This window comes from Pagrus pagrus (genome assembly GCF_965226575.1).
Source record: "Pagrus pagrus genome assembly, chromosome: 3".
Taxonomy (NCBI): Eukaryota; Metazoa; Chordata; class Actinopteri; order Spariformes; family Sparidae; genus Pagrus; species Pagrus pagrus.
The window spans coordinates 11,919,058-12,037,353 of NC_140187.1; the positions used below are offsets into that span (position 1 = coordinate 11,919,058).

Sequence of the window (118,296 nt, forward strand, 5' to 3'; positions counted from 1 at the left end):
GACAATCAGAATATTTTCCTTGAAAACCTGTGAATATTGTTTTTTTGGCCTAATTAGATGAATCAAGTAGTTAAAAGGGCACTATGTTATTTTGGAGAAGAAATTCAAACTCAGAATTTTGATATTTACGATGTTAATGAGGTAATAATACAAACTCAGAAATATTTATATTTTCCATAACTGAATAAACAAGCTGTTCTCAGAGGAAAATACGGTCCTCAGAACACTGTTTGAAGCTAGAAAGGTGGCAGGGTCTGCCACATATTAACAAAGTAAAACAGTATGAAATTGTTTGGTCCTTTAAGATCGTTCAAGAAAACAAAGACAATTTGTTTATTTAGTTTGTTTAGGCAAAAAAAATCACTCAATCTTTCTCTTCTGATTAAAATTCCTTCCTCAAAACTACATAATGCTCCTTAAGAGACAGACTATCTAAATATTTCCCTTTAAAACCTGTGAATATTGTTTTTTTGACTAATTAGATGAATCAAATAGTTAATCCACAGAAAAAATAAGTGATTTTGTTGATACTTTTTTCAAGATAAGGTTTCAGCTTCTCAAATGTGAATATTTGCTGTTTGAGTACCTCTACTCCTATCACAGAATACGAATTATGTTTTTGAGCGTTGGTTGGATTAAATTAACCATATATAACTTAGAGGTGTCAAACTGGGGTATGGGAGTTAAATCCTTTAGAGGAGGGCCACAAAAAGTCTCTTTTTCAAGTGAAAATGTAAAAAAAAAAAAAAAGTCAAAAGATCCAGTTTCTCAAATGTTTTTTGATTTCTCTTTGGTATGGATAATCGCTGGTGCAGTTAAATCCTTTGAGGAAAGTCCACAAAAAGTCTCAATTCAATTGATACGAGTCCAAGTCAAGTCTCATAAGCAACTTTCAAGTCAATTTCAAGTCATCCTTTCAAAGCTATTAAGTATTTATTACATACCCGGGTCAATTAATCAACTAGTCTATCAACAGTAGTTTGTCAAAATGCCTAAAATTAATTTCTTTGTTTTTGAAATGAGAATATTTGCTGGTCCGCTGAGCCATCTACAACTGTAAAGAGTGTATTGGGGGTTATCGAGTGTTGGTTGAGGGAAAGAAAAGGGACTTTAAATGTCAAGACCATCTTTTGATGTGCATTTTAAAAAAATATATATTTTCTGATATTTATAGGTTGAACAACTACAACTTCTTAAGTGAGAAAATAAACGCCTGATTATTCAATAAAATGTCTTACTGGTTAGTTGCAGTCATAAACCTAATAATCAAAAACCCATGGTGTGTGTCACGTGAAAGATTTGATGTCTTATTGTATTGATTTATTGAATGTTTTTAAGGAAAAACATTTTCACTTATGTTCAACTTAAGTCTCAACTGTGCAGCTCTGCCATGAAACAAACAATCCCTGACCCCACATATCAACCTGGTGACGTCAAAGTTGCATCAAGGTCCTTTTCCCCATTACCTTGCTCTTCCAGTGTCCTTAACCTGTGACTACACAGAGCTGGCTTCAAACTGATAACAGGTGTGTGACACAAACATACAAGAATGTAAGAGAAAAGTGCTCCCTTATGTGGCTTTTGTAAACACATTCTTAAAACTGTCAGTGACACAGTTTTGGCCAGGCATGAGAGAGCAACACCAGTGTGGATAAGCTGGCGAGGACTACCCTCTAGTGGGGAATCAGTACTCCTGCCCAGGCAGCATGCGTTGTGGGCAGTGGTAGCAAAAGTAAGGTTCAATCACTCCTACATTTTTCCCAGCTCCAACTAGAACTATTAATAAATCTAAAGACACACACGACAACTTAATTCTTTATTGTACCATAGTACAATCTGTCATACAGATTTTATACAGTATGGATCAATCCCTTGCTTGAGTTTATCCATTCATTTGTACTGCCTTTGCCATCCTTGGTCATTAGCCGTCATTTCCACCCCCTTGTATTGAATGTAAAAGCGCTGTCACATACAATAGAACAACTTAATACAATCTAAAATAAATAAATCACTTTAAAACAAACTAATATCCCAGGAATAGCATTGTATCTGATAGTTGTTTGCCTTCATAAATCAAATAATGAAGGCCAGCCAAATGTCAGTGGCCAGCCCAAGCAGATGACATATTTAAGGCAAATAAAGACTAATTGAATACAAGTGGAAAGCTTTTACTGTATATACATCATATTTATATATAAATCATGATGTTCCATGTGTGACGTGCTTTGCTAAATTCAACATTTTCCAGAGCTCGTCAGCCTTGACCTCCCACTTGTCGGTCTACATGCAGCGATTACTATATATGACCAAAACAAAACAGGAAAAACACATCTCACTCCTACAAACTCTGGATCATCGAACAATAGATCGCACCACATGTCTGTATTTAAAGTAATGTGAGGTGAAGCAGATGCACATGACAAGGCTGAGAATGGCAAAAAAGGCAGATCTGTACATGGCTCCTGAAAGAAGGAAAATGAAGATGTGTTTTTTGTCCTTCAGTTCTCCGACACAGTCTGTTAAAAGTTGGGTGCTGTTGCTATGTTTTGACGTGTGGTACTTTGCATCTCCATTTCTTCTTCGTAACTTCAGCAAGGAATTCAAAAAGGCCTAGTGGATAAGAAGTGGGGAGTCCTCTCACTGATATTGTCTGTAGTCTCCAAAGGAAGGGGAGGGCATGGCAGTGGGGGCGGGTTCCTCTGCAAACTGGGGCCCTGGAGAGAAAAAAATAATGGTGAACTTCAGAATGAGATGACAGCTGCTGTGTAATGGATGTAGATTTATTTATGTATCTATTAATGATACAAGCTACCAATATCAGATGTATTACTTACCAGTTGGGAACTGTGAGGAGGCAAACCTCGTAAGCAGGATTCCAGCGCCCTCTATCAACGCCAGCAGGATACCTCCCATGGCTGCAGAGCCTACCATGGCTACTGGTCCATCTACAGAGGAACAGGGATTGTTAATATATTACATGAACACAGTACACTCGTCTCCACAACTCAAATAAGTAGATTAAACAGGGAAGTTGATATGTTAGTGTGTTAAAAAGGACACCCACGGTTAAATTTTCACAACTTTTTTTTCAAGTATTTTCTTTAGGAGGTCACCAGAGCTTGCACAGCCATACAGGTGTTTTCACCTGTCCTCCACAATTAAAACTGTTTTTATGTTTAAGGTAAGTGGAGCCTGGCTGGATCACAAGATCACCAAAGTTAATGTACTAAAAAGGTGCAACAAAATGAACAAAGACAGTGACAAAAAGATGTGAATCGAGCTTGATCTCTACATGCCCACACAGTCCTGAGAATAAATTTAATCTGGCAAAGAAAATTAAAAAAGCTTTGTAGGTGGACACAAAAAGTGTGTGGGACAGGGATGGTTGATTAGAGATTTTGAAAATAACAGGGAGATGAGGTTACCAATATTTATTTATCCTTTATTTGTGCAGGAAGACCTTAAGATTCTTTCAACATTCTCTGATTGTTTGTTTTTCACAATAAAAGATGTGTGTCCTATCTGTGATGCAATAAAATGTGTTTTTCCTGAAAAAAATAAAATTAAAATAAGATTAAAGTGATTCCAGTATGTTTAAGTGCAATTTTATTTTTTATTTTTTAAAGTTTTAATAATATTTTGATGATTATCGGGATAATATTTTGAATCACAGTTATGTTGTACATGGTAATCGTATTGTCATATTCATATTGTCCCATGCCCAGCTGTAGGGTCTAATTATAACTTAGCTCACATTAAAAAATGAGAACATATATGGTCTCACATGTAGCACAGTCACAAAACATAACAACTTTAGTTAGTCTGCCTAAATCCAGTTTAAATACTATAAACTGGACAATCTCAAACTAATTCAATTATTGTCAGTGTCAGTGTTGAAAATCAGTTCAGCTGTCACACGATTACTGCAATTAGTCTAGAACGGTCTACAAGAAAACTAGATTTTCAGGAGGACTCTAGTGAACAATAAACAACATCAACAATCTTTAAGCTCTCACTTCCTGCACTAGAAAGTTTTGACAAGTCACAGTGACGAGCACAGAGCCTCACTCATACATGTTAGTGCTATCTGTTGACTGTTAACAGCCAGCTTCTAAGTTTACTCACTTCTTGCAGCGAGGATCGCTCCAGTCATGGCCCCACTTGTGATTGAGTTCCAGGGATCCTCCTTCCCTCGTACTTTTACTAAACCACAGTCAATCATGGAGAAGAGGCCTCCCCATACTGCGAAGCTTCCTGTTACCCAAAAAAGATTCAACAAGTTAGGACACTGTGTCGGGCTATTTTGCCATTATTTTGAGTTATATTCAACCAAAAATGTTTTTTTAGTACAAGGGTACACAACAGTTGTAGGCTCAGAAAGTGGCTCTATTTGTCGTCTGCTCCTAAATGAAGAATAGTGAGCTTGGGTTCGTGTCTATTATGCCAGTTACAAAGGAGACACATTAAAATACTATCTGAATAATAATTTTTTTTTCACACTCTTTCTCTTGGATATGCAGTAAAATGCATGCACTGAAGAGCCTGCTGTGGTAACGGAGAGCAGCGAGGCAACACTAGCAGGCTGACCTCTATACAGCTCATGTCTGAGCTTTAAGAAGGACAACAAGGCAGTATATATTTAGCCATATTTTCATGAAATGACATGGGAACATGGGAAATTGCAGTAGTGGTTTTAGGCAGGACAGTGGATGTTCTGATACTTTTTCCAGCCATGATCAACTTATCAAACTGGGAATTGTAAGTAACAGAAATAACATGACACCAAACCTCCACTTCTTGGCAGATATCTAAATTCGACAGTTATTCGTACCTCCAAGCTGTGGGGCTCTGGTCTTGATGGCAGTCATGCTACCTCTCATTCTGTGGCTCATCCCCTACAAGAGGAAGCAACAGCAAACACAGATCAATGCAAATTCATTGTCAAGAGAGGATATGATGAAAAATTGCAGATTATATCAATTTAAGACATGGTGGAAGAAACAGGTTTCCTTGAAGTGTCACTAAAATTACTGAGAAGATACCACACTGACAGAGAAAAGCACTTCTTTCCTTTACTTGGTACTGGTACTTAACCTAATAGTTTATGTTTAACTATAGTATCCAGTGCTGTGGTGGACAATGACATTTCTGCAGTCAACTGTGCCATTAACATTGGACAATGACAAAACATGGTGTAGTGCATGCTCTAAAACAGGTGTTAAACCAGTCCCATGTTGTTTGTGTTATGTTTTGTATTAGGATGTTATAATAGTTGTACCTAACTGAGGCGATGCCGCAAAGAACAGTGTTAAGCTACATGACTCAACTTACTGAGGGTGCGTTTCTGAAGCCTTTTACTGCCTGGAATATTCCTCCTCCAATAGCTCCCATGGTGAAGGCTCCCCCGCAGTCATCCACAATCCTCCAGGGACTATAATCAAATGACAGCCATTAGCGTAGGACATGATCATATATATTAAATAGCATTAAGTTGTATTTATAGGTTTAATGATCTCTAGTAGCAGGTTCAGTCTTGATATGCCCCATGAGTATGGACTGGAAGCCAAGACTGATTGTAGCGGAACAAGCACTGTCTTATCATGTTAATATGTAAATACAATAAAGCTAATCTAAACAAGAGTAGATTTGTGTAAAATGAATACCAAGATATGTGACCTCACTGTTAACTTCAAGGGCATCTCCACTTAAGAAGAACCAAAACACAGTAAACACACTGTCAACAATTAAAAAACAAAATATCTTGAGAACCGTTTCCATTTATTTCAAAAGCTGCTTGTTAAACTCAAAACTCCTGGCTGAATAAAACTATTGCACACATTAATTTATGAGAAACTTGCAAATCCTTATGTTGCTGTGTACCACCTGGTTTTAGTGACAGCTAAACCTAATCCAGGACAGTCCTACTGGATGATACCAGACCATGGACATAAACATGTCACTAGTAAACAATGGCAAAATTATCTTAACTCTACATCTACACTGTCGATTTCAGTTTCTACGTTTTCTGATGAAATCTGACATGTCTCGAGTAGCCCTTCTCTCGGCGTTGAGCAACCCTCAGGCTGCCCCCAACAGATAAAGTTAGCACACAGGTGGCTAACTTGGCTAGCTTACCAATATGCTAACGCAAACAACCATAACTGGGCTAATTTACTCCGAACAGCTAAAATTCTCACAACAGCGCTTGACATTCACTGTAGATCACATAACAGCTTATACAGACTCAGTGACTTGAGTCGATACACAAAATGTAATGACATGTGGGTAAGTAAACCGACAAGGTCACTAGCAACGTGATTTAGCTACAGCGGTGTAATGCTAGCACACACTGCCAATACAGTTCTATGTAAAGTTAGCATGTGTGCTAACGCTAGGTAGCCAACCAGATTTCACATGTTTCGGGTTATGCCACACGTCGTACCACAAAAATAATTATACACACTTGAGGTGGTAGTTACGCAAAATGGAGTCATGAAGATGACTTAGCAAAACACAGACGAAAAATGTATTTTATTTGGTTATAAGACTCACCATGGTTCTCTGGCATACTCCTCCATTTTGTTCTTTCGCTGTTCCCTCTGACGTAACGCTTATCGGCAACCTGACGTAACTGCACAACGTGATATCTTAAAGGGACATTTCATGTGTTTTTAAGCAAAGCGCAAGGGAACAAGATGTCTCATTATGGCAACACGTTATTATCTGGTAGGGAATTCAACTTCTTATAGCAATAAATGGATCTTGTTGACCTTGTTGTTCTGTTGTCCCGTGAGTCATCATTGCATTAAAAAGTCTTATTTTTGGGACCTCAGGGACTCCGTACTCAACTTTAGTTTGGTAACTAATGTCAGTGGTTCAGTCAGAAGGAGGTGAACCGGTATGTCAACATGTTTTATGGCCATACAGTTAAACAAGGGATTGTAAAGTTTATCCTGTTACCATAGAAAAAAAGTTACAGTAAAAATAAATAAAAGAGACAAAGGTGACAATATATAACATTTAAAGCTTTGAAATTCAAGGAATATGTCAAAGAAAACAAGCTGCTTTTAGGATACATTTTAAAGGTGCACTGATCATTCTGGGCCTTTGTTGTAGTTTGTTCCAGACTCAAAGAGAGCAATAATAATAATAATAATAATAATAATAATAATAATAATAAAAAGAAAAGAAAAGAATAATACAATCTTCTTTGGAATAGAAAGCCATTATGACAGAAGCACTTTTTTCCTTAAGCATTATCCTCAGTGTTAGGCATGGGATTTTGCTGGATAATGGAAGAACCCCATTAGCTTAATTAAATTATTTACAGGTCATGTTTTGACCATGCCCTGTGATGACCTGGCGACATGTGTACCCTGCCACTCGCCTAATGTCAGCTGGGATACACACCGCTGTTTTTTACAGATGAACAGGGATAGTTTTGTGCCGATCCAAACCAGAAGTGCTACAATTGTGAGTTTCATAAAATTGTCTATTGAAAAATGAATGTGACTTTTACTTCTGAAACCAGGGGCACCCGAAATAGCTACTCCCACCCTGTTTTAATACGTTTATTATATTATCTGACACAGGCCTAGTGTTTATATGTAGCATATTATTAGATATATTTGTTTTGAATCAGATTTCCACACAGCTAAACAAGGGTCAAGGGTCATATTCCAGGAGAGGGGGGCCAACAGGGGCCCAGCAGCTCATTTTGCCCTGGGCCCCTGAGTAGATTAATGCAGTCATGCCTAAATGTGCAGTTAGCTTGAAGAGTAAACTAAACATGCGCATACTGTGTGCCTGATGTAAACATCAACCAAAAACTGTTGATATACTAGAATCAGAATTAGAGTTACCTTCTACATATACATCAATACAAGTCTCCTTAGCTCTCCTTTGTTGGGCGCTGAACAACCCACAATATCAACATTTTCATTCTTCCCCTCTTTTTGCTCCATCTGAGATCAGTGCTGTCGGTCAGGGGAGCAGCCACAGCCAAGAGACAGACCGCTGGCCTGCAGCCCATTATTAGGAACGAGAAAGGAATGAATCGCAAAGCAAGCTTTCATTGCGAAATGCCCAAATATAGGCATTTCGTGGAGAGAGAGAGAGATGGAGACATAAACTGGCCTGCTGCTGCTGTTGGTGCTGTTCTTCTGTTCTCCTCTGAACACTCAGGATGATGGTGGGTCAACAGCAGACAGCTCCCACTGTTTCCCTGCAGCTTCAAACATGTTATGTAAAAAAAAAGTCTAGATGGCATGTAAATGAGTGTATAAATGGAGGAGAAATCTTTACATTAACTTCATTAACTCAGTTGTCAGGATTCCTTAAAGAAGTCCTTTAAATGTAGTTAGAGATATTATTTACACTGCATGTTGATACATATCTGTATATGGCACTTTAGATATTGTGCATAAATTCCTATTAACAGCTTGATCTGGAGTATATCGTGAACAGTGTACAATTTCAATGGAAATGAATGACAGCTCAACAGATGTTTATACATACATACATTGATTTATCATAATGAAAAATATTGCAAAAGTCAGTTGTATTTCATTTTACACATGCTGTACATATTCTCCTTAATGATATCAGCCAGGCATAACATAACACTTGTGACTTGTCATTGCAACATAACCAGAATCTTTTATTGAAGACATACAGGCTCTGTAAGAAAGGCGTGTGTAATCAGATATTAATCTTTTGTTACACAGTACATATGTGAACATATGTGAGTGCCACTCTGATTTTTGTTTAACATAATAAAGTCCTTTAGTAACGACATTCACTTTTAGTATGGTGTAAATCAACAGCGGGGTTGATATCAAGCCAGTAATAGTTTTCCAAATCCCCCTAAGATTAAGACATGTCGATGTATTACATTACAAGTTATGTAAGGTATGCAAACAACCCAGGCTAGAATGATTCTGTACAAAATATAACATCAGATACTGAAGGGCAGCCATTTTAACTTCCTGATAAAAATGCATGATGTAATTATTTCCATGCTCAAACTCTTTCGTCATGCACCAGGATTCCTCTGGGCTGCTTTCCAATCCATTAAACCCTGCCTGAGATGTCTTGAGATTTGGCAATGAGACACACAATCAAAGACCACCTTGACCTTTTTTTTTTTTTCTCACCCAGATTTTCTTAAGTCAGGCCGCCATGTTTGTTAATTCCCTGATATTTCCGCCATTTCATAATTCCCAGTTTGAACGGATTTACAAGTATAAGGTGGATTCCCCACAAATAAAAAATAAATAAATGGTCAAATTAATGTCCACTATATTACTGATCAATTTTCGTATATTAGAATTTTATAAAGAGTTGTTTGAATCTCTTATTAAGCTCAACACACGCTCCCACCACGCTCACATTCAGATGCATACACAAGCCCACATGTTATATGATCGGCTTCATATTATCTAGTGCAAATAACCAGCAAAGCGTCAATATGAACTGAAGACAAACAACCACAAAAAAACTCATGGCGCTCTCTGCAGTCGGCTAATAGAGAGCCCTGCATCACTCATTCTCCACAGAGTCCTTTTGGTCCAGTGTTTGAGGGGAGAACTCATAGTGAGGGCTAGTCGTCCAACCGATTGGACATCTCACGTTTCGCTTTCTCCATCCGTCCCACAGCACAGTTCGTCGACTGCATCCCGGGGTGGAAAGTAGTGTTAACTGTATCTCCTTGAAAACCTGTGGTGAGATGTCTGTTCTCCCTCGCTCTTCTGTTTCACTTTAGATTCCAACGGGAAATGTTACTGCAACCATTTTGGCACCGGCACCTGGGGAAAATAAAACATAGGTATGTTAGAATATACTGTGGCTTAACTAACCTATGCATAAACTGATTGTACATACCGCGTTATGGATCCCACTGCTATCCTTGCTAAGACCTGCCCTACTCTGCCTGTTATATGATGCCTTTGTTGGTTGGGTTGTTTAGGTTCATTGCCCTTGAGTAGTCTTCTCCGTTTACTCCAATGGACCATTTTCTTTTAAAGCAATGGCCGATCACAGAGCCTTTCAATAGTGCCCGGAAGTTAGCTGTAAATACTAGCATCCCAGCACTATAAATCAATCAATCAATCAAACATGTATTAACTACAAACTGCCAACGAATTGAACTGACACAGTGGATGTAGACAACAACAAGCACAACAACCTCTTAGCTAGCAACCTAAATGCTAAAAATGGCAAGTAATGCTAACACTAACACGGTCGCTAACGGTACAAACCTAAACAAGCAGCTCTTACTATTTCTTTTGCGGGGATTTAGACATTTTAATGCCAGGGCTCGCCTCCCCATGTGCAAAACAAGTTCACCCCAACACTATTTTGCTTCCTGTGTCCTGGGTTTAGCCCCGCCTAAGATGATTGTGAAAGGAAACAAGTACTAGCCAATCAGAGGCAGAGTAGGACAGGTCTTTGCAAGAAAAGCAGTCGGATTCATAAAGATGATTACGTACCTTCTTGAGTTGTTTAACATCGCTTCCTCTGATCGAGGCGAGCAGTTGGTCCCTTGAGTTCTTACTACCGCCTGGGCCTTTCCCATCCAGCTTCCTCTGCGACACCGGAGTCAGAGAGTTCCTCAGGGAGTCTACATTCAGCATAGGAGGTGGTGGCGGTGGAGGTCCACCCCCAGGAGGAGGTGGAGGTGGCGGCGGAGTTGGACCTCCAGCTCCTCTTTTAGGAGTCAGCTTAGGCGATGGCATTGGCGAAGGTATTGGAGAAGGTTTGGGTGAATTTTTGGGCGAGCTTCTGAGAGATCCTCCACCACCCGTCTTGGGCACCTCCAGAGTCCCCTTCTTCTCCCCATTGGCCTGCGCCTGCTTCTGCTCCTGTAGCCGCTTCTGCCTCTGTCGGTCCATGTTGCGACTCAGTATGTTTGTCGTGGTCATCCTGGGACCAGCTAGCTCAAAGTGGTAGCCCAGTTTGAGCAGGGTTGTGTTTTCTTTCAGGATCTTGGTCATCTCCATCTCAGTCTTCCCACCACAGATGTGACGCTGGTTCTGAAAGCGGAGCTCAGTCAGTGTGGAGTTGTGCGGCAGCGCCTGGATCAGAGACAGGATGCCCTTACCAGTGAGGTGGTTGGAGTCCAGGTTGATACTGGTGATGGATTTGTTGCTGCGTAGCGTGCCTGCGAAGGCATAAGCCACGTGGTCGTCCGCGCGGCAGTTGGCCAAAGCAACCTTCTTAACGTTGGTGTTCTTGTGCAAAGCTTCTGCAAACTCGATGAGTGTTTTCGTCTTGATGACCTCCGAGTTGTTGACGTTGAGCTCGGTGAGGGAAGGGTCGTTGCTTCGTACCTGCTCCATCAGCTCGTCAAACATGCTGGAGTCTTCGTCCTCCTCCTCTTCCTCTTTGGCCTTGCTGTTCGGGGTGTTTTTGGCCACGCAGTTGCCAAGTTTCTCAGTATTCTCAGCTTTTTTTACTTTGCCTATGCTTTCCTCTTTCTCCCCTACTTTCTTCTCTGTGCTGATCTTCTCCTTCTCTTTCACGTGGTCACTGTGGTTGACCAGCTCTTCTCTATCTGTTCTTTTCTCCGCCTTGTCATGTTTCACCTGCATCTCACCTCTCTTAGATGGTTGTCGCTCAAGTTTGACGTCAGGCTTGTTTTTATCTTCAGCTTTTTTCTCCTCTGCTTTGGGCTTCTTCTCTTCAGATTTACCCTCTGGAACCTGGTTCTCTTGTACCTTGCTCTGCTTCTCCAACATTTTAGAGACGAGTCCTTGTGTCCTGAAACCCTCCGATTTTCTTTCCTTTTCCTTGCCCACCTCCTTTTCTTGTTTCTCTCGCAGCTTTGAGATAATGTCTTTGGTTTTGCTGTCATCTTTTCTCCTGCAGTCTTCCTTCCTCTCCTTTTCTCTGTCATCCTTTTTCTCCTGTAACTTTGAGATCATATCCTTTGTTTTACTTCCTGTGCTCTCTCTGGTTTCTCTTCTGTCTCTTACCTTACTGTCCTCATGTTTCTCTTTCTCCTTGGTTTCATCTTTCACGTCGCTCTCTTTGCTCTCCTGCTTCCGGTATCTACTTGACAGCCGACTTCGCTCCTCTTTCGAACTGTCTTTGCTGTTTCTGTCGTCCACCTTCGTGTCTTTTTCGTTCGAGACACTAGCTTGACTTCGCAACTCTACTTTCGTGTCATCGTTCCCCTCCTGGCTCAGGCCCATCTTCCTCAGATATTCCTGCTTCCGGCTCTCCTTCTTTGACTCACCCTGCAGGAGGAGAAACATGAAGAGCATCATCAGGAGAGTAATGCAGTTAAACATACACCGATAGCAAAAATAAACCATTAAAAATGTCCTTAGGAAGGAATGTGTGTCTCTTAAACCAAAATAAATCACAGCAAATACAGAATGAGGGTGCCATTTTGCAAAATTTAAAGACATCTTTAAAGTCCCATTATTGAAATAACTTGGCTATACAGTGCAGCCATACAGTATATAAATCATGACATGTACAGTACGATATAACACCAAATATCCATACAAATACTGTGTTCATTTACTGCCAGACGGCTCCTCGTCCATCTGCTCGCTGTAAACACACACACTCTCCCTGACATAATTCGGCATGTGTGTTTACAGTCAGCAAAAGGACAAGGAACCATTTTACAGCGGAGGGATACATTTGCAGCGAGTAGCCTGCAAAGTGTTTGATTTGTGAGTCTCCATCTGTTTTGCTGTGCGAGGCCGTGGCCCTGGCAGATGTAGCCTTAAAAGGCAGTGAGTGTAGGAGCAATCAACCAAGGAATTCCATCAGGCCGGGATTAAGAAGCTCCGCAGGACCGTCGACTGAAGTGCCTCTCTTTTTTAAACACGCAAGAAATCTGGCTCCCTGACACTCGATCGAGGGGGGCTCACAAGTCTTTTACATCATGTCACAGGAATAAAGGAGTTTTGGTGTGTTTTTATGTTGCTGTTTTTTTTTCCTCGCTTGTGAGAGGATGATTGAGGATGTGAAATGGATGTAAGTGAGCCTCGGAGGGGACAACAATGTTTTTCCTGGCACGGAAGAAAGCCCTACACTATTTATGAGCTGATGAACCCTGGGTGCATGAGGTCCAGTTGGTGGTTTGCTTCAAGCACATGAAAGCTATCATTAGAATACCTCTGGGGCAGTGGTTGTTACATAAGGCTGTAATCTATTGCTCATGAGTGCAAACATTTGATTTCAAAAAGACTTCTAAAATCACTCATCTGCAGGATTTATAATAACAAACTGCTCAGGTACAAACATTATAAGAGAGTTACGGGAATTAAACATTCATTTCTTTTAAGTCAAATCCAAAACATACCAGATAAGGACTCAAATGAAGCATTCACAAACCTCAAATGACTGTTCCCTCTGACTGAGCCTCCCTTTAGGATCACTCTCCCGTCTGCCATCCAGTTTAGCACCCCGGACGTTGTTGCTCGTAGGTGGCTGCCCTGGTTGACTCTCCCCTTGGGCTACAATCTTCCCATCCTCTGGGGTAAGGTCTGGCACTTTCATCATGTCCTTCTCCAGCTCCTCCACCTCCTCAGGGGAGAGGGTGGACAGCAGGTTATCCAGGTCTGGGTCCTCGCTGACCTGACGGCCCGTACGGGTCAGGCCTCTCATCTTTCTCCTCGACATGGTTTCCTCAGGCTTCTTGGGTTTTAAAGGCTAAAGCAGTGAAGGAGAACAGAGAGATTTTCTTTGGAGATGCTGATGGCGTTAGCACGGCCAATCCCTTTATCTGATTATTGTGTAATTTCTCTCCTGTGGTGAGAAGCTGAGTATTACCGTAGGTCAGACACTGGTGTCCTGCTGTCCCGTCACGTCCCGCTCACCAAAAAGCCACGAGAGGCATCAATCCTGGTGCAAAGAGGCTGGACTCGCAGTCTTGCAGTGAGGGGTACCAGTGATGAACTGCGAGAGCCTCGCATCATCAGAGTGGACTGTGAGGCTGGGACATTCTTCGAAATCCTGTGAAAGTGCATGTCCATATTTAGTTCAGGGTACACACTCCTTTAAAGGTAATGGGAAGGGCTGAAGTTTACAGAGATGTCAGAGCAGAGTTACACAGACTTCCTATTACACAATTCATGTTTATATTGAGAGCAGCTCTGACTTTTTTTGTTTAGCAATGACTCTAATTTTAACAGCTCAGGATTTCATATCAGATTTTCTGCCACCAGTGTTTCTTCAAGGAACTATTCTTACCTCCTATTTTCTTGAATTAATATTTTTTCAACAGTTTGGGAACAGGGCAACAGGGCAATACAGTGGTTTTGTTGTGGCCAATGATTTAGGGTGAACAGATTTATTGCTTCACTTTTACATCAGTGGTGGACTTTGGACAGAGGCAAGAGAGTCCACCAGTGATTATTATGGTCAATAAATATGTGCAGTGAAATGCATAGTGGCAAACTTGAGTGCTCAATAAAAGTTATCATCCTCTTGTTTATTACAGCAAAGAAACTGAAACTCTTCTTTTTCTTTTATAAATGATCTTTATGTAATTTTATGGTTTTCACCATTGGGGTTGGCTTACAATCTGCTACTGATATACATAATAAGCATGGGCACTAAAATTCATGTTTAAGGTTTAAAACAAATGACATCATAAAGGAAAGTTGTTTAAAGTGAGAGAGCCTAACCCTAAGAAACGTCATAGTGAGGAACTGAACATTTGTTGCACATTTTGTAAATTTAGAAAAGAAGTTTTAGAATAATTTAAAATGATTTAAATGTGTGATCAGAGCAGGGTGTTGTCATTTTTATGAAGCTGCTTTGATGTCAAATAGATAATGTATAAGCTTTAGCTTCAACCAACAACTTGCCAACATTTCAATATGTACAGAAACAGTTTACATGTATTCTTGTGCTGTATACAACTGAATCGGATCAGATCTGATATTCAATTGATATTTGGAGCAATTTTCTTTTTATCTGATTGCTGATAAAATAAATTACGTTGTACTCTAAAGTAAAGTAAAGTAACTAGTAACGAAATGTATAGTAGTGGTGTAAAAAGTACAACATTAGCCTCCAGAATGTAGTGGAATGAAAGTATTAAGTAAAAAAAGGAAGTACTCAAGTAAAGTACAAGAACTTTACAATTGTGACTAAATACAGTACTTGAGTACATGTACTTAGTTACACTCCATCACTAACAGAATATAAAAATGTAAAATATACTTATATCACAGTTGTACGGCAAACTGTAAGATACATTTGAGTGCAAATACGTAAATGACTAATAATTTGTTGACAGCAGTGCTGCGTGTTATGATGAAAGAACATCTGAACATGTTTAACACTGTCTGTAGGTTAATATGGACATCTAGTGGTGGAAATGATGTAAACACTCACTGAGACACTATAATCACATGTCTTGGAAACAAAAGGACACAGGAGACAGTTGTATTTTACATTCCAAAGTTAAATTTTATGTTAATAGAAATAAAAACTTCTCACTCACTTTATATTACAATGTCATACCATCCATATGACGACAGACACAAAGCCACCTAGACAAGTTATTTTGCCAACTGACGTCAGTTTCATTATTAAAACACACTCATGGAGTTGGTTTAGAAGCACAAATAAACAGGAAACATCATTGAGCAACTGTTATGTCAAACTACATATGAAAGCATCTTACAAAGAAAAGTCCAGTGTTCTCTTTGTGCTTTACAGAGGCTCAACAAAGCTGTACATATGGACGTCGCCATCGGAGGAAACAATTTACGCTGTAAACTAACAGGTCCTGTCTGGTTCATTGCATGGTTTAGCAGTGAGACAAGATACAGCAGTGAGGTCTCAGTCTCAAGGAGAAGTTTACTGATCAGCATGACAACTGTGATTCTTCATGTGTGTTGCTGCCACGTCAGGAAAATATAAATAGATCAGTATCACCTTATAATGTAAACATTTATCGTCATAACAAGATATATTCACGTTACTATGAAAAACAAATGTATGTTACAAAAAGAACTTTTACAACAAACAATGTCTTGTTATAACAATTAACTTTAAATAACAAACCTTTAATACATTTTTATTGTCATTGTACAAGTATAATGACAATATATTTAACATTATAACGTGATGTTTATCCATTTTTCAATTCCGGCTTGGCAGCAATACACTGCCATAACTTTAAGATAAATTATTAAAAACATTTGTTTTCACGTTATAACAAGACATCCTCATGTTATTGGAATAACAACCTTTCTTGTCATAACACTTTACTTTTTATCTTGTTATAAAGTGAATGATTCAAGTTATAACTCTGTAATTTATGAATGAATACATTTATAACAAACTTTTAACATGATGCTGGTCCAATTTTTCTTTATCTCGCTTGGCAACAATACACTGCCGTAAGTTTGAGATAAACTATATTTTCACATTATAACAAGTTTTTAAGCATTATTAGAACAAGACCTTTCTTGTTCTAACAATATACTATTTAACTTGCAATAACATGAAATATTTCATGTTGTAACGTAATAACTTATTGTACAGTGCAATTATATGCCATTTATCTTGTTATAAAGAAAATAATTCAAATTATAACCTGATAGCTTATATTGTTATAACAAGAAACATTTAACGTTATAACGTGATTCTGATCTTTTCTTCTTTCTTTCTTTTTTCTGGCTTGGCAGCGACACACTGCTCTTAGTTTGAGATAAATAACCCCTACATAAAATAAGCCAGGCGTCACCCAGTAGTCTGACAGCTAACTGTACAACACATGCTTGAGACGTCATGTTTTACAGTTCATACATTTTACAAGGGGCACATTACAGAGTAATTACAGGTTACAGGCCCTGACCTCACTGGAGCCCAGATCTGTAAGTGTAAATTTAAAGGAATAGTTTGACAATTTAGGAAACACACCCAGCATAGATTATCTGCTTTCTTGAACGCCAGATGAAAAGACTGATGCCACTCACATATTGCTAAGTGGACCAGCCACAGCCGGTTAGCTTAGCTTAGCACAAAGACTGGAAACTGGGGGAAACAGCTAGCATGTCCAAAGGTGACAAAATCCACTTACAAGCACCTCATGTGCCTTGTAATTAACACATAAATGCACACAGATGTAAAAAATGAACATTTGCCATTTTACATTGTTATATTGTTATGCGCTCGACTTTTCCTGGAGTCTCGACTGGCGACCGCTCCTTGCAAAGAAATCCTTCCGCCACACAACCTTGCAGAAAACGGCAAAAAGTGTCTTTTACACTTGGAATAAACAAACAAGATATAACATTAATAAAATAATTTAATTGTTGCCTCAGGAGAGAGCCAGGCTAACAGTTTCCAGTCAGTCTTTGTCGGCTGCTAAATTAAGCTAACGGGCTAAATCTCAAGCTAACAGCTAGCTTAGCAAACACACAAATTTACCACACAGCCATGAGATTAGAGTTTACATCCTCGTCTTAACTCGAGGCAAGACAGCACGTGAGCACATTTCCCCCAAAATGTCAAACTATTGGTTTAAACAAAATCAATTTTTTCCACAGTAGTTTATTTTTGGCTTTGTAGCTTGTCCAGAAGGTGAGAACCCATTCACAGTAAAAGGTAACCTTAATAATAGTAATAAATACGTAATGGAAAGATGCTAAAACGCCATATCTTATGTTACAATAACAATACATTATGTTTAAAATAACTTGTTACAATATCATAAAATATTCAGCAGAAGAACGGATTTACAAAATATGTATTTAAATAGTTAATCTCTTTTTTCCCCATCATGGTTAATTATTGTAAGGCGGGACATTTCTGTTTAAATCGAGCAGCGTGACCTGCAACTCCCCTGACCTGATATGTTACAAGAGAAATAAACAGTTAACATGAACTTCACTGTAAAGCAGCATACCTGCCATTATGGGATTAATCTCAAGACTCGTTACAAATTCATTTTAAACCACAAAAGAAGCATGAGAGGACAGATAACTTTGACTGGGGGTAGCATGCTGATGTTCAGATGTTACATTACAATGGTACATCTAATATACTACCGTGGAGTAAATTAGTCAAGTCAGACACGGAAAAGAAGAGACAGAGTTGAAAGCTAGCAGGTGACTAAAGGCTTCTTACACAGAATTAGGAGTGCCATCTGAACAAATTTAAGACAGTACCGCACTGCCTTTGAGCCACACACGTCACCTTTTTAATCAAACATGCGATTTGTTTTTCACCTTTAGCCCGAAACCACATCACAGAAAAGAAAAACCCATTAATCATATTTGGAGAATGTAGATCGATGACCTGGAATGTAGCCATAGGCAGTTATCAATTGAATCGAATTTAACAAAAGTGAGGAAGTAAACTCTTTTTTTCCCTTTAATGAATGATGAGGGAGCGCCCCGTCTTCAGGTGACACCCTGTCAATGAGGTGAGTGTGTCTGAGCGGAAGTGGCAGCGCAGAGCGGAGACCGTATACCTCCTCACTTTGGGGATGGTGTGACGCCCGCTGTGAAACCCGCCAGGAGCAATCAGGCGTCAGGTTGCAGACTTATGTAAATACCCCAGAAAAATAGGACAATGTTGCAAACAAACAAACAAAACAAACCCCCTTAAAGTGCCTCCTGTTCTCTTTCACAGGCAAACCACTGCTAGTCAAGCTGTAGCGTTTATCTGAGTGTGTGTGTGTGTGTGCGTGTCTGTTTGAGTGTGTGAGAGAGTGTTGCTGCCTTCTCCTTTCCAAACAGTCATTTCTCTCAGCTGCTGCTGTTTCCCACTGTGTGTGTGTGTTGTGTGCAGACAAGCCCATCAATGACCAGGATACTGAGGTGGAGAGTACGGTGGAGGGGCTGAAAAACAAGCAAGCGAAACATGAAATTAAGTCAGATCTTCATGAAGTGCTAAGATTACCAAAAGCAAATAAATAAATCACAGAATTCAGTAGGATTGATCCTCAAAGGATTTGTGAAACAAATAACCTTCCTTAAGTCCCCAATCACACAGAGACTTGTTGCTGCAGGCAACCGCAAAGCATGTCTTGGGCAAAACGTCATGGTACTTCTTACGGCTCATTTATGCCCAGTGTTAGATACGCATACAGACGGAGCCTTCTGTCCGTACTCTGCGTTCATTTGACTGTATTCTTGCACATTTTCTGAAAGCTTACAGATATGGACCAACGGAGGAAAAGTGGAAAAGTGGACTCTGAGCAGTATGTCGGCAGTGACGGTTACATCATTTGAAACAGACGTATTGTATGTATGTATGTAAAGGGAGAATAAATAAGTCTTTAGGGGTCCTACAATTCAGAATTGATTCACAAACGTTAAAAACATTCAAGCAAGAGACCCCTTTAGGGACCCCTTTCCTGTTCATTCAACAGAACAACTGGTTTGTAATAGTTTGACTTATAAATAGACTCTGAATCAAATTGGACACCAAAGACTCACACCCCCTAGTGCGTCTGTGGAGCAGCGCTGTGTGCGCAACTGGCAATTATTTTATAATAAACAGAAAAAGCACTGCGACTCTGCGCCGTTCCCTGAAAGACTTCAAATTCTCAAAACCTGCTGGAAGAATGTGAGGCACAAGAGAGGAGCATGCAAACCAAGGGCATCATACCAATGTGGTCGGCTGCTAAGATGTCACTACTGGAGACACCATGTAGTCACTGGAATTCAAAGGCTTTATGTCCTTGGTAGCATGAAATGTGCAATGTGAACATCTCACACAGTCTAAATCACAAGATATATTGCATCAAAAGTTGACCTATTCAACTGGTGGCGGTGCAAGAAAACTTCATCCAAATCCAATACCTGAATCTGGATATCTGCTGATACTGATACTGATACCAGAGCTCTTTTTTTCTTGAATATTGTTACTATCATAATAAGTGTTGTTGTCTTTGTTGTTGGTATTACGTGTAAGGTTACATGAGGCTTTGGTTAACCACATAATACACAAACAAGAACACCAAAATGTAATACATTTAGATGTAGTCCAAAGCAATTCATTTGAACTGCAGGTTAAGTAGGCTTCACGAAAAAAAAAGAGTGCAGGGAAGCAAATTGCTATGGCAACTCCTTTCATGTTTTGAATAAATCAAGAGCAAAGCAATGCGTTTTATTAGATTACTAGTCTAAGTGGTTTTCTATACATGAGTTTAAAAATATCCTCAATAGATTTCACAGCAAACCGCCTGGTAGCTGTTCAAATATCTTGTTAACTGACTCTCTGTTGTTAGCAGGGTAATAAACACAGGAGGCACAATTTGTTTTTCTCCTTTTGGCTCCAGCAGGGTTTGTGTCATATTCAATGGATATTATTACATTAATGGAGACAATTTACTTCCCCACAGCTTGTATTGTATATATTGTTGTGGCACAGCATTTGTTTTCATTTATTTATATGCAAAAAGATACTGAAATTGGTGATCAATAACACCACTCTTACCCTGGCTGTATGCAGGATCCATCAGGTGTGGTGGATAAGGTCCAGGCTGCATCATCGGGTACTGTGGGGGCATGCCAGGGTACTGAGGCGCCATTGGATAACCTGGATGTGCATACTCAGTGGGTCCCAGTGGTTTTCCATAAGCGTCATACATGGGCTCCACTGGGTAGCTGGCCATGGGGATCTGCTGGGCTGTTGGTCAAAATGTACAGACTGCTGTGAAGGAAAACTACTTAATGTTTTCTGCTCAAGCGTGGACATAAAGAGTAGAGCTCTCACCATCATAAGGTGTCCTGCCCCTCTGCTGCCTTCTCTGGTAGAGATAACAGCAGGAGCACATGAAGCAGCAGACCATGGTGGCAATGATGGCCACGAACAGGAGGATGGAGGAGGCGATGCCAGCTAAAGTTGTGGGGCTGCGAGGAGAGAAAGAAGAGGAAGCTACAAAGAATTCCTCTTGCTTTGATCATTTAGCCTGGCATTGTTCCTACATCTCTATCTCGCTAATTATGACTCACTTTAGCGAGGATTAAAGCACAGATGGGAGTGATGTGAAGTTTCTGATTCAGACACGCCATTCAAACAAGCTGACCCTGAAATCACATCCGAGTTAATGACACCCTGCATCTCTCCGTCTCTCAAACAGATTCCATCACCTTAGAGTCTCAGAGAAGAAAACAAAGCCCTCCATTTCAGCTCTGCCTCCACCACCCACTGATCTGATCTCCCATCGGGCTTAATAAGCTGCAGGTTGTCTGCTCGAGACTGGATGGTGATGGATGGTTTCCAGCGCCGAGGAGGAAAATTGCCACGTTGCTTTTGTTGTCGCAGTCTCTTGGGTGCGAGCTTGCTTAGTCCAGCACTATCAGGATCCCCCGCAGGGGACTAAACACCGCAGATAGCACAGATAGCTGATGTAACAGAACGGCTAATGTGAACATATTACACTGTGGGGACCAAAGCAGGGTCATTAAGTCAAATGTAGCCAATGGGACATGAGGACAGGACAGTTTAAGAGTGTCTAAACTTCAGACTTTGCTGGCAGAGTGCAGGGTGATGGTGGACAACTACTTTCCATATATGTTAATACAATGGACATGATGTCTTTTAAATCCAGTTTTACAGCATGCTTTCATTGAGCAAATTTCACATGGACACCAAGTTAGCCAAGCTCTCGGTTGCCACCAAACTGACACCATCTAATATGTGGGTAGCTGATGTCTAGCCAACGTAATCATCAAGAAACCCACGTCACGTTGGAAAAAGGTTTTTGAAGGGCTTGGGAATAGAGTATTTTGATCAATTCTTATTCTTAAACATACATTTAGAGCTAAATTTGAATTTCTTGATTTCACTAGATAAGACTAGCCCTTTAAAATACAGGAAAAGATACCCGAGTAGGTGTTAAAACTCTTTTGTCCCTCTGTTAGCGAAGCTCTTTCACTCAGGACATAACGAGGGTGTGAAATGAGGACTTGCACGTGTCTGCAACAACCTGCCATCGCTTTATAGAAGATGTATGCTCAGGCAGCGCTGCATGTACTTGAATTTGACCTACTTATGCCTGCATTTGTCTGTGCGATACATTTTGTGTCTGTTATTTTATACTACGTATTTGTACATGGCAGCCCATATGTCCAAAACAAAAATTCACTAGGGACAAATGTCGCAATCTTAAAAATAAATGTTTTCAATCAGCACTAATCCAAATACCATTCGGTGATGCAACTCTACATTAACTTATGACAGCTGTCTGCCAAATATATTGCAAAATTCCTCCACTTCAAATGCAATTCTTGTATTTAATCATTTATTGCAATCCTTATCTCGTTTTCATGGGTATTTGAAGCCACATCTTGCAGCGAAAGGGATTTTTGTGCAGACTTTCCTTAAGCAGGATGTTAAAGTGTTCTGTCTGCCTAAAGGAAATGAAGGACATGCGATCCCGCCGTGATAGCCTTGAATCGTGAACACAAACGCCGACTCTTGGTGTTGAGTAAATGAATAAATAAGTCATTAAATTAAATCCCTGCTGCTGCAGCCGCCGTTCCCCACCTGAACTGGAAGAGCATGCAGCGTTTCTGCTCCCTCTCTGTGATCATCTTGAAGGCGTCCAGGCAGCAGTAGCGCCGGTGGCAGTTCCCACAGCAGAATGTGATGAGAGGGCAGTCGAAGCCGTTGTGCCAGGTGCCGTTTTTATCCACGTACCACAGACAGTCCTCGTTCCCACTGACTGCAAAACAAACGCAACAAAAAGTGTTAGGCCGTGCGACTCTACAGGGTAGATGATCAAAAAAGGTAAAGAACAGAGGGGTGCAGGGAGAGAAAGAAGGAGGACGCAGCAGGTCAGACAGAGCTTCTTCTCTTCATACGATCTCAGTTTCACGGACGTGCTTCTGTCTCTGTTTTATGACACATTTTCAAGGTGATTTACTGCTTTGTTCTGCCTTCAGGAGAAAATAAATATGTATGTTGAACATGTAGAGGCTCTTCTTTCTTTACATCTTTCCAATTCCAGGCCAAACACGGTCATGATGCATTATTCAACGGTTCCCTGTGGCTGAGGTTGAAAACTGATTAGGGCTCAAGTAAGGTACCCAGGAGATTTAAATGACTTGTATGTCTAAAATAAGTCTATTCATTAATTCTCAGAGTTTTTCCTATTTATCGACTTGTTGTTTGGTTTATAAACACCAGAAAACTGTCAAATAAAGGCTTGTCCAGGATAATCAACAGTCCAAAAACCCCAAATAATTGATTTACCATGATAAGACCAGGCAAAGCAGCATAATCCTCACAGTTGAGAACCCAGACCCATCAATGATTTTTATTTTTGCTTAAAAAAACGATTTAACTGACTGAATCATATCTGCATATGATTAACTCTTTTCAAAAGCCAGAAATGAAACAAAATTGGAGAAATAACACTCCGATGTGCAGCGTTACAGTTCTGTGGTCTGTTGTGTGTTGAGCAGCCATCATTACCAGGTAGACCTTGAAAAGGAGGAGAGGAAGAATAAAATGATTCAGGACTACAGTCTGCAGAGTGGAGGAAAGAAGACGAGCAAGTGAGACAGGTGACATTATAGTGTATGTATGTGCAGGCAGCGCTGCATGTACTTGAATTTGGCCTACTTATGTCTGCACTCGTCTGTGGGATGCACTTTGTGTTATTTCTTGCATTTATGTTCTATACAAATCTTTATGTGGCAGCCTTTTTGTCAGACAAATTTCCCTGGGGATAAAAGAAGTAATCATAAATCTTGAATATACATTTCACCGCATTGAATAGACACATGTGCATGTGATTTACTCTTTGCAAAAGCTAGACATGAAACAAAACTGAAGGAATAACACTCAGATCTGTAATGTTTTAGTTCTGTGGTCTCTCAGGAGACAAAGGTACACATCCAGACTAAGAAACACACCATCTTTCATAACAATAAATGCACAGTTAGACCTAAATTAAGTTGCACGGAGCTGGTATAATTATGTTTTCCACAGCAGAGAATTGAAGTCACTATAATTACAGCCACGTGCGCGCAGGCTGCTAAAAGTCACAGTGACTTTTACATTTAACATGAGTTAACGCAGTCTGAGAGAGCCCTGACAGATACCGCTTGTTCAACTATACAATCCCACTGGATAGTGTTTGTAAATTAAAAGACACATTTATTCTCGGTGAGCGGCTCTTCATTGATGAGCCGAGGATTTTTCCAAGTGTATTAAACTGATGGAAACTCCATTAGAGGATGTCTGCAGTACAGTGTTCAGCCAAGATCTGTAAAGACTTGGCTCCTGAAGTGGTTTAGAATAATTTGAGATGACCTTTGAGTGCTGAATAGAGAATACTTACTCTGCCGTTTGTTATCAGAAAATCTATTATTGTGTAGTATTGTTTGTCTCTGTGTTGCCTCTTAACTTCTTGAATAATAGTAGAATAAAAGCATACATATTACATAACATATTGCCTTGTAATTAATGCTGGGTGATACGGCTGATGATACAGTAAATCTCGCCATTTTGAAATCTCCTCAACACATCATCGCTAATGTTAAGGTGCAATATGTAAGACTTGACCACCTGTTGAATTCAAAGCAAACAGAGTGGTGTGGCGATGACGTATTCTTGTAGGCTAACCCAGAAGTTAGCATCACTCTGGTTCACTAATCACAAAGCCTATGGGATTTTTAAATTGGATTTTTTAATATCGCAGGAAATAAGCTCTGTGACAAACACAAGCTTACGATTCTTACACGTTTTATTCAGCAAGATAATCCTCACAGATGATACAAACACCACCTTAGAGATTTTCAAAGCGCAAGTTAAATCACTAGAAGTAAAAAGCTAATGTCAGGCTATAAACAGACTACAGTGCGGCCGCATGACTTAAATGTCACCACCACTAAGCGTCTTACTACGCAACTACAATACACATTTTCTGTAAATTGATAAATCTACGAGTCGTTAAGTCAGAGTTGCAATAGTTTGTAACTACAGTCGGCCTGTAAAGAAGGACCGGTGAGTAGATGAGTCTCTGTGTTTGTAATAACCTCTGCAGTCTCATTTAGCCACTTGTTAGCAACCACCATTTTTAAGACACATAAATGCTTTATAATTAAATTGTGGGACATTTAATGATGTATTGTATGTCTCTTAAGCCTGAGGTAACCACAGACCTTATTTCAGGCCCATAATTGAAAATCAATTAAAAAAAAATGTCATGGGCGTTGAGACCAAGATGTGCAAAAATGCTAGCTGATTTCCAGGTTTTAGGACTACAAACTACAGTGCTCTATAGGGGGCAGCATATCGCTGAAGTTACCGCTAACTGCTGCCAACTGTAGCAGTCGTTAGCTAGTTAGGTCGGTTAGCTGTGCAGCTAGCAGTCTGGACTAGACTGGACTTCATAGGACCAGGGTAGCGTTTTAGTTTACACCACAAGCCAGGGGCTAAAGACTGGGACGGGTCAGGGCTAGCTGAGTAGCATGCTAACTTCAGCCATAGCGTCAGAACTGTTAATACAAAAATGTGTTATTTTTTTCCAACTAAAATTCTTACATATTGCACCTTTAACAATATTAGCTGACTACCGGTTTTTCCTATTCAAATAAAAAATGTTTAAATATTTGTCATTTCCAGAACAAATAGTTTGCACAAAAACCAGTAGGACTAGCTCACAGACGACTGAACTAATGGAGGCTAAATGTGGTCTGGCACGGAGCAGTGACCGGTTTAGTGACAGTTACCCAGGCCTGAATTTAACATCGAGGTTACGGGATCACACGTAAACATCAGCATGAGCTCATGGTGGCTGCTGCCCGTGAGGCTGCGGAGAGATGTAGAGAGTCTGCTGAGAGACAGACAGCGGCCATGCAGGCGAGCGCAGACGGGGCTTGCACGCCTCGGACCGTTACACCGCTAGCTAGCGGCTAGCAGCCATGATCTTACCCGGAGAGGAGCTGAGGACGACGGTGAGCAGCGCCAAAGTCAGCGCGACGAGAGACATGTTGCCCGTTGGAAAGATCATCCTCATCCCGAGTCAAACCAAGCGAGGTGAGATTTCAAAGAGGAGCTGTTCGCATCGGTGTAAATAAACGAGAAGAGTCGGGCTAACGCTGCTTCTCAGACATTATCCAGCCTCGGGAACAGCACTGGAGACGGGACGGCTTTGTCGATCGGTAATTTATCCGTCGAAATGACACATCGCGGCTGTGACGCCGTTCAACCGGGACGAGGGGGGTGTTGCCTTTCCTGGACGTAGGAAAAGTGGCCATCGGATCGAGCTGCGGCTGTGAAAAAGCAGATCTTATTAATGAAATAGTCTTGCTATGAGTATAAATATTATATATTTTACTCCATGAGCAGCTTTTTTGTTGCAGTTGGTCGAGGTAATTTAAAAGCTTGTATATAACTTTAAACTGCAAACACCTCCAGACTTATACAGACATTTCTGTCTAAAATTAAACCCTGAATATCTGATTTTGCAGTTTAATCTGGATGTTTCGTCTCTAAATTAAAATATTTGTTTGAGAAATTAGTGTTTGCATCTCTAAGTAGTGCAAAATATGGCTGGTCAAGGCACTGAGATTTTGAAAATCTGATTAAAAAAAAAAATGTATTAGTGGAAACATCCTGCTAGATCTTTATCATTTTGTGTAAGAAAATAAGATTTACAATGCAGATAAAATGACTCAACAATGAATTTGATTTTGAAAACTGCATATGTTTTGTATGAAAAAGAATCTACAAAATATGGAAAGTATCCAACATGTTAGAACATTTAAAAAAAGAAAAATCAATCAGATTTATTAGATTTTAATTAAGAGACAAAACATCTTGACTGAACTGCAAAACAAGGTCTGTAAGTTTTGATATAGACAGCAATGTCTATAAATTTGGAGCTTTTTTTCAGAAAAACGCAACACTATGAAATGGGCCTTCGTCGTTACACGTACATTACTTTTACTTTTCATATTTTAAGCACATTTGGCTGTGATTACTAATGAACTTTCCCTTCACACTAAATTTTCTTTAGGTTATAGGTTTATAAAGCTGGCATGTACAGTAGGTTAGAAACTTACTCCATTACTCCATGTTTACTAGTTACTCATGTTTACGAGCAGCCCTGAATGCACCCTGAGAGGTCAGAGCAATCCCCCTCCCCTCCCTGCTCCTCCCTACAAGGACGTTATATTAGTGGGGAGAGAGAGAGAGAGAGAGAGAGAGAGAGGGAGGGAGAGAGGGGGGGGAGAGAGAGAGAGAGAGAGGGAGGGAGAGAAAGAGGGGGAGAGAGAGAGAGAGAGAGAGAGAGAGGGGGGAGAGAGAGAGGGAGAGAGAGAGAGAGAGAGAGAGGGAGAGAGAGAGAGAGAGACTGGACACAGGCTGGATTTCAACATGCACCTGATAAAGACAAGAGCTCCTCTTGATGTTACAGAGTGAGACTAAAGGCATTTCCTGTTGTGAAGATTTAAACATCATGAGGAAAATTATAATAAAAAAAACAGGTGAAAAAGTCAGTTCATCTCTGTGTTTAGGTTTAATGCTGAATGCAAAGAAAAGCTTACTGCTAACAGCTCCACTCTGTGGAGAATCTGCAGCCTCGTGTTTAGGTCCCAGGGGCGTCTAAAATGAAAAGCTTTTTAATGAATACCTAATATCAGGAGATAGAGCATTTATAAACACAAACTAATAAAGACAGCATGCAAACACATGTGCCTGACTAGACCTCTTCTGTCTGTGCAAACGTGTGCAGAATTTAGCCTAGTTTGGTTGCACCTGAGGCAGAAGTAACACCAGGCCTGTGTTTTTTTTAGCACAGGTGTTAGTAGTATTAACAATAACAATGTGACAAAATGTCCCAGTAACACCAGGACCCTGAAACTGAAGCAGCTTAAGCGAGAAACAGGCAGCAAACATCACTGCAGCCTAAACAAACAGCAGCTCTCCTCTGGATCAAATGATACACTGTCAGTAACTTAATTATGTGTTTACATGCGTTTAAATACATATTGTGCTTTAGCAGGTACATATCATCACTCCGTAAATCCTGCACACCGCATATACAATGCAGATACTGTACATATAATACTTCCTGTTCTGTATATAATCTTTGCACTATTTCTATTTGTTTACAATTTACAGAAACACAATATTTTTTTTATATATTCCTATTTTTTCCACCTACTTACATGCATGTAATAGTTCCATGATTATTTTCTACCTGTATTTTAGCTTTATGTTTATTTCTGTAACCATTTCTATCTGCCAACTCCTCATATGTGTACACATAGTTAATCAAGCTGATTCTCATCAAGTTTGGTGACCTAATTTTGGAAAAGCACCTTCAACCTCAACCTGATCAGAGGCCTAATTAACCGAAATAAGTGAAACACCTGTGTGTGGGTCTTAAGCTGCTTGTTGTAATCCCTTTAATGTCATTAGCTCGGTCACACTGTGGGTTAAAGGCCATTGACTACAGCTATACAAGCCTACCTGTCTGCCTCTGCAGTCTGTGTTCTTTGTTGTTCAGGACATTGTCAGTTTAGAGCCTGATGAGGTTTTGCTTTTAGGTTTCAAGTCGTGTTGAGGCATTGGGGCAGCAAAATGTCAAGTTGCCATCTAGTCAAAGTCAAACTGTTAAAATTAAATTTACGTCGTATGACTTCTGATGAAGAAATACCTCCAGAAAATGAAAGTACACGCTTCACAAAGTAGGTTAAAGACTGAAGTTTTTATCGACATGTTCCTTTTCTATCAGCGTAAATCAGTCAGACCTACCTCATTTGTTCACAATATTATTAGCCCTGTCAACTTGGGAGGAAATCTGTGGCTAACCTACGCTCTGAAGTGTGTGCTTTCATTTTCTGGAAGCATTTCTTCATCAGAAGTCATACAACACAGATATGTTGTGTTTTAGTATGTTACACCATGCATCTCCCACTGACATCACTACAGCTGTCACCACAGCCTGTAATGAACCGTTCTTCTTTTGTAGGTTCTTGGTTGACCCATGTTTCACCATATTTCTACAGTGGCCCAGAATGGACAAACAAACACTGGCTCCAGAGAGGGGTATTCAGTTGGTTGTGAATTAGATGATAGATGGTGATAATAAGGATACTATACTCAGCATGGCAGAACATAGCATCATGTCCAAGTTTAAAACACTGTTATCAGTCAGTAATATAAAACAGAAGTATCAACAATTTATTCTACTCCAACATTAAAATATTTCGATACTGCTTATAAATACAATATAAGTGCAGTGTGATGAGAATATTAGCAATTTCTTTCTCTTAATTAAGCATATTGATTGTTGGATAATCAGAATTAAAATGATAAGTAATAATCAATTCTGTCAAAATACGAAAGTGAGCTTTGATAGTTGAAGGTTAGGAGAAAAATGTCAAAACAATCAGCAACAACTTGCATTATACAGACACTTTATAGTGAGCACAAATCTGTAAACCAAGACACCTTGAAGGTAAGAAATAAACTCATGTAGCTCAGTGAGGTGTCATTCTGAGTGGAAATAACTTGAACTGTGTTTCGTATTTCCAGCTCAGGGAGACAAGAAAGGAATCTGGACATCAAATGTGGAAATGTTGTCCTTTCTGGACTTTTATTTAGAAATTTTTCCATCCCAACTTTCAATGGGTAGAAGGAAATGACAGGGCTGTGAATCACCATTGCAACAGTGAGAATTCCCAAACACCCACTGTACCCCGAGACATGACAGCAGGTCGAAGTGCTTTTCATTTCCTGTCAGAAACAGTCGACGTTTTCTGGAATTCAAGGCCGCCAAATGTTTCCCTCCAAACATCAGGGTGTTTTTGTTTTTTTTGACAATCCTTCAATCATTATGAAGTCTCTCAAAAGTATTTCCCATGTTGCATTTTACTCTGTTTACACAGAAACACAAAAATAACGGGCTAAGTTACAAATAGGACACGGCAAAATAGTCCGTTCATTATTCGTGGTTCACCTGTCCCACTGTGAAGCCTAAACCCTCTTTATTCAAGCCTCTCGTCCAGTCTGAAATAACTCTAAAATGGTGAGTCCTCTGGCCTTCTTCAAGAACAGCCTCTCACCGTTTCCTCTGTTCATCCCATCACATGTATGTAGAGACAGGGGAGTTATGATAAGTGCATGTCCATTTGTTAAACCCTGTTCCCTTCCTCTGCAGAGTCCATCATCATAAGTTTCTTTCTCCTTTTTCTTTGCTGTGTTGTAAATCCGTCATGAGAGCAGAAGTGATGGGGCAATAGAAGAGAGGGCGTTGTAAATGGAAGAAGATGTGTTGGAGCGGCCGACGGCGGGGCTAGAGGCCTATAGACTGCAGGGTCTGTCTCTCAGTGTTGTTGAGGTGGCCTGAGAACATGCTGTAACATGGCTGCTGGGCGAACTGTGTCAGGAAGTCTGTCAGGTAGGCCTGGGAAAAGAGGGACGATACAGTACAGAGTTAGAAAGCAATACACTGATCTCTGTCTGGAATTCAGATGAATCAAAACAGAGGTGGAGAGCTAATACAAATTCAAGTTTAGATTTACTGTACTTTTACTCGCAAAAAACTTGATTGGAGGTGTACGTTTGTAACATTTTAGTTTCAGCTGGTGAAGGTCTAAGGACCCAAATGTTGGACCTCCAATAAAGTTTTTGCAGGAATACTGTGGTGGACTTTCCCCTTCTCTCACCTATACACCTACAGTACAGACCAAAAGTTTGGACACACCTTCTCATTCAATGAGTTTCCTTTCTTTTCATGACTATTGACATTGTAGGTTCACACTGAAGGCATCAAAACTATGAATTAAAACATGTGGAAATATGTACTTAACAAAAAAGTGTAAAACAACTGAAAATACGCCTTATATTCTAGTTTCTTCAAAGTAGCCACCTTTTGCTCTGATTACTGCTTTGCACACACTCTGCATTCTCTTGATGAGCTTCAAGAGGTAGTCACCTGAAATGGTTTTGACTTCACAGGTGTGCCCTGTTAGGTTTAATAAGTGGGATTTCTTGCCTTATAAATGGGGTTGGGACCATCAGTTGTGTTGTGCAGAAGTCAGGTGGATACACAGCTGATAGTCCTACTGAATAGACTGTTAGAATTTGTATTATGGCAAGAAAAAAGCAGCTAAGTAAAGAAAAACGAGTGGCCATCATTACTTTAAGAAATGAAGGTCAGTCAGTCCGAAAAATTGGGAAAACTTTGAAAGTGTCCCCAAGTGCAGTCGCAAAAACCATCAAGCGCTACAAAGAAACTGGCTCACATGTGGACCACCCCAGGAAAGGAAGACCAAGAGTCACCTCTGCTGCGGAGGATAAGTTCATCCGAGTCACCAGCCTCAGAAATCGCAGGTTAACAGCAGCTCAGATTAGAGACCAGGTCAATGCCACACAGAGTTCTAGCAGCAGACACATCTCTAGAACAACTGTTAAGAGGAGACTGTGTGAATCAGGCCTTCATGGTAGAATAGCTGCTAGGAAACCACTGCTAAGGACAGGCAACAAGCAGAAGAGACTTGTTTGGGCTAAAGAACACAAGGAATGGACATTAGACCAATGGAAATCTGTGCTTTGGTCTGATGAGTCCAAATTTGAGATCTTTGGTTCCAACCACCGTGTCTTTGTGCGACGCAGAAAAGGTGAACGGATGGACTCTACATGCCTGGTTCCCACCATGAAGCATGGAGGAGGAGGTGTGATGGTGTGGGGGTGCTTTGCTTGTGACACTGTTGGGGATTTATTCAAAATTGAAGGCATACTGAACCAGCATGGCTACCACAGCATCTTGCAGCGGCATGCTATTCCATCCGGTTTGCGTTTAGTTGGACCATCATTTATTTTTCAACAGGACAATGACCCCAAACACACCTCCAGGCTGTGTAAGGGCTATTTGACCAAGAAGGAGAGTGATGGGGTGCTGCGCCAGATGACCTGGCCTCCACAGTCACCGGACCTGAACCCAATCGAGATGGTTTGGGGTGAGCTGGACCGCAGAGTGAAGGCAAAAGGGCCAACAAGTGCTAAGCATCTCTGGGAACTCCTTCAAGACTGTTGGAAGACCATTTCAGGTGACTACCTCTTGAAGCTCATCAAGAGAATGCCAAGAGTGTGCGAAGCAGTAATCAAAGCAAAAGGTGGCTACTTTGAAGAACCTAGAATATAAGACATATTTTCAGTTGTTTCACACTTTATTGTTAAGTATATAATTCCACATGTGTTAATTCATAGTTTTGATGCCTTCAGTGTGAATCTACAATTGTCATAGTCATGAAAATAAAGAAAACTCTTTGAATGAGAAGGTGTGTCCAAACTTTTGGTCTGTACTGTATGTACCCGTCTACAAGAAACTGAAGATGTGCACGAGCCCTTACAATCACGGTTCAGATTCACTAAATTGAGTAAAAAACAAGGATCTGATAGTGAAGCAGGTAGAAGACCGGAGTCCACAAGAGAGGGAATGGATCTGAAGTTTCTCCAGTTAGAAACACACAGTTTGCATTTTGTTGACCAAGACATTTAAGCAAGTCCTAGAAATAGCACGGCACAATCAACTTAGTTATTAATCAGATGTTGGAAGTGCAAATTGCATGCTTCATCCTCAAAGATTAATCTAACCAGGCTGGAACCATTTCAGCCTAAAGCCCCTTTATAACTGGAGCATCTTCTGATCTGATTATCACTCTCGGACAGAAAACGCTCTCTTACACTGGCGACGATGGCTGCATCTTGCCATGACGGCAGCAGCCATTCTGAACAGCCTGTTCTTCCTGGAAAGCTTTTATATCGATTTTTAAAAGACCGTAGATTTTTCACAATAAAAAATTTGTCGTAGTGCTTTAAAGTTTCATGAACCAAGAGACATTCACCTACATTTTTATGCACATTTTTATATTAGTCATTTAACATTTAAGGTTTATATCCAGGTGACTAATGGAGATATTTAAATAGAGACACTGGAACTAAAAAGTTTAAAGTGAGTGTACCTGCAGGTCAATCTGATATATGGGGTCTTTCAAAGCATCTGGATCATCCTCCTCATCATCCTCGTAATAATCATCATCTGCAAGACAAGAACACACCAGCATACGGAAGCTTAGTAACCTAAAACAACGTATAAGACAATCTACAGGAATAGCTGAGGCACTGGGGAGACACTAGTACCGTATTTGTTCGATGCGATGAGATCAGAAAGCAGCTGGCCTGCGAGCCCTTCGTCCTCCTCATCATCATCTTCACCCTCTTCCGCCTCGTTGTCCTCCCACATACCGCTGGAGTCTGAGAGAAACAACAGCTGGTGAAGGAAATGTCTGCTGTCCTATTTTTTCAGCTCAAAAAAGGAAATACAACAAATCTACAGACTGCAGGAATCCAACAGTGATTAAAGTTTATTCTGCTTAACGTTTATTGAAATCAGGACATTCTGACGATGGGAACGCTGAGCACATAGTGATAAATTGGTAAGTATTGTCAAATTGAGAGCTGAGACTGGTACAGGAAATAAATACACAAAAATAAAGGCTTGCAGAACAGAGGTTTCAATTTAGGCTGACATCTTGTTTCCTCTCAATAATTTCATACAAGCGATACCACAGGCACAGAGTCTAGATGCAAGGTCAATCCACTCAATACTGTTCATCAAAAAGCCTTCTTGTTATATATTTTCACCTTGGCTCCAGTCTGCTGCATTTGCCCTGCTGGTGTTTGCCTCCACGACCGTCGACAGCTCATTGATGATCAATTTAAAGATCTTCACTAGCAAAGGAATGTTGGTCCACCTCTCTGGGTCTGTGGAGGAGGAAGAACATTAATTCAACATTACCAACACGCACTGTTTTGTGGTAGATATCCTAATAATGCTGTATGGATGTTAAGTGTTTGTTGAAACTCAAGCAGCCTGTGTGAAAAAGTATCTATAAAAAAGGTATTTATCTAATGTGTTGATGGGTTCATCTCTCTAAGGGATTTGGAGCCTTACTCTTGGCAGCTTTGGAGCGTGTGCGAATGCCGTCTTCAGGGCTGTAGATCTCTTCTCCCTTCACAACAATGTCCTGCAGACGTTTGTCGTCAGTGTTGAGACCGTGCTGCAGCAGCTTACAGAGAGCCACCGTGCTGCAGGAAAAAAACAGATGACAAAATTTTGAGATATGTGACAAGAGTGGAGAAAAGAAGGAAATAGTTGAAGGCTTTTAAGAAGCCCTCTTATGTCATTTTTAGAGCTATACTGGAAGCAGAAACTGTCAATCAAAGTGGAAGATTAAACGCAATGTCACTGATGCCAAGTACCCTAAAGCAGGCACAACCAGAATCATCCAATTGCAGAGCTGCAGTGCCAGCTGTTTCAATCTAAAGGCTGAGTTAAAATAACTAGTTTGTGAGACATCAGGAGGCAAAAGTGTTCAGCTGCACTTGAACTTTAACGTTTTCATATGGTCTCTCCTGGAAGGCATTTTCTAGTGTTGCACTCATTTGTACACGACAAAAGTGAGAGAAATTTTGGTGTAAATAATGAAAAGAAAAAAAATCTTGCCGACACACAGCTGACCAATCAGTGTGTGAAGTGGGTGTGAATAATGGATTCTCAGTTTGCATGATGATGTGGTCGACAGATAGCAATGGGAATGGATAAGATCTTATTGATGCCAATATCTTTAATATACCTATTTTCAGCCTCAATGCAACCGTTTTATCGTGTCTGTGTCTGAACACAGTGTAGAAACAGAGTTAAAAAAAAAGGCATGCATCTGATCAAATTATCATTCTCAATTCCCATTCTTATTTACAGAGGATGCTGAGCCACCGCTAGCACTTGAAAGCTACAGAGAAATCGCTAACTTCAACTTTAGGTCATTGTGGGTCAATTATTTTTAGAAACAAAGGATTAATGAAAATCTGGTCTAACCTGACTTTACCCTCGTACTGTCCATAGAAGAGGTGCTGCCTGCTCATCCACTCTGTCATGACAAACTCCAGGGCAGGTTTCCCTGTTGGACCAGGCAGACTGCACAAGAACTCCAACAGAGGCTCCAGCTGGGAGTGAACCAGGTGGGCGAACACCATGATCAGAGACTACAGAGAACAGGACAGGAGAATTAATCAAGTAGTAAAGGTAACTGCACCATCAACAAATAAAGACCAGGTTATCAAACACGTCACAAGCTCATCTGATGGTTCAGCCTCCTCATACCTGCATGACACTCAGAGTCTCAGCTTGCTGCATCTTGCTCAGAATTGCTCGGAGGATCTGGTCCAGCTGTTCCCCGAGCTCGGTTCCTGCCCGGGAGATCAGAGTGGACACCAACCTGCCCACAAAGGCAGCCGTGAACTCTGAGGTCCGAGGGTCCAGCAGCTGGTTGACCACCTGCATGACGTACCAGAGGCCGCTGTTCCCCTGCTCGTCCCTCCACTGAGCGATTTGCTCGAGGGCGACAGAGACGTACGCTCGCAGACACTCGCCACCGTTCTTTAGAGGAGAGGGGAGGGAAGTGATGAAAGAGAGCGGAGTTAGACTGTAGAGGAGGTTACACATAATTTAGTTTTTAATTGAATATCTATTCGTATTATTACAAAAAAAACCCCAACAACTTTGGTTTACCTGCATTATCGTGTTGTCATCGGTGCGTAAGGTGCACTGTGCCACCACAGGAAACGCCTGACACACCAGCATCTCTGAGAGAGGGGATTTGGTGTTTCGGACGACTGTGGTCAGGATGTCTATTGACGTCTGTGGTACGGACAGAGGAGAAGTAAAGTGGTCACATTTAATTGTGAATCTCATGCATGTCAATGCTGAGTCATTATTTCACAGGATTAGAAGCAAAGCACCGGGTGAGCAGGACATTAGGAACTTATGCGGTTGCTGATGGACATTATTTAATCATCTTAATGCCAACACTGGAATATACAGCATGAGCAAATGCAAAGGAAGCATAATAAACTGACTAGACTGTAAAATGCAAATTTAGAAGCCATCAAGTTTATATGCTTATTAGTTGATTGACTGGTACACAAGGCTCCTACATCTTTACATCATCACTTTTCAAGCATACTTTAGGTGCATTTACAAGCTTTTACAGCACCTTGGGACAAAAGATAAAGTACTTTGGTATGAAAACCTGAATCTAATTTAACTAAGTATCCTGTTTCATAAATACAAGACTGGCATTTGTATTGCAGACCACTAAAACCGGATGATACAAATCGTCAACCAAGAAGTCCCAGAGGGAATTTGGATATCCGACTTACTTTATTTTTAAAGCAAAAAGTGAACTATTGGGACGCGCCCATAGCTCATTTGGTAGAGCATGTGGTTCATGTACAGTGGCTCTGTCCTCACTGCAGCGGCCCAGGTTCGATTCTAGCCTGTGGCCCTATACTGCACCACATTACAATGCAAGAGTTTTCAAGGTTTTCCAGCACTTCATCACGAGATGAGATCAATGAATATGGATGGAGGCAGGAGCTGACACCATCAGAAGTATGAAGCTGGACAAAGTACAAGGACAACCGTTACAGGCCCCACTCATCATCAACATCTCCGACAATCAGGGGGAAAAGTTGGCATGAGACAGAAGCTTGCCTGTAGTTTTTCTAGGACATCGTGTTATGGACCAAAGAAGTGCAGAATAACTGACCTCATCACTGTTAGGCTTACTGTGCCACCCTTTCTTTCTACACTTCTATGTCTTTTTGTGGCCCTGTATACTTACAGCACACAGTCCAGAGGGAATCTTGTCTGGCGGAGCCTGCATGATGCTGACCAGTGTGGGGATGAGACGCATCTGCATGGGGCCCTGGCAGCCTTCGATCTGAGCCAGTTCTTTAAAGATGTCCTGAGCTAGGGACGCCACCACAGGGTCTGAGGAGAAGAGAGGAGACAAATCAAATATATGCGTCTCTTAACTGAACACGTCTATGTCTTCTCAAGGAAACATGTTTTTTTCCCTTACTGATTCCAGCTTATCCATGTCAAAGTATTACAGACAAGCTGGACAATTTAAAGTCCCAAGTCTTGAAAGAAAAGAAAATGTTTGGTGTGCATGTAGCATTACAGCCTGACAGAGGATGTGGTCAGAGGAGACGCACCATTGTTATATTTAAGGAAAATGGCAATGGTGAGGGGGCAGATCTTGTTCTCGGCGTTGGTGGTGAAGGCCGGGTCGACGGTGCAAACGATGCACAGGGTCTCCATGACGAGGGTGAGCACCTCGGAGCTGAACTGGGCAGCGAGTTGGACCAGTCCCTCGAGGATGCTGGGGAGGAAGGGCTGAAGGACGTGGGTGCTCTCCGACAGCTTCAGCTGATCACAATACCTGGAGAAAGACATGGATAGTTGGCGTCAATGAAGAGACTGTATCAACTCAACATTTATATAACTTTATCATTAATTAGTGACACTTTTAAACTCTTGAAATGCTTATTGAAAGGTTGGGATTCATATTGTGTTATCTGCAAATTTTTCAGTCTTTTATGCATTTAGGAAAAATACATTCTTAATACCCGTGAAATGTTTTTCAAAATGCTTGAAGTGTTGATTCCTGATAGAGAATGTGTTCAGCTACTAACTCAGCCAGTGTTTAGATGGACTGATAAGTTTTCCCAGACTATAGCCTGTTAGCACTGCATTTAAAATCACGGCTTGCTCACCCCCAAATGGCCCTGACTGCCGAGATGCGGACAGATGGTGGCTGGCTGTCGTGGAGGCCGCTGACGGTAGCTTGGAGGAACTGCTGGATGAGCTCAGGAGACATGGCGGCTGTGAATCGACTGGCCGCCCACAAAGCTCGACCGAGGAGGAACGGAGACGCCGCTGGTCAAGAGAAAACAAAAACAAGAGGCAGCAGAGAAGAACAAGTGAATAGAAGCAACAGTGAGGCAGTTATTTCGCACGACACTGTGATGTCTTTCCAATCCGCTAATGATCTTGTCTGTCTATTTATAGTAATGTGTTCCCCGTGAGACATTGAGTCACTTTCAAAAGGGAACGTCAGAGTAATTCGATTTCTTTATAAACGGGGTCAGTTTAGGACTCACCTGCCAAGTTGAGATCAGCGAGGATAACACTGGCCAGGAAACCATGCATGTCAAACTGGATACGACCGTTCTTCACGTTCTCTGTGATGATTGTTTTGACAGAGCCGAGGGCCAACATGCAGGCCTCATGGATCTTCCACCTGGTTAAATGAACAATTACTTTTCTGACTTAAAAGCACAGGTCTGCACAGATCAAATCAAACACAACAAAAGCTGTACATTTAGAGATTTTGTCTTCAATTACAGCAGGAATGTCTCTCAAATTCAACAAAGTTTTCAGACCAGACACTGGGATGCAGTCAGAGTCTGTGTTTCTCCTCACCAGTGCTCATTGCCACTGTTTTTAGCTTGCTCTGCCTCCTGGAGGTGTCTGGTCGCCGCCGCTGCCAGCGCTGCTGCGCTCTCATTCTGAAACTCTGCGGCAACAGCCTGAAAGCAGAGGTCAAAGGTTACCATCGTCATACACACTCTCACGGCTGCAAAGTGAGCTGTTGAGCAGAGTTGCTGCAGCAAACTTATACATGCTGGACATTTGTGACCCTTGTTTGACACGTGACTGCACTACTCAGCATTTCTATGATTCAACACCGCATAGAAAAAGCTCTGTTCATGAGTAAACATCCATTTTCAGTCCGTTTCAAGGACTAAGGCAACGTGGTTCAACAGATGCCTCGAGTCTTTGTGGAGGGTGTATGTGTAGGAGAAGAAAAGGGAGCGCAAGGAGGTGTTTTCTCGTGAATTATGTGTAGAAACCTGGCAGGCATGAATGTCCTTCCACCCTCTGCAGACCTGACTGAGCAAAATATTACCGAAAAGATAAGATTTTAATTTTACCCAGTTCCTCATGCATTTTGTCTGGAAACTAATATGCAAACTGACTTGCTCATCACACAAAAAATGGGTTCCATTTAAGAGAAGAGAAGCACTTTGTGTGAATACGGTGAAGATATCAGTGAGATGAGATGTCTTGCTCTCTCCTCTCCGACAGAGAGTTGACACACACACACACACACACACACACACACACACACACACACACACACACACACACACACACACACACACACACACACACACACACACACACACACACACACACACACACACACACACACACACACACACACACACACACACACAGCTGTAGTGACCACATCTATATTTTTTCAAAGTATTGTATTGAAATTAGAAATTCCAGTTTCATGACAACACTAATTCTTGGTTTGGTCGTGGCAGAGGGGAAAAAATACAAATATGGTTGTCTTAAAGTTCGGATTTCATTTGTGTTTACAAAGACACTAAGAGCTGTAGGCATGGATCTGATAGACTGACAGGTTGTTTTATGGACATTGATTGGACAGTTTTGGTGACTGTCATCCTACATCATCAGTGACTGACAGCAGGTCCATCTGCTCTGGTGTCACAAATAGCAGCTGGACCTCGTTTATCATAAATAGTGACGGTAACAGAAAGAAAAAGAAAAAAAGAGCCATTTTGTACCCTTATATCACGGGAGGATAGTTTTTGTGTGGTTCTAACATTTACCTCGTTTCCCTCATTTTTTTTATTGCAGAACTGCTACATTACATGGACGACACAAGCTAAACTAACATCTGGTTTAACTACTTTTATTAACTTTCTGATTAATCACACGTTGACATGCCTATGTTTGACCATGCTTACAACAAAATTTTGTATAGTTATTGCCTATACATTACTTTTACAGATCAGTACACTGTTTTCTTATAAAGACTTTTTGGTCCACACCAAAGTTTGATTGACAGCTTTCACACCAGCCCAAAGAGGCTGACTGAACTGAAGCGAACAGTTCAGGTGCAGTAAGCAGCCTAAGATTACCTTCTTTGGCTAGAGGTGATTTGTTGTGAATTTTGCAATAAGATGTTTTCTCTCACCAGCAGCAGGTCCTGAGCAGAGATCCTGACAGAGTAGGAGAAGGTGTCGTCATCCTCATCCTCTACAAACTGCTGCGGGTTAGCTGTCCACACTTTGATCTGAAGAAACAAGAGGACAAACAATCAGACCTGACACCAGTGATTCACCGTAAATACACACACTGTATTTACTCATACTGCTATATAAGCACCCTCACCTGATCCTCAGTGATCTGCATGTACAGGATGATGTAGTAGATGAGTTCGGGCAGGGCTTTCTTCACTGTGCTCTTGAACTTGTTGTTCTCCAGCAGCGTGTGCACAAACTCAAAGATGCTGAACACCAGATTCTCAAATCCCAAAACCTCACCTGCAGAAATGAGCCAATAATACCTTATTAGATTTCAAAAAGGGGCTTTGGCAATAAAAACCCTCAAAGTCTGTGTACAAACAGATGAAAGAAAAATAAGTCAGGATGATGTGAACTCTGCTCACCATCTGAGTCAACAGGATCATCCACTTCCTCTGTGTAGTTGACTTCTGTCCTCACATAAGTGAACATTTGGGTTAAGGAATACTAAAAAGAACATTTTCAGTCTCTTTAGCTTTCATTTGTTTCTCTCGCTAGTACTCATCTCACAGGATTTTTACAGTCTTACTATCCGCTTCACCCAGTCTGACAAAGTTTATTTCAGAAGTAGGTTTTGGAGTCTACAGTATGTATGTCTCCACATGAAAGCTTTTGATTTTGCTGAGTAAGCAGGTCACTTCCGGGCAACAGCATGAGTTGCTGAACTGAGGTGGATTTCAGTGGTTTTGAGACGATGTTCTGTAACCAAAAGCCCACAAAACCTCACAAGTGTCTGAGACAAATGTCCAAAAGGAAGTAAAACCTCTGGTTATATGTTTTTTTCCACCACAAATGGAAAAATTTTTTTGCTCACTGGTCTTAACAACGCTTTTACAATGCAACAGAGTCGTAACTAAAGATAATTTTCAAATCAATTAATCGTGAAAAGTGGCAGATTTATCAATTTATTGCTTAGTCTATAAAATGTCAAATGCTCATCACAATTTCCCAGAGCCATTAAGTGCCTTCTTCAAATTGCTTATTCTGTCCAAACAGCAGTCCAAAACCTTCGTTTGCGGTCATAAATGCCAAAAAAGCAACAAATCCTCACTTTAAAGAAGCTGCAATTGACTAATCATCAACAACACTAACAGCAGGAGGAACTTGTGAAGGATATAAAGCTGCACTTTCGGTCAGTGTATTCCACACAATGGGTAAAATCTGCTGCATGGAGGACACCATGGGTTTGGGGAAGTTCTTCACCAACGCTGTTACTGCCTGATGAAGAAGGGGAAATATGAATTAAAAACCTTAAGCGAGACACTGCATTTGCAAAATATTTAAAAATTACTTCTCTCATCTTGTTTCTTGAGTGAATAAATAATAAAATTGACAAATTTGCAACTGCAAATAGATTTACTTTATTTCCCTCCAAACTGTATCTTCTTCTCTCCTCCACAGTTAAACATAGAAGGTTCCCTTCAGAGTTTGAGATACTTTAGAGTCACACTTAACAACTACTCAATGACTCTTCTCAGTCTCTCACCTTGAGGACTTCCATTTTGAGACCGCTGTCAGATGAGGGTCCATCAGGCATCTGCAGAGCCTGCACAAATGCTTCTGTGAACTGCTGCACCACGGGGAAGATCAACGCTTTGGCTGCACCCTATACAGGAGGTTCAGTAAATACAACTGTGATACTACAGCAAACCTGCAAAACATTTCACAAACACTGATTTAAGAGAAAACCCAAACACACTATCATCAGTTGTATTTTTTTTGAGAAATGATCTCTTTCAAAGTAAATTACTAACTGTTTCCATGGCAAAAGACAGTAACTTAAAAGTAAAAAAAGGTCCATTATATAAATATGTAATTATTCATATAATATCTGAAGAAATCATCATGTCTTGTTGTAACTGTCTCACCTTCTCGAGCTCTTCAATAGCACAGATGAGGTTGGCACAGGTTGTAAATATCTCCACTGCTCTGGATCGAGTACGAATACTGTACACCTGAAACGGTTCAGATCATCATTTAAGACGACTCAAACTTCATGCCAAAAACAGTGCAGAACAATGAGAGATATCAGCAACATGATGAAGTACAGTTGCTACGAGTAGTTAACTAAAAATAATACAGTGACTGTTTTCTTCATTCGGCATAGTTTCACTATAAGATAAGAGTTGTGGTCATACCTCGGCCATGGTGAAGATCTTGTACATTTCAGGTAAGATAACTGGAGCCACCAGCGGCATCTGAGTATCCGTCACTTCCCGAGTAAACTCTGGACATATAAGACAGCTTGTTACAAAACATAAAGACTTAAAATGATTTAAGCTTTTATTTAAGAAAAGTTATTACTTTACATTTTTTTGATTTTTGTCTCAAATGTTTCCTTCTGTTGAGGTTAGAATAGAGTACCGCGGGAATGAGTCAGTTATTTTCAAAGTTGTTTTAATGAGGTTTTTGGTTAAACACCTGAAATAAGTCTGCGGTTAACACAAGCTTTGGAGGCTGTGTCCACAATAGAAAAAAACGGTGCACGTGTGTCTTGATAGCCGCTGTTGTATGATACATTGCGCCTCTGTGGTTTACTATCTGTTTGTTTTTTTTAATCTGACATCGAGACATCAGAGCAAGAATGATGTGGGTGCATGACGAGATCCGTAGGAGACAAAAATACATTGATTATTATCGCCTAGGCCAGGATCACAGTCATAACACTGGTTGGTTCATGTGTGCAGATTATCTTGCTGAACAAAATGTGAAGAATCATAAACTTGTGTTTGCCACAGAGCTTATTTTCTGCAATAATCCAATTGTGAAATCTTACAGGCTTTGTGTTGAGGTAACCTGGTCTGCTCTCTATCAACAAAAGATGCAAAATGTGAAACAAGACAAAAAGAACAAGTTCTCAAAAGCAATCCGATGGTAGAAAACATGACGGTAACAGATTTTAGAGGATGTACATTTACAGCTTTGGTGTGTGTATGTTTCATTATTTACCTGTGAGGACCCTCATGGCCCCATGAACAGCATTGACATCTCCGCTAACCAGCATCTCCATCAGCAGGGTGAACAGCTGCGGCCAGGCCTCGGGCCAGTCCCAGTGGGCGATGGCCGACACGGCGTACGCAACACTGGAGCGGACTTTGCTGATCGCCTCTCGCAGACCGCTGGGCAGCAGCCCTCTAATAGCAGCTTTAGCCTTGATGGGGACACCAGAGTTTGACAACATTCAGCACAAAAAGTCCTCTGAGGTCAAATTAAAAGAGAAAAGAGAGCTTTTGCAGAACAGATGTATCCAAGGTGAGGACATGTTTACCTGATCTGTAGTTTCAGGAGGCCTGAACTTCTCTGACTGGGAACACCAGTGAGTCTCCACATACTGCTTCAGGATAACTGATGCCAACTGTAATCACAGTCAGGACAACGCATGAGCTGATCATGATCAATAATGTCTGAAGAACTGTGATATGCATGTGTAGACTGGGCTATGCTCACCTGACGGATTGCAAGAGCTCCCTGAGGATCAACTGTGAGTTCTGCCAGGTGAACGCCAAACTCTACAAGTCAGCAAAAAAAATAATTAAGACCAAAAATCAGAGAGCTCAGATCATGCAGAGAATTATACAGTTCTAAAGAGTCGCATGAGGAACAGGAACTGAACAAGGGTGGAAAGCAAAGGCAAATTAACACGGATCTATCTGCACAAACAAATGCTGACTCTGCTTTTGACGATGCGCCTACTAAATGCAAACTTCAATAAATTTAGTGTATATGTTCTTTTGTAGTGGCAAATGTTGCTGTTTTTAAGTTATCATCATTCGTTTTCCTAGGAAGATTAAATAGCTGCAGCAATGACACATGACACAGATGCACGGTGTGATGCCAAGATAAAAAAGAAACAAACAAACACATAAAGCCAGAGCATATTTGAGGAACAATAGTCTCTAAGCTGGAACTAAATATTGTAAATACTGTACTGCAATAAAGGACAACGACTGTGTAATTTGGTTCAAAGGCTAAACACATCCCAATAATCCACTGAGGTACAAAGCTAACAGACACTATGGATTGAACCTGGGCTGACAGGCATGCAGAGAGATTAACACACAGTTCAGGATCAGCATCAACCTCAGTTCTGAACCCGCTCTCTCCGACCGGGTTTTACTAAGAGTGACATCAGGCGCCAGAAGACAATGTTAATGCTGACAATCCTACAAAGTGGCTGCCTTAGAAAGGGGCCAGCGGAAAGGGCCGGCCTCGCTGCGACGCTGCAGTACAGCCGACACACAGTGTGGACAATTAGCCTTTCACCAGGGCACGAGGATCGCAGGACAGACAATGGGAAGTCTGGTGGAGGATAAGCTACAGCCACTAGGTACTGTATCCATCTGTCCCATATCAAAAAAGAACATGATGGGTTATGGGTATTATTTCTCCAAAACACCAACTGTCATCAATTGTTTACCTCAGACATAATGTTAAGTTGATGTCCAAGGTGCTTGTAAAGTCCATTTGAGACATTCAATGTAAGGTTTATCAACTGTTTTTTGTACTTATTCAAGTTGTTCGGGGCTTTATATTTGCTTCCTAATACTTTCACTGTTTTTATTTCATTGTTAAACTAAGAGACAAGGTGCCACCATGGTGGTATCCTTTTACATTCATGTCTTAATAATAATAATAATAATAAACTTTGTTTCTATAACACCTTTCAAAACCAAAGCAGAACAAGAAGACAAATTGATGGGGTCAAAACATTTATGTTAACTAAGTCGACACAAGTTGGAATGGAGGAGGGGCAGGAAGAAAGAAAGAGCCTATCGTGGGCCGTTATTGCAGTAATGCACATGGTGAGATAAAGTTTATGTAGGAATACTTTATATTCAGTAATTAATATGGGCATGGACTGATGATTGACATAATGTCTCAGAGTATCCGGGTACTTCTGCTTTGCCCTCCAGTAACAACAAAGATAATAGGGATGCATGATTTATACGGATAATGGGAATGTAAAAACTCCAATACAGTAGGTGACTTTTTGCACCTTGAAAGTTGGTTTGCGACCCACAAATAAACACAGAGCAGAAGAAAGAGAAGAAGAAGAAGCAGGGCAGCCCGGTGTGCTCATGACCTCAAACTGCTGCATCTGGGTAGAGTCACGTAGTACAGACTATAGAGCCAAACATGCTGTCGTCGATGTGGAGTAGAGCCAGACCAGCAGATAGGCTTATCACAGATACATCAGCTTATATGTTGGCCGATAAGAAAACGTTTAGTGATTATAATGCAAAAAAAGATGCAGGGGGTCAATTATAATTATTAAACTCCTATTGAAGTTTACCGTTTTAATTGCACTGATGCTGTTTAGGAAAAAGTTGATTGTTAAATTATAAAATATCCTGTCTCTGTTACAATCTTTGTCACAACTGTTTAATAACCACAGTTTAGGGATCTCAGCAAAAAATGTATGTATATCAGCCTATATATCGATATAGGAATTTAAGACACCCTAATATTAGTACTGCCCCCAGAAATGTAGTATCGGTCAACAGGGTTAGGGTCAAGCTGGATCGAAAAATTAGTCGTCTCTCCATCCACTACCATACAAACTTTTTTGAAACAAGGTCCCGTGGAGCACACCGGACGAGGCTCGACTTCAGCTCTCTATGTGGATGTTTGTTTCTTGTCTATACAGTTTTCGAGGAAAACATCACAACTGCAATTTGCAACCCGTGTTCGATAAGAGCTCAGAGGTGAGCTTAAAAGTTTTAACACAACAAATGTTATTAGAGCTTTTTCAGGCTTTCATCGATACCAGTCTATCAGTCTACCAGTATCAGCCATGAGACGCAAGTTATCCACCTCATTCATGCCTTAAAGTTTATCCTCTTTGTCTGTCCCTCTTCCATGTGTACCCTGATGGTGCTGATGTTGATGGAGCTGGCAGGATGTAAGGCGGGAGAGGCTCCTGGGAGACAACTTCGCGGGAAAATCTGTCATCGGGCATTTGACGGTTCCCATAGCAACAGCGGGAAAAAAATGAATATTTAAGCAAATTAAATGGGAGTAATCTAAGTTTTGGGCTCACTAGAAGCCAGCAGCATCTCACCCACTGTCGCTCATAAGATGTATAAAGTATTTTTTTAGCAGCAGCCGGTTCAGGATGCTAACTGTCGGCCGTTGCTGTCATCTCCCCCCTTTTCCAAGTGACGTTGTTAAGTTCCAAAGCGCTCGAGACCAGGAAAGGTGCGTGCCTAGCTAGTAGCTTCAGATTTGTGTCCATATATTAGCTATATTCTCGCACATACCTCACAAGTACGCTTAAATAAACGATAACCGGATGTTTTTACAGAGGCAGAAGGGTAAGTATCGTCCACCCTGTTGCTGTGCTGCTGGGGCCGGGGTCCACACAGTCCCCCCCATGTGCTTAACATAACTTCCTCCCTAGCTAACGTTAATGATTATACTCGTGGGGACGGTTAGCTGTGACTTCTCCGATAACTGCAGTTTGAACAACACTGAGCAGATAACACCCGGAGCTGAGGTGAGGACGACACGTTTTTAAGCTAACTTGGTCATCACTAACTTCTGGAAATACGGCCTAACGTTAGCAACTCGGAGCCAAGACAGTAACCCCGGCTAACGCGGTGTGACTGTTAGCTACTTCTCAGCCTAGCAAAAACAAAGTTAGCCCCGGTGGAGGAAGGAGACAGCTGTCCGCATGTCCCCTTCGGAGGCCCACGCTGATGATGAGTGAGGACACCGGGCAGCTAGCCGCCGATAACTCCTCAAACTAGCGTTCACAAACTACCCCCCCACTCACCCTCTGTCACTTCCAGCACTTTGATCTGCTCCTCCGCGGCGGCGCGCACTTCTTGAACCGGGGACAGGATGGCCGTCAGCGTCTCGATCAGAGCCTCTTTCAGTCCTTGCTGGACCGGGCCGGCGGCCGGACCGGGCCGAGCACTACCCGCTGCACTCATGCCTGCTGTGTTTTCACCCGCAGCCCGCTACAGAGTCAGTCCGACCACCACCACCACCCGGGGAGGAGCAGAGAGCCACAGCCACAGACGCGAAGCGCGCCAATGCATGGAAACGTGGAGGCGGGGTTTTGCCGGAGGAAGCACATTTAGTCGTCCGGTTCGGCCCACGTGTTTTTTTTGGGGTCTGTTTTTGTTTTTAAACCTCTGGCGTCCTCTTGTGGAGCGGGGGAAAATTACACCACTCAACATTAGTAAGGGATATTTTAGTGTTTCACTTGATTGTTTATTCTGTTTTTGACTTTTATTGCATATCCATGCACATGCACATATGCACCCATATCCCAATATCCCTAACTAATTTTGAGTAGTGTATTTATTCATGCCTCTTCTATAAGACTGCAGGATAATACGCACAAAACAGTTCGCCTCTTACAGCCTGTAAGGTTTTAGCCAAGGGTTGCTGCATGCACAGTACCCTGGGTATTGACAACACAAATCCATAGATGGTGACTACATTTCAAAATAAGGTATTCATTTGCTTCCATACATAATAAATGTATTAATAAATTACCAGTAGTGGATTATGTTTCCACCCAGGGTATTGTGCATGCAGCAACCGTTGGCTAAAACCTTACAGACTGTTTTGTGTGTATAAGGCCGCAAAATATTATCTTGTAGTCTTACAGAAGAAGCTTTGAATAAATACACTACTAAAAATTAGTTAGGGATATTGTAGTGTTTCACTTGCTTGTTTATTCTGTGTCATATCTGAATTTATATTTTGTGTTTTGTGAATTTAAAAAAATATATATATATTTTTACTCTCATTGCATATCCATGCACATGCACCCATATCCCAATATCCCTATCTAATTTTGAGTGGTGTATATACTCAACTCCTATCTGCAATATGACTCTAGTTTGTTACCACTATGGAAGCAAATCATTGAGTTAATGAAGATTTAGAAAAATTCAAATAAGACTATTGAAAATGGAAGACAATAGGACCACACAAATCCATAGATAGTGACTAAATTTCAAAATACGGTATTCACTTGCCTTGTCAAATCTTTGTGGCCATTTTTTGCTTCCATACATAACCAATGTAGTAATAAAATACCAGGAAAGTGGATTATGTTTCCACCTACATGTATGGTGTCGTAACCGTTGGCTAAAACCTTACAGGCTGTAAGACTGTTTTGTGCGTAAAAGGCTTCAAAACATTGTCTTGCAGTCTTATAGGTTATTGACAAATCACACGTTAGAAATCTGCTGCTGCACTACTCTCTACAGATCAAAAGTTTTGCCTTTGAGAGGCATGTAAAACACCTGCTGTAGGTTGTAGCCATAAGTGCCAATATACAATATACAGCCAAATGTATGCTGACATCCCTTTTTGTGTACTTCTGGGCTGTTTTTCATGATTTGGACAAAATCCCTTTAGTTCCCATTAAAGGATCTCAGGGCTTCCAGAGACTTGGATTATGCTGGGCGAGCTTTAAGAAGCCATTTTATGTTGGTTTTTTTTCAGTTGTTTTAAGACCCCATCTACTTTAGTTGTTTGTGTGAATGCTACAACCCTATTTTCCTGTGAAGCTCCAGAAATGTTTTGTGGACTACAAAACTTCCCCCGACTCTACATCAGCATGAGGGCGAGTAGATACATTCATTTTCATTTGTTGACTGAACTAAAATATTAATGCAACCATGCATAATGCTATTTTAGACAAAAAATGTGTTTCTAACTTTGTGATGACAGTTTTGGGAATACCCTTTTTGTTTTCGTGCTCAAAGTGAGGTTAATATATAAATGGTTGGCCTGACCTAAACTCCAGCAAACATCTGAGATGAAGAAGATGATTGTGAGCCAGGCCTAACATCCACCTAACGTCCCATGGGACCAAATTCCGGCAGCCAAACCTTGTCGAAAGCTTTCCAAGAAAAATGGAGGCTGTTACAGCACCTTATTAATGCGCATAATTTGCGAACAAGATGTTCAACCATCAGTTATAGTTATAAAATTCAGGTGTGCACATACATTTGGTGTATTTGGGAGTTAAATTCAACAGAAGACAGTGCAGTCAGTTTCTACCATGTGTTATTTGACTCCTGTTTTCAACAGCATCAAAGTGGCTTTAGCTGAACTTGTCTACCCAGTTTCACTCTAATACAGTGGGTGGTGTAATACTATGAAGTTTAACTGGTTGATGCAGGCTGTGAAACCTACCGGCATCCTCTCTGAACAGGTGTAGTCTCACCTGAGCTTTAAGATGTGTCTGAGCTTTGATTACAGACTTCTCACTTCTCCATTCTTTGCACACACAATAACATTAAACCTGTGAGGTGGAACAATAGTGCAATTCTTTGTGAGGTGCGACTGTCAATCTGCACATGCTGTAACTCTGAAGGTGACAGTGGCTCTCTTGTTACCTGCTTCACCTCATAATCCTGTTGCTCCAACAAGGAAATGGACGGGAGTTTCGGCAACATTCCTGCAAGCGTGCCAAAGTTCGTCTTCTCCATGAAGACTCTGGGTGGACGATCTTTGCTGTCTTCTGCAAATGCATTCTCTTGTTGAATTTGGTTTAATCCCCCAAGGACGATCTTCATTCTTCTCTGAAGCCAAATTTCTTCATTCAGGAGCTTGTCAACCATTTTTAAGACCGTGTCATAGTTTGGATGATGTTTAAAAAAACATATTTCATCATCGTGTGTGATGAGACCTCTGTATCCTAAATATTTTTAAAACACCAGCCAAATGAGCTATGGGACTGAACTAACAGTAGATTTAACTGTACCTAAAACCTGATATCTATGTGTTTGTGTGTCTCTCGGGGGTATTTTTCCTTAGTGCTACATGCTGATTTTAAACCTTTAAGTCTTTATTACAAAATAAACAAGAAAAAACTAGACATGTGGAAAACCGAAAATTACTGGAAACACTTGATGCCAAAATAGGAAAAAAAAGGCAGATGGGCTTTCTTCCTTTTGAGCTAAAATTAAACTCACTTACTGCTGCAGCCTGTGTGGTGTTAAGGAGAACACAGGTGTGGAGGTGTTGACATAAAAATAAACAGTGAATGTAATCTCTCTTCTCTCAAATTATCACTGCTGCAGTTCTGGAGGATTAAAGGAGTAAACATGGGGACTCGAATCGCTCTGTGATAAGTTGTTCCCGGAAAGCCAGGCAGTGTGATTTGGGATATGGTATGAAAACCTTTTTTGCTTAATTTGGCTTTGGCTGGTGTCTTCAGTATCAATACCTGCAATGCATATATTCAATTTTGTCTTTAGGACTGTAGGGAATAATAAGTGTATAATGCAATCCAACTTTGCAAGACTTGGGGAAAAAAGTCCCTGATGTCCTCGTCATTGCAAGGCCATGGTCCGACAAGATATCCTCAGTAAATTTGTCAGTTTAGGTAACAAAATCATCATAAAATGGTGAAAATTTTAGCCCCAAACTGCTCTGTGTGCGTCAATAAAATACCTCCCATGTTTTGTAAAAAGTGAGTTGTGCAAGGTATGAACATTGTGATATTCCTCATGACTGACGGGTGTCAGAAACACAGATTAACTTGCAATAAGTTGCCAGTTTATAGGTACACCTTGCTAAACTGAATGCAGTCTAATACAACAGGGTGGCGATTAATCCTACTTTGAGGTTATAATGTTGAGTTTTTGTTGAAGATCTTCATAGAGGTGAGGATTCAACTTTAGGTGCACTGTTGACTGTTGTATTGGACTGCAAGTTAAAGCCGCTACAAGGAAGTTTAATTTATTGTTGATTCTGGCGCCCCCTGTGGACAAAAGCGGTATGAGCACCAGATCTGTGATAAAGATCTTCTCTGGCTAGCGTGCGGATTTGTTTTGGAAGCGAGTGAATAGAAAAACTTATTTTTGATAAAATGTTTCCTTTTTTCAACTTAACTTTGTAGTAGGCATTTTATTATTAACAAGGTACAGTATCTATTTGTTGCTATTTAAGATTAATAACTGTAATACGGTGATGGTGGAACAAAGCAAAATTTGTTTCATACACCTAGTTTACATGTAATCATACAGCTAAAACATTTGGTTGCTTGGTGGAACTAAAGCTAAAGTTATCAACATTCACTAGTAATGTCATGTCAATAAGCCATCAGTGAAATATAGCTCAGTAGCAAAGCCAACTTAAAATCTTACATTATAAGCCTGTTGTTCGATATAGACGTACCCACTGCCGTACCACCAGGCTACAGAGCAGCTTCCTTTCCTCAGGCTGTGAGACTCCTCAATCCATCTTCTACACTTTGCCATAAAAATAGTTTTTATTGTTCGTAATCCAACCAGGTGGCAGGCATTAAGCATAACTATATAGAAATAGCAAATCTTCTTGCTGAATGGTCTTGTTTGCTTATGTAGGTCATATAGAGGCATCAGTATCAAACTGAGACTGTTTCATAACCAGTTAAAAATTCCTTGTAGCGCATTTAAGATAAGATAGGTGTACCTAATAAACTAGCAACTGAGTGCACGTGATGTGGATCTCAGGTTAGAGGATCGAGTAGCCTAAGAATGAACCAAACACTAATACAACCGTTTCTTCTTGTTTAAGCAAAAAGAATTTGGTTTATGTAGAAACAAGCAATGTTTTGCAACTGGATATTTCCCTCTCCTTCAAAAGAGTTAAAGCTAAAATAAAAAAAGAAAGAAATGAAAACCCATCCCACTGTACCCAGAATCGCCACCTTCTGAAAAATGTATGCAGGTGTTACCGACAGAAAGCAAAGGAAACCTGGGGGACAGCTCACAAGGGAGATAGATATAAGTGTACAGTACATATATATAAAATATAAAATCTGAAATATATTTTATATATATTAAATTGTGTTAGGGTTCAGTATCTTTCACTACACAGCATTAAGGTGGTGTGTCTGATTATCTTTTTTTTTCTTCATTTTTTTTTTCAAATCCTATTATATAAACCAGAGGAGAGTCAAAGCAAAACAAATGAATCAACGAACAAACAAATGTGGGAAAAAATGGAAACTAAGCAACAGACGAAAGGCCTCCGCCCCGATCCGATGCCCCTCCCCCCGGCCTCCAGCGGAGGGGGTGAGCTAGCACGGACGAGGTGGGACAGACCCGTCCAGCTGTACAGCGCAGTGAAACATAACTTACATATTAGCTCATTTTTACACGTACAGTCGTGATCAAGGCACAGGGATCTTCTACAAGTTATTTTTTTTTCTTCAATAAAGTTGTACAAAATAATACATTTTACAGTCTGTACAAGAATAATAGTCCAGCAGTAAAATAAAGACAGACGTACTTAAAGCCGGGAGGGGAGGAGGTGGGACTGGGAGGGGTGAGAGAGTAAGACGAAAGGTGGGGGGGAGGACGTTGTGTGGTAAGGGAGGGCTGGAGCGTGCGTGCGTGCGTGCGTGTGTGTGTGTTCAGGTAAAAATGTTGCGTCCAGTCTTGATAAGTCATTTCTTTTACTATTTCTTTTCATGCTTTTCCTTTTGCATCGTTTTTTTCCTTATTAAATAAAACCTCTCCTTTATTTTCCATATGTTGAATAGTTGTCAAGTAGCAGCAGGGGCGGGAGGGGCAAGGATGTGTGTGTGTGTGAGTGTGTGTATAATTAGATATGTGTGTATGTGTGTGTGTGTAGGCAGGGGGGGTTTAAATGGTGCACAAAGGCAGATCACACACACAGTGTACACCAACACACAACATGGGGTAAAAACTAACAAAAACTTAAAAGTTGAATTGTGTTATTACAGGAATATATAATATTTATATTTATATATATATATACATATTTATATACACACATATATAAATATCTATATATATAGCTTGGATTTTTTGCACTGCATTAAGTTCACTGGTATGCATGAATTTATGCATTGTATGATATTTTTCTTGTTTTTTTTTTCTTCCTTTTTTTTGTTTTTTTCTGCCGTCCCTCCTCAATTGGTTTCTTGAAGAGTGGGTCATGTGAGCCGCGTGGTCTTATGTTCAAGTCACGCTCACGTCCACAGGCAGCCGTTAGTCAATTAGTCCGTCTGTTCGGGCACAAAAAAAAGGCTCACAGCCCTCCTCCGTATCAGTTTGCCACCCTCCATGTCCATCGTTCTCGTCTTCTCCTCCTCAACCTCCTCCTCCTTCGTCTTCAGCACGCGGTGAATAAACTCCTCTCTCTCAGAATGCATTATTCAACTCAGCCTCTGCCAACTGTTAAAAGCATGAGGACTTGGTTTTATAAGGGTGTGTGTGTGTGTGTGTGTGTGGCTGCGATATGAGACATTAAAACCTATCTAAGGGTTCTGGATGTCTTATGCTGTAGTGTGTGTGTACCTGCGAGTGTGTTTGTGTTCATATATCTGAGAGAGAGAAAGAGAGCTAAAAGGAGGGATAGCCTGCACTGAGGGGTTTCCAGTCCTGACCCTCTTTCCTGGGTCAAAGTATAGCTGAGTACAGCAGACAGTCTTGGCTAATAGTTGATGAAACTGTTGTTGGTGTATCCTTTTAAAAAAAAAAGTCTTTCCACTGTTCATATTTTCTGAAATCGTGTTACTGGGAGGAGTAGGAGCTGTATGGGGGGATGGAGGGGAGGGCAGGAAGTCAGTCGCTCGCTCAGTTGTTTGGTGAAGTTGGTGGAAGTGGAGGGGGTGATTGGCTAACTGGTCGTGGGGGGGTAGATAGGTAGGTTGGTAGGTAGATACGTAGACCAGATGGCGCCGCCCATCACAAGAGCTCGTACTGCCGTAGGTGCATCCTCTGTATGATGTCGCGACAGTCATTGAAGACGCGGCGGATGTTTTCTGTGTCGACCGCGCAGGTGAAGTGGGGGTAACAGTAATGCCGTCCGTCCCCGCTGGCTGTGCTGATCCTCTGAGAAAGACACAGACGTACAGTCAGGTTAGTGTTTTAGACCAGTGCTTTTCAGCCTTTTTTGTCCAATGTAACCAAACAGCACAGTCAGAGGAAGTCAAGACACTGTCATCAACACTACCTGGCATGTTCGAACTGTCACGTTTCCAATGAAAGTGGATGTTGTTAATTATTTAAAAAAGACATGATGGAAAATATTTTATTCTTACAACTTTGACATCAAGTCTGTTTGGTCATATATGCGTTCAAAATGTGTCAGAAGCTGGACAACTGAGACGTTTATCCATCACTTTCAGATGACTATTTCAATCACTAATCATGAACTTAAAATGGGAACTGGATACAATGCATGGAGCAAAAAAAAAAAGAAGTTTGACATAAAATTACCCAGATCTTCAGCATCATTGCGCCCATACAGCACGTGCACTAGAGACTAGTGCCAGCCGAGTTGGCTAACTTCCTGTTTGGTCCCCAGGGTTAGGGTGTCAAGGGTTTGTGGACTATGTCAAATGGGCTTCAAAGCCTGGAGCTCACCCTGGAGGGTTGACACTAATTCATTACTTTAAGCAAACTATTTTAACCATTTATTCATTACTTTTAGGTTTTGCATGAGCCGCAGGGACAACACCTGCCACTGTAATCTACTGATGATATCTTACAGGCAAATATCCTCAGTGCACAGCAACTGATAGGAGCAGTGAAGTGGCCATCTGCGAGATTTTACTTTGATTTTGGTGACATCTTTGGTGCTCAGCTGTCACTGGTGTGGTTTGGCACAGCGCATCCAAGAAAAACATTTGCAAATCACGGTTTGGATGAAACTGTGACTTTTTTTTTTTTTTTTACTTTAACACACCACTTCATCTGTATCCGTTTTTAAGAGAAGCAAATGGGAATTAAAAAAACTTGAACAGCATCCAGTTCACCGCTGAGTTATACAGTATTATCTGTTAACGACACAGGTGGCAAGATGTGCATTTATATACATGAAAATGTGACATTATTATTTAAAGTTTGGATATTAGATTGGTGGACGGAAGAATCTTGATTAAAAGATTGAATTAGATTTCTAATAAACCGCATGTTCTATATGATGATGAAGTGCCATTGTGAAATCTTCGTTTACTGCATGCTCCAGTATGTTTCAGTCAATTGTTGTTTCAGTCTGTGTTACAGCAAAATCAAGGAGGAAAATTGGAGTGAAGTGGAGCTGAGTGGTGTGAAAGCCAATTCAGAAAAACATTTTATGATTGTTGATTAGCTGTTTGTTATATTAACTACGCTGTTCTGTGAACCTAACAGGTAAAAATACAATAATGATTTAAAAAAACAGGTCAAACATGAACTTTATACAAACCAGAAACTCATCCCGGATGAAGTACTTTGCCCTCGTGACACGAGGATCTTCACCTGGCTCTGGTATTGCTGTTAGAGAAGAAGAAATCAAGTCACAATAAAGTCATTCTTACACTTAAACAGACACACAGGGATGACAACTACTTAATGAAATATTGTGGCCAAAATTATTCGCCATGACAGAATCAACACTGAACTATTTGAATGTGTCTGCTACAAACACAGAATACTTATGTGTGCATTATGTATTGGACACCCACAGATAACAGTGTCAGCCTCTTACCATCATCAGGTGTAGTGTAGCGTGCAAACTCCGGGAAGTAGTCCTCGATTTTAGATTTCCCTGCCAAAACTTTCTCAGCGAGCAGGTCCTGCTTGTTCAGGAAGAGGATTACCGAAATGGTCCGTAGCCACCTGCGGAGGGAAATGAAGAACGAGTTCAGTGCCAGATTTTTATTTGGACTTTCATTTAGGGCCCAAAATATGTAACAGGTCTGTTGTGGGAGATTTCACACTTTTCAAGAGGCTTTATGTTTTATTAGGCTTTGGCTGCAGAACAAGGGAATAATGTACTCTCTGGTCTGAAAAGGTCAAAGAGCTCCTGCCATTAACAGTCTATGTGCTCCTACAGAGAGATAAGTCACGGAAGGACGCTGTATCCAATTAATGTTGCCTCCTAATGTACGGGCACAGTAAATAGCACAGAAGTGATACACAACAGAAATGTGTTAATCTGTTAAAGAAAAATATGAGTGGCTTCTGTCTATTTTGCTGTGTTACAAAAAAGAATAAAGAATTAAAAATGGGCTCAACATAAGAATAAAGAGTGTATAAAAGGGTAATTAAGACAAAGTATGAGCCAAAACACACTACAACGTGTCATGTGGTGCCTCTAACACCAACAGGAAGTGGCACAGTGCTGCTTGTCAACAGCACTTCAATCACAGAGTGTGGGACAGAAGAAGCTGTAATGATTGGACTTTACAGCTCTACAACTCTCTCCTCCCATCAAAAACAGCTATAAGACCACAAGTCGAGATACAGTAACCAGGATGTGCCAAGCAGGCAGTTTCAGTCTTTTAAGGGGCATCGTTGCTGGAGAATCGGGTGGTGGACTTAATGGTGTATGGGATTACATTGAGTTTAACAGAAGCAGGTAAGTTATCAAGTTTTAAAGAGCTGCTCCCACATGTCAGTGAAAGCTGTCATTAATTAAATGAAGTCTTATCATTAGATGTGCCCAGGCACAAGCAGCTAAGAAAGAGGATCACTCAAGCTCTTATTAAACCACTCTAGAGTCAGCGCAAACTGGAGATCATTATTTTGTGTCTAGGATTCAAAAACTGAGTTCTGCTTGGCACAAAGTCACACAAACTGGAGGAGTTGTTTATTTGGTAGTGTTTGAGTGTTGACACAGTGACGATCAAGAAGCAGCAGAGGTGATACCAAGCTTCCAGTTGGGCTTCACTCAGTTATAGTCAACTGAGTAATCAATACATTCAGTTTTAACGTCTATGGTGGAGTCCGAAAAATCTTCCTGTACGTAAATTAAATGCTACCAGTTAAACAAAGAACTGAGGGGGTAAATGATTACCTGTTGTTCCAAATGTTCTTGAAAAGGTTGAGGGCTTCCTGTAGTCTGTTGGTCTGATTGTCTTCTCTGATCACCATGTTGTAGCTGCTACTCGCCACCACGAAGATGATAGCTGTCACATCTGTGTCACACACAGCGAAACACCAGAGACTGAGATTAACACAAACAAAACTACCAAACGCTTATTACATAAGTATTAAATAAACACATAGACAAGCGCCTGAAAAAAAAGCCGTCCTACCGTTAAAACACTGGATCCATTTTCGACGTTCATCCCTCTGTCCACCAACATCGAACATACTGTGACACAGAGGAGAGTAAAATTCACGATCTAACAGAAGACTAAAGAGTATAAACAGTGAAAAGGTTAAAGGGTAAGTTCACCCAAAAGTTTAAACCCTTTTAAAGCTGCAATCTTCACTGTAGCTGCTAAGCTAAAAGTGTTCGCCTGCACCCCGTCTGAAGTGGGTGAACAAGCTCGACCGACAGTCAGATTGTATAGAACATCTTTATCCTTAACTTATCCTTGAACAAGGGTTTGGATCACATGACAGAAGAAAAATAAAAACATGGCTTCATTAGGTTTCTTATTCAGTATCAATAAAACAGACTAAATTAAATGTGATTCATTTGTCATTCAGGGAATTCAAATGGATTATTGTCTGTATTCAGGAAATGTGAGTCTCTGCCTTTCTTTGAGACACTTCTTTATGACGATTAGTTTCACCGCAGCACTTTGTGGTAACTCACTGGAAATTGACTTTATCTATTTGAAATCTTGTCTCGAAGATCCCAGATGTCAGTACTCTGCATCTCAACAGGTCCTGGAAAATAGAGAAGGAACAAGAGGGCGTTAAAATACAGAGAGGGAGAGCGCTACGGAGCAGAGTGCTTCAATATAACACACAGAACATCTCACCTGATCGGTGGGTGTGTAGTCGTTCTGCCTGACCACCTCAATCCTGTCTAAGAAGCTGCAACAAGACCAGAAAAATACAGCCGGTTAGATCTGAATAACAGGATATAACAATAATGTAATATAATAACACAATAAAACAACACGTTTATACCATACATACATAATAACACAGTAAAATATGTCACTAGGCCTCTCAGTAACCATGAAAATAAATTCAAAGTATTTATTTAATTATGAAAGCAATCACACGGGACAGTTTTTAAAATCCTGCTGTGCTAATGTATAGTGAAAACAGTATGGCCTCCACACAGACAACCACTCGCGCACACACACACACACACACACACCGGTAAATCCCAGTACATTAGTGGGAGCACGAGAAAGATGGAGGATGTTGGTCCCTGAACGGCCACCAGGGGGCGTGTGCTTTAATTCACAGTGAGATCAGAGGCAGCCAGTCTGAGTCACCAGCAGCCGTTTGCTCTGTCAGACCAGAGAAGCCTCGTCAATGGAGCTGCTGTAGTAATACTTGCACAGGAGGAGAGGTGTGTATTTGTGTGTGTCTGTGTGTGTGTGTGTGTGTGTGTGTGTGCGTGGGCGGGTATGCAGGCCCACGGTGTTCAGATTTGCAGAGCGCCTACCCAAGTGCATGCTAATTGTTCCGATAAACTGGCCTACATTGCTGCTGCTTTTCAAGGAGCGCGAGCTGCCCTGGTGTTTTCACGATGACTGTATCAGGGTCACCTGCTGGAGGCTGCAACAAGTCGGGACTCAAAACAGGCCTCAAGAAAGACGACTGAGAGTTTGAAATGAGAATGCGTCAGGGAAACACGACTAAGTGTCTCATGTATCGCAGGCTGGAGAAGTTTGACAGAGAGTAAAACCGACTGACTAAACATCCTCATGTACAGTATGTGGGCTGCTCACCCACTAAACATGCGAATGTGAGCAGAATGAGCAGCTGGATGATGTTACAGGACTTAAACACAGACATCCTCACAATAGAATGGGCTGAAATCAGCGATGCTACGCTGGTAGGAATTTGGTGATTATCTTTAAGATAAAGCCACAATTTTCACCACAGTGAGTGTCCCACTAGTCTGCATCCATCAGGCATCAACAACATGCCAGTAATGAGGGAATCATCTACAGAAGCAGGACTTTTATAGCAGCTGAGCACACTGAGGAAGAATGAACTAAGTTACAGCCAACACACAATCATCTTTACAAACTTAAATGGCATTAGGGCTGCAAAATTAATCTAAATATAATCAAAACTGCAACACGGCTAAACGCAATATCCAAATCACAAGATGCTGCAATTATTTTGAAAAGTGAAATGTGTGACAAACACATTAGTACTGTAGTGCTGCAGAGATGTTGACAAATGTCACATCAACATGAGTTTAATTTTTTCCCCCAGTGAAAATGAAAATTGTGAAAAAAGCTGCTGTCCCGTCACTAATAGGCTCCAGTTAAACACGAAAACATTTACAGAGAAAGCTCCCACAAATAAAGCTTCAGAAATTAAGTGTCAGCACAGGTCCAAAACTTTAGTCACTGGAAGCCTCAAAATTCAATCAATTACAATTTATTAAACTACAAATCGCAAAAGTACAAAATTAAGACAAAGAATATTAAAAACAACAACAACAAGGCAAACCAAAAAACAACTGTTACTGCAAACTGCCTTGAATATGGACAGAAGTGTCATTTTAACAGCAGTTTATAAACATAAACTAGAGACTGGGAAGCCATGGTGGATCGTTGAGCTTCATATAAAAATCCCTTGGGGTTGCAACACAAGTAATTAATAGTAAGAGAGAACAGAAAACAGGGAACAGCATATTTTTTGCGAAGAAATATTATTTGCAGTGTCTTCACGTAAATGTTTCGATATTCTAACATGTTCAGGTCTTAAAACTTAAACAAAAATCAAATGATGGAAAAGAAAAGGTCAAACACTCATCAGATCAACTGGCCACAACACGTAGATATTTGCAACTAGTAACAATATCGTTTTTAAAAGGAAGATTTCCTGCAGTATATTTGCCTGAAATTAAGACCACCTCTACTAATGTCAGGAAAAAATGTCCATTTTCATGAAATATAATACTAAGCTTATAATATTAATTCTAATAGGCACCTATGTAACGAGTGAGGTGATTGTTACTGATGACCACCCTGACAAATTAATTTCCCGGTAAACTCTGTGAGGGTTTGCAAGCTGAAATATTTGGGAAACTCTGTTTCAGAGTGATGGCTGGTTACCTGCTAACGTAGACAAACACACTAATTTCCTGTTTGAATCCGCACGGCTGTCTGTTTTGACTGATCGTCTGCCCGCCGTTCTTACAACTAGAAAGGCGAGGCGCTCGCTCGTCGCTGCCTCTCAGGGCAAAGGTATGTAACCCCCTCTGAGATAACTAGGAATGTGGCAGGCAGGGGTGAAATGTGACAGGAGGGCTGCAGGTAACACACTGAGAGGAACAGGGGGCTGGGTCGGCGGACGCTACGGTACGGGACAGAGGGTTAGACACAGGGAGAAGAGTCGGGAAGGGAAGAGAAACAAGAGGACAAACAGTCTGCATATCTCTGCACAAATGCACAGATATGCATATAAAACACACACGGAGGCAATTAAACAGCCAACCGGTCTGGTACCACAGGCTCTCTGCAGGGGCAGAGTGTCTCAGCTGTTCCCACACCACAGAGCCTCCGCTGTGCCAGAACAGCCAGAGCCCTCAGTGGACAACTGTTCAGCCAAGCTGCCCCGTATCCACAGCTCCCGCTAACTTCACCCCCCCCATAACATCCCCACGCTCAGCTCTCCCACACACATAAATAACCTGGATGTGACAGAACCTAAAAGCTCTAATGATGACAGAGTTAACATGGCTGCCGCCGACATCTGCCGAGGCCAAACTCTTGTTTATCTACAGCTCTGGTCTGAGGCGTCGACACGCCCAGGACAAACACACTGCTCAATTTTTAGCAGTTCTCCCTATTAATAGGAGAAGTGCCAATAATAACCGTGCTTAGTAAGTTGAACTAAATAATAGTGGCTGCCCCAGTAACAGAGAGGTCTGCGGTGTTATGTATAACCTGTCAGGGTTATTCTGGGGTGGCAGACGGGCTGACTTAAACTCTGGAAATACACACAGGACTCTTGTCTGGTGGTTGAAAATAACTCAGTATTTACAAGAAAAGATAAAGTATATTTTTAACTTTCTACTGCGCTTTTACTTTGGTGTCATTTTTGCTGGTTTGCAGGTACAGTGACAGTGATAGTGAGGGGTTTAATGTAAAACAGCCGAACAAAAAAATATTATTTATGTCTTTTAGAAAATTCTATTTAATGTTAATATGTTTTATTTCCACATAAACAACCCTGGACACTTTTTATTACAATTTTTGCTTAATTCACATCAAAAGCACCATTTTCGAATTGAGGGAAAAACATTTTTAAGGCAAACTTAACTCAACATTCTGACTTAAAAATGTTTTGTTTTTTTTAAATACAGAGGCTACAATTTTTTTTCTCCCTTTTCCAAGAATGCACTACTGTAAATATTCTCCGTTCAACAAAATGCAACATGTTAAATCTATATATCTCCTTCCACAGACACTAAAGGAAAATTAAAAGAGGAATTCCTGTCCTGAAACAAACAGTCTCAATAACAGCAACAGAAAATTCTGCGTGGCAAAAAAAAGCTCCCCTGCTATCAACAATCAAACTCCCTCTCCGCATGCTGGACGGACATAAGAGGCTACAGCATCAACAGCGGTGTACTGGCCCGACAAAGCTGATAACACTCCCATAATGCACTCATCTTGTTAAAGTGGCAGTATTAGGACAAAGGATTACCCAGATTATGAGCTAGTATGCATCTTCAGCTCTACATGGGATTAATCTGCTCTGACTCGTCTGGCCTGCACACGAACAGCCGGGGCTGGAAAATATGCTGAATTATTAGCTTCATTAACCGGGATGAAAAACATCATGAACTTTATAGAAGTTATAACGTGAGCAGGTTCAAGAGGAGCGTCTCAAAATTACTGGGTTAATTTTTAAACCGTGATGTCGAAAATGAATATTCGCTTCAGCTGGACATTAAAAAAGTGTTTGTCACTGATCTCTCCTCCATTTAAAACCAGACCGCGCTTACCGTTAAACAAGAAATGAACTATAAAAACAAACTTAACAATATTTATGTTAAATGTGAGACACACACACACACACACACACACACACACACACACACAACATCTGGGGACCTTTGCCCTGCATCGGAGCGGCTCCGCTGATCGGCTGTGTGACACACACACGCAGACACATACGAGCTGGCCGGCAGAATTACGTCCCTAAAAAGTGCCTCTTTCCACGTCTGCCAAAGTCCATTTATGTCTCCCAGATTTTCACAAGTTTAACAAGCAATTTATTGTTCTTTCTAAAGAGGACAAAAATCATCTCGGACAAAGGATTCATCATTAACAAAGAAAACAGATTTAACATTCGGTCAAGCTGAGGACTCAGTAAAATTGGCAAAAAATGCAAAGCAATCCTTCACGTACCATAAATAAAACTTAACAAAGCAACAGGTAGGAGGAACAGAAAATGTAGAATCTCCTTTCTTAAATGTGATAAATCACTACTGAATTAAAAAGTTTCCGATTAATGTGACGAATATTTGTTTAATAAAATAATGGCGATAAGATGGGGCACATAATGCATTTATTTCTTATAGCCCTTCAATAACAGAACATAAATGCAAAAAACATTTAAAAGAGCAGCTTGCACTACATCTTTCTCACTATTCACCCCAAGTTCACCGTTATCGTGAGGTATTCCAGCTAAATTGCACAACTTGGAAATTGCACTGCAAAACTGAGAGCAAACACTAAAATTTGTCATTTTCAGGACACTGAAATCAATCTCTGCACAAGAAAAAAAAAAAAAAACCCCGAAGCTTCACAAGCCTCCGAAACAACAAGTCAAGTCAGAAAATGGTCTTGGCGCTTCCTCAAGGGGGGGAAAAGATCGTGCATGGCCCGCCGAGCGGAACGATTCGAGGGGCTTACTGCTTCTTTGTACGTTTAGCGCTTTCGCATTGAGAGCCGACCAAACCGAAGGCTTCACCAGCCGATCCTTAATCAAACACACACACACACACACACACACACACACACACACACACATACACCACATCCAGAGCGAGAGAGAGGGAGAGAGGGAGAGGGAGAGAAAGAGGAGGAAAGAAAAGAGAGAGAAGGCTGTGTCTGACATTACAGCGCTGCTCCAAAAATAGCTCCCTGGCGCCCTGGCCTCCAGCTTGGTTGTCATGGCGACAGAACCACAGGCGCTATAAATAGACAATCGGCTCCAAATCTTGTGCGACTGGAGTGAGGCCAGAAAGAGGGAGAGACAGACAGGGAGAGGGAGAGAGAGAGAGAGAGAGAGAGAGAGAAATAAAGAGCACGATCGACGGATAGAGAAGACAAGGAGGGGGAGAGAAACAGAGCGTGCAACAAAAGAGACACAGAGAGAGAAATGCAGGGAATGGAGTGGGTTAGAGACGGAGCGGAGCGGAGGAAGAAGAAGTGCAAGAACGGAGGAGAGAAAAAAGGAACAAAGGACAAATAAAAAAAGTTAGGAATTAACAACAAGAACACGAGAGGAGAAGAAATGACAGTGAACAAAGTCGGAATCAACGACTTAAAGAAAGACAACCAAACAGAGACAAAACAACACAAGAGCGTATTAAAAAAGTCAGAGACAGAAAGAAAGAAAAGACAAAGAGAAAGAAAGAAAGAAAGAAAGAAAGAAAGAAAGAAAGACAAAAACAAGGGAAGTACGTAATATTAAGGAAAAGAAACAAACAATGACAAATAAAGAAAAGAGTTGGAGAGAAGGACAAACAGAAACAAAGGGAAAAAATATGGGGAGGACAAAAGAAAAGACAAAGAAAAAATAACACAAAAATGAAAGAAAAACAATAAAAAAGACAGAAATAAAGAAATAAAGAAAGGAAGAAAGGAAGAAAGAAAGCAAACCTAGCACTAGGAACACTGGCCTGTTACACAGCAGCTGAACACTGGGAGCGGCACAATCACTGAACACACACAGCATTCAGAAAATCACAATACAGTGAGATTACAGCAGCAGCAAATACATGTACCTGACTCATGCTACACACGGCAAGAGAACGTTTAATCTGCTGCTTGCACATACATCTCAACTTATTCACAATCTCTAAACATGAAGTATTGACACTGCCCCCCAAAAAATCAGTTTTTTCCCCATCCTTTCCCATCCCTCACCCCCCCCTTCTCTTTCCCTCTCTCCTCACGATGAGTCAGAGACTCAATCCGAGCCACATTCTGTCCCTGCAGAAACACCACTACACATCACAGAGAGGGAGAGAGGGAGAGAGAGTGGGGGAGGAAGGGGAGAGGGGAGAGGAGGGAAAGAGGCTCTGGGGAGGATGCCGGAGAAGTAAATCAGGGGGACTCCTGCACATGACGGCACATTATCGCTGGGACAAGATTTCAGAGAATCGACAGATAATAAACACGGCGGCAAACGCTCGGCTGGTATCGCAGCCAGGCGACACATAACGCAAACAGACACGGATACTGAACGTATGGAGACGTCCGCTCACATTCCTCCTCTCATCCTCGTGTTGTCTCTGTCTGAAAACTTGGTGCAAGCACAATCAAGAAAACCCTGTTTGGCTTCCACAGGTACCGAAGTAACTGACAACTAATGGACCCAAACATTCTCACGTCTGAATGGCTCAAACATATAAATATTTGTATTTTACTGCATGTAATTTTATGCCACTAGGGGTATCTCAATCAAAACAACACAAAAGTTGAAGTAGCTTGGGATCATGGAAGTCGTGTTTGTTGTTAAAGTACTCTTCCTGCCTCGCTCTCTTACTCTGAGTACACGAAACAACAACATACACAACGAAGGTCCAGTCATTTTTAGACGTTTAAAGGTGCAATGTAGCTCCTGTTAGCTAGCTAGCTCAGTTAGCCGTGCAGCTAGCCGTACAGACAGTCGGTACAAGCTGGTTAGCATGCTCACATCAGAAGATATGCCTGCAACACAATATATAGATTTCATAATGTCAAAACTGTTATTTCTTCACATTTTGGTGATATTTTTTAGCTTAAAAATAAATAAAAAATAGTTTTTAACTAAAATCTTACATATTGCACCTTTAATGCAGAAACGTCAGATATCTTTAACTGTCAGACTGTACGTATACACTGCATGATAAACAAATACACAACGTGTCACACAAAACCATACCACAGCTCTGTGAACAGGCTCCTTTGTTCACTCTCTCCAAATACATAATCGCCTGCAACTGGTCAGCAGTGTCTCGTGATTGGCTGCTTTTCAACAGTTTCTCTGGGCCATGTGTTTGCATTTATTTTCTTTGTTTATGCCACAGTCCACCCATAAATGTCTTCTGTCCTCCCTCGTCATTCAAAGGAACAGTTCCACATTTCACCTGTTAGCTTTCTTGCAGAGGGGTCGATGAGAAGACTGCGGAAACTCTCATGTCCGTACGTTAAGTATGAAGATACAGCCGACAACCGATTAGCTTAGCTTAGCATAACAACTGAAAACGGGGAAACGGCTGGCTTGGCTCCGTCCACAGGAAAAAAAAGATCCCATATATTTCATCCCTCCAAAGCAGTACTAGAGCCATAAATGTTTTTGTAATAAATATGCAAAAACATGTCTTTTATATCCTGATCATCCCAAATATGGCTCTCCAATATGGCTTTTTTACAACAGTTTTTTGTGGTACATTTAATCACTGGATGAAAAATGATAAGGGATTAAATCTCTAAATATATATTAAAAAAAACAATACAAAATGAAAAGTTGGTGAGATGGAAACTAGTGCTAGAAAATTGCAAAAAAAACAACAAACTGCTGTTGAGTTAAAACTGAGATAGATACCTGCGACATCATGGCTTATCTCGCGCGTAAAATGTTTTCAGACACTAATTTCGAAGAACTTTGTAAAATAAGACAAAGTTTCCAAACAAGCCGCCATGTTGGACCACGAGTGGCATTCGTGCAATCAGCCAGCAAGTTCTTGCGTGGTTATCGGACGGTGTAGCTTGTTTTGTTCAAGCGTCCAATGCTGGGAAGCGCTGTGTGCCCTCACGTCCAAAAACACCCCAATGGACACGTACCATCAGATCAAGTGATTTACAATCAGGGGAAAGTGGTCGGATCTTTCAGGATGTTCGGTTTACAACTTTCTGATCTCTGCATGGATAAAACAACAGAAACCTGACACACAGGCCTCTTCTGAAACACAACAAACCCTACGCAACAGTCATGATGTATGGATTTGGATGTGACTTGCCGACAGTTACAACGACAAAACCGACACCGACTGAACACGACACATCCATAGGCAATCAAGGACAACTACTTCCTTGCAAAAAAAGTGTGTGACCAAATAAGGTAGTCAGAAAGTGTTAATAAAAAAACAACAACAACAACAACAAAAAACACATCATAGAGGGGCATGACGGAGCAAAAAACACAGCCAGGGAAGCTTCAGTGACTTCCTTCTTGTCAGACAGATACAACAAAGCATCACCGCCCCATCAACTTCTTCTTCCCTTTTTTCTTATCTCTATCGTGACATGAATCGGGTGATATAATTCGTCTTTTTAAAAAAAAGAGAAGCGAGGGCGTACGGGGTGGCCCTGACTTCTCCAGCGCTGATCCAGGGTTTACATTTTCATTTAATGCTAACAACCTTCATCAATAATGCTGAAGTTGTCTCTCTCCTAACACACTCGCTCATTCTTTCTCCTTCTGCAGCCTGCCTGGGTTAAAAATAGCTCTCCCCTCTCTCTTTCTCTGCTTCTCCGTTTACATAAGCACACAGAGGGGGGAGGGGAGCACTTCCGGTCTGGCCACCCAGCCCAGCATCTGATCCATAACACTGGGGCTGCTGGGTGTGGGAGAGAGGAGAGGAGGGGTGAGGAGAGGGGTGAGGAGAGGAGAGGAGAGGAGAGGAGAGGAGAGGAGAGGAGAGGAGAGGAGAGGAGAGGAGAGGAGAGATCCCGCAATGCAGGGAAGCCCTCTCTTTCTCTATTTCAATGAATCCGTCTCTTCAATCCTCGTTTTCAATCGCTTCGTCTCTCTATTAGCTTGCAACGCTCTTCCTTCCACAATCACATTTCTTACAAGGAAGGTCTTTCATGATCATCCTACAGAGAGATTCTGCTGACATCCGAACTCTCCACGAAAAAACCTACAGTATCACACAGAGAAGCAACGAAACACCTGTGGACATGCATGCAGTTGAGGTGACAAGGACACACATACACACCCACGAGGCATGTGCACATGTAAGGTCAGGGGTGCAAAGTACATTTAGTCAAGAACACTCACATTAAGTTGATCATGTGAATTTTCATTATTGGGATAGTCATGATTATTCCTCACATCAATGACTTGAAAAAGCCGTCCAGCTGGCTGATGTACATATTTATCATATATTTACCACTTATGTATCCTTTACTTGTGCAGGAAGACCTTATAATTTACTATCACTCATTTAATTTAATTCCTTCATTGTTTGTTTTTCACAAAAAAAAAACTCTTTCCTCATAAAATGTGACATTAAAGTGATTCCATATTTTTTTGTTTTTATTTTAAAGTTTTGAGAAGTTTTGAAGATGATCGGATAATATTGTGAAAATGTTACGTGAAATTTTCATATCGTCCCATGCCTAGTCCTGTTTCTGATTTTTGGTGGTAATAAACAGCAAATACTCAAAGCATTCAGACGTTCCTCTTTTCTTGGCTGAGAGGGACGGCACAGTGCTGCAACACATGTTGCTCAGTTTAATTAAAGGCATTCATTTGTAAGAATTCAGCCATTCTCGAGTATTGGTATTTGTTATTGCATAAAAAAAAAAGACATTTCACCAAGGTCATTAAGGTTGGGGGTTTGGTACTGATACACTTTTTTTTGTGACATAATAACGACTATTTTGCAGTTTTGCCTTTATTTATAACCAACATTTAAAAAACAAAAAACAAAAAAACAAAACAACTAAATCCTAAACTGAAAACTGATCTGTACAAATCATTAAAGGTTAAACCAGTGCCTCTTACAAATAAGCATTTCAGATTTCAGGGGGTTACATTTAAATTATTGTTTGAGGCCAAAACAGGTACAAAAAGAACAAAAATAATATGAGAGATAAGTTCAAAATATGACATTTACAAGTTTGTGTAGCAGAACTTTGCTTGTTCTTTTTTTTATTTTACGATCCTTCGGAGGGGCCCGACCCGTAGCTAGTTCATGTAATTTTACATAAACAAGCACCAGCTACAACAGTGTAAATGTACTTAAAAAATGATTGATCAGTATTACAACATCATAATTTCACTTTGGATACTCCAAGTACGTTTTGTTAATATTTATGTATTTTAACGTATGCAGGACTTTTATTCATAACAGATACTTTTACCTTAGTAAAGGACTTCTTCCACCACTGCATAAAGTTACATCTACAAAACACTAACCCAACTATCTCACACATGCATGTCGCTGCAGCGGCACATACTGTACACAAACACGCTCGTGTACACATGTGAGACACTCTGCGAGCCTCCGCCCTCCGAGAACTCCGGCTTCATGTGACCACTGCATGCCGTACAACAGAGGCAGGCCTGATCAAAAGGCGGATAAGAAAAAAACACCAGAAAAGAAAGAAAGAGTTTGAAACAGAGGAGGGAGAGTCGGACCGAGGGGGTTTCAGGAAGCTCAGGATTTTTGGGAAAAAATACCCTGCCTCAGCACTTGTGACGAATAATTTCGATACGCACAAAACACCAGCAATGAAAACATTCAGGAGTCAGCACAGCAAGGACACAATCTCTGTCGCTGCCCCCCCTTCAGACACACACACACACACACACACACACACACACACACACACACAAACCACCAGGTCGGTGTTGAAGTTGTTTGGCAAGACTGCGAACTAGTGCAGCCCAAAACGAAAGTCTACTTAATTACCAACACATTAAAGTGTAACTTTGCAACAGCAGGAAAATATAATCGTATGATCGTTTCCCCAGATCATAAAATCATAATATCTGTCAAAATAATGATTGATATTTCCCTGATTTCAAGTCCCATGAAAAGACAAAAACCCACCCCAACTATGAATTGACCCTACTGTCAAGTATCGCCTGTTTAGCCAAAGCCTCCTCCATTGTTGTCTAACATTACTATGAGTCTACAGACACCATAGCGCCACTGTGACGCTGTTCATGGGCACAGAGATAAGGGGCACTTTGTAGTTTTGGAGAAGAAATTCAAACTCAGATTTTTAATATTTACAATATTAATGACGTAATAATAGAAACTGAGAAATATTTATAACTGAATAAACAAGCTGTTCTCGGAGGAAAATAAGGTCCCCAGAACACTGTTTGAAGCTAGGAAAGGTGGCAGGGTCCGCCAAATATAAACAAAGTAAAACATATGAAATTGTGTTGTCCTTTAAGCTCAGTTTGTTTATTCAGTTTATTCAGTCATGTTTATTTTAATCAATGAAGATCTTTCTCTCCCGAGTTTAGAAATTATTCACCCAAAACTACATAGTGCACCTTTCAGCTAAACTCTAACATCAGCTTACCGTGTTCACACAAGTTTATCATGTCAGCATGCTAACATTTGCTAATTAGCACTATAAACAAAGTACAGTTGATAAACCAAAGCAAACCAAAGTGTTGGAAAGATTCGAGATGAAAACTCAAGAAGTAACAAAAGTTAATACAACTACCCTAAGGGGGACTTGAAGTTGTGTACAAAATTTCATGACTATCCTCAAATAATTACTCCGTCAAGGAGGTTATTGTCTTCAGCCGTATCTGTTCGTTGGTTGGTCTGTTTGTCGGCAGGATTACACAAAAACTACTGAATGGATTTCCAGGAAACCTGGATGGAGGACGGGTCTCGGCCCAGAATAGACCTCATTAACTTTTGATCCGGTTCAAGAGACAGACCCAAGAATTATGGTTAATTTCTGAGGGAATAAAGCATGGATCTTGACGGAAGAAAAATCTGCCGAAATTTGATTGCTGGTATCTTTGAGTGAGTACAATTTGTTGTGAATAAACAGCACTGTAGGGGTCTTGGCGGAGGTATGTGCTCTACTGAGTGCCATTCTAGTTGTAGAGATATTTCAGTCAACCTCTAGAGCCATGCTGCTAGTGTGGCTAAAAACAATTAAAAACACATCAATGCGACACACCATAGTTTATTCTTAGATAATCGTCGTCTTGCTGCTGTAAATAGTCACTACGCACTAAATCTGTAACTCAAACTACTCCCCAAATGCAATATTTACTCCTGTTTGCTGAAAACTACAGCACCCAGCTGTTTTAGTAAATTACTTCTTTTTTTAAAAAAGATATCACAACAGTTTTCATGGTCTGTTCTTTAAAGATTTCTGTCCTCTGAAGGAGAGGGTGGGCTTGTGACTAGGAGCCACAAACCAGGGAAGGAAGTAAAAAAAAAAAAATCTGTTGAGGTGTATCCATTACAGCTTCCTAACTACCTACTATCAGTACGCACTCGTTAACACAAACACACAGTGTAGGTAGCGCAGCATTCATTGGTCACCTCATGATACCATGACATCCAGCCCTTGCATTAACCACATGGAAACAACACCCAAACACCAAACAGTGTGAGAGCTGCATATAAATATAAATATATATATATATCTATGTATCTATGTGTGAACTAGAGAGTCACAGAGAGAAAAAGGAAGCATGTCTTCGTGTCCACCTGCACCTCGTGAGAGCCCTTAGAAATATGATGTTTAAATGAAAATGAAGTGTATGTGTATGAGAACAGAGACTTACTACTGTGCACAGTCGATGAGTTGATATTCGTTGGACCTTTCCCAGCAGGCCCGCACACCCTCGTCCTGCCAGAGGATCCTTGCATGGTCGTAAAACTCCTGGAAAGAGAAAGAGGCATCTGGATCAACATCATGCCACAACTAGAAACAACTGCAAGTCAGGCTCTCATTTTACAGCGAGGACCCCTGAAACAATGATATGACATCACAAATTTAGGCTACGAATGTTTCGACACCGTTTGCATCTTCATCAGAGTCTCATACTAGATTTCCCTACCCTGAGAACATCAACTCCTTTTGAAGCGGGTGAAGCACGCTAAACTTCCTCCTGCATTTATTACACCCGAAAGTGTATGACCTTATTTATATCTTTGGGTTTTCCTGAGAAGATAACAAACCAATAAAGGGGTTGAAAGTTAGCTTAGCAATTTAAACTGGTGGTTGTGCAGTTTTTCAGTGCATCACTATCAAGCATTCTGAATCCATCTTTTCAGTGTCCTGAGCCTCCAAGATTACAGATGCAGACATAGCGAAAATGCTACTGGGCAGAAAGTCACAGAAATTGTTTGCGAAAAAATGCAGATTGCTTATTTACACGACGTTCGCAAATGAGCAGCTTGCTGGACGAGTCAAATCTTCCAGTGGGTTCAATCAATTAGTTGTGCAACAAAAGCGTACTTTGCAGCTATTTTGAGCGAAAATTCTTCTGAGGATTTCATGCTTTTATTTGTCCTGCATGACATTAAAATGTATTTAAAGCCTTGAGTTGTCCTCTATTTTCTGACATTTTATCAAATCACGCAATTAGAGGGTTCACAATCCTCCAAATGCGTGATTCAATTTGACTTTAACTTTTAGGTGACGATTAAATTTGATTTTCGATGAATTGTTTTTGGCTTTTTTTTCCAGCCCTGACAGCTATGCTATTGTTAGACTATTGGATCTGGACTTGTAAAGATCAACAGATCACAGGTTTTGTGCCCTGAAAACTGTCATTTACGTTTCAAATTCTTCTTTAAAAAGATACTGGTATTTTAGAGCAACAGTGTGACTTAATCCTGGTGGCTTTTTGCAGGTAACGGTTAGTCAAGTTCAAATATCATTCACAAAAAATAAAGACTCCAGAGTTAAAGAGTTTGTTGCAAAGTTTTTGCAAGTTTGGGAAATAGAAAAGCTATTTTTGATTTTGAATTGAAATCATGACACCACGAGAAGGGACTCAAAAGAAGAGAGGAGAAATCCTGTAGTTGTTCATGATCATTCAAATGCAGCACACAACAAATGACCGACTCCTGACATTGGTGAACGTTAACATTAGAAAAGGTTTTGGGGCTGGCTGGAGCCTATTTCTCGTCTTGGTGGGTGAAATAAGTTTGAGGGCAGATGGGGGGAGGCGGCGATACTCCCTCGTTTAGTTTGTGGTTTAAGACCAGCTCGGAGAGGAGCAGCAGATGAGCGGGCCCTGACGGAGGCAGGAAACAGGGCGGTTCACTGAGTTCATGAAGAAATGGAGAGCTTTGTACTGACACAAGGCTTGGCTGTCACTACACAGGGGCCTATCTCCTCACTACGATCTTCAGCCGGTCACATACAATGTGGTCAAGCACAAATAAGCCATTATGAGCTGTAGAGTTAGACTGTATACCCTTAGAAGTACTTAATTTAACTGAGAGTGAGCAGGTTTTGCAGTGACGACGATGTTACTGACGGATTTACGCAAGTTTGCAAAAGCAGATGGGATGACCGAGGTGGTAACAAGGCGACACTTAAGGTCTGTTTCAAACTAGCAGTTTTGCTGATTATCAGTGTTACTGTTAAGTACCTTCATTTATCATTTCTTCCCTGTTTCTCAAACAAGTCAGAAGGCTCCCAAGAGTGATTAAAGAGGGGCTAGGGCGTTGTCATTGAGTTAGCCAAATAGCAAAAAAGTTTGTGGTTTTTTTATTGTCCTTTGCTATTATTTACTCTTTTGAGTTAAAACTGGGATCCCTCAAAGAGAAGTAATCAGAAAAAGTTTCCTGGGTAACTGACAAACCCAGAAAAAACCTTGAAGTAGTGAAAAGTGCCAAAGCTGACCTGTTTCAACTGCATCTTTGCCTGAAAAATGGTCTAAAACCCTGAAAAGTATTCAGGTTAAAATTCCAAAGAAAAAAAATCAACACAACTGAGAAGGTGGGTGTGATGACAGTTCACCATTTTTGCTAAACAATTAAATCATCCCAAATACTTGCTGATATACATTTCTATCAATCAACGAATCAAGTAATTGGATCATCTGATTTGGCGCGATTTAGAGCTGACATGTTTTTCTAATCATCAATTAATTCACTGGCATTTTTCTTTTTCACCAAACTTTTGCTGGTTCCTTCCTCTTAAAAGTATTTAATATCTTTTGGTTTCTGGCAATTTGAAGACATCAGCTTGGGCTCTAAGTGCTACCATTTTATTTATTTTTTAACTAAACGATTGATAGATTGATAAAAGATTAATCATTTCAGCTTAATAGATGGTGAAAACGTTTGTAAGTGGCAGCTCTCCTTATATCTAACAGTAACTTTGTGAAATAAGAACGACGTTGCTGTATAGCCGTGCTGCAGTATGTGATTTACTGTGAATTCACCCTGTATATCCTGGTGTTGTGTTCCTGCATACGCACAACATTCAAGTCTTTAAAATCTATGCTACAGCATGAAGTGGATTCAGAGAGTCTCTCTGTGTGTACAACATCCACTTTGTGTTTGTCCGTCGGGAAGAAGGATACCTCCTTTGTTGCTCTTAATGAGATTCCTCCCTTTTGTTTCCTGTTGGAGTTTTTTTTCTTTTTCAAATTGAGGATTTTTGAGAACAGAAGGTGTTGTCTGTTGTAGGAGTTGCAAAACCCTGCAAGGCGAATTTTGTGATTTTGAGGTATTTACAGTAAATAAAACTGACTTGACTAACTTGAGAACAATGATGTGTGTCACTGTTCTGTACTACAAAGGTGGGTCAGGGCAGGTGGGCTTGGCAGTAATCAGTCTGCGAGGAATTAAAGTCGTGAGTAAACAACCTCTGGAGCAATTTTTCATCTTGCATAAAGGCGTGGTCCATTTTATAAGTAGCATTGTAGGAGAATGGAGATCCAAACTGCGAGGATTATTGATTAGAAACCAAGATCGAAAAGGAAATCGAGACAAAGATATGAAGATTCAATCCTGGCCTTGTGCTTATTTTCTCTCTCTCTCTCTCTCTCACTTCCTCCTCTGCTAAGGGCAGAGTCAACCAGTCCGACTGGTTTCCAGTAGGCCCTAAGGCCAGGCGAGGGGGAGCGGGCTGAGGAGAAGAGGGAGGCGGTGGAGGAGCTGGAGGAGAGGCTGAGCCTATCAGATAGTTTTCTACTGTAATCTCTTTCCTGAATAACTACCCAATCACTTCCACAGGCAGCAAACAAAGCTTTTCTGTTTCTGGGAGCTGCTACTTTGATTAAACATCGCTTTAGGTAACCAGTGCTGAAATCTCTATTTAAAATGACGGTGGAGCTCCGACGAGTCCCCACGTTTATGCTCCAACCCGCTGCACCCGACATGATAGCAACCAAACTCAAATCAAAGTCCGAGCGCCGTTCTCTCCCTCCGTTGAGAGGCCCTGCAGGTCTACCAGTGGAAGTCTGGTCCAGCCTGAGGGAAGGGTCGGCTTGAGACAGGCCCGCATAATAAACTTGCCATGAAGTAACAGAAACAATATCAGGAGACTTCCTTTTGCTTACACACAAATACACACACTCTTAACTGGAAACTCAGCTGTTGTGTACAAATCTACACTGTGGAAACGGCCGGTTTAAACACTGACGCTATCGCGCTGGAAAAACACCAGGGAAGACACAGCGTTCTTCTTCCTCTATATGTAACCTTTCCCTTATTAAACATTTAAAATGCTATTCAACACATTGCAGAATATGTCACAGACTTTATAATTTCTCAGCTTTGACTAGTCATTTTTCAGTTTGACAACATCACATCTGTCCTCTAAATATTTGTTTCTACTCCTTGATTAAAGCGACGTATCACTCCTTAAATTGTAAAACGTTGAAAATCTGCAAACGCAGTTTTTTGGGCCACTATATGTTGCATGATTTCATAAAAAAATTCCCAGTAAATCAAAGGAAATTTCTTTGAAAACTAGAACCGACAAAAATGTATGTCAAATTAACAGATTTGTGATTTGTGTGCGTGTTTGCATAGTGTGAGTTTGTAGGCCTGATGATCACGGATACAGTATGTGGGCTTTGAGAGATTAAAAATATCATGATCGCATTTTGACTGAGCAGTAAATCAAATGCATGGGTTTTTATTGATACACTGAAAATTACAATGTTATTCTTTTGAAAAATAGAGCTACAACTATGGACTTTGCCAACTATTTCCTCAATAAATTGTTTTTTAAAGTGTCTGAAAAAAGTGACAAATGTATGTCGGATTTTCCATGAAGTATTTAAATGTCTTGTTTTTGTTTGACCAGCAGTCCAAAACCCAATAATTTTAAATTAACAATGAAAGGCAAATCATCACACAGCATTTTTAGCATTAATCAGTTATCAAAATCTTCACAGATTATTTTTTCCTGTCAAGAAACTAGAAGATTATTTAAATAATCATTTCAGCTCAATCGAAAAGTGACTCACCTCAACTAATTTTTAACTGTAACAATGTTCAGTTACGGTTTTATCTTATAACTATAACTATGATTATAATTGTATGACATATTCACCTGAGGAAAAAGAGAGCCGTACAGAAGTAAACCCTTCCTTCTGTTTCATAAACATACATTAAGAAAACAAAGCCCTTTTTTTTGTCCGTTCCCTTCTCACTAGAGTAAACTGGACCTCTCTGGTTAGTGAGTCACATGCAGGACCGTGACCTGCAGCGGCTCTCTCCCAGGCCGCCGGGAGCAGACTGCAGCTCCAGGGGGAAACCCTCTGAGCCTGTGTGTTTCTGGAGGACAGGTCCCTCCAGACACATTTAGGGTTATTACAGACAATCAGTGTTAATAGGCGCTGTGGATCTCTCAGGTGAGAGGCTCATTCAATTGACAGCCTCCCAAGCGGAAGCACACCTGCTAATTACTGAATCACTGCGCAAACACACCCGGCTGCCCTGTGAGGTATCTAACACACCTACAGCACACCTTGCCACCAGAGAAGAAGGATTCAGCAGGCGAGATCCGACACTCTACGACATTTGAGAGCAATTGTAACAAGACTTTGAGAACAATTTCAAACACAGCTAAAATTTCATTATCGCTTAACATCTTGCTCAAGTCTTCACTTAAAAAAAACTGAATTAAGTTTAGGGCTGCAACTAATTAACCATTAGTTTCATTATTAATTAATCTACAGATTATTTTCATGATTAATCGTATGTAAATATTCACATTAAAGAAGTTGGAGCACCAATTTTTATTATTTTATTACTGAAAAAATGTAATTGTTGCCAAAAATGTTTCCATCGACAATCAAATAAATCAACTAACTCGTTTAACTTTTTTTTTGGCTCTAATCAAGTTATATAAAACCTGGGTACCCAACATTGGCCTCTACATCACTCAGATTAGCTCCTGACTTTGTCATCCAAACATTTGCTTTCCAGATTTTGTTGAACAATGGTGCACAAATTGTAAGACAGCATATAAACTATATGAACTGCTGCCTCTGGTAATAAGATGCAGCACTTCACAGACCTCCCGATGACTTTAGGCTTTAGAGGTCGTCAGTACAAACTGGGGCTTGCAGTTGAAAGAAGGAAACAAAACATTGTAGAAGTCAGAGAGTCAAGAGTTCAACTTACCGAAGGAAACTCAAAATCCTTCTGGTTTGCTTGGTTCATGACGTACTCGATTCGGCATCGGTTTGCAGGAGTGGCTAACTGGCATGGCGGTGTGAGTGTATTCATGGCTGCCACAACCGTCTGGATGGAAAGAACAGAAGAAGAAAACTTAATAAAATAATGAATTAAAAAAAAAAACGTCAACACTTACAGAACAACAGAGTTAATAGTCAACTTTATTTAGTTTACGTTTGCTTAACGCTCCTACATCTACACGACAAAGGGAGCTTCATTTCACTGAGCTAGACTCTTATTTTGAAGGAAAACTATTGCCTGACGTTCATTAGACAATATTTTAAAAGCATCAGAAAATTGTTGTCAGTCTTAAAACAACAGTGTTTCCTCTACATTCATCCAGGAGTGGTGGACTTTCACATTAAGAAAAACTACCGCCACAGCTAGATAAAAGGGGAAATTGAACGTTATAATCTCGATAACAAAACAAAACAAAAACACCAACGGGCATAAGGCCTAGTGCAGAGCAGTAGCCCTTTAATCATGATCAATTTAACCCCAGAACCAAAACTAAAACCAACAGGGATAGACGTGGAACAAAAACAGAAAATTAACCGCCGCCACCACCGCTACAAAACAATTACAGAGGAAACACTGAAACAAAGTTCCTTTATTGCCTCAGTGGGTCAGGAATAATTCTCAAACGCTCAAATATTTTATCGAAAATCACATAATTTCTATCACACACACAAAGATTTTCAGAGGCAAACAGACTACACTGTGATGCTAACACTTTTCTCATCAAGTCCTCAAATCTGTCCGTCAAATCTCTCATAGTTGCTGCCTATACGGTGGTTAAAGTGCTACAAGCTGTTTAAGAAACCCAAGCTTCACACTGTACCATGCAAAATGGGTCAAAAGATCAGTTTCTTACCTCTATAGCTTCTTTAATGTTGTTTTTAATATCGTGAATTTTCTGCTTTTTCTCCCTGTGAAGAACAAAGAAGGGTTAATGTTATTTATTTGTTAACACCGCAGCATAAATTCAGAGAATTAAGCATTATTAACCCGAGTCATCAAGGTAAACATTGAATGCAGTCCATCACTTCTCTTAAATGCTTATGATAAAAACCCTGATTGTTCCAAGACATGTTCTGTTTCTTCAGCGTGGAGGAGGTTAAATAACACTAGACATCAGTATTACAGCTGCTTCAGATGCACAGATACCTTCATTTTGCTGACCAAGTGCACCTCCTGAATTTTGTGTACGTGCTGATACAATATGAGAACAGCAGTATGTGTCTTAATTTTGACAATGACATTCATCAAACAGAAAACTGCAGAGTGGAGGTTGCGGAGGACGGACTGTTAATGCACATTTTAAGGTGTATTGCATCCAATTTCAACTACAACCTACCACGAGCACAAAGAAGAATCCAAAGTATTAGCAAACACAATGATATGTTCCAGATTGTGTCCTTTTTTTGTTGTAAAGACAAACAGGATTTCAGCATCACCACTTAGTTTATGCAATCTGTGGGCTTCGCTGATACCAGTAGTAAAGGCCTAACGTCACACAGGTCTTTCAGACACCAGGGCTGCCAGGGTTAGGTGTTGAATTCTTTCAAAAGTTTGACAATCGAAAGGCAGATTTGATACTGAAATTCCCGAAATGAAACGACCTTAGAGCCGCTTACACAATCGGGTACCTGCATGGTGTGATTTCTCCTGAATGACCCAAGGTAAAAGTATCTGAGTATATCAGAGCAAGACTCAGCATAGCACGTGTGTTACGTCTGAGTGCAGTGTGCAGCATGTCGACACTACAGCAGCAGCGGGTCCCATCAAGACCACCGAATCAAGCCTGTAATACTCATGTGGAGCAGAAGGATTTCAAATTACTAGCATTGATGAAAATGTTTTGGAAGACAATTATTTCTTATGGATGATTATTGTTTCCATAATTTAATAAACAAGCTGTTCTCAGAGGAAAATAAGGTCCCAACAACACTGTTTGAAGCTAGAAAGGTGGCAGGGTCCGCCAAATATAAACAAAGTAAAACAGTATGAAATTGTGTTAAGGTCAGTTTGTTCATTCAGTTTATTGTTTATTTAGTTTGTTTAAGCATAAAAATCAGTCATCGAAGATCTTTCTCTTCAAATTAAAATTTCTTCCCAAAAACTACATAGTGCACCTTTAAAAAAAATCTGCTGTTGTGCTTATTGATGGCTGTCTGCCCAGCTGGAAAAACAATCGCACCAATCAAACCTTTGCAGGTTGGTTTAAAATATTCAAAGTTAGCTCCAAAACTCTAGGGGGCAGCATAACGACTTAATGCTGCAAGGTATACTAGCTACTTTGCTGTAGCTATCATTTGTCGTCACACCTAGCTGCTGTTACCACGTAGCTCAGTTAGATGTAAAGCTAAATGTCCCCATTGGCTGACGGGAGTGTGTCAGCATCTCAATCTTGGATGACGGGAGAGTCACTGCGCCAGCCTCCCAGTGAACACGGCTGGACACCAGACTGGGACTGAACAAAGCCTCTGAGACCACCAGTTTTAAGACAGGGGATGCAGTAAGGAGGTGATTTACAGTGGGCAAAAACGGCGTGTGGAGCTGGAATATTTTCACAACCAAACCGGTGATGATTGTGGTAGACAAACCAAGACTGTTTTGGGGAGTTTTATTTAGTTTGCATATTTAGATATCTAAATATATATCTCGATTTCTCATTATCTCCTTTATCAGTGCTGACTCTGCTGTGAAAAGTTCTCATACTCAGTGATCTCATTTAGATCCCACTTTAAAAATTAAGATTTACCGAACAAAAAAGCTAAGAAACATCATCAGTTTTGATTATTTACTTAAAGGAAGGAGATGTTTTAACTTCGTAAGCGTGGCTTCAGAGAGCTTCCCTCAGCTCCTCGTTCCTTTATTTCACTCAGAGCTACCGCGGTACAACAGAGAGAGAGAGAGAGAGAGAGAGAGACTACATTCCTCACACCGGGACCTCCGACGAAAAACAAAACAAAAAAAGGACACCCACTTTGAAATGAACTACTATACCGGTCTCTTCTCACCTCAGCCACAATGCCCCTCTCACCCTCCTCTTATATCACTGTGTCACTCCCCATCAGCTCTTCCTGTCCCCATCCTCCCAGCACCTTGCACTGACTGGCACTGCCCTGCACCAAGAGGGGAAACGCAGCAAGGTGAAACCCTCCGGCCCAAAGAGAGCAACAAACCCCGGAGCTTAACACGACTGGGGAGTGACAGCAGACTGTGGATTTGTCATTACACCAGAGCGTCTGGGTCTGTGAGCAGCATCTGTTCGACATGACCCAAAAATAAGCACATGATGATGCTCCTGTACCCAAAACCCCTTTCTAGGAAACGGATGATTAAGAATAGAAAAATGTGACTTTTGTTTCCATTACATCAATTTGGGATCGAGTTTTAGGACATTCACAAGACAGGATAGCTTGAAAAACACCCAGGGCAATGTTTCCATGAAAACCTGAAACAGATAAAGCACTCTTCTTCTGTTACACAAACCTTGAGTATTTACTCCAAAACATTACATAAATCTGCCCAAAACATGTGACTTCATTATCTTCATTAGCCCATACTGGGTAGGGTTTTTTTTAAACAATGAGAAGCATGCCAATGGAAATGGGAAAAACAAATATTTGTATACCTGCCAGGTGATCAGTTTCAACTGATTAAGATCCTTCATGTCTGGAAACTCAGGCTAAGTTTTCCGTCTTATGATCAGTGCAATGATATGTCATGTTATAAAACAAAAGGGAAAATCAGGTTTTCCCTTCTTTCGGACAGTGGAAAGATGCGAATTTATATTACACTAAGCAAACTGCCCAAGAACACAAGAAGCCACATTTCAGAAAAAGAAGGTAATCATATTCTGCTTCGCTGTATCAACGAGACCGGGGCTGCAACTAACGATCATATTCGTTGTTGATTAATCTGCTGATTATTTTCTTGATTATTCGATTAGTTGGTGAAATAATTGTCGATCAGTGCTTCACAAAGTCCAAGATGAAGTCCTCGGATGTCTCGTTTTGTCCACAACCCAAAGATATTCAGAAACCAGAAACCAGGAAATAATTACATTTAAGAAGCTGGAATTTAAGAATTTAGATTTTTTTCCCTTAAAAAATGTGTCAAATCGATTATCAGAATAGATCCCGATTAAATTAACAGTTGATCATTAATCTATTAATGGCTCCATTAATAATAAAGAACTAGACTACAAGAACGTCTGAGGCTAGAAAATATTTCATTATTAGAAAATACAATTTCTATATGTTGCAGCTCACTACAAGCTACAAGAACAGTGGGATTTTGAGCACTTTTATTATGAGTAGTATTGGTTGTATGCACTTATTGTTATTATGAAAATGAAAGTAAAATACTGTTAAGGATTAGATTATTGTAATATTGTTGTTCACCTGCAGCTAACAATCATTTAATCCATTGTTAGCAGATTAATCTGCTGATTATTGTCTCGATTCATCGATGAATCGCTTCATCACGAAATGTTGGAAAACAGTGAATAAAAAGCTCATCACAGGTTCATGAAAAGTTTTGTCTGACGAAATGTCCCAAAACTGAAGAAATTGAATTAACTGTGATACCGACGGAATAAATGAGATACAAACACACTGAAAACAGGAAATCCGAGCATTTGAGGAGCTGTAACCTGAGAACATTGGATTAGCTTTGATTGAGAAATGTCAACAGAGGTAGTTTTTGGTTAAATTTCTGTCCATTGACTAATCAACTCCTTGTTTCACCTCTATTGTAATACGATTGAAATAAGCTGCGTCATTTTTGATAATTTTACACACTGTTGTCAACATAGTTCCTAATTAATCTTATTGTTGTAGTTGACTAAACCGGAGAGTGAATCCCTCTACCTTCTTGCCGTCATTCCTATCATTTGTATTTTGTGAATGCACCAACAGTCCTCCCCGAAACATCAACACATTATCAAGGTATTTGGTCAACAAATGTTGTATCTGATCCTGTCAGTATCACCTTTAAATCATCAGTTCTTCATCTATATACTGTGTGATCAAATGTGCTGAAGGTGTGTGCGATTAACAGAACAATACAGGAAAGAAACCGACACTTACTCTGCGTTGAAGCCATTAACGTGCAATATTCGCATCTGTTTGACTATCGTGCTTTTCCCGGATTCACCGGCCCCTGAAAGCAGAAAGAGAACAGAAAAATAAGTCAGACAATGTTGATTAAGAGTTGTACTCTAATCAAAATATCCAAATCCACCTGAAACTAGTGGATGATGGTTCGTCACTGGATACCTGATCCAGGATGACGATGACGTTCAAGAGCTACACACTCAGTTTTACCCATAAGTGATTTGAACTTCGGGGATTTGTTTCTCAACACCAAGGACACTGTCCACCATCACAAACCGTCCATGCGTCTGCACCTTCCATACTCGAGCTGAGCCGAGCTAGGTGGTGAAACTTCAAACCAGCCAATCAGAGGACCAGGTGAGGCTGAAATCATCTCAACTGCTCAAGTGCTGTTGTTTGAGTATAATTCTGAGTGAATGAAATTTACTTGAGTATTACCATATCATGCTATCTTATATACTTCTACTTCACTACATTTCAGAGGCAAATATGCACTTTTTAACCTCACTACGTTAACTTGACAGCTGTAGTTGTCTTGTTTGAGGTTCCCTGTCAGTCGTCAGCAGCTACGACAGCTCCACCTCAACCAGCTACGAGAGTGAAATGCTTACTGCTGCAGGTAATAGGACGCTGAACACAGGAATTTTACATGTAATCAAGTATTTTTACGCTGCTATATTGGTACTCTTACTAATAAAGGATCCGAGTCCTTCTTCCACCTCTGCTTCCAGATGTGAGGAGGGCTCCGAGCATCAGGAATGAGGTTGACGAGATCAGCTCAGGATACCGCATAAACGTTTGATTTCTTTTAGCAGTAGCAAAATGTCATCCAGGGCAGACGGAGGAAACCTGTCGGGCCCGGATAAATACTTTTAAGTATCGATAAAATGTCACTCCTCATAATTCTAAGAATAACGAGAAGAAATCCTACACGTGTCCATCACTGCAAACTGAAAACGAGGTAGAAAGAACACGTCCTCAACTGGAAACGAGGAGCTAGAGGCTACAGGCCTTGCCATTTAGGGCCTAAGTGTAAATGAACAAATCTAGGATCAAATTTCAGATTAGATTGAGCGGGACAGTCATTCAAGGGAAGCTAGTAATCCTAATAGTAATCCTAATTTGCTCACCGTACTCCAAGAGGCTTAGCAGGATACTAGCCCTGCTGGCCTTAAGGTTCAGGCTGTATCGTGACATGAAGGCCTACGTGATGAAGCCAGGAATCATTTTATCGAATTAAAAAAACAGTCAAGTTTGATTAGAGAATATACATTTCCAGGTTAGCTTGTGTGGACAGGGAATATGCAAAGGTTGAGCGAGCAGTCTGAAATATCCAACGACGAGTCTGTAGGCCTAAATAACTCAAGGTGAGGGTGCCCACACAACGAACACATCACAAATGATCCCGTGTGTGTCGTCCTGTACGTCTTCTCGTGTGGAGAAGAGAAACAACCGTGCATGCAACGCCTATTGGTGGCCTCCCAGCCTCTGCATGCTGCCTTTACACAAATGGTGTCTGTCTGTCTGTCTGTCCACCGTCTCTCACATGTTCTGCGATCATGCTCCATAATCAGCCATGAATGCAGGAGACAGGCCTGACAGAAGACACTGTAAACCCGTTGGTGTAGTGACATCATGTCATTGCATCATTTGTTGTTGCTTTCAGGCAGTTTTTCAGTTAAACTATTGATATAACATTTGTATAAACAGGTGAATAACACATTTAAGCACAAAATGGACACAGAACCTACCTAATAGTAGTAGCCGGTGAGTGGCCCGGTATATCTGTTTGTCTTTTTGGAGCTGCTTCTCTATCTTCTTGTTGGCTTCCCTCTGTGCCTTCTCCTCATTTCGTTGGTCTTCAGTCTTACTATTGCCAAGACAGCCCATCTTCCCAAAAAACCCAGTGTTAGGTTCAGGGGGGAGGCAGGGTGGGTAGTTGGTTGGGTGGGTGGGTGTAAAGGGAGGGAGGGAGGAAGGAGGGAGGGTGTTGATCAGAAGTCAAAAAAATAAAATTAAATCTAAATTCCTAAACTGGCCCAACAGAGGAACACCTGGCTCAAAATGGGTGACATTTATGTTGCCAGATGCAGATGAAAGCAGATGTTTAAAGAAAAGAAAACCTGTCAGGTAGTAGACGGTGGGCTCCACCAGGCTTTGGCACAATTCTGTATGGATGGATGTGGCTATTTACTGGCAGTTTCTCAACAAGAGATCACTCAACAACAACAACAAAAAAAGAAAGGAAAGGAGCAGAGCAACGATGCCGCCCTCTCAGACGCTTGATTCTTGTGTTTTTCACTGTAAATCCGCAATGAAGTCATCAACATTGATATGAGAGTGGATGTGAAATCTCCAGCCCTTGCAACGTACGGTGGTCCTCTCTCTCTCTCTCTCTCTCTCGGTCTCCTTGAATATGTTGCGTTTAAACAAAACAAAACAAAACAATAATTTAAAAAAAGAAAGAAAGATATATTTTCACGCTTTTACGTTGAATTTTCTTAGCAAATGTCTCCTCCGGAGCCCATCTTCGGCAGATATCTCACAACTGCCATTCAATTCATTTCCACTCACAACCCTCCTCCTCCTCCTTCTTCTTCTTCTTCTTCTTCTTCCTCCTCCTTGTAAATATGATATTTTCAGGTTATTATTTTTAAAAGGTTGCTGAAATCCGTTTCTCCAGCTCACCAATGCACATCAGAGGGGCGGGTGAGAAAAAAAAAAAAATTAAAAAATAAATATTTCCTCTTAAAATGACGGCATGTGAATCATCAGGCTACACCGGGGCTTCTTCTTCTTCTTCTTCTTCTCTATCACAGGTCCGTCACATTATACATTTTCTTGGGGAGGCTTGTTCGTCGTTGATGTTTTTGCGACCTTATCGATAATATCCTGTTTTTTTGGCCGATGTCAAGATTATTTCCTCTCCCCCCTCGTCAACAGATGCTGGTGCTCGCCTTGTCGGAGGGGTTTGACCAGACCCACACACACACACACAAAAAAAGGCCCCTTCTCAGTCCTCTTTTCTCTCTCTGTAACGTTAATTTGTGTTTCTCCTCACATCGGAGAGCCTCTCCGAGCGAGCAAAGGCGGTTTTTTTTTTTTTTTTTTTTTTGGCAGCTGGATGTCCTTGAATGTATCGCAATATCCAGGTGATATTGGTGGAAAATCCTCCGTTATTTTCCCGTTTGGCGCAGGTACAGCCCGCTGTCAAGTCTCTCGGCTTTTTGTATTCCCTTTGAGTCCGTATGGTAGATTATGGTTACATGTGCATGATACATGAACATACCGCGGTGTTTTCAATCACTGGTCCGACGGCGAGGCATTCTTTTTTTTTTTTTTTTTTTAACCGCCGAGAGGCCGCGTCCGCTCCGATGAACCGGTCGGGGCAGATGAGAGTCGTTTCTTTGCGGCGTTACTCTGAATTATTTTTGCCCCCTTTTTTCTCTGAGAATTGTACATTGAGATAGATAGCGTTGAAGAGGTGGGGTGGGGCAAACGGCTCTCACGGAACCCTGGGAACGAAGAACCGTGGTCAAGTTCCCCGGGACGACAATTCACACTTCCGGTGAAAGATTTCACAATAAAGCCCCCTTCATGCCCAAGTGACGCTCACCCAGTGGTTAGGATGATCTGACCTGCTTTCTGTGAGGAAATTCATGTTTGTATTCATTTGTATCAATCATCAAACTTTATTTATGTAGCACCGCAAGTAATAAGTCAAAATGCAATTCAAAGTGCTTTACAAAAACACGGTATGTGAAGAAAACAATAATGGGTTTACTGCACACCAACTGCAGTAAAAGATTAGTAGAATAGTTAAAATGATAAGAGACAAAGAATTAAAGATTAAAAGCAGCAATAAAATAATACAAGATAAAGAATCAAAGATAAAAATGAGCAATAAAATAAAATATAAAGATAAAATAAGATGTTGCATGGAAAAGTTGATTTAAAAAAATGAATCAAATAAGATTAACTTAAATAGAAATAATAATAAGATTTAAATACAAATCTAAAAAAGCAGAAATGGTTATGATAAAAACAAGTAAGTAAGTAAAACATTTTTAATATAGCAGCTTTCTCAGAGCACGGTCACAAGGTGCTTCACAAATAAGATTAAATAAAACATCAATACCATAAAAACAGTACTTTTTTACTTTACTTTACTTAGTGTATATGCTAAAGTAAAGTAGCCTATATGAAATAAGTATGGACATTAAAACCATAAAACATAAAAGCCAGACTGAATAGATGGGTTTATTTAGCGTGTTTAAAAGTATCAATATTTCCAGCTCCTCTCAGAGGAGTAGAGTTCATTCATTAGCTCCTGACAGTAGCTGAAGAATCTGAATCAGGTTTATTACCAGTTGGGTTTTCACATACCTCAGTATTGCCTCAGTATCTTTGTGTCTGACAACCATAGTAAGAGAAAAGGTTAAAAACAAAACACAAAAGTCAAGAATCATAAATATAAAATAGACAAATTCTCAAAGGGGCACTATGAAGCTTTGGAGAAGAAATTCAGGGTCATATTCATATTTAAACAAAGTAAAACAGTATGAAATTGTGTTTTCCTTTAAGGTCAGTTTGTTTATTCAGTTTATTCAGTTATTCATTTTGTTTAGGCATAAATAAATAAAAAAATCAATCAATAAAGATCTTTCTCTTCTGATTGACATTTCTTCACCAAAACTACATGGTGCACCTTTTACAAAATGTTATTGAAAACAAAGTTGCCTAATGAATATATTTTAAAATGAAAAGAGCTGTTCAGCGTTAAAGCACTTAAAGCATCAGAAGTCATGTTTCTGACTGATTTTACTGCTTTGGTCCTCAAACACGTATTTAAATAAAACTTTGAGAAGTGAAGAAGGTAAATGTCTGAGTGGTGAAAGTGCTAACAACTCATAGACATCAAAAACTGGACAACAGGCCCCTGATTGCCTTTCGAAATGGGTCACAAGCCACAAAGAGTTGAAACAACAGTTTTTTCTTAAGCAATAAATGACATTTTATAATCTTATATAATTTTTTTAATGTAAAATCTTAATCTGTAAAGTAACTACTGCTGTCAAATAAATGCAGTGCTGTAAACAAGTACAATATTTCCCTCTGAACTGTAGTGGGGATGAAGTTGAACGTAGTATAACTACCTTTACTTTCCACACTGATGCCTGCAAATAATCCAATCGCGAAGTCCCCAACCCAAACACTTTATATGTATTGTTTTATATTTTGCACCATCAATAATTTTCATTATTTACAAAATTTTACTTTAAATATTTCCTGTTGGCGATGCTATGAATGAATAAACATGTGAGGTCAATTAGAATATGTCATTTAAGAAATGACTCCTAGTAGCACATTAGTCAATAATACAGTGAATATTTATACTTGTGAATAGACAACAAACACAATAAATCCATGAATAATCAAACGTTTTTAACATGCAACTCTTGTAACATATCAAGGCAAAAGAAATGTGGTGCTTTTAGGTTGAAGTTAACACCAAAGTACTTCCGGTTTCCTCCTCGCTGTCGCTTGACGCATCTGGAATGAAGCAGGGTTGGATCACATGATTGCCCGGAGCGTCATGAAGCAGAGGTACAGAAGGGGAGAGGCGCCCTCTTTGAAGCAAAGTGAATATCTACCTATCCAGCCAAAGGTATTAATCAATAACACAGGAAACATAAACGTTAAGTTGTTTTTAAAAAAAATCCATATTTATAAGTAAAATCAGTAAATTCAAATAATACAAATGTAACAAAAATATGAAGGGTGCTTTGTTCACCAAACCTCGTCAGTCAAGTTGTTCCATGCAGGGCATGAGGGCCTGTCAGAGGAGGGACAAAGTCATTGTTGCAAGTCACAATAAGTCTCAAGTCTTGGCTATTAAGACCTGTGTCGAGTCTCAAGGATCAACAAGTCCCAAGTCCAAGTCCTAAACTTCGTGTGTGAGCCCAGTCCCAATCATTAAGGCTTTTTATTTAACATTTTAATGCAACAAATGTGAACAAAGCAACAGTTGGTACGGTAAATTTGGAGAAATAATGGTGGCTTTGGTAACACTTTATAATAACATCATTAATAAATGGTAAATTTATAGTTAATTCAACTTTAGCTAATTGTTATTTCACTGTTAACAAACACTGAAAAGCTTTATTAAGCAATTGTTATCCAAATAATGTTTATAGGTGAACCACACAGTATATATTAACCATGTACGAAGTATTATAAACATTATTTGCAACTTTACAATAAACAATTGCTTAATAAATGATTTAGCGAGTCCTGCATCTACGAGATCCTGTTTTGCTGTGAAGCCCCCGAAATGTTTTGTTGAACTTCAAAACTTCACCCAACTTTCCATCTCCGTGAGGGTGAAGAGGTGATAATGACTGAATTTTCATTTTTGGGTGAACTTATCCTTTAATCACAGGACAGAAACTCCATATTATGGACTTTGATAACAAACCAAACCCTCTCAATGACAACAGAGCAACTTGATTAGCTGGGGAAGACCAACACAAAAACAAAATGTGGTTGAAAGCTTCAGAATATCTTCATTTGGACGGTGACAAAATGAATCTCGTAGTGATAACAATACATTTATCAGGTTTAAGTTTCCCTTTATGGCAAGACTGTTATCAAACTCGGTTGCAGCATTATTTGATCGATCAATACAGTTTGAGCTCCAGATGTCCTTTAAACTTAATTCACCTCATAGTGATCTGAATTTTCAAACAGCTCCCTGTTGTTTCCCCTGTAGCTCTCACGCACAAACCGTCCACCCACAGACAAACAGACAGACTGGTACGCACACACACACACACACACACACACACACACACACACACACACACACACACACCTCCCTCACCGAGTGCGTCAAAAGGCATGGGATAGAAGCTCAGGGCAAAACACATAAAGGTCATCAATGACAACTAAATGCTACTGTGGCTCTAATGAACCCCAACAGAAGTCAGAGAAGCGATGATTAAACTTTTGAAGCAATTTAAAGCCAATATTAAAATCAGAGTCAGAACAACTTCACCTGGCCTGTGACATCATCTTGTACCTCTGTGACCTCACCTTGTACTTCTGTGACCTCACCTTGCACTTCTGTGGTGTTTGTGTTCTCAGACCAGGAAGTTAGTCTTCATTATCTGGTAAATACCCAAACAGTTTTGGAGGTAAGCGCATTTATTCTACTTCTTTCTAAGCTACAGTTTATATCTTCTCTGCATTTATCTGACAGCTGTAGTTACCTTTAAGATTAATATTTTACACAAAAATACATATATAAGTTTATCTTGTTCAAGGTTTGTGACCTGTTAGAAAAAACAGCATTGTCTAGTTATGGCTCTGTCACATTTCCATACACAAAAGAGACATTTCCCTTTTAAACTGTTTAGACTGCTGTTGGATGCGCGAACAGGTAAAACCAGCAGGTAATTTGTTAATTCTTAAAGTGCAATATGTAAGAATTAGCATTACCACACTCAAAACAAATAGGGGGCAGCATATCACTGCTAAGTGCCACTAACTGAGCTTTGGAACGGGACGAGTGCTATGTGGTTAGCATGCTAACTTCAGTAGATATCTCTGCAACACAATACACAGTCATAATGTCAATACTGCTGTTTATTCACATTCTGTTGCCAATTTTAGCTGATTTTTGAAGGTTTTCAATGAAAATTCATACATATTTCACCTTTAACATTGAGTTTGTCTAATTCACCTGCAGCTATAGCAAACTTTTGGTTCTGTTTGGGGCTTAAGATTCCTACTTGCACAAAACTCAGTCAGATAAAAGGCTCACTGAGTGAGACTGGACTAACATATTTAACTAAACAACCCCTCTGTCTCTGAGCTCTCTCTGCTACTATAAGGACTGGAGTAGGTGGATGGGAGGTTAACCAGGGGATGCATTTTGGTCATGTTTCTAACAAGGGGGATGGCGTCTACTGGGTAAAACTCAAAGACAGAAAAGATCATATAACAAATTTGAGTGTCAGAACTGTTATTTTTGTTATTTTTCTACCATAATAATCTCATATTTATCTTGTGACTCTTAAGTAGGGACCACCGGACTAAACTACCTGTAGTTAAAAGCTACAACAGTAAAATGCTTCTTACAGCACATTTCCCTGATGATATGTGTGTATTTAAAAAAAATCTGAGTACTTGTTCCACCACCGCTTTTAAACCCGTGGAAACTTAACATTTGTGTATTTGCATCTTACATACTGAAAAAGTGGTGGAAAATACACATAACAACCACTTAAGTATAGCCTGTGTGACATTTCTGTGTGATTAACAGAGATTTAACTACATCACACACACATTAGTGTTGTTAAAAACATTGAAAAATCGTTACATATCATTTCTCTAAATTTGTAAACACTAATTTCTGCAGTATCAATACACCAATATATCAATTTGAGCCTCATGCTGAAGCGTTAATGTGATTATCAGTCAATTCTTATCAGTCCCTTAGAGAAAAAGTCAGAAATGCTGAATTTTATAAAATCAACTTGCTTATCTATAAGTAATTGCTCCATTGATATCATGTTATGCCTTTAATAGCCCTCTAGATGGTAGCATCTCTCATGTATAATCTACCAACTGCTTCAACATTTTAATCCATCATTATTAAACCTACACTGACTTGTACCAGCTGAAAATGAAAAGCGGATGATTTTGTAACGTCTGGATCTTGAGTGAAGGAAAATAGAAAATGTTATCAACATTCTGCAGCGAAAAAAGGCAGCAAATTGTAATATTTCAATCTTATAACAAATGTTTCTGCTGTTTTTTCATACAAAACTAGTCCTGGCAACAACATGTTTGGTATTCTGCTTGTGTGTGTGTGTGTGTGTGTGTGTGTGTGTGTGTGTGTGCATGCGTGTGCGTATGGTCTCATATAATGTGTAGTTAATCAAATGGGTTTTATCTCACACTGGCCAGAGAAGCACACTACATTCATTTATCCTCCCTCCACTTCCTTCCTGTTTTCAGTAGTACAGCTCACAGATGTGTTTTATCAATATAGAGCCTAAATAATAATGGTGGTATGTTGTGCATCATTGCACCAAATGTTTTCATATGCAACAGATGATCATTCATTCATTTATGAGATCTTAACAACATTAATTTGATGAAGTTCTTCCACCAAGTTTGCACAGTTTTTTTTATTAGTCTATTCACAAGTTCTCTTAAATGCAGTTAAATCATTTTGTTGAATTACTGACACGAAATACAGTGTACAAACAACACGAAACATACAGATATACAAGGCAGCATACTGGAAGACACAAGCCTACCTATGTTCATATAAATATGGCAAACTACTTCATACAAAAATGAATTAACACTTGCTTATTTATTCTTCTAAGAGATTACATAGAGGCCCCTCAGGCCACGTATTAGGGCCCCTCATATATTACAAACTGGGGAGACTTCCTGACATCACTGATGACATCACTTCCAGTTCTCTATAAAAGACTGGTTAGAGGACTGAAACCTATCGGAGACTCCCAGCTGCTCTGTGTACTGTAGCCTGATCATCATGCGTGAAATTGTACATCTCCAAATTGGACAATGCGGCAACCAGATTGGCTCAAAGGTAATAAAATCAAATCCTTATTTTCAAAAAATTATAATGTGTATTAAGACTGATTTTTTTGAAAATGTTAAAAAAATTTAACATAACGTTCCTTCTTTTGAGAGTCTCATTGATACATCTGTTGAAATAAAAGCTCACTGCTTCAAAGAAAACGTACTTGCTATCCAGTTTTGCAGAGACACAATGAGGAAATGTTTCAACTGGCATCAATGTTGTTAATTCTAAAAAAAAATATTATTTCACTCAGTTTAAATGATGATGCGTATTTTGACATGCACTGTTCCTTTGCATTGTGCCAGCAGCAGTTGTGAGTGACACAGGGTGTTCCCTGTCAAGCATTCAGCGACAAGATAAGGGCCAAAACGAGACTGGCATGGGTGGGACATTTTTATCATAGCTACCATGAAACAACAGAGAGGAACTACAAGATAATACAGCTGAAAGAACACCAAGTGTTTTTTTAAATTGAAGAACGTGGCGGTCTAAAAATCAAGCAACTTATTAGCTAGTTAGTTATTTATTCTTCATCATTTAATCGTGTATGGCAGGGATTCTACATTTGGGCTGCACGAGATCATGAGTTGCAGCACTGCAATAAGCAGGGATGCATTTTAATATGTACTGATGTTAGGAAGAGTTTGTGTAAGCATAGATTTTGCAGTCATACACTGACAGACACTGAAGGTGTACACGCCCAGTTGCCAGAATAAATGTTGGCCGTGTTGGCTGCAACATTTATACTTCTGCTCAACTGCATAAAAAATCTTAAAAGATGAAATTACTGTCTGTGTATTAATATTTTGGGGAATTCTTTCATCTCTTGTGTCCCTTCTGTCTTGAGTTTTGTCCATATTACAATGATTCCCTTCTTTGTCTTTCTAGTTTTGGGAAGTGATCAGTGATGAACATGGACTCAATGCAACAGGCAACTATGAGGGCGATAGCGACCTCCAACTGGAGAGGGTCAATGTCTACTTCAACGAGGCATTTGGTAATCAGTATTTGTGGATATTCACTACAAATTGTTTATTTAACAGCTGCAATTTTCTATCTAATACAGTCAATTTCATTCCCATAAATACTTATCATCCAATTGTTCTTTTTAAATATTGCTGCTCTTAAACTCTGACACAAAATGAGGACGTATTTAAGTTTAGGATGACCGGTTCTGGCTGTTTTAGTAAAACCTTTCCATTCTGTTTGCAGGTGGTAAATATGTCCCCAGGGCCCTGCTTGTTGACCTGGAGCCTGGTACAATGGACAGTGTAAGAGGAAGCCGCATCGGGACCCTTTTTAGGCCAGACAACTTCATCCATGGTGAGACAAATACAAGGCAATACCTGCTAAGACTGTCCTGCTCTGATGTGGTCATACGGAGGCAATTTTTGATTATTATGTGGAAAAGGAAGCACTCATGGTACTGCTGTACCGGGTGCTCTGGAGGAAAATAGCTAGATTTGAATCTTCTAGTTAATAAATACAACCTCATGTTCAGCCTGAAGACAACACATTTTTTACTTTATCCATAGGTATTGAAATTCTTTAATTAATCTGAAAGTAGGGACTAATTTTAGCATGTAGAGGAATACATCAAATTGAAAATAAAAATATCTCCTAAATATCTCTTAAAGATGAAACATACAATGCAGTGTTTCATCTATAAAGAAGTGTCACAACTTTTGTGATTCATGCTTTCATTATTGCAAATGATATTGTATGATTTTCTTCAGTAATTCTCTTCACGAGTAATATAATTAGATTAACCAACGCACTTTTATTTTGGTGCTATAGGGAACTCAGGAGCTGGGAATAACTGGGCAAAGGGGCACTACACAGAGGGAGCAGAGCTGGTGGAGCAGGTGATGGACAGGGTGAGGAGCGAGAGTGAGAGCTGTGACTGCCTGCAGGGCTTCCAGCTGGTTCACTCACTGGGGGGTGGCACTGGCTCCGGCATGGGAACCCTCCTCATCAACAAGATCCGAGAGGAGTACCCCGACCGCATCATGACCACCTTCAGCATCATGCCCTCCCCTAAAGTCTCCGACACAGTGGTGGAGCCCTACAACGCCACCCTGTCTGTCCACCAGCTTCTGGAGAACACAGACGAGACCTTCTGCATCGACAACGAGGCCCTCTACGACATCTGTTTCCGTACGCTGAAGCTGACCACGCCAACTTACGGAGACCTCAACCACTTGGTCTGCATGACCATGAGTGGGGTCACGACCTCTCTGAGATTCCCCGGACAGCTCAACGCAGACCTGAGGAAGCTGGCTGTCAACATGGTGCCTTTCCCCCGCCTCCACTTCTTCATGCCAGGCTTTGCGCCCCTGACAGCCCGTGGCAGTCAACAGTATCGTGCCCTCACCGTACCGGAGCTCACCCAGCAGATGTTCGATGCGCGCAACATGATGACGGCGTGCGACCCAAGGCGGGGGCGCTACCTCACAGTTGCTGGCATGTTCAGAGGCCGGATGTCTACCAAACAGGTAGACGAGCAGATGCTTGCAATGCAGCAGAAAAACAGCAACTACTTTGTGGACTGGATCCCCCATAACGTCAAGGTTGCTGTGTGTGACATCCCACCCCGAGGCCTCAAAATGGCCTCAACCTTCATCGGAAATAACACCGCCATTCAGGAGATATTCCGCCGTGTGGGAGAGCAGTTCTCCATGATGTTCAAGCGCAAGGCTTTTCTCCACTGGTATACAGGGGAAGGTATGGATGAAATGGAGTTCACTGAGGCAGAGAGCAACCTCAACGATCTGGTGTCGGAGTACCAGCAGTACCAAGAAGCCACCGCAGATCTAGGTTGGGATGGTGAGGACGAAGAAGAAGAGGAACCCTCAACAACAGCCACAAGAAAAGTTGTTTCTCAGACGGAAGTTAAACTGGAAACAGTGACGGAAACGAGCAAAGACACTGTAGACGAGTAGAAGATAAAGGGTATACAGTGTGGTGTGTAGGTTTTATCGTTGACGGATTGTTGGTCTGAAAAGGAACTCTTATTTTGTAGTTTAATTTATGCCTGATTGATTTATGTAGTCTTAACTTGATAAAATGTGCTTAAACAAAAGTGCTTATTGTCTTTTATGTATGCTTCAATTAAATTGAAAGCTTGTATATTACTTTTTAAGGATTAGAAATTAAATATTTTAAAATCAAAGAAATTTTGAATGTAAATATAAAAAGTTGTATGTTATCATGCCAGCTCCATATAATCCAAAGCTATAAAAAAGAAAATTGTGATATTAACACTGTTTGTTGGATATTTTTTCAGACGTATAGCAAATGTTGCATTCAGTTTTTGTATCCAAGCTATGACGGTAATTAAAAACAGTAAATCCAAAGAGTCTTAGTGTCATTACAACACCAAGAATACCTAAATACTTTCCTGTTGCATTCAGTTGAACTTGAACTGGACTTAAACTAACTAAACTAAGCTGCTATGATGGACAGCACTCTGACAGCACCGTGATAGTGATACCGTACAAGGCTGTCACACAAGGCTGTTTCCTCCCGCTCATTTATGAGTCTGGGCCATAGAGATTACACATAACTTGGCCACAGTGTCTGCACTCTGAGATAAGCACACATGACATGGAGATATCCCTGCACTACTGCAATGCAAGACTAGACTAGGGATAAAGGAGATCTTACTGCATGCAACCCACATGTGAATATAGGTTAAAGTGCCAGGTTACCTGACAGAGGCCAATCTGCTTTAAGTTACAAGGTAGTGATGAGGGCAAGAAGCCACGCTCACTCAACAGACAGATAGAGAGATGATTCCAGTGTCCTCTTATGGCCCCTTGTAACGGGTTGCATGTCTTTTGATAACGACTATCTCAACCATTCAACCAGAGTGTTTTTTCATTTAAAAATGTTTATAGTCTAGAAGTAAAATATTTTTTTATAATGTAATTCATGCTTTAAATCTAGGTCCTTGTAATAAGTATTAGTAAATAGACATTAAGGCATTTATGAGTCCTTAAAAGACGTATATTAACATAAATAAGACTTTAAGTGTTAATAATAGCAAAATAAACTGTCTCATAGTCCAACAATAAACATGTTTATTACACTACTATTAACACTTATAGAGTAATTGATGTTATTAAGCATCTTATACTAAGTACTTATTAAGGGCCTTATTAGGTGAATCATCTAAAATTCCCTCAGATTAATCAGAAATCCTGACTTCTTGCATAAAAAGCCAATAAATTATTGCACACAAGTAGCCCACAGACACACATTTTACAACAATAAAGATAAGATTTCCATCAATATTTGACCACTGAGTTGATCCTGCGTCACCTGCCTGCTGTCTCTCATTCATCCAAGGTTGCAGAGGAGAACTTTCAACCTTCAGTCAGCTGAATTGTGTAACAACATCAGAGGTTAAATGGGCTTTACCCGCATGCTGGAGGTTACAGAGCCACATAGGAAACACACGGCATGCTAGACATTTGAGTGAAGAGCTATAGTCATAAGGTTGTCTATCTTCAGTCATGTGTTTTATGTAATCTCGATTTTAAATGTTAAATATTTTCACTCAGCTGCCCCCAGTGTCAATGGACTCATGCGGCATTCACGGACTAGCGGAAGTGCGTCACTAATGCTGCTCATGTGACTGCTCTGGGAGGGGACGGACTTGCGCTTGTCTTTGAACGTGGTTCACCGATTTCAGTCAGTGTGATTGTGACCACCTACCGGCTAGTCCGCTCCTCGACCTCACCAGCATCACCAGCATCAACTAGTTCAACCATGAAGATCTGGACCTCGGAGCACATCTTCAAGTAAGTAGTCTTTTTTAGCTAACGTAGAGGACTCGGATGTTAATCCGGTTAATATGTGTTTAAAGGTCCGTCTGTCAGAGGTTGACTGTCTACCTAGCTAATGCTGGCTGTTAAGTAACGCCAGCTGGCTTCGCATTTAATCTTGCGAACAACATAAACACGGTTTACGGCAGAATACTCCAAACAGAAAAGATGCTAGCTAACTACAACTTTAGCGTCACCATCGTTACCTAACATGCTAGCAGTAGAAGCTAGTAATGTTTCAGAGCCAGAATTCCCTCTTTTCAACGCCTTTTGTTTGCATAAATACTGCGGGAAGACACGCACAAACCCTCTAAACATGCATGTGTTAAGAAATGAAACCTATAACTTTAACGTATTAAATGTGAATGCATGACAGTTGTTGTGTGGATGCTGACAAAAGCTGTCAAATTGCGTAATCAGCCGGTCTGGGCCGGCCCCCTGCGCGCGACCTTTCCCCTACATTTTCCCTCTCCATTTTCCCGGTCCCGCCTGCGTCACTGGGACTACGCTGCGCGTCCACGTGTCTCCGTGGCAACCATCCACCACTACGTTCGAATGACCGCCATTTTTATTTTTAGACATTAAAATGATCCTGATTTTAATATAACGTCCTTGATTTTAGCGAGAAATGAAGGACATTTCCATTCAAATAAGTAATCAATAAATATGTGGACTGTCATTCAGAGGACTGGAATCAGGCTAAATTAAAAAAAGTGCTTTGGAAATGTCGCTTTTTATGCTAATACACAAGTTTTAGCTTTAATTTAATAAAGTGTTGGTATTCAAAATGTTACTTGAAAGTATTTATAATTAGCAAAGTGTAAGACTTCTCGCTGCAAAAATGGCCCCTATAAGTTTCTAGCTGTTTTTTATATTGATATATTATTTAAACACTTGCATTACTGTTTAGGTAGCATTTTACTGTTGTAGTTGGTGAAAGTGGAGCTCATTTTAACTGTTTTATATCCTGTAGGTCAATTTAAACTGCAACAGCACATCATGCTGTGTGTACGATTTTGATTTATCAAGCAACTACAGCTGTCAGATACATGTAATGGAGTAAAAAGTACAATAGTTCCCTCTGAAATATTGTGAAGCACAATTTCAAAGTACTATGAAATGGACAAGTACCTCAAAATGGGACTTAAATGTTCAAGTGGTCATGCTTTCTTCATGAAAATAAAAAACAAGTCCAGTTGAATATTGCAGTTTTTTGTTTTCATGTTTGTCTTACCATTGTAAAGAAAATATTTAATTCTGAAGACATGTGTACAAAAATGATAAGTGACTGTCAGATAGTGTTTGCATGTGTATGACTTTTGTTTGCAAGGTTTTAAAAATACTTTTGTTTCTGTGCATCCTTCAACAGCCATCCTTGGGAGACGGTGACCAAGGCTGCTATGCAGAAGTACCCCAACCCCATGAACCCAAGTGTGATCGGAGTGGATGTGTTGGACAGAGACATCGACAAACAGGGACGCCTCCACAGTAAAAGACTGCTCAGCACAGAGTGGGGTCTTCCATCTATAGTGAAATCTGTGAGTTTGCAAATCCCAAACTGTGTCAGCAGTCTAGCTCAAATGTTAAAAGATTTGCTGCAGCAACCTTGTAGTTGAACTCACATGTCCACATGTGACTCTGAACAGAGAAACACATGACAGAAAGTGCAAGTTTGTGGTTGTGGTCTGATTGCTTTTCTTTGTTTAATCAAAGTAGTATGACATGGTGAAAAACGCATAATCTTCCTATGTTCTTGTGATAGAAATGGCTTTAAATTATTTTAAAAGTCAAACCATAAAACAGGACACAATAATCCAGTTATACCCCAGTCGTTTAACCACCGGAGATAAGTTAATGCTCTCCAGCCAGTGAGCGTGACCTTAAACCCGCAAGGCTATTTCTGCAGCAGCAGAGGTGGATACTGGAGCCCTGGAGACTTTATGGCTGTGTGCCACGGCTCGTGTTGTACAGAACACGGTAGTACCATTTCTGTAATGCCTCAGAAGTAACCGTTGACAGCATGTGATGTAACTTTCCGTCTCTGTCGGCTCGGTTAAAACTAGAGGTCACTGGAACGCAGAGCAGTGACGAAGGCGGCCTCTGGATTTCTGCAACATGTCATTTGAACTTTTCCCCTCGTTCTTTGGACTGTCTGAACTCGGTAATGATAAGGCTGGAGAGAGATAATGTCCTGCTTCTCAGTCGTGTTTTAGCCTGGGTAAACATTGGCCAATCAGCTGATGTTCTTTAGCAATGACCTTTGCTTGGATGTCAGAGGACAGGGTTGTAGTCAGTGACGATGTCTATGAATAGCCCCTTTAATTCCAAGGGCAGTCTGTGACACTGACAGTCCCAGTGATTGATAGCATATTAACGTAACTGTTAATCAGATTGTCTCAAAGCAAATCACTCCTTAGTCCTAGTGTATGTGCGTAAACTAGATGTATCATGAAGACGTCTGCCAGTTGATATACCTCTGTACTTAGTTAAAACAGTGCATCGTGGTTTATATTCTTATTTAACTTGGCAATTATGACCATAAATTTGAAGACACTTCAATGTGATAAATGATGGAAAACACCTAACGCTACAGCTCAAGTTGTCCAGACGTTAGATGGAACAATCACTTCAAACAGACTTCAATCTTTACAATCTCCTTTTTTAATTTTCATAAAGTCCATAAAAATATTTGCACCTTAAACTACACCTACAAGAAGCAGCTTGTCACCAGAAGAAGCCAAATGTGAATATGGCAAATACGCATTTAAATTGAGCTGAAAGTGTAGTTATAGATGCAATTTTTGACAACATCAAATTAAAAGATGTGTGTGAATTCATTCAACAAAGTTATGATTCAGAGAGAGTATGACACGTCGAGATTACCTGCACATACTTCAACTATAATATCAATCAAAACTGAGCTTCTACTGAAAACAACTGGTCATGAATCTCAATTTAATACTGCTGCCTCTATATGACCTACATAAGCAAACAAGACTATCGGCTAGAAGATTGGCCATTTCTATATAGTTACTCTTAATGCCGTCACCAGGTTGGATTCTGAATTATCCAGATCAGATAATTTGTAAAATAAAAACGTTTTTTTATGGCGGAGTGCAGAGGATGAATTTCAGCCTGAAGAAAGAAGCTGCTCTGTAGTCTGTTGGGACAGTACTGTAGTGAAACAGTTTTTATCACCATCGTCATATAATGGTTATTGATCTTACACAGCCACAATTGGATAGATTATCCCGTCACCATGCATCCTACCAACAGCTGTGTTTAAGAAAGGAAAAATAGTGTTTAAAATGTGTATGCTTCCAAAACAAATCCACATGCAAGCCAAATCTTTTAACATAAAATTTTAACTTCGAGTAATTAAGCCAAGGTCAACAGGTGCAGGGCTGTGCAACCAGACACAGGGCAAAAATAAATACAGAAGAATTAAATCAATCGGTACATAAATGAACCATTTGAAAGGCAAAAATGCTGCTCAAATAAAAACACTGATTACGTATCATCTGCAGGAAAACAGGTTATGCCTTTAATTTCAGTTTGTAATAACGTGTGTTTCTGTCTTTGTCTTTAGATCATTGGAAACATGCGATCATACACTTATATTCAGGAGCACTCGATTGTGGATCCCAAAGAGAAGACATTTGAACTTCAGTCCACGAACGTGAGTACAAATATGATATAACACCCTCTCTTCTGCTTTAATGTTGAGATTTAACTGTCGATGTGTGCATGATATTTCTGCCAAGAGCAAGACTTTTAACTACTTAGCTTTTTCACGGTACACATTCTTATGAAACCATTTCACCTGTTGACAAAACATATTCTATTTTCTGTGTGTCAACCAAAAACAGCCATGTCCCGTCGAGATCCTCTCTGCATGACTTTCATTTGTCTGAACACATAAGCCTTATTGTTAGTCTGCGGAATGAAGTCTTGCTCGTTACACAAGTCAATAGCTCATGTTTCAACAATGAACATTCATGTTGCCACTTTCACATGCCCTCACTGTTAGCTGTGATAAAAGACATTACATGGCTTTACATCATCTAATTTGTCTCTTGTGATATTTCCTCTACAGATCACTTTCACAAACCTGGTGTCTGTGGATGAAAAGTTAACATACAAACCACACCCTGAGGATAAAGACAAGTAAGTTCACATAGCAGTGATTTTTAAATAACTTGATTATAATGATGTTTAAAGCGTTCAGCCATTCTGATCATGTTCTCTTTTCTTTTTTTTTTTACCCCTTTCAACTCCAGAACAATACTAACTCAAGAGGCTATCATCTCTGTGAAAGGAGTCAGTCTCAGCAGTTACTTGGAGGGAGTTATGGCCAGCACCATGTCTGCCAACGCTGGAAAGGTAAGAGATCCCTGAAAACTGTCTTCTAGGTGGGACTCAAAACCTTTTTGAGGCCGTCTCTCGTAGTTCTCAAACTGACAAAACCTAAAGTAAACATCTTAATACTCTTTAGGTTCTGCACTTGAAAAAACATAATAATTTGTTGCATCAGGTAATGAATTATCATATCCTTGCCCGATTGTCAAATGTGGCTTATGATGTAGCCTATGTTTTACTAAATTATAAAACTTTGCTTCTGCCAATGTCATTGGTTACCAACCTTTTATTGGCTTGTGATCTCTTAAAGTTAAGCAATTTCTAGTCCTTTAGTGTGGACAAAAGTTGTGAGCAGTTTAGCTGAAGAGTAACTTATATTTTTTTAGAATCAGAAATAAAATCGGAATTGGCTCTTGGCCAAGAATGTGAACACATACAAATAATTTGACTTTGGTTTACATTGCTCTCAGTATACTACACAGAAATTGAGATACAGCTAGGAACATGGACAGCAGAAACTGAACAAATAAGGTAAAGAATGATAAAAATAAAAAAGTCAGGACTGTACTGTACAATAGCCTGTGAAAAGAACAGATTTCACATTGTTTCATACATGATGGATTTTTACAGTCCCAGAAACTGAAAAGTATCTAATATTTCGCAAGAAAATATACAAAACTTACAGAAAAGTAGTTTATATAGTGGAAATACACTTTGTGTTTTTCATTCTTTAGGCTGAGGTATGCTCAAAAACAAACTAGGTCATACAGTGTTTTGTCTGGTTGCTATCATAGAAGATTATAACATGATAATCATTCAAATAGAGGTAACACACTCACTCAATAAACCTTAAAGATTGACCAAAATTGTGTAACAGAGCCATCTCTTCAACGGACGTCAGTATAACAAGACACTCTGTACCAGGCATCAAATACAAGCCTGAATTATAAACTCTTCTCGCTATTAGGTAATAACTAAGGAGACCTTACCCTGCCAGCTCCAGACTTCAAAGTCCATTTAGTGTCCAATTATGTGAAATTTAAAGGACCAAGCAGCATACTTTTGGAGAAGAAACTTATGAGTATGGTTAAGAGACTAGTTCAAATCCCGGTTTCTTTTCTCATCTCCACACACCCTGCCAATAACCGTGTGAAGTGGGCGTGCTTGTCTGAATGTTGTTTTGGAAAGCAAGTTGTACTGACCCCTTATTGCATAAATAAACCTTTTAAACTCGTGTTTGAACACCTTTGAAGGGTCCTGATCACAAAGTTGGGAACCACTGCTCTTCTTTAACAGCTGCAAATACTTCTTGTCCTTCCTTCTTTTCAGCTTTATGTAATTCTCTTTATTTCCCTCTTATGAACTTACATGTTACGTTTGTTTTCCCACAGGGCCGTGAAGCCATGGAGTGGGTAATCAGGCGGCTGAATGCAGAAATCGAGGAGCTGGCGGCCACAGCGCGCGGGACCATACGCACCCCAATGGCTGCTGCAGTCACTGAGAAATGACACCTGCCTCTCTTTTCCATCAGAGACTAAAAGAAACTTCACACCAGCACAACCAGCCTCCCTTTATGATGCTCTGGTGCTATTTTGGTGCTCTGGGGTTATTGTACTATTTAAGGGTACAATTCATCCATCTCATTCACTTTACTATCTACATTAGATATATTTTTTAACACCAAGAAGCAACATAAAGGGATTCTGTGAAGTGTTTTCAGGGGATGCTGCAGTGGTGAGAGACTTGGGGAGGAAAACAGGGACAACACCGCTGTTATCTGTGTGTGGAAACATGTAGCACTGGCAAGGAGGTATCAGAGGCACTGGGTGAACTGAATACCAAAGAAAAGTGCCAAAGCTAACAGAGCGCTTTTTGTCCAGCCTCTTGAAAGCACCATCGCCAACTGTGTTTTCATCTGGGAAAAGACCTCAGAGCGCCAGCAAGTCTCCTCTGGCGTGAACTTTGTAACTACAACGATGGAGCTATAAGCCAAACAGTTATGGCGATATGTTTAGACATGGTTGTGTTATGATGGCAGAAAACAGTGCCACGTTGAAGCAGAGGTCAAGCGCAATGCATGTCAAAGGTACGTGGAAGTGGTTTCAGGTGTCGGAGAGTAAATGGTTTGGTTAACACCGCCATCGACAGTGACGCGTTATTCAAATGTTTCACTGTCAGGTTTATCTGTGTAAAAGAGGCATCTCCTCAACAATGTTTTCTTGCGGGACCTCAAGTAATAACAAGACACTCTGTACCAGGCAACGAATGTAAGCCTGATCATCTAATATGTTTTTTTGTTATTATGTGGTAACTAATATTGTTATTAAGATATTTAAGTGAAATGAAGGGAACAAGATAATTGCCATATTTATATTTCTGAAGACCTTCTCAAATGCTGCGTAGACAAGACAAACAAAACCATAAAAAACGTTTAGTTACACAATGTACCTGAACATGTTTGCTGATCTCAAACAGTTTTATCAATACACACTAAGCTACTGTTCATCAGTTTAAACAGTCCTCTCAGCATGTCCTCCGAGACCTAATGACTTATATTTGCACTTAAAGAATAATATATTTTAACAAAGAAAAGCTGCTACACATGCTAATGGTGCTGATAATCTGTGAATATTTTGGTATTACTGTTTGAGAGATAAAATGTGCTTACAATTAGCACTTGAGAAGGTCTTCCTTCATATAACGACAGCAGTGTGTTGATGGTGGAAGTTTTAGTTTCTTTGAATATATTTTTTTAAACCTGTATAAGGAATATTTATTTCAAGAAAAAAAAGTTTTTTGAGATAGTGAGTTGTTATAACACATCCTTAGTTAGAAATTGTTATTTGTGAATTTTTTGTGCCTCTGGAAAAAACATGTTTTTACCAAATTCAGAATGTGACAATAAAATAAATTATTTGATAGAAGATTTTTGCCAGTAATTCTTCAAACAAAAAATGGAAATCGAATGTATTCAGAAAAATAAATGATCTGTTTGAGTTAAGTTCAACAATATTTAACATGTAGTGAATATTTATCCAGATTGATTGTTATTTTCAAGTAGCGACATGGCCTCAGTAGTACATATGATTCTGCCAAAATACGAGTTCTCCTGCCTTTTGGAGATGCATTCCTAAAGTTTTGTTAGCTGTAGGGTATGAAGGTCTATTTTTGCAGCGCAGTCTACACCCTGACACACCTACAGTAGGTGTAGGCTTGTACGGCTGCATTCTTCTACCACTGGTCATACACTGATGTTGAATGTCTGAAATGAAAGAGCCACATGCTGCCACGCTGTGGCCAAATACTACACCTGCAATTTCATCATGAGCAGTAAAGAAAAAGGGTCAAGTTTTAACAAAGGTTGAAAGTTTAGGGCCAAAATTAATAAATGTTGCTGTTTTTACTGACTGGAAAAAGATGTGATGTGAATGGTTAAAAATAAAAGTTATTTCAATTATCATCCATATTATTTCTGCAATTCTTGTCTCTTTATGAGTGGTCTCTCTATGTGGATGACAGAGCGGGCTGTCAAGTGCAAATTTGTTTCTTGGTTTTGCAGGTCTTATTGCTTTTTAGCCAGTAGTGCTGACACATTGTTAGTACCTTTTATGTTGTCTCTGGTCAATATTGTAATTTGGGCTGTTCAATTGAAAAGTATTTTTTCTAGTAGTCATTAAAGTAATTCAGCAATAGCTATCTTTTGATTTAACTATGACACTTTCATGTTTTATAAACTTTGGCTTTGTCATTGAATGATCTTGAGAATGTTCTTACTATTATACTACTACATACAGAGCAGGCCTGAATTTCAATCCTTTTATACACACAGGGAAGTTAAAGATTTAATAAAAAAAACACCCTGGTTCAGGTCCTCTGGAAGAAAAAAAAATCAAGATCCTTGTGCTTTTTTGAGGAAAATAATTAAAGACTGGACACATGCTAATTCAATTAAATTCAAAACTTTATTGATGACTCATGGTGCCGATAAAAGACAAGACATTCCATATTAACATTTTTTTATTTCTTAACACAGCTTGGAAAGTACTAACTCCTGCAGCAACAAACATTTCACTTGCACTCTTCCATCTGGGTCTCTTGAGTAATATTCTCAAGGCATCATTAAAAGCCACTTACTTTTCTGTAAGTTTGACCACAAGCTTGCAGTTTACAGTGATGTATCTTCACTCCATCTGTACACTTGTTGCTCCTTAAAATAATCTGTAACTTATTAAACTTCAACTGTAGTGTGTATCTACTATTGCTTACATGTCATTTTATTGTATCGATGAATGCAGATTGTATAGATTGTAGTTCAATGGATTTCTGCCCAGGGACCAGAGCTGCTGCTGCTGCTGCCCTCTGCTGCTTTGGAGGACTTCCTCTGACGTAGCGCTTCACGTCATATGATCTTCCGTGTCAGCCAATGATGAGCGAGTACAGAGCATTCCCTCAGCCAATCGGAGCCTGCGGTGTATTTAAAGGTTTTGAACAGAGGGACGTTTGAAATTAAACAAGCAGTGGCCAGGAGAGGTGTTCAGGCAGCCGCATTTAATGTTGAACTCCCACTACTTTGTACTCGGTTTTGATCCGTGTTATATTTGCATTTACCTTTTCATAACATCGAAACGGCTTTTAAGAGGAGTTACAACGAAAGTCCATCTCGCTGTAAGGTAGAGTTGATATTTATGTAGCCACAAATATCAACTCTCGTCAACTGGCCGACGTATGTTAGCTAGCTGCTAGCTAGTCAGGGCAAGCTGCCTGCTTAAGACCCCCTCTGGGCTACAAATTCTGGACGAATTAGCGTTTGGTGGTTGCTGTCGGTCACTGTGCAATAATATATTTAGGTAAGTCAAGTTATCCAATACTTAAAAATATATACTGTTGTGTTGCATGTGTAGGTTTGTCATGGTTTGCTAAAAAGGCTAACGTTAGCTCTGACGTTAACGTTCTTGTCTAAACGGCCATGAGACGGAGATTGCTAACGTTTTATCTTCCTGTAGTGTCATTTTTAAAATCCTATCTAGCTGTTACTTTATAAATTCCCGTTATAAAGGCATCAGTGTAAACGCTACAGATAATTTCTACATTGAGACAATGTAGTCAGATATTTTAGCTGTAGCTGCTAGAGTTGTTAAAACGCCTCAATAAGTTTGCTATATCCTTATGTTAGTGACTCACACCTTTTTATTTAAGTGCCAAACCTATATACGGTTGATTTAAAAGATGATTAAAAAAAAAAAAAAAACCTCCATATTTCCTCCCCTCAGAATATGGACTCTGCTGCCAAGCTCAAGCTGACAAAGGACATGAGACTTCATCGGCCTGAAGTAAAGGTAATGCACAATGTTAGCCTGACCAGAAGAAAATATAACTATAAAATCACTGCTGTCACAGATTGTCACCTTCTCATATTTTGTTATTGCATATCTGTTGTGTATGTTTTAAGCTTTCAAGCCCAGTTTGTTTGTTTATAGTGCAAGAGGCAGTGTCATGTAGATGAAGGTTGGCAGTCATCCAGGTCATGGTAAAACTAGGTGCTGTATGTACTAAGAGGCAGTGTCTCTGCACACTTTAAAGTTGCACTGCGTAGTTTTAGGGATACATTTTAATCAGAAGAAAGATCTTCATTCATTGATTATGTTTTTCATGCCTTAACGAACTCTCTTAGTTTTCATGATTGAATAAACAAACTGACCATAGAGGTCAACGCAATGTCATACTGTTGTACTTTATATTTGGCGGACCCTGCCATGTTTCTAGCTTAGACAGTGTTCTGGCGACTTTATTTTCCTCAGCTTGTTTATTCAGTTAAGGCAAAGATAAGTACTTGAGTTTGTATTATTACCCTATTAATATTCAGAGTTTTAATTTCTTCTCCAAAACTACAGAGAAGTTCTTCTGTGAGAAGGCATTCACACACAGACAGGATCCCAAATACACAGCTGGAAATGTTAACCAGGATTGGGATTAGAAAAAAAGTCAGTAAATGGATCCCATAAAATGAAACCAAATCGCTATCACTCACTTGACAAGAAGAGGCGCATTTACGAAGTCTGTTACAGTAGGCAGCCGTTTGCGATCCACCAAAAACCACAAAGGAGGAGAAAAAGAAGTGTAGCCTGTTGTGCTCAAGAGACAAGTTGAGACAAGAGAGCGAAACATGTCTTAGCTGCTGATGGAGCGGCAGTTTCATAGGAAGATGACGCATTTGCAATACATGCATGTTGCACAATGGTTCAGAGAGATGTGGCATATTAAATCATCCATCTTTGTTCACTACAACTGAGCCTAAATTACAAGTTAGGTACTTGTACAAAAATGTGAATTGATCAGTTATCCGTTTTGGCAATAAGGAGCTAGTAATAATTATTTAAATGTAGAAATCCGTATTTACCAAGCTAGTGAAGTGGTGAGGAACCAAAGCACATAGATAAAAGGAGTTTTCATTTCTCTCATATTTAACATGTTAATGTATTTTTTTCTCCCTATGATTGCAGTCAAGCAGTGATGGTCCAAAGCGGATTCCGACGTCACATCAGTCACAGATGGCTGTAGTTACACCAACTCAGCATCAGCGTGTCCTGGGTCTGTCAAATGGACCTCAGCGCATACAGCGGCCTGTGAGCCATCAGAAACCAGTATCTCATGTCTCTGTTGCTGTGAAGTCCACACACCACACCGATCAGAATGTGAACCCCGCTACTCGGAAAGGAAATCCTACACCACAGCCCAAACATGCTTCCCAGCTCAACCAGACAAAGACAAATGTGCCCAAGGTGAACCCAGAGCCGGCCAAACCACAGCCGGCCAAACCACCATCGGAATCCGCAAAGCATGAGAAGCCACAGAGTAAGCTTAATGAAGAATTGGACAAACTAATCAATGGTGTGTATTTTGGCTGCTAAATATATCCTGTTTTTCGTTTTGTTAGACAAACCTGCCAAGACTGAACCTGAAAAGGCCTCTGATTCAAGGTATGTCTGATAAGTGTGATTGATTACACATCTTTATTTTATATCATCTTTGGTAAGATTACAAATTTTGTCGACAGTGTTGTCTATAACTTTGCACATTTCTGCTCACACAGCAAGCGGTGGAGCCTGGAAAATTTTGACATTGGCCGTCCCTTAGGAAAGGGTAAATTTGGCAATGTCTACCTGGCCAGAGAGCGACAGAGCAAGTTCATCTTGGCCCTGAAGGTGCTCTTCAAGAAGCAGCTGGAGAAGGCTGGTGTGGAGCACCAGCTGAGGAGAGAAGTGGAGATCCAGTCACACCTCAGGTAATGTGTCAGTCTATGGCTGGGCAATATATTGAGATTATATTGTTGTGATACGAGACTCTATATCGTCTTGGATATCATGACACTGCATCAGTGTTGTCTTTTCCTTGGTTTAAAGTGCTGCAAGACTTCAGTTACTGCCAACTGCCTTAGATTTATCAATATTTGTTTGAACGTTTTGTCAATAGTGGTGGCATTTTGCGTAGTATAGGTATTAAATCCTTCATGTCAACTCAGACTGTTGGTACTCTTCGACAAAGCAGCCACTGAGGCGCTGGCTAATGCAGATGTTTAAGCACTGCCCGTCTTTGTGCTTTTCAAATGTCGGTCGGGTGATTTTCAACTTGGAATACTTTTCTGCATCGACCTCCTGCAGGCACCCCAACATCCTGCGTCTCTACGGCTACTTCCATGACCCATCTCGTGTGTATCTCATCCTTGAGTTTGCACCCAAAGGTGAACTGTACGGTGAGCTGCAGCGCTGTGGAAGCTTTCCTGAGGACAGAAGTGCCACAGTAAGTCTGCTAATTTAATTTTCAGACAGTTTATCAGCAATTTAAACAACTTATGATTTTAATCAACATAGTCCTCCATGTAAGGAGTGTGCCATTTCAACAAGGACAATGTTCATGAGTTTAACGTTTCAAAATTTAGAAGAAACAAAATGTGGTGCATGTTGTGTTGATTGTGCTTTCTGTGCTATACTAGTACGTCATGGAGCTAGCAGATGCCCTCAACTATTGCCACTCCAAGAAGGTGATTCACAGGGACATCAAACCAGAGAACCTGCTACTGGGCGCCAACGGGGAGCTGAAGATTGCGGATTTTGGCTGGTCTGTTCACACACCCTCTTCCAGGTACGCACATATGCTTTTCTATAAATTGCACCTTTTTATGTTTGGTGAGGAATAATGTTCTGGCTTGCCTTTGCAACTCACTTGTTTGGCTTCAGTGTTCCTCTACATCAAGGAGGGCTTAAAAACTAACTTTATCCATTTCTCTTTCCTTGTTCAGGAGATCCACTCTGTGTGGAACACTGGACTACTTGCCTCCAGAGATGATTGAGGGAAAAACTCACGATGAGAAGGTGGACCTGTGGAGTCTGGGAGTCCTTTGCTACGAGTTCCTGGTTGGAAAACCTCCATTTGAAGCAAAAAGTCATGAGGAGACCTACCGTAGGATATCAAGGGTAAGCTGGACACCCCAACAATCTAAAAAATAAATTGCAAACCCCGTAACAATATTGAATTTGTGGTTTATTAGTAGATGAACAAAACTTGTCATCCCACTTGAGTTTGCAGGCCTGCGCCACAGTTTGGTCTTGAATTGCTGTTTAATGTTTTGTACTTTTTTTTTTGTCTTTGTCATCCAGGTGGAGTACACTTACCCTGCACAGTCCAATTTCACTGCTGGAGCCAAAGATTTGATTGCCAGGCTGCTGAAGCACAACCCTATGCAAAGACTGCCCATCCAGGGAGTCCTGCGTCACCCCTGGGTGGTGGAGTGCTCCACCAAGAAGCCAACAACCCTGAACAACGAAGAGCCCACACAATGAGCCTTTTGGTTCCCCTCCACCCCACGTCTGAGGGTGGAGTAGTGCAGAACACTGGCTTTAGTGTGCAGCTGAGTTGTCGGCATCTGCTTGTATGTCAACAACAAAATCACTTCATGTGGATGTGTGTGTCTGCAGACATCTTGAGCCACTTGGTTTCCTTTTTCTTACCTTGTTGTCTTCTTACATTTCCTTGTCTTGCCAATGGCAAACTATTTCCTGTAAATATTTCACTGTTTGTGTAATTATGAAATTTTATTGAGCTTCTTTAAAATGCCATTACTTGAAATAAAAAAAATAAATTATCTTTCATGGAATGTCACTTTAGATTTAAGCATTTTTATGTCTGTTGGACATTATTTTGTTTGTCTTCCTTGCATTTCTCAGTTAATTATCTCAAGTACTCTGTGAACAACACTTTGCACAAATGTTCACGAGCGAGACGCCTCCATCAATACGAGTACTGTTCTGTCAAGCTCCTTGAGTAGCTTGTCTCCAGCAGAGGGCACCAGAATACCACTAGAAATGAAAGGAAGCATGTTACATATTTTAAGTAGGCCTAGTATTAATCTCTGTTAATAAAACTGTTCCATGGTGAATTTTGAAAGTGAATTTCTGTCACAATAAACGTTGGCATGTAAAGAAGATAGTGTTTTGAGTAGTTAAGTGCTGCAGCTAAAAGTCTTGTATCGTGTTTGTTTTTTGACAATTGAAAAATTAATGACTCCAGAAGGTTGAATTGCAAATAAAAACTGAATTTGATCAGTATGAGTTAGAGGCCAGCATCCCATCAGAAGAGTGGAGGAGGATATTTACCAAATTATCTGATTAATGCTCGCTTCTCTCAGCAACTAATTCAGATAACTTGATAATCCTGCTTTTAAAAAAAGCCGTAAAACTTCCATCTGTGGTCGTCATAAAGAGTAAAGCAGTCAGTTTGCACTTGTCAAATTAGAGAAATGTACAATTTTTTGTATATCAAAGTCTGGTATAAAGATATTTTGCAGTACTTCATGCAGCCGTTTCCTTGAAGCTCAGAAATAGATGTTTAGTTATCCAACAAAAAGAAAATTCTTGTATCATTAAAGGTGTCGGAAGCATAATTTTCTCTTGAAATGTGGTGGAGACCGTTCACCAATCCGCCCCCAATGCCATAAATCATACTGTATGTTAAACACTGTTAAATAAATGTCTTCTTATACATCGACCTTACGTCTCCACCACTTTTCAACACTCTTGGTCTTAAAGGAGCACTTTTTAGTTTTGGGGAAGAAACTTTTATCAAAAATCTTCATTGACTGATTTTTGCCATATCAAACAAAATAAACTCTTTGTTTTCACGACTGAATAAACAAACTGACCTTTGAGGACAACACAATTTCATACTGTTTTACTTTGTTTATGTTTGGCAGACCCTGACACATTTTTCTAGCTTCAAACAGTGTTCTGTGGACCTAATTTTCAGCAGCTTGTTCATTTGTATGTCTGTATTATTAACTCATTAAAGGTGCTATTTGTAAGAAAGGTTGATTTTTTCCCTACAAATAGCACCTTTAAAATTGCGAATATTAAAATTCTCGGTTTGAATGTCTTCTACAAAACCACATAGTGCACCCTTAATATGTTTGCCAGGCAGCTGTCGACCTAATCACTCCATCTAATGAATCATATCATTGCTGATCACATCTATTGTCTAATCAACACCATTCCTGCACATGTTGTCTAGCCTTATTTTATAGTGTACTGTACATTGAAGGTTGAAAAGTTTGTCATAATTTTGCACCAAAATCAGCCGCAGCCAGTTTCAGCAGGTCTGATGGAAAGCAAAGCATTCTCATTATTAGTTAGCATGTGCTGCTGCTGTCTATGGCCTATTTCTGAACATGTATTCATAAAGTGATGCTTTTAAAAAGTGTTAATGACACCTATGGATGATTAAATTAGTATTGGTGTATGTCTCGGGCTGATGGCCTCCTGCTGGAATGTCTCTTTTTTTAATGCAGTTACTCTCCTGTCCGCTAGGTGGCTCCCCATGCGTTATAATGTTTATTGTCTTGGAGATGATTATAGGAGGAAATTCGACTTATGAGTCTACTCGTTTGTTAATGTTGTTAATCCTGCATTCATTTTGTTAATATTTTCTCTTTGTGTGTGTGTGTGTGTGTGTGTGTGTGTGTGTGTGTGTGAGAAGATATTTTGTTTTCTTCTTTAAGTTTATTCACTTGTGTCTTCAAACTGCTGCCTCTGGTAGAAAATATAAACTCATCATGCATCCCTTCAGCTTCACTTCACACCGGTCTTATTTTGGATATTGAATTAACCTGGAGTCAGAGCTGTATACACAAACCAAGCTGCCGTTTATGCAGCATCGCCCCCTTATAATCGACACCAGCACGTGTTTCTCAGGTGATCACCATGTTTTCCTCCTCCTCTTCCTCACTGCGATGTCGTTGAACTGCCCCTTTAAAGCTGCTCGCACTTCAAGGGACGAGCTCTTTAAATCCGCATGCACCAGGTAGCTCGCCGGCTCAACAGCTGGAGATGAGCCCCGCTCAGAGAAGAAACGCTTTGGTCCAGATGTTTGTCAGCGCATGCAACATCAGCACAGATGAGCAGGTCGAGCATGAGGCCTGATGTCCGCCTGCAGCGCACAATCTGTCCGCAGGACGCTTCATTGGAGCTGCAGGAGGGCGGAGGCCCGGTGGGAAACATGCGTGCTTTAAATTTAGATAAAAACTCCATAATAGATACAAGTTCTGGAAAAATAATAATAATGTGATTTTGAGGAGAGTGACACACATTGTAGGATTATAACTCTCTAAGCCTGGAGGCCTCTGCTGCCTTCACGGGGTGTCAGTTAACCTCCATTTTGTTTTGTTTTTTTATTAAAAGAATAAAATAAAAATATCAATGCGACTATTTTCTCCATCATTTTCTGTCTTTTATTATAGAGAGAAAAAAAAATACATGTTCTGACCGTTTTCGTTTTACATAAAACCACACACATTTTTACAATATAATTTCACTTATGTCTTTATTCTTTAATATTAATTTCACGATATAATGATAACGACTTTGAGATATACATTCCATCTTTTTGAAACCACAATAACACACTACACATACGGTTTTATAACATTTCCACAGGACCCATTGGATTGCACAGAATGAAAAATGTCTGTATGCACATTTTCCTCTTTTTTTCTTCTTCTTTTTTTCCCCTAAAATCGATTTTTCAGACACCGAATTTGTCGAGACGGGATTTAATTTCAGAAACAGGCCGTGTGTTTTTCAAAATGCAATGAAAAGCATCATGGGAGAATTTGTTCGAGTGTGCTGGATTTCAATTTTTTGGGAAGTTTTGGGGGCCAGGAGTGCTTGAATTTTGTTTTAAAAGCTCACTAAAATAAATCTCAAATATTGGAAGATAAAAAATATCAAAGCATTGACACTTTCACGCAGGAGAATCGAAATTTGCAGGGATTTTTTGTCGTTTTTTAAAATTAATTTCCACTTCCCAGTGTCTGAAATATCATACATTCAATGCATAGTTTGTATAGCTGCTGTGTAACTTTGATATTTTGCATTTCCAGTATTTTAAAAACAGCTCGGGGCGGGAGGGGGGGAAGGTCCAATTTCCTCATCTCTAACGAAAACATATTTCTATATATGCATTCACGTGTTTCTACTGCTGGTTACTGCCATAATGTGTCGTGTGTCCACAGGCTTTTTCTGGATTTTTAAACACCACATTCACTGCCCAGAATCATATTGCAAAATGAACCTACAGAAGAAAGTGGCATTTCTTTTCTCGTTTGCTTTGTTTTGTTGTTTTTTCTCTCTCTCTCTGTCTTTTAAATATCTTTAATCATGATTTAAATCACATTATGCCGTCGGGTATCTGTCCCATCACACACTGGAGCGTTACATGAAGTGAAGTCTCGTGTGGCGGGAGGTGGAGGGGGGAAGCACCACAAGAGCGACGAAGAGACAAACTGCCCTTTTTGCAACGTTTTCGTTTAAGGTCAATATTGTAAACGTTCACTCCACTGGAAAATATGTATATGTACGTTTGCTCGCATATTTATACAACATGTATTGTCCATATAGTGTGTTGTGGATGCGTCGGGTTCCCTCTATTTCTATTCCTCTGTGTGTGTTTGTGTGTGCGCGCGCGTTTTTTTCTGAACTGATGCAAGACTGTATGAGTGCGCGCGTTTTTACGCATGAGTTAAGCAGAGGGGGCTTTGCGCTTTTACCAGGAAGTCGTGTGTTTTATATATATATTTTTTCACTAAATGGTGGGGAGGGAGGGGTTTGCAGTTAACATCTAGCTCCAGCAACGCGTCTACTCTTCTATGTTATACTTGAAAGCCTCTATGAGCCCCTCCATCGAGTGGATAAAGCCGGATATGCTGCATATACCTCCTATTACAAAGATGGAGACGTCAAAGAAAACCTGATGCCATAGCAGCTTTCTCCATAAAAGCTTGAGGTGGAAGAGACTGGGAAGCAGGAAGCACAGGCCCGCGCCTGTCAGGCTGCCGGTGAGACCCATGAGGAGGGCGAAATGTGGCACGTAGATGGCCATGAGCAAGGTAAACACAACGAGGGCACATCGGAGGCTGAGTCCCCAGGATTTTAGGCGTCCATCGCCTCCGTAGCAATCTGGAAAGTAGGCACGTCCCCCGTCCTGGAAAAAGGATTTCTCCAATACCTCGACGGCGGCGAAAAACGGCAGCGGGTACGACAGCAAAGCTTTGGCCACGAGGAAGATGTTGACGACGGCGCGGATGCCTGGGGGCAGGTTGTCTGTGATGACCTCCTTGGTTGCGTCAGCCCAGGTCAAGTAGGCCACCAGGGCGAACAGGCCCTTGAGGATGCAGGCAGCGATGTGAGTCCAGTTCATCATGCAGTGAAACTCGCTCGGCTTGTTCATGTTCCCCTCCAGGGACGGCAGGAAGATCTGCGAGGTGTAGCTGAACACGATAATCCCAATGGAGATGGGGAACTTCTTGACGTCGATGTAAAACTTGACCTTGTCCCAGGCCCAGTCCCTGGCCCTGGAGAGGCAGTACGCGATCACCAGGACGTTGATGACAAAGTGGGCCAGCGTGCACAGCAAGCTGAACTTGGAGACGGCTTTCAGGTTCTTGAGGAAGGCGCAGGGGAGCAGGGCGGCGGTGGCGATGATGGCCCACGACTTCTGGGAAATCGGCATGTTGGGGAAGCTGTTGTACATGAGATTGCCGCTGACCACCACGTACAGGATGCAAGTCATCACAAGCTCTATGATTTGGGCTACATTCACGATATGGCCTCCTAACGACGGGAACCGGGGCGCGCAGCAGGCGTTGGCAATGTCCACATAGGAGTCCCTCACACGGACGAGCTGCCCGTCTTCGTCCTCCTCGTACAGGCAGGCAATGAGGATTTTCCCCGTGTAACAGCACACCACGGCGGCGAAAATAATGAGAAAGAGTCCGAGGTATCCTCCGTGCAGGATGGCGTAGGGCAGCCCCAGAACGAACATCCCCTGTGAACATAAAAACAAATAATTAAAGTGTTAGAAATGAATCATTCACACATGTCTGAACACTTTATTTTAATTCATGAAGTCAGATTTGAAACGCGAGGCTCTTTAGGCCCGACTCCTCAGCGGATGTCACTCCATGTTTCTTTTTTTCCCCTTTTTTTTCTCTCCATGTTGTGGGTTTTCCACTTCGCTTTGAGCGCATCCCGCCCGCCTCTGACGTCACTACGAGCCGGAGGAGACACACAAGCACACACATACACACTCTGACGTCACGGTGACCACGGCCGTGATAAGGCATGAAGAGGATTGCGTCTAGAGATTTTTGTCGCATAGACTCCACTGTCGAGTAAAACAGAAAAAATGCTCACACACACACACACACACACACACACACACACACACACACACACACACACACAGTCACCGCAAGTTGGATATTTAATGTATGAAAACATATTTTATTCTGCTGGTTTCTGTCTGGAGATGTTTTATTTTTACTATATTTATACACGTTTTAATACGCTGCGTAAAAACGCAGGCCCCTCCGTACGTTTAAACATTTATATTAATTATGGTGCCGTTAAATATCCGCAAAAAAATGATCCAAACATATTGAGGGAATTAGGCTTTGAGTATCTCTGTGCTCCAAATCAGCAAAATGATGTTTCTTTCTTCATATATTCATTCATTCATTAGAGTAGCAGGTGAGCTATTATCAGGGACGGACATCGGTGACACTGGACATCATTATTATACAGACAAAGAATGTGTTGAGGGGAGGTGGAGGAGGAAGAGGAAGAGTAGGAGGAGGAGGTGGAGGAGGAAGAGGAGGAGGAGGAGGAGGAGGAGGAGGGCACAGGGCATCAATACCTCCCTTTTTTCCAGCGCATTGTAACGCCTGAATATCTCCGCACTCCTCAGATAAAAGTATATAAGAATAAAAAAAACAGTGCACAACTATTTTCTTTTAAAGGCAAAAGTTATCCTGGTGAATATTATTATTATAATTTAAAAAAAGAGCAACTTGACGAAGTTTGCTCCAAAGGCACAGAAGCACGTTTTGAGCATTTTAATGACGCTTTTATGTCGCAGGTGTGACTTTATCACCAATTTCACTCGGAAAGGCCACTCAGCCGGTGACCGAGCACCGCGAGCGCCCGTCTTTACCTGGATTGCGTTCGTGACGTTCCAGCCCGCCTCCCAAGCGGTGATTTTTGGTCTCGATTCAGACAACTCGCTCGTGTGACTCCCGTCCTTTGAGGCTGAGTGCGGAGGACCGGTGCCGTCCCTCTGGTAGTGGCTGTCCCCGTCCAGCGCGCCTCCGTCTCCGCTCCCCTCTCCCCCCAGCTCATCGGATGTCAAAATGTCCATCTGCATGCCTTGCCGGTGGTCGTAGTCCAGGTCATCGCAGGCGGCGAAGCCCAGACCCTCCTCGTCGGTGGCGGCCTGGAACCCCATCTTGGCGAACATCCCGCTCACCTTCGCCTGGGATTTGTTGGAGACAGCCGTGGCTGCATTTGACAGTTTATTCGAAAGCTTGCTTCTGATTAACGTCGCCATTTTTCGTTCCTCTCCTGGATCTCAACTGTCTGCTGCAGCTCAATTAGCGGGTTTTTTTTTCCTCTCCTCCAGTCAGTAAAAAATGTGAGGCTACTTTGGATGGCAGCTCTTGGTTCTCTGCATCAGATAAAGCCACGAGGAGAGGGGAGGGGGGGATAGAAAGCGCGAGTTTTGTTTCAAGACACCGTCGGTTTTCAGTTGCTATCTCCACTTCTTGTTCAGCCTGCTGCTCTTGGTTATCCCCAGGTTCATGTCACCTTCAGACGTCGCTGCTCCGTTTCTGCATCTTGGCACTGCGCTCTGATGCTCGACGAGTAGCGCACCTATTCAGTCTCTGAGGCAGTTTGGCGGTGTGCGCAAAAGCTTTACGCACGACTAAAAAAAAAAAAAAGTAACCAGGAAGGCGAGCCACAGGTTTCTGTTTGGCCTATAATATCGCTTTCTTTTGGGTTATAAGGTGGCAGACAGCGTTTCCAGGAGATGGTTGTCGGGTTTTCAGGTGCCTTTACTGATGCCAATGCGGTACCGTGGAGCCCGGGGGGTGGGGTGCGGGGGGGGAGGGCAGGGAGGAGACACGTGTCCTCATCAGCCTGCCAATGCAAAGCACGTCTCCAGCCCTCCCAGTGCCCCACCAGGAGGAAAACGGGAGAGATTTGCTGCATTTCTAGGGGAGGTGCTTGTAGTACCCCCACCACCCCTTCCCCAACCCATAATCTATAATACCTCATCCTAACATCCAATGACATTCCGGGGGCCTCAAATCTTGCATAACTTTACGCGTATAAAAGGAGGCTGGAATTTGACGGAAACCCAAACTGTGGACCAGATTATATAACACACAAAACTAGGATTTTTATTTTTATTCTTTAATTTTTTTTAAAGGCATTTCATTTGTTTTTTAACGAGAGGAGGACTCGGAGCAACAAAATAGTAACCCAAGTTGTTTCTTGGATTCGCGGATCGGGGTTTAAAAACGGTGTTGCGCTTGTTGATTAGGGCAAAAAAAACAAAACAACATTTTTTTTTCTTGCGTTTTGTCTTTGCTAAATGATGGTAAGATATTGAACTTGAGATCGCTCGTATTTATTTTCATAATGAGAAGCGTAAAGTTTGATCTATTTCTCGTCCGCCGGCTGAAAGTCTTCATTCAGGACGCGCTCGTTCATTCATCCATCCGCTCATTCAGCGACTTTGCTTGTGTCTGTGGAGATGATGTGACAGTCTTGAGCCCTGCGTGACGATGGTGCCCGTTGAGAAAAATGTACGCGCTCTTAATTTAAAATCTTTTCAGGCCAGCTCAACAAGACATGTCGGCGTTAAAACAGGCGATCCTGATTTGATCCAGAAGGTGTGAGCTTTTATTTTGTACTTCTGCGTTTTTAGTTAGCAGAAGAATAAACTCACAAATCCGAGTAGAAACGCTTTTACTTATTTAATTTAACTCATTTTATTCCGAAGAAGCTTTATTTTCGTGTCCCTGAATGCAGCCTGAGCGGTTTACTAACCGAGGCCCAAACAGTTTGTTGACACTGCCTTGTCACTTGTGCTCTGTGTCCACCATGTTCAGTGTTTCCTCAGGCTGCAGCGTCAAGAGTTCACCGCCATGATACAAAGCCTCGACTAACAGACAGTAAACTGTAACACTATCTGTTCTGCAGGCAGACATCCAGGCTGTTTGCTTTGCGCGCTTAGAGGAAAAAAAAAGAATAATAACAACGTGGCCCATTAACCGGTTTTTCTTTGAATAGGGCTGTAACCTGGTGATCATCATGTGACCACTTGAACCAGCACGAGAGGCCTTTTGTGGATTTGTGACAGAGATTCAAAGGAGGATAAACACTGATGTGCGCTGCTAATGTGAAATATTAGGCCTGGTTTAGAAATCAGTGACTCTGAAAAGGGAGAAGAATGAAGATTTAAAGGCAAATACGCAAAA

At 40.6% G+C, this 118,296-nt stretch overlaps 9 protein-coding genes across 11 annotated transcripts; 3 read left to right on the forward strand and 6 right to left on the reverse strand.

Moving 5' to 3' along the window:
• Positions 1-1,803: 1,803 nt before the first annotated feature.
• On the reverse strand, positions 1,804-6,627 carry timm17a (translocase of inner mitochondrial membrane 17 homolog A (yeast)). The gene is made up of 6 exons (XM_084348473.1): positions 6,553-6,627; positions 5,332-5,431; positions 4,832-4,895; positions 4,126-4,254; positions 2,835-2,945; positions 1,804-2,714 (listed from the first exon to the last, which is right to left on the reverse strand). The coding sequence occupies exons 1-6, from the start codon at positions 6,576-6,578 to the stop codon at positions 2,638-2,640; spliced, it is 507 nt and encodes a 168-aa protein (XP_084204599.1). The 5' UTR covers positions 6,579-6,627; the 3' UTR covers positions 1,804-2,637.
• A 1,826-nt stretch (positions 6,628-8,453) lies between these two features.
• On the reverse strand, positions 8,454-14,006 carry lmod1b (leiomodin 1b (smooth muscle)). Its single transcript, XM_084348195.1, has 4 exons — positions 13,792-14,006; positions 13,354-13,671; positions 10,491-12,239; positions 8,454-9,806 (listed from the first exon to the last, which is right to left on the reverse strand). Exons 2-4 carry the CDS (start codon positions 13,639-13,641, stop codon positions 9,780-9,782), a joined length of 2,064 nt encoding a protein of 687 aa, XP_084204321.1. The 5' UTR covers positions 13,642-13,671; positions 13,792-14,006; the 3' UTR covers positions 8,454-9,779.
• Positions 14,007-17,961: 3,955 nt separating this feature from the next.
• Positions 17,962-26,159, reverse strand: shisa4 (shisa family member 4). Its single transcript, XM_084348950.1, has 5 exons — positions 25,879-26,159; positions 22,483-22,660; positions 20,707-20,843; positions 20,428-20,619; positions 17,962-18,824 (listed from the first exon to the last, which is right to left on the reverse strand). The coding sequence occupies exons 1-5, from the start codon at positions 25,961-25,963 to the stop codon at positions 18,784-18,786; spliced, it is 633 nt and encodes a 210-aa protein (XP_084205076.1). The 5' UTR covers positions 25,964-26,159; the 3' UTR covers positions 17,962-18,783.
• A 3,365-nt stretch (positions 26,160-29,524) lies between these two features.
• Positions 29,525-47,056, reverse strand: ipo9 (importin 9). The gene is made up of 24 exons (XM_084347795.1): positions 46,766-47,056; positions 43,438-43,499; positions 43,259-43,345; positions 42,940-43,141; positions 42,129-42,217; positions 41,859-41,945; positions 41,477-41,596; positions 41,108-41,208; positions 40,356-40,414; positions 40,079-40,230; positions 39,882-39,980; positions 38,291-38,397; positions 37,969-38,108; positions 37,582-37,744; positions 37,021-37,247; positions 36,645-36,793; positions 35,531-35,659; positions 35,123-35,398; positions 34,838-35,004; positions 33,914-34,047; positions 33,604-33,723; positions 33,100-33,213; positions 32,922-32,998; positions 29,525-30,361 (listed from the first exon to the last, which is right to left on the reverse strand). The coding sequence occupies exons 1-24, from the start codon at positions 46,923-46,925 to the stop codon at positions 30,251-30,253; spliced, it is 3,132 nt and encodes a 1,043-aa protein (XP_084203921.1). The 5' UTR covers positions 46,926-47,056; the 3' UTR covers positions 29,525-30,250.
• A 4,652-nt stretch (positions 47,057-51,708) lies between these two features.
• On the reverse strand, positions 51,709-85,145 carry LOC311255419 (guanine nucleotide-binding protein G(s) subunit alpha-like). Its single transcript, XM_084349882.1, has 12 exons — positions 83,369-85,145; positions 81,591-81,663; positions 77,366-77,420; positions 76,438-76,557; positions 70,620-70,717; positions 57,680-57,734; positions 57,511-57,584; positions 57,002-57,060; positions 56,761-56,881; positions 55,450-55,580; positions 55,168-55,235; positions 51,709-53,810 (listed from the first exon to the last, which is right to left on the reverse strand). The coding sequence occupies exons 1-12, from the start codon at positions 83,505-83,507 to the stop codon at positions 53,664-53,666; spliced, it is 1,140 nt and encodes a 379-aa protein (XP_084206008.1). The 5' UTR covers positions 83,508-85,145; the 3' UTR covers positions 51,709-53,663.
• A 2,079-nt stretch (positions 85,146-87,224) lies between these two features.
• tubb1 (tubulin, beta 1 class VI) lies at positions 87,225-95,001 on the forward strand. Of its 3 annotated transcripts, none has more exons than XM_084347767.1 (4): positions 87,225-87,285; positions 92,131-92,239; positions 92,455-92,565; positions 93,040-95,001. In XM_084347767.1, exons 3-4 carry the CDS (start codon positions 92,505-92,507, stop codon positions 94,182-94,184), a joined length of 1,206 nt encoding a protein of 401 aa, XP_084203893.1. In that variant the 5' UTR covers positions 87,225-87,285; positions 92,131-92,239; positions 92,455-92,504; the 3' UTR covers positions 94,185-95,001. The 3 variants fall into 3 exon arrangements, with proteins under 3 accessions (XP_084203893.1, XP_084203894.1, XP_084203892.1); XM_084347768.1 differs by lacking the exon at positions 87,225-87,285 and adding an exon at positions 88,793-88,813; XM_084347766.1 differs by lacking the exon at positions 87,225-87,285 and adding an exon at positions 91,132-91,248 and having other exon boundaries at positions 93,040-94,999.
• An 874-nt stretch (positions 95,002-95,875) lies between these two features.
• Positions 95,876-103,899, forward strand: prelid3b (PRELI domain containing 3). Its single transcript, XM_084346815.1, has 6 exons — positions 95,876-96,047; positions 97,441-97,609; positions 99,661-99,750; positions 100,168-100,238; positions 100,352-100,454; positions 101,822-103,899. Exons 1-6 carry the CDS (start codon positions 96,016-96,018, stop codon positions 101,936-101,938), a joined length of 582 nt encoding a protein of 193 aa, XP_084202941.1. The 5' UTR covers positions 95,876-96,015; the 3' UTR covers positions 101,939-103,899.
• Positions 103,900-104,930: 1,031 nt separating this feature from the next.
• aurka (aurora kinase A) lies at positions 104,931-109,571 on the forward strand. Its single transcript, XM_084349740.1, has 9 exons — positions 104,931-105,277; positions 105,701-105,766; positions 106,931-107,282; positions 107,365-107,407; positions 107,521-107,712; positions 108,089-108,227; positions 108,421-108,569; positions 108,727-108,901; positions 109,085-109,571. Exons 2-9 carry the CDS (start codon positions 105,704-105,706, stop codon positions 109,265-109,267), a joined length of 1,296 nt encoding a protein of 431 aa, XP_084205866.1. The 5' UTR covers positions 104,931-105,277; positions 105,701-105,703; the 3' UTR covers positions 109,268-109,571.
• Positions 109,572-112,279: 2,708 nt separating this feature from the next.
• On the reverse strand, positions 112,280-116,906 carry slc32a1 (solute carrier family 32 member 1). Its single transcript, XM_084348966.1, has 2 exons — positions 115,968-116,906; positions 112,280-114,800 (listed from the first exon to the last, which is right to left on the reverse strand). Exons 1-2 carry the CDS (start codon positions 116,358-116,360, stop codon positions 113,613-113,615), a joined length of 1,581 nt encoding a protein of 526 aa, XP_084205092.1. The 5' UTR covers positions 116,361-116,906; the 3' UTR covers positions 112,280-113,612.
• Positions 116,907-118,296: the final 1,390 nt, after the last annotated feature.

Bases quoted from the DNA above. Each gene is read 5' to 3' on its own strand.
- timm17a (XM_084348473.1), bottom strand. From the start codon at position 6,578: ATGGAGGAGTATGCCAGAGAACCATG. The intron at 5,432-6,552 runs GTGAGTCTTATA...ATTTGATTATAG, and splicing joins GAGTATGCCAGAGAACCATG to TCCCTGGAGGATTGTGGATG. The intron at 2,715-2,834 runs GTAAGTAATACA...TTTTCTCTCCAG, and splicing joins CTCCTCACAGTTCCCAACTG to GGCCCCAGTTTGCAGAGGAA.
- lmod1b (XM_084348195.1), bottom strand. From the start codon at position 13,641: ATGTCGAGGAGAAAGATGAGAGGCCTGACCCGTACGGGCCGTCAGGTC. The intron at 12,240-13,353 runs GTTTGTGAATGC...CTCCTCCTGCAG, and splicing joins AGAGGGAACAGTCATTTGAG to GGTGAGTCAAAGAAGGAGAG. The intron at 9,807-10,490 runs GTACGTAATCAT...TATTTTCCCCAG, and splicing joins ATGTTAAACAACTCAAGAAG to GTGCCGGTGCCAAAATGGTT.
- shisa4 (XM_084348950.1), bottom strand. From the start codon at position 25,963: ATGAGGATGATCTTTCCAACGGGCAACATGTCTCTCGTCGCGCTGACT. The intron at 22,661-25,878 runs GTAAGATCATGG...TTTGTTTTGCAG, and splicing joins CGTCCTCAGCTCCTCTCCGG to TCAGTGGGAACGAGGACTGT. The intron at 20,620-20,706 runs GTGAGAGCTCTA...TTTGACCAACAG, and splicing joins GGGCAGGACACCTTATGATG to CCCAGCAGATCCCCATGGCC.
- ipo9 (XM_084347795.1), bottom strand. From the start codon at position 46,925: ATGAGTGCAGCGGGTAGTGCTCGGCCCGGTCCGGCCGCCGGCCCGGTC. The intron at 41,946-42,128 runs GTATGACCACAA...GAACCGTTTCAG, and splicing joins AGATCTTCACCATGGCCGAG to GTGTACAGTATTCGTACTCG. The intron at 41,209-41,476 runs GTGAGAGACTGA...CTTCTTCATCAG, and splicing joins TCAAAATGGAAGTCCTCAAG to GCAGTAACAGCGTTGGTGAA.
- LOC311255419 (XM_084349882.1), bottom strand. From the start codon at position 83,507: ATGGGCTGTCTTGGCAATAGTAAGACTGAAGACCAACGAAATGAGGAG. The intron at 57,061-57,510 runs GTGAGTTACCAC...TCTGTGTCACAG, and splicing joins ATAGATAAAGTCAATTTCCA to TATGTTCGATGTTGGTGGAC. The intron at 55,581-56,760 runs GTAATCATTTAC...TTCCCTCCGCAG, and splicing joins AAGAACATTTGGAACAACAG to GTGGCTACGGACCATTTCGG.
- tubb1 (XM_084347766.1), top strand. From the start codon at position 91,192: ATGCGTGAAATTGTACATCTCCAAATTGGACAATGCGGCAACCAGATT. The intron at 91,249-92,130 runs GTAATAAAATCA...TTGTCTTTCTAG, and splicing joins GCAACCAGATTGGCTCAAAG to TTTTGGGAAGTGATCAGTGA. The intron at 92,240-92,454 runs GTAATCAGTATT...TTCTGTTTGCAG, and splicing joins CTACTTCAACGAGGCATTTG to GTGGTAAATATGTCCCCAGG.
- prelid3b (XM_084346815.1), top strand. From the start codon at position 96,016: ATGAAGATCTGGACCTCGGAGCACATCTTCAA. The intron at 99,751-100,167 runs GTGAGTACAAAT...TTTCCTCTACAG, and splicing joins TTGAACTTCAGTCCACGAAC to ATCACTTTCACAAACCTGGT. The intron at 100,239-100,351 runs GTAAGTTCACAT...TTTCAACTCCAG, and splicing joins CACCCTGAGGATAAAGACAA to AACAATACTAACTCAAGAGG.
- aurka (XM_084349740.1), top strand. From the start codon at position 105,704: ATGGACTCTGCTGCCAAGCTCAAGCTGACAAAGGACATGAGACTTCAT. The intron at 108,570-108,726 runs GTACGCACATAT...TTCCTTGTTCAG, and splicing joins GTTCACACACCCTCTTCCAG to GAGATCCACTCTGTGTGGAA. The intron at 108,902-109,084 runs GTAAGCTGGACA...TTTGTCATCCAG, and splicing joins CCTACCGTAGGATATCAAGG to GTGGAGTACACTTACCCTGC.
- slc32a1 (XM_084348966.1), bottom strand. From the start codon at position 116,360: ATGGCGACGTTAATCAGAAGCAAGCTTTCGAATAAACTGTCAAATGCA. The intron at 114,801-115,967 runs GTAAAGACGGGC...TTATGTTCACAG, and splicing joins ACGTCACGAACGCAATCCAG to GGGATGTTCGTTCTGGGGCT.